The sequence below is a fragment of the Hyalella azteca genome, unplaced genomic scaffold (assembly GCF_000764305.2).
Source record: "Hyalella azteca isolate HAZT.00-mixed unplaced genomic scaffold, Hazt_2.0.2 contig17166, whole genome shotgun sequence".
NCBI lineage: Eukaryota > Metazoa > Arthropoda > Malacostraca > Amphipoda > Hyalellidae > Hyalella > Hyalella azteca.
In genome coordinates, this window is record NW_025946961.1 from 347 (window position 1) to 127,560 (window position 127,214).

General features: G+C 40.6%; 3 protein-coding genes across 3 annotated transcripts; 1 reads left to right on the forward strand and 2 right to left on the reverse strand.

Moving 5' to 3' along the window:
- Window positions 1-1,403: 1,403 nt before the first annotated feature.
- On the reverse strand, window positions 1,404-4,954 carry LOC108671484 (haloalkane dehalogenase; the record flags this gene model as incomplete). Its single annotated transcript, XM_018159036.2, is given in 3 exon segments — window positions 1,404-1,618; window positions 4,197-4,336; window positions 4,673-4,954. Coding segments are annotated over 3 exon segments (474 nt in total), but the record flags the coding sequence as incomplete, so codon positions are not given.
- Window positions 4,955-11,142: 6,188 nt separating this feature from the next.
- Window positions 11,143-62,437, reverse strand: LOC108671485. Its single transcript, XM_047885168.1, has 12 exons — window positions 62,388-62,437; window positions 22,169-23,269; window positions 21,577-21,755; window positions 19,686-21,088; window positions 18,752-18,931; window positions 17,511-17,663; window positions 16,717-16,836; window positions 15,321-15,581; window positions 14,626-14,745; window positions 13,904-14,212; window positions 12,190-13,147; window positions 11,143-11,962 (listed from the first exon to the last, which is right to left on the reverse strand). The coding sequence occupies exons 2-12, from the start codon at window positions 23,242-23,244 to the stop codon at window positions 11,370-11,372; spliced, it is 5,352 nt and encodes a 1,783-aa protein (XP_047741124.1). The 5' UTR covers window positions 23,245-23,269; window positions 62,388-62,437; the 3' UTR covers window positions 11,143-11,369.
- Window positions 62,438-86,543: 24,106 nt separating this feature from the next.
- On the forward strand, window positions 86,544-87,645 carry LOC125179387 (nucleolar protein 58-like). Its single transcript, XM_047885165.1, has 2 exons — window positions 86,544-86,596; window positions 87,081-87,645. Exons 1-2 carry the CDS (start codon window positions 86,544-86,546, stop codon window positions 87,643-87,645), a joined length of 618 nt encoding a protein of 205 aa, XP_047741121.1.
- The last annotated feature ends 39,569 nt before the right edge of the window (window positions 87,646-127,214 follow it).

A 127,214-nucleotide genomic window follows, 5' to 3' on the forward strand; every position in this document is an offset into this window, starting at 1 on the left:
ATGGCTTTATTGCTGGCAGATCATGCACCACTAATCTTCTGTCTAACTTGAATAATTGGACTCGCCAACTGGACGAAAGGGAGCCAGTGTACGCAGTGTACCTCGATTTTGCCAATGCATTTGATAGTGTTAACATAACATAACATAACATAATGATGTCGGCGCTGAAATGTAGGCCTGATGTGGCCTGTCGCCGATTCTTTTCCTTTTCGTGCCTTGTTCATAGATCTAAACTCGTATCATTTGATCGGATCTTTTCATGACTGGCGATAGTTTGAAGTAGCTACTTATAGACTTCCAGCGGGTTCGATAAGGAGCTAGTCATTTCAAATCTGAACATATATTTTTAGAGAGGCTCATAGTGAGACCCTCACTCGCGGGACGTTGGAGCCCTAGACCAGTATCGTCATGAAGTACCCCGACGCCACAAGACTGGCGATTTCTGAGGCCCTCATCATCAAGGATGAGTCTCCAAAATTAAATTTGAAAAGTACTGGATTTTTCGGGACGTTGAAGATGTTCTCGTAATTCAAGCTTTGCTTTCCTTTGTTTGTACAAACGTAATTTCAAAATTTCGATTTCAAATGTTGCAAAACTCTTCCCCTACTTGATAATAAATATAGTTGCATTAGAGACGTTATAAATTATAACAAAATGTCACTTGGAAACCTTATATTTGAATTTGCAAGTCATATCAAAAGCCTAATTGGCCGCATTGAGAAAAACAATGAGAAAATTGTTAATAAGAAATACTCTCTTGTCTTCAATGAAACCTGCATTAAAGAACAACTTCTGCCAAACAATACCTACAAAATATTAAACATACAATAAAATTATACGTGCTCACCAATTAAGTATAAATTATTTTTAAAAAGTATTGTATGATAAAATGAAAAGTAAAGCACTTTAAAGCTAAAAAAAATTAGGTGACGATTAGTGCGATATTTCACAATTTTTTTGCATGTATAACTATTTCATGCTGAATGTATTTTTCCTCGAGGAATTGAAACGTTTCCAGTTTTGTTCAGTTACTTTTCCTGAGTCGTTATCCCCAGGACGTTATTGACATCAGAAGTAAGACGATATGAAATGAAGCTCACAAGATCAGCTTTGAAAGCTGACCTTTATCAAATCCATTTCTGTACATCAGCATCTTTTTTTTAGCAATGGTTGAGATTCTTTGCTCATTAGGAAATATTTCACAAGTTATTTCTTAACAAAACCGGAAATAAATCCTTACACCTGAATTACGGGCTGAACACTTGCCAATAATTACAATCGCAAAACTAGTATCAAGTTGAGCTAACGTCAGCAATAGGCAAATAGTTAAGAATTCTGACTAAACAAGGGAAATCATGAGGTACAAAGTGTATCCCAAGTATACTCTCAGTAATACACACCTTGAGGTGATCTAGCAGAAGCCGCAGTGTCATCGTGTGAAGTTCGTGCGAGTAAGCCTCGGGGTGAGTGAATTTATCAGACTTGCCGAAGCCAATAAAATCTGGTGCAATGACCCTGAAGCCGGCCTTCGTCAGGGTGTTGATGACGTGGCGGTACAAGAAAGACCAGCTTGGTTCTCCGTGTAGACACAAAATTGTCTCTTTTGCATCTCGGGGACCTATAAAAAACACATACGATATATGGACACCCGCTTATCATAAATAATATGCATTTAATTAAAAATTATATTTTAAAGACAACACTCCTAAAGAATCTAGTGTTTCCAATGTTACACATGTACAATGAATTTCTAATTTTATTACAAAATATTAAAAAAATTAATTTTTAAATTTTATTAAAAAATTTAATTTTTAAATTTCATTAAAAAATAAATTTTTCTAAATTATTTATTCTGTCAATTGATACATGCAATGTCTCCGACTTTACGCAAGTTTGCAAAATTTTAGATCGATTGGACATATAGGAGTGTGTTAAATATCGATTATAAGATATGTAGCAGATAAAATTATTTTTTCTATTTTTTTTTAATATCAAAAAGTAAAAATTTTTAAATTTTCAAAATAATTGATTCTGATTCATTGATTCATGCATTGTCTCTAACTTTATGCAAGTGTGCAAATTTTCAGATTGATTGGTGTGTCAAATATCGTTTATAAGAATTGTAGCAGACAAAATTATTTTTAATTTTTTTAATATTGCAAAAAAATTTCCATTTTTAAAATTATACATTCTGTTAATTGATTAATTCTTGTATTGTCTCCAACTTTACACAAGTGTGCAAAATTTCAGATCGATTGGACAGGTATAAGTTTCTTAAATATTGATTATAAGATTTGTAGCAGACAGACAAACAAACAACAAGTAGTGAAGTTAAAGCGAAGTGGTGTGNTCTCTTATACACATCTAGATGTGTATAAGAGACGAGTATAAATGCATTGACCAAACCTTCATTACTGCATTTCTTCTAACAATAATTAATGCTCTGTGAGTCCGACTGAGGAAAGTCTAATTCTCAGCTCGGAATTTTTTGTAGAAGACCGTAGACTGATTTTCGGATAGATAAAACATAGAATAAATTTTCATCTACATGCATTACCTAAATATTGATCGAAAAGAGGGCTAAATAGTTTCCACGTTGATTAAAATGATTGGATGTGCTATACTGATTTTTTAAATGTGTTCTAAATTCACGTAAAGAAAAGAGCACTTTTTGCCCTCATGTGATGGTGCCATCCTTTTGATGGTGACTCCGAATCTTAATTCCGCACCAAAGGATGGGCAACTCAGACGTCGTCCACCGCATTTATATCGGGTCTCTATAAACAAAATTAGCGGAGCCTCACATACACGACATACATACGACATTCACCAGATGCAAACGATCCGTCACAAGCAGGCTATATCAATCATACAGGTCATTTTTTCGTCACAAGAAAACGATCACTTATTCGCCACATGCGACCGATCACTTGTTCGCCACATGCACACGATTAATTATTCGCCATACACATACGATCAATTATTCGCCTCCTGCAAACGATCAATTATTCGCTGTAATCGATCAATTATTCGTCAACTATTCGCCAATCAATCAACTATTCGCCACATACAAACGTACACGGATAACTCGCATTGGAAATGCTATACTAATTTTTAAAATGTGTTCTAAATTGATGTAAAGAAAAGAGCACTTTTTGCCCTCATGTGATCGATGGTGCCCTCATTTCGATGGTGACTCCGAATCTTAATTCCACACCAAAGGATGGGCAACTCAGACGTCGTCGCATTTAGATTGGGTCTCTATAAACAAAATTAGCGGAGCCTCACATACACGACATACATACGACATTCACCAGATGCAAACGATCCGTCACATGCAGGCTATATCAATCATACAGGTAATTTTTTCGTCGCAAGAAAACGATCACTTATTGAGGAGTTCATGAACTCCATATTGAGGAGTTCATGAACTCCTCTCATGTGATCATTCCTTCTTTAATACGATAGGTCGTTTTTTTAGTGGTATCAGTCACTTTAAAGATTGCAATCTTTAATTAATAAGAATAGAGACGTACGAAGTGCCAAGTACGAATGTATCGCAATGAAAACTTGAAAAATCTTGAGGTGTGAAATGCTTCGAGCTTCTCATAGTAAGCATCAAAGCACAGACCAGAGGAAGAAGTTCTACCTCTAAATTTCAGATCACAGCTTTGCATGGTATGAAAAATAACTGACGAGAGAACGGAAATAAAGACTGATGAAGGATGACAATAGTTATTCAAACGCTGAAAATTGGCATATAAAAATTGTCAAAATTTGAGTGGAATAAAGATTAGACGGAAGTAACGGCCTGCAAATTATTTATTTAAAAACTCAAGTTCGCCTCGCATTTTACTGCTGTTTCTGGCATTGCACTGCTTTTTAATTCAAAGTCAGTCTTAGACACGCCTACTATTACGATCATTTGATTGCTCATATTACAAATTAACGAGAATTAAAAAACAAACAATGCATATGTAAATTCACTATTTTTCTTTAAATACATTTCGAAAGTAAGCTCCGTCATCAGTTCAATAGATCAACTAAATTTACACGAAAGAGATTCAATTTTAAATCGATCAATAAAAAGATAAATAACGTAAAACATAGTCGCGGTTGGGGAGTAAACTTCCTAAGACATAATAACATGTACAAATATATTCCATCAAGCCACTATTTCGACGCACTGTACTTGCCTTCATCAACATAATGCACTCGAGGAAGGGTTTTGCCTCCACCGATTGGGAGTTCTACGTAGTTTGGTTTGAAGGTGTAGCCCAACTTGGCCGCATTGTCAAATCTGCTGTCAGGTGTTCTCACCACCGATGCTAGCGGGCTGCAACAGAATATCACTTAAGCTATACAGAGCTCCTCATTTAAACAATATAAAAGGCTCAAACTCAACTAAAACATGCATGTATACCGCACTTCCATATGACGAATAACGAGAGAAATCTGTAGTGACGGTAAATAGTCGAAATAAAGGGATGACTGCCACAAACGGGTTTCGTTCAAAGCAAAACTAACTCATAATCTTTGTCATGCGAATAAAATTTACAAAAAGGTATTCAAATAATCGAACAAACACCGTTATGAACACAAAAAACAGCAGGTCTTGCAATTATTTCTGAAGCTTGCTAAAGCTAAATAATGTAGTTTGCTAGTTTCTCACCTTTTCCAGAAAAGTTCCAAAACACAGAAGAAGAACACCTTAATTAGGTGCGCCGCATAAGCAAGGAAGATGAGCAATGGAAGTAATACAAGGCGAATCCAAATATTTTTGTTGGCCATTACTTTTTCGCCTTAAATAGATTGAAAAAAGTTTGCAAAACGAATACGAAGCAGATTACTGCACACAAGTAAATAAAATAAATGAATATGATATCTCAGAAGTGGCTATTGTCACGCAAGCATACGATCATCTGCCAGGGATCGGCATCACTCACGACTAGCAAGTTACTCTGTTGCCGTCAATTATTTTTGCATCTGAATCTAAATTTAAGTAAATTGATTACCTTTACATCTAGAAATCTAAATTTCAAGAAAAATGTACAAATCTGAATTATACGCACTAATTGATTCGTGATGGTAGAAATTTAAACTTTTTCTCTAAGAAACGGCTTCCATGTTTCGCCTCACAGAGAACTTGTAATATACCGCACTAGATTTCAATAAAATTGCCCATCGCCACGGGTATATTAAACTTTTTATTAAACTTGCCAGAACAGATTATCATTATACTAAACCTACACGATTGAATGCATGGGTCGTTAAACTAGAGCCTGGGAAGACAGCTCCTCATATGTGCGTGGGTATACTGAGTTACCGGCGACTCAAGAAAAACATCAGGATGAAGTGCTTACTCGAGCTTATCGCTGATAAAAAAAAGATAAGTGTTTTGCATCTAATCGAGCATGTAAAAGTATATTATTATATTAAGAGTGTACTTGCGTCAAACCAAGTGTGCCTTCTTACACGAAGAAGTTGCTCATTCATTAGGTGATGAAAATAAAAATAACGTTCAAATAATATTTTCAAGTTAATTAGGTACTTCTGCAGGTCTAGATACGCAGGTCTACCAACACTCAACGAAAATTAGACTTTGAAGAGATTGAAATCTAAACCCAATTTGACTATTTGCACTACATATACAGTATATCAACTTTGAAATGATTTTGAAAAATATGAAATGACTATAATTTCCTTTATGTTTTATCTTCTCGAAAGATAATTTCCTTATAAATCCATTCTAATGTTGAGAAATCTTCAATCATTCACTCGAGGCGAATGGAGTAGCAGTTACTCAAAAAATAAAAAAAAATCCAGAAATCTCCATTCGTGACAAAAACTACGTATTTAGTTTAACTACATTGCGTTCCAATCGCTTCAGCCAATGATGCGATTTTGTGCCGAAAGTCACGAATAAACGTCGCTAACGAGGTTAAAGTTCCCACTAAACGCGAATTTTTTTCCTTGAAATTCGTTCCTTACCAAGTTACCACCAATGGTCGGGAGGTCACAAGTGACTCAAGTTGGCCACACGAAGGTGGAGTAATAAGACGGGACAGGTTTATGGCAGCAGCAGCGAAGGCAACTGATTACAAGACAAATGAAGTCGCTTACACGAGACCTATAACCACCAGCACGAGAAACAGAGAAGGGTAACGTAAGGAATCCTGCCTTCACGAACAACTTTACTCCGCCGCAACCCGCAGTCTAACATTGCAAACTCTGTAGAGTGTAGAGGATCAGGCACGGACAATGCCCCTGGGACCGCGAAATCCCATAGGACTTCTGACGTTCAAAAACACACCAGAAGGCCTCCCTGAAGGGCCAATTCTCCATAGCAAACTCGACTGCGAGTGATGTCAACAAACGATCAAGGTCAAGGTAAGAGTAAAAAAGTGCAAATTTTATATCATTTTTATTTTTCTGATAAAGAACGTAGAATTGATGTATAACATTGTACTTGTCAGCATAGGTGCGACAGAGCACCGCATGATAAGCAAGCAAAATACAGCACTAAAATAACCATTTCATTTCATAAGATGGCATGCCACACTCTCTTAGCGAGTCAGTAGTATAATAGCAACACTTAAGGATTAATCAACAGATTAACATAACGATAAACACATTAATATGGAAAATGACTTGATACTCACAAGCAACAATAATGCTCAAGTAAGTTGAAAATTACTGACACGTATGAAGATGAAGAGCTATGGTTCAAGTTTAAGGCAAACTTTTGTAGTACGATAAAGTGTGAACAACAAAAGTGGGATGACGAATTTGTAGAAGAGCAGACGCAGAGATAATTTATTTTTGCTAAGCTTGTAAGCAGCAAAAATAATAAATTTAATGCGTCTTTCACACATAGATTAATGCCTTGGAAAGTTAAATTTGTCTTAAAAACGCACAAGCGAAAAACCCACTCGCTGAAATTGGGATTCCGAAAATATAATTGACAAATATTGATCTATTAGGCTTGAACAAGCAAAGGGGCAAAGCTATTAGCCACACGTGAGAACTGTGTAATTATACGATAAAATATCAAGAAAAATCTGCTTCTATGATAATGGAATGACTTGCGGGGCATCCCGAGCTCGATATTCAGAAGGATGTATCGCATAGCTCAAAGATGGTCGTCTTACTATAAAGCAAAAATTTGTACAGATCACCACAAAAAAAAAAGACTGCTGAAGCGCAAATATCAGAGCCGGATGAAAACAGTATAGTTTAGTATATTTTTGATAACAAAATAAGTAGTTTTTTTAGAGAAATAACAAATATGAATCGGCCCAGATTAAACAGTTCGAAGCTCTAAAATTACCAGAGCTCTTCAATAAAATATAGGTAAGAGCCAGAATAAAATAATCATTCACGAACGAACGCATATTTTACGAAGGCAAAATGCATTTGCATTAAAGTGAAAAACATTATTATTCAACTCTAATTTCGGGCAATTCTGAAATTTAACATTGTTCCTCAGTTAAATAAATTCGCTTAAGTTGAAATAAATAAAAGAAAAGTTGTCATTTATTAAATGGCAATACGGTTAAAAAGATCAAACACAGGAGTTTCTGAGCAGTTCAGGTGGTCGTGAAGGAGTTCTCATAGTCGATTTCTGTTGCCCAAGTCATTAGAAAAACAATATAGTTTCAAGTATACCTAGTGACCAGCAGTAGTAGGCAACACTCTCCGTTCTCAGGACCATACCGTCATCTCTGACTAGTTGATGCCACTCTATCAGTTGCAGTTATTCCAGTTACTAAGAAATATGCTATGCCTTGTAGTTAACTTGGAAGTTAAAAATTAAATAATGATAACCAATTGGGGAAAACATTACGATTATCATAGTTTGTGCTTAACCGCACACAAAATCAAACTAGAAATTCAATTGAAGTGATACAATGTTTGAAAAAACAAGGAATAATTTCTGCCGATATAAAATTTTAGTATAATAGCCATATGGCACATAAGGTGGTAAATAGAGGCCCTATTAATCAAGCGGACCTACGCTCTTCAATCTTACGCGCCTTACTTATTTACATCCAACTTCAAAGAAAAGAATTAATGCAGTAATTGGTTTTCAGCTTGAAACTTAAGACTATTAAAATATGTATATACACGGTAACTCATGAATAGGTGAACACGCACGCATCAGCCTCCTCCCCCCCAGATAAGCCTAAATCTTTCCACTTCATCAGCAACTTGCGATAAAACAATCAGTCACCGACAATCTCAAGTAAGCCATTCACCTGAGCTTCAACCGTAACTGTTCAATATAAATCACTTGCTACAAAGCTGTGGTACAAATATTAGCATTTATTAATCAAACACCAAACACAAAATGCGGAAAAACAGAAAAACTCTTCCAGGCACAGCACAACAATCACGATAATCTTATTTCCAAACAACAAACGAGAGCGCCCTGCCGTGTATACTTATCGGCAGTAAAAGCCAAAGCTTCGTTATCAAGAAACAGCAACTGATGGTGTTAAAATGGATTGGTTTTAGAATAAGCTAAGAGACGTTTTAAACTGAACATTGCAATTGTAATTCAATCGAATCAAGGGTTGAATAAAGAAGGCTTACAGAATCAAGATAAGTTTTCCTTGATCGTTTCTGGTCCCGTTCGAATGAATTTTAAATTTAACGAAAAATTCATAAAATGCTAGTTATGAACAATCCATTCAATTAAGCTAATAAATTAATTTTGGAATTCTAGTATTGTAAAACTTTATATCCCGACCACATCAGCAGGCACGACAAGAGCGAGGCAGACGATGATGAAAATGTCAGTTTCGTACAACAGAAAAACTCTCACAGGGCAGCAAAAAAAGAACACCGTAGTCTCGCTTTCTAGTCTCGTATTGGAAACATTGCTGTTGGCCGTCCTCGAGCGCTTAGATAGATAATAGTGCTTATGCCAGAGCCAGACAGAATAAACAATTAAAGGTGCCTAAGATTAATGGTCCAGAAAAGCTATATTCCCACTGTAGGAAATAGCAAGGATTCATTCACGCTCTATGTATATTAACTTCCATTAGACAATGTTCGCCATCGATCAAATGAATTTAATAATTAAAAATTATACTTCATTAACATTGGATAAATAAATGAGAGAAGACGGCCATTACAGCGTAGAATATTTGTTGTCTGACAATGACATGGCCGAAAAGTCTTTGAGCAAGAAAAATGCTGAGCTAAAATAAATGAAGGAAAGTCTTGGTGACTAGATTCCTTTAAATAGCTCGTTATGGCACTCGGGTATCACTGGTCAAGGCTCTCAAACAGTGACGTCTAGATAGCGAGTCAAAAATGAATATTTAATTCTGAACGACATTTGGGTGAAAATAAGGGGGGTGCATGACAGCAATGCAAATGTGAATGCATGTAGTTCGTTCACATCAATGACCGAAAAGACATGAACTTTAGCGGAAAATGTCATAATAAATGTAAGGAAACTACGTTTTTCGAACCTGAAACAGAGAGTACAGACAAAGTTACTCCACATTATGTACAATTAGTTTTATACCAACCCTCAAAAATGAGAGAACCAACACGTGTATCGAACAAACGAATAAATATGTGCAAATTATCGATTGTGAAAAAGTCACGTGAAGATGAAACTAGGAAATGTGTTCATTATCTAATTTACATCGTCTGCCACTATAATAAAACGAGTTACGAAACCTCAGTCAAGAACATTTCAGGCAAATGGTAAGATACAATCAACCAATAAACTCTAGAGCTGCTGGTTAACAGCAATTATGGTACGGTACCATCTGTGCTACACATGAAACATTACAGATGTCAAAAGCTAGATACGAAGCAAACCCACTCGACATCGGTTGGAGAGGAAAACTCATTTCCCAATCGTCCAAAAAATATTAACAAGAAACACAGCTGTAGGAAGTGCAATGCACCTATTTACAGTAGTCGAATGAAGCTCATAATTCTTTATATTCTATTAATCAATGATAAATAACGGGCAGGACGCAGATAACAGGTTATCAAGGCAGAGAAGCGGTATTATACGAAGCGCTCAAAACTTTACTTCAGAACTGGCCTGTGGCGGACATAGAACAGTACAGGGTACATGTACCTTAATATATTTCACCAGGTCACTCCTTAGTAATCTATAGGTCCCAGTCGCTTGCAGTGCAAATATGTATTTACACATCAATATCTTGATAGCTAATACATATCAATATCTTGACAGCTAATAGTTAATTTGGGCATTTGTATTCGATAAGAACGTAGATTTTGGTTGAAAACAAGATCCCCATATCGAGTTGAGCAACATTCACTACTATAACCATGATAATTCTGATATTAATTTCTTTAGCTAGAAGTCAGATTTGCATGCAAAGGATCGTTCTAGATGTTGCTTTCAAAACGGTCTTGTCTGATGCCGTATTAAGCATGGAAATTTGTAACGTGATCTTCTTCCTATCCAGCAATCCCAGCAGATCGCATTGACCTGCGCTCGACAGAGTGCACCACAATACGTCATCGTTGATGAATAAAACCACTGGGAACCAGGAATCCATACGTCAGTACGAATTGGGTTAACACGACTGATCGAAACAGAACCCAATAGTTTTCTATCATATGACTCAATTAGAGAAAATCCTCAAATATCTAAAGAATATTCTATTTCTCTAAAACTGCATCAACACCCAAAAGAAATGTTCAAGGTATCGCCACGGACATTTAGAGCTCAAAGTTTCACAAACGATATGAATACAAGCCGAACCGTGCTAGCGTAACGGAAGGAGTGACATACAGTTCTAAATGTGCTCATATTCTAAGGCAATGGACGATAAAAGGTATAATTATGTTTCATCATCAAGCTATAAGTATCCAAATTAATTCTACGTACATAGAGTTAATCGAACAAGTAAGCAACCCTGTCAACCAGAAGAAATTTTTACCGTAAAGTAGGAAACTAGAGAAATGGCAATTATATTCATTAAAGAATTTAGTCGAATTTTGTAAAATAGGCGAGACCGACATCAATTAGTAGTAATTGTCGAACTCTGACCTATAAAATGAACAAGCATTCTGTCTTCCGGTTCATTCGTTTTTAATATATTAATGAATTGTCTATAAAATTTGCACCTATGAAATATTTTAATGAAACAAAATGGCACAGCATACTCATCGAGATCAAGAAAAAAAAATCGAGGGGAAGAAATCGTTAGCAATTGAAAATTCCATTCGAAAGATTTAATATTCTTCACGTGAAACAAAAATGGCGTTACGATTGTATGAATAAGAAATAGCAGCTGCTTTTCAACTTTACTAGGCGTATACTCGACTTCGTCAAACTTGTTCAGGCTAGCTACAAACCATTGGCGATGTTACGACTCCACGCCGTTAACATCATAGGTACCGATCTTTTCGACGGACATTGGGCCATTGGTAAATCTCAGTTTGAGTTTCGGCACAGGAGGTGGATCGCAACCCTTGCTTAAATTAGTCCGTTTCCCTTCAGTATCTGCTTTGCCCGACACATTTACTTTGTTCAAAGCATTAAAAGGTCCATTGAGATACGTAGCGGAAGAATCATCCTTCGGAAATTTTCGATCACCAAAAGAAATATCTGTATTACCGTTGGCATCATTTGTGATGATCGCTTCCTTAATGTGATTCGCAGTCACGTTCGCACGCAGATCTGATTTTCTGGCTGCCTTCAGCTCATCGTTGGTAGTGCAAAATGTGTCAGTTTCAGCTACATCGTTTTGTGTGAGATCCGTTTTCTCTTTGGATGTCCTCTTAATTTCTTCCTCGGCGAGTTGATGTTCTAGAACGTCTTGGACTGCAGCCTGAATGTCGGCTGTCCTGGCATCGTCCTCTTCTTCTTCATCTTCACTACCGACTTTTAAAAGTTCTTCGTCGCCGTCTGAGTTCACGGTACTGGCCAAGCCTTGATCGTCAAAGAGTTCATCATTTTCTGAAATGACAAAATCATTTACATAGGCAGGAATTAGAAAAGATGAATATTACAGCGTTAAAAAGAATTATGCTCTGTATCAGTTTCAATAGTTTGCAAAATAAATTGAAAAATTAGGTATTTCCTTTGATGTGTGACACTCGCAATGAAAAATATAAACTCGTACGAAATTTATTGTTAATAAACATAATGGTACATCATAAACCACCAGTTAGAACAATTCTCACCAGAATCATCGCAGTAACCTGAAGAATATCTCGTGGTCCTCCTCCTCTTCCCACGCCTGGCTGGAAGTTCCCGCAAACGTGAACGTCGTTGCGGTGGAGATGTTGAATTATCAGAACTTGAACGAGATGCACGGCCTCGAGAATCTGAAGTTCTTAATGCTCGAGAAGAACAGCGAGATTTCGGCAAGTTGTTGCTTTTTGGTTCATCAACGACCATGTCTTCAGATGGCATAATTGGATCTATTTTTTCTTCGGGAATCTCGTTTATTTTAGGCTCTTCGTTAGAAATGACAGTGACCTCAGGACTGGCATCTAGTGGCTGAGCTTTGTCTTCGACTATAGACATATCGTCATGGACGACATTGGGATTGGACTTCTCTTCCTCAGCATCGGGTTGCAGAACAGTAACGTCAACATCAACCTCCGGTTCTGTTACTGTCTTGGCTGTGAGATCAGTCGCCAAATCGGTGGCATCGGCTTCTATCTTTTCGATGTCAACGTCAGTTTCTCCTTGACTCTCATCTCCTGGGGCTTCACCGACCTCAGTTATCTCGATTTCTGATGGAATGGACGCAACTTGACTTTGTTGAAGAGCCAGCAGGTCTAACTGCTGCATCTGAAATTGTCTCTGAAAGGCCGCAACAGAGGCTAGTTCAGATTCACTCAAACCGTTTCCTGCCGCAGTGGCAGTAGCCAAATAATTTTCAGGAACGGTACTGAAAACTGACGATACAACAGACGGGGCTAATGAGGTTGACGCATCACTGGCGTAGTCAATAATACCAGATGATGCCCCAGATATTGGTCTCAACTCAGGAAGTTGGCGGTTTTTGTCGAAGGAATTCATTGAACGCGAAGAACAAGGAGCTCCTAGACTGTCGGAAGGCTCAGGGGTGCTACCTGAAGCGCTGCCTGACCGTCTATAGAGGTCGTTCAAATAGTCCCCTTGGTCTGGAGTCTGTAAAATTAACAATATTTGAAAATTACAGCATTCACATCCCAGGAAATGATGATCACTTTTATACAAATCATTCAATTTTCTACCCGTAATTCGATTCATATCAAATAAAGTAAGAGAATTGAAAAGCGCCGAATGCAAATTTAAACATATGTGTGTTTTCAAAAATTATCTGAAGGTGGCTGAAAGGATATCAATCATAAATTGATAGCTTGAAGCATTTGGTTCAGGTCAGGGATATGGTATTTAATCTGAAAGCACGATTACTGAACATTTTGATAAATTATTAAAAATATTTGAAAATTATTTAAACGAAATTTGCGTTTATTTCATATTTTATATTTATATAGAATCTATTCAAGTATGAATTAGCCACAGGCGCATCACGACCACTGATTCGCGACCTCAGTTCCTGACCAGTGAGGGGCACTTGGGTATTAACTCGATTGCTTCAGAATAAAAATGAAGCAGCTGTCATGTGACACTTTCTCTGGAATTGATTGAGGAAAAAATTGAAAACCTATTCTAGAATGCAGACGTTAACAGAGTGGATGCTGTTTTCATTTCCGTAAAGATTCATTTGAACGATTTTTTTGAGACGTAGAACTTATGTGCAAGTAGACAGGATCTCTGAGAAACGAGGTTTAGAGGAAGAGAAAATAAAAAAGTAAACGCAAATGCCGATACATAAAGTTTAAAAATGAATTTTCTAAATGCGAACAATAATTTTGAAGTTCAAAATTTTTTTGCACATACCTCAGCCCTCTCTTCCTTTAGGTCCATGTCGCAGCTGGCTGCATCATCAGGTAGCCTCTTCGACAAGAAATCTAAAACTTCGAGAGTTTTTGCAATCTGTTTTTCTAGATTGCTTTCTTCGCGCTTGTAGTGTAGTCGCAAGAAGTTAATCACGGACGTTTTGGCGACACCAGCAGCATCCATATTGAGTTTATACGGCTCCAAGAGAGCTTCAAGAACGTCCGGAGAAGGGCAATCGGCGTCGGTCCCGGAGGGCATTTTGTTAGACAGCAGACGAGGATGTGAGATGCACAGACGACGCAGGCATTTCTGAGCAGAACAAAACATTCGTTGAATAATGACGATAAGAACTAATGAAGGTACGTGTAATATTTTGCCCGATGGTTCGAAGGAAGTGATTTACAATTTTCCTTTTCCTTTTTTTCCCAAATTTCCGAAGGAAGCGATTTCCTCTTACAATTTGAACCACTTGATTCGTGGTTCAAATTGTAAGAGGAATCTACGTTTAAAGACACAATGTAACCTAATTTCACTCCATATTACAAATTTTATAAAACAACTACATAACAAATAATTCAGAAACAAATAATGCAATAAGTGATTCTCCTTCATTTGGAGTAGACAAAAAACTAGTTGTGATATTCGCGCGAGAGACTTTATGAAGTTTCTCGCGCACTCTTTATGAAACTCCACTTCATTATGAAGAATATTGAAATACTGACCTGTCTGAAGCGACCGCCTCCTCCGTACTTCGGCATGTCGACGCAATAAATGCAGCTTTTGCAACACAAGTCAGTGGAGCAACCGTAGCAGCGGTTACATTGATACTTCATGCGCCCAGGCTAGAAGGAAAACATCAGTCATTGAATGGAATTATCGAAAAATGAGTTATGAGTTTTTTAATCCACGAGTTTCCAGAAATTGAAACAATTCCTGTATATAAGCGATGTAATTAATATCATGACATAAAAAAATTTGATTGGGAGGATAAATCTGAGAAATACGGCTTATCATCACCCGTTTTGTGCATAAAATATTAGCCCATCAGTTGAAAAAATAAATGATTCAATATAAAAAACAAACTATTCATAACTGGATGCTTAAATGATTTTAAAATTCAAGTGTTAGATACATATATAAATATTTGTGACGCCAAATAATTCAAGCTGATCAATCAGTCATGAAGTTCTGCTTGGAGGACACATGTTACCAATTACTAATACTGATTTCTAGATACATCAGCTGTGTACTGGTCCGAACATTTTTAACAAAATATACAAAGAGTTGCAGATTTAGCTTCTACAAGTTAACGGAAGTGAGACCACTAATGGTCTAAAATAACTAGAAAAAGGTTTTCATATTGCTCACTTAAGTTCAAGGAATTTATTCAAAGAGTAATTTCCTCAACAACTCTCACTTTCACAGGAACGGGTTTGCCATCCTTGCCAAGCTTTTGCTTATTTTTCTTGTTGATGTTCTTGTGGCTTTTCTTGCTGGCAGAAAGCATCGAGTCCGGAGAATCGCAGTTCGAAGAGGCAGCAGCTATGGCGGCGGCAGCTGTCGTGTGCGCCTCCGACCTTGCAAACTCTGCGGAGAATTGCGAGATGGCATTGCAGTTGCTCTGCGTTGCCTTGAATTCCTCCATTTGAATGTAATCGCAGAACTGCATCTCGCATGTCTGCAAACGAGAGGAAGAAACAGTAAGGTGGACTGCAGTCAAATTAGAGCCGGTGCGCTAAGCTCGTCAGCTGGCGACTATGTCGCTAATTGCCAATTGGTCGAGCATCGTGTAACGAAAACTGGTAAATTATCGTACACGCACTTGTATTAATTATTTTGCAATTGAGAAGCAGCGCTAAAAGTCAATGAGCAAGTGGGCTATTTTTTAATATTGCACATTGATGAGTAAGAATCTAACATTGCGCATCCTAAACGTGTTCAAGTTTCTCAATCACAATATAAAGTGCAACTGATTAGTTGAGTAGAGAAGTTCTTTAAAAACTCAAAGCTCGTAGAATAATTAAAGGGTGGCTTTAGAACAGATAACTATTAAAACTAGGTATTAAAAAATATATGCACACATCAAGAAAGCCACATAAAACATGATGAAAATCGAGGTGTACGTTGCATTCAAATCAATATTTATACAATAATGAAAACGGACCTGTATTGGTTCAGCCCCTGTTTGGGACGCTAACTCGAGCGCTTGGCCAAGGAAAAAGCCAATGGAAAACTATTCAGGCATGCACACGATATTAGAAAGGCACAGATATTAGATTTTAAAAATCATAGCTTCAATTTATCATTAAGTCGAGCACTAATTGATTAGAAATGTTATGTTCATCTCAAATCATATGTTAAGCTATCCAACAATCAAACCAAAACATATAAGTTCCAAAACGACTGCAAAACAAAATAAATAAGGGAGGAAAAATAAATTAACAGGATTTGGGTAGCAGAGGTCAGTGATTAAAACTTGTAAGTAATTCCTGTCCATGAACAATGGCCGAAGGTCGTTAAAATCTCCTATGATTGTAGGACGAACATTTTCCGTTTCATCTCCAGTTCATGTTCATCCGAGAAAAAATTAATAGTGCTAACATCGGACAGAATCTGTAGGAACCGAATTACTTAATTAGATAAGCATTAGTTCGAGTTACTAATCGATTGAGAATTTTGACAGGTTACTTACAACCAAAGATTTATCGCAATTTAATCTGAACCTGAGCTATTTAATTCTCCGAGTAATTGCAATCACCTTTTGGCGATAAAGATAATTTACACAGCAGGATAAGTGTATTGCTAATACGCACTTGTTTTTTCGGTCCTGCGAGGCCATTTGTCTTATTATGAAGGCAAGCATTGCACTCTCCACAATCTGTGGTAGTGCGGCAAGGAATGCAATGACCGCACCGATAACGGGGCTTCTCTTTCTGCAACAAATGTTAAGTCCAATTATTTTTTAACTGCAAACCATTCAAATTTAAATTGCTCGTAATTTTAGGCAATTCTTCTTGTCTAATTTTACGGTGCCAGAAGTATTTTCGGTTGTAAGTTTCCGGAAGAAAGCGTCTTTCTCGAAAAGAAATTGAAATCTAGAACATTTTAGCTTTGGAAAACAACAGGAAACTATAAACAGCACTTGCTCAAATGAAAGTAAATAGCTTGCACATGAAGGGGGAAACATGCTCATAAAGTCGGGAAAAATATTGAATTTAAGATATAACTAAACAAAATACTAACAAGTTAATTGCACTTTTGTAAGCGTACCAAATAAAGAAACTTTCCTGGACACGACTGTCACTAAAAGCCACTCAAATTACAGTCAAGCATCAAATTACAGTCAAGCACGAACATAGTAGAACACCTGCATATTACAACTGAGAATTACATATAAATCAGAGATTCACAATTGTGGTAAAAAAATGAATCTTTAAATTTCAGCAAGCGGGCAGGGGACTCAGATGCTACTACGTTGTTTAGCATTCAATGTCGGTGGCGAAAACATAATAGTCTACACTCAATATTAAAAAATGACTGCAGGCTTTAGATTGCTGTACGTGGATATAGGATTCAATAGGTTATTAATTCTAGAGGTAGTACGTACCAATTCATAGACACAGCGCTTTTCCTTGCAGACTTGCTTCAGTTTGTTGGGGCCTCCAAACTTCGCCTTGTCGAGGCAATACCGACAAGCTCCACAATCTTCACTCGTAATGCAGCCTTTGCACACATTACAGCGTTTGCTCCGACGGCGACTCTGTAAATTTACCGTTATTAACGACATTGAAGGGAAATTCAACGTAATTCGACTCTAAAATTTATATGGCTAACAAGCAAGCGGCGCGAATTCTTTTAAATCTGGCGTTGCAAGGGAAACATGCACAATAGTTATATTAGGCTTTAAATTTTGTGTATTTTCTGTTGAAATCTCGTAAAAGACATGCAGTTTTAAAGCGATATCAATGCTCACATTCGTGTTATTTGATGAAATTGAAAACTTATTTATCATAATAGTTTCCAGCAACAGTTAAGCAGTCTACTTTGAAGAACAGAATCTGATCTAAATTATTTTTGAAACTATCGACAAAAAAAAATTGATATTCTAGATGGTTTTCGATGTCTCGAATTTATTTACCAGCTTGATTACTTATTCATCAAACGACGTTGGCTGATGCGAACGAATGGATATCTCAGTCTTTAATTCCTCGGATTGATTCGCGAATACTAAACGGTTTCTTACTCATGCTTCACTGAATGTAAACATTCAAAACTCTCGAAAGGAACAAAACGTCTTATTGCAATTTCATTCATTTTTACCACTCAGTGTCTACAAATTGTTGTTATCGTTTCTGCCCTTAATATTTAGGCCAATAACAAACATGCTTTAAGGCAGCGAAAAGGAGACCTTAGTTAAAGGGGAGGGAAGGTGCTATTCGGAATAGGTTTTTATTTTCATCAACTTGGGCTTTCATAGCAATTAGTTGTTCAGAAACAAGTTTATTTGTTCGATGATTTATTCTCTTTCAAGTTCATTGGTTGAAGGAAGAATTCATCTATAATTAATTGGATTTGCATTAAGTGGTATCGGATTAGATTCATGGAATGTTATAACAGTTCAATTGGGACAGAAGGTGCATTTCCACGTTAAATTTTGATTGCTTCATGTTGTAAGCAAGTGCACAATTAAGATTCATGCGGTTTCGACAGCCAATCATAAAATCCAGGCAAAACGTGCATAAGTGCACCTTAGCAACTTGACAAAAGACGGTGTTAGTTTCAGCAGATGGAAAGAACTGTAGGCAACGAGCACGTGGCAACGAGACTGAGGAGGGAACCGTGGCTTACATTCGCTGCATTGTAGAGGAGCTTAGCAGCGTCCCCTGAGAACGCTGAGAGCGAGGCTCCGTTATCCTCGGACAGAACCTCGATAATGTCCTCGATGCCATCCTCTACAGGAGACCCTGAATGTCCTGGCACCGAAGGGGTCACCGAAGACGAGGGATTCAGACTCTGACCATCGGGGGTCTGGACGAACAGAATTCCAGGTTGTTCGGCGACGAAGCATTAAAGCTTACACTAAACGTAGTCAAAAGCAACGATATCAACAAATATCTATGCTTTGATCAGTATCTGAAATTATCTCATCCGCGAAGAAAGGTCTTCGCAAGGTAATTTGTACACCGAACTTTGATTCCATCTATAGGAAGCCTCAAAAGCTGCTGCGGAGAAAATTTTTTAGAACATTCTCCACATATTATTTTCTTTTTATATATTCTCTCGTCACTTATATTAATCCGCCCGTTCATTCATTCAACCACCGAAGTCTAGGCAACAAATGGCCGTCAGGCAATGCAAACCTCCATGAAGGTAATTTTCAATTACTTCTACGCGCACAGAATGAGGAACGATTCCGAAAGCACAGCTGGTTCTACAAAATGATTTTTAAAAAATTAATCGAATATTGCTCTCAGATGATGTCACTTTTAAATTATCCGGCTCATAACGTCAGCAATGAAAACTATTAATTAGAAACAAACGACGAAATAAGATTCGCTTGGCAAACGGTGCGTATTTTACCTAAAAAATAGATTAGCTCCAGTCTTGCATTTTTGCGTAAATGATGTCACGACAATTAAATTTAACAAAATTTTTCATTCAAAACAAATTTTGAGATGAAAATACTCGTGATTTTAACAATATTGTTTCTTTTTTATTTTGACCAAAATTATCATAGGTGTTTGTCGCTATCAGTAGAATCGATTTCAAACATGATCCTTACCTTTGAATTGGCCGGGCGGTAGGCCTTGTCTTGCAGAGCGCTTAGCGAAGAATTTGAGTTCAGAAGGAAGGAATTCAGGATTCCATTTGCCTGATCCTCGTTCTGCAGCGCAGTCAATGCCGAAGCTGTAGTATCATCAGTGCTTGTGGAAGGGACGTTGGTGTAGTAAGTACTGACGCCGCGGTTGAAGACTGGAGTTGAGGCGAGGTTGGCTGAAATACCCGACCATGCCGAAGAAGTTTTCTTGAAGCTGTCGGTTGCAGCGCTGCCAGCTTCCATGCGCGACGGGTCTTTCTTGTCTGGCTTGCTATCCTCCCGAGTGTCGAAGCTAAGGTTGAGAGCTCCTGAAGAGTCCTTGCTGCAATTGCTGAGATCTGTGATATTGCGAGAAAATGACGTAGCAGCTGCTTCATATAATGGCCAGCTGACAGCTGCTGCAGTTGCAGGGTCCAAATTTAACTGTAGCTGTTTCTGGAGTTCGAGCTGGGCAAGAACATTCAAAGTGTTTTCCTGTTCTGAAGTAGGAATCAATTTGATGTCATTCAAACTTTTAAGGAATTCTTTGGCGTCGTAACTTCGACTGTTCTTGTTTGATTTTGAAGACGATGACTTCGAGTTTTTACTCTGTGAACTTGAAGACTTTGACTTTGAAGTTGATGGGGAAGAAGAGGTCGTGTGCCCACCGAAGGCATTTGCAGTCCCAGCAAAGAGCGAGGCCAAGACGGCTGGCGTAAGGTTTGCGGATGGAATTAAATCCTGTAATTGATTTGCGGCAAATAACGAATTATAAGCAGCAATGCAAGCATTCAAGTCATAATTCGCGGCAGGAAAGGACGGAACTTTAGAGAAGTCAATGTTTAGCGGAAGCGAAGATGATGGTTGTTGGGAATGAGTATGAAGTGCGTCACTTTTGCTCCCTTCGACCTCGCTCATATTCGACTTAGAAAGATTCAATGGACTCGATTCCGAGGAGGCGGAATCTAATTTTAGCACCTTTGCTCGCGAATGGCTGGCATCACTTTTTCTTTTGGAACCCCTGTTTTCAGTTGCATCGCCCGATGTTCCAGAGAGATGGAAAGGCACCGAAGAAGGCGAAAAACTTTCGGTGTGACTTAAGGCATCTGACACGGACAACGGACTTTCAGAAGCTTTCTTTGGGAACGTGGCTGACCCTGAGGATGACGGTGACTGTTTAGAAGAGTGGTGAGAATATACAGAGTCTGACTTGTGACGGGATGACGAGTTGCGGGTGAGGTCATCCAGTAAACTCTGAAAGTATTCATCCAGACTATGTAGGCCAAGCATTTGCGCAGCTGCTCTCACACCAGTCACGTTGCTGTCTTCCGGCAAGCGTCCCGTGTAGAACCCTTGCACAAGCGCCTTCACGTCTGTGCCTTTTGTACCTGAAAGAAAGAAACTAATAAATAAGAAAACAGACTACCAATCTAAATTTCTACATTACGGCCGCTCTTTAGCTTAATTAACTTTTTACCCAAGTGTAAGATAAGAATGTTTTGTGCGAATCACATTGAAACTGAAATACATCAGATTTCACAGAAGATAAATCAGTCCGATGATCACACAGAGCAGGTTTATGCCTCTTCTACCGACTACGACACACATTCTTTGGCTAGAAAAATTTACATTCTTCGAATTCTTTATCAATTCCGTGTTTTAGTCAACGAGCGAGTCTTTTCCGAACTCGTCTCAAACCAAAATGCATGAATGTATAACATCAAGGGTATTTGTGGACAATCAATGAATCCTCACGTAATAACAAATAGTAAATTGAAGGACAAAGTGTGAATTTAAAATCTAACTTGACCATTTGATAAAATGTGAAGAATATTCAGTGTCGACATGAGAGCCTACTTTATCGTTGTCCACCAACCTTGCAGGACTATGATAGGTTTATCGAGATTTCGTATATCTTCCGACTCGCTGAGGACTTTCTTGATGAACGGTGAAGCGGCGACGAGGAGCAGTTGATGAGCGTCCACCACCACTCCGTCGTCTGACACCAATGAGACAAGGGCGTTGTCCATCTTGTCGCCCTTTTCAAAAATAGATCTGCGGGGGAAAGTGTTAATGGTTATGAAATCGCTAATTTTTACGGGTCATTCTATGTCGGTTATTTTAATGGATCAGAAGATTTGATGCGAAGCCAACCTTCTGCCGGCCCAGTCAAAACACAACAGTTGCTTCAATGGATAAAGATGAGTCGGAACCAAACCGAATGTTACACGTAAATATACGTTGACAGATGATTGTATAACCTAAATTAAATACAAAATTTAATTGTTTTATGGCACATATTTGTGGAAGGGATCACATTCATTCTCTCAATCAGACTAATGCTCGCTGTATGAACGCGCGTGCATTTAAATGTAAAAACTGCAATTCAAATCAGCCACGTGGCAATTGCATCTAGGCCTGTTCAAAACATTAATTGGGGACGAATCGATAACAAAGAAATTACTCACTTGATGGCGGCAGTTATGTTGTCAAATGATGTGCGTTTGTTTCCAACATCCACGAAGGCGGTGCCGGAATCTGATGAAGACCGAGCTTGCGGGAGAGTCTCTTTCTTCGCAGAGGCGGTGTCTGAAGAATTGGTTTTCGCGGGAGTTGAGGTAACAAGTGGCTTACTTCTGTGTGCCTTTGAGTAACTTTTAGCTAGTTCCGCAGCACCGGCAGCCTCGAGCTGCTGTAATGCAAGTTTTTCGATGAAATGTTGCTGGGCGTCGGGAGAGCGCATATAGTCCGCTGATGCGTCTGAGTTGGCGGTACCTAGAGCATTTGGAATGTTGAAATAATCTTGAAAACCGTAAAGATAAGATGACAAAGCTGTCTGATTGCTTCTAGAATAAGGATTATAGGCATCAAAGTTGATTATATTTGAAGACTTGTAGTAACTTGGCATCGGATTCGACATTGCAGCGCTAAACTTGCTGCCGCCATCATTGGTCAAGGATAAAGACGCCGTTGAAGCCGGTAAGGCAGATGCTGACGGAATCTTGGAATAATTCTGCTCATAGTTTTTCCACATACTACTCGACGCATCAAGAGATGGTGATTGCCGCGTACTCCTGGATGGAGACCGCCCATTTTTCTGGCCGCTCTTTGAAGAGGACGACATGAATGGTTGTTTAGTGGTTTCCTGTGCGTTGAAAGAGCTATGACTGGATTTAGAAGAACTGGCATCAGAGGGATGAGAAGCTCTGTTATCTAATGAGCCCGTACTAGTCGTTATGCTAAAATTCTTCATGGTATTCTGAATGTTAACCAAGTCAGCTGCAGACAATGCTCCAAGCGCGTTAACGTCACTTGTAAATTTTGACAAAGCTGAAGGACTGACATTAGCACTCTGTAGGGCATTCATAACCAGCTGTGTGTTGAGTAAATTCAGTGAGCCGTGAATGCTGGTGCTAGGATACAAGGCGTTGCCATACGTGGAGGCCGTGGCAGGGGTGTTGCGGCCCGAAGAGGCGGCGCCCGTCAACACGCCGGCGAGAAGAGACTCCGACGCGGCCGGAGTGCTGCTCGTGGTTGACTCCATCTTTAGAACTTTTTCGCTACTGCATCTGTAAAACGAATACACGGCTTAGACTGAGTTGTGTGAGCAGCACTTACGGAGTAAATGACTAAGACACATTCGTTAAAAATTGCTGTTTATCAGCTGAAGTAAAAATAACTTTGTGACTTCTTATTCGATCTAAAATTAGCATGCAATTTTTTCAGAGCTAAGGCAAAAAATAGCCTCAATAGTGTTGGAAGGAGGCATAATATGAGAAGCCAAACTGCAAACAACCACACATTACAAACTATTTTGTAGTGATTATGGGCATGATTTCTAGTTTTTATCAAATACAGGATTATTCACGTAAATTTCCTGTTTTGTATTTCACGCCAAGCGGATATATGTTGTAGGAAAAAGGCAGGGTGTTCCGAGCGAGCCGTTCATGTCGTACGCTCTTTCGGGCAGTTAACTCGTATGGAGTAAAGAAGATCGACGGGGTTCTCCACTTTACTCGTAAACGTGTAAGCTGAAAACAAATTACCTATGAGACACTAGTACAGCACAACTATGGAAATTACCTATGAAACACTAATACAAAACATTTATACACAAGAACCAGAAACAACGTCAACACGCTTTTACAATGAACACAATTATGGAGAAAACAATAAGTTAAAATATTTTCAGTTACTATAGGTTACTTAGACTTACATAGTTCGTATAGGAGTACCGCGTAGTATGTACCAGGTCACAAGGATGAATAACGTACGGCCTAACAGGTTCAACATCAGATTGCGTTGGCTACTTATTCTTTGTATGAACAGAGACAGAGAGACGGGCGTATGAACGACGCCACACTCCCCCACGCTTCGCATTCGTAAATATGATGCGAAGGACTATTTTATCCTTATAAACTAAGTCGAAATTTTGGTTTTACGCAACAAAGGTACAACTTCGGTAACGGGACGCTCGTAGTTCTGATATTTCATTTTAGGGGTACCGCTTTTAACTGTGCAAACTACCACTGTCCTAACCGATCCATCAAGGCTCTTTTTTTACAGAGGTGATTACTCCTAGTGGCCAAAAATTCCTATTCAATGATTTTTCTCTTAGTAAGACAACGTCACCGACTGCGTGCGGGGAAGATTTCACGAGCTATTTCTGTCGCTTCTGTAGGTCTTGAAGGTATTCCTTTCGCCACCCTGTCCAGGATTCCTGAGCTAGATGCTGCACTCTTCGCCAGCGGCGAGCGCCGCAGCTCGCCAAGTCGTGTTCATAGGTCTCTTCGCCGGGTAATGTATTTTTCATAGAGGACAAGCAACTCCTCAGTTTCAAGGTATCAAACTTTAGGCGCCCCAAGGTACTGACCGCTCGCCTAAAGACTGCAAGGCAATTGTTAGGTAGCGACTGATCGAGTTTCTCGTTTACTATGGTGTTATGGCGGAGTTGAGAAAGAAATCTCTTGTCCTCCACCGACAGGCCGGGCATTTCGTCGTCAAGGTGCTGAGTAAAGACTGGGGCCTCGGGCGGAAACTGCAAGGAGGCGGAAAGATGGTCGACGTAAGAGCGCATTAGCAAGGACTCTGATTGAGGTACGGCGCCGACGACGGCCCAACCGAGCATAGTATGATGAACGACGGGGATCGAGTTATGAGCTACCGAGGTCGGCATAAGGTTCCCGGCGTCTCGGCCAATTAGAATGTCCACCGTTAGATTGGGATCGACAGGGGGGAAATGATCGGCCAAATGTTGTATTTGAGGACATTTGCGTACAACTTCTGGGGTTGCTACGTCAAGGCGAGTGTCGGGAATCCAATTGTTTTCGAATAGGCGCGGCAGCCTAAACGTTTTGGTCTCTGTGAAACCCCTAATAGCCAGTCCCTCAACCGCGCGGCCAACACAACGCGATTTGAATCTACTCAGCGTACTGACCGTGTATCGTGAGGCAGGAGCTACGATTTTAAGGGAGTCCAGTAATCTGGACGTTGCGAAGGACTTGTTAGACTGCTCATCGATTATAGCATAGGTTTTGAAGGGCTGAATTGCAGGATCAGGGGAGAACACCTCTACCAGAACGGTCTTACCGTAGGCCGGCGAGCAGGTTCCACGGCTGGTTTCGGTGCACAACGCGGTTGTCCCACTGTTGTCAGCCTCAAAACCCCTGGGAGCGGCCGAATGTGTAGCGTTCATCTTCCCTGTCATGCGGTTTAATTTTGGCGCTTGCCTATCTTGGTGCAGCACGGTAGCGTGATTGGTGTTGTTGCAGATGCGACACGATTCAGCTTTGTCGCAGTTGGCGGCAACATGAGGGCCGAGACACCTGTAGCAGAGTCCGTAGCTGCCAACTAGAAGCAATTTAATTCTCGGCGTCATTTCGGCGAATGCGGTACAATTCGTTAGCTCATGGGTGTTGGATCGGTGCAGGGGGCACTTTAAGCCCGGAAGAGGGCTTGCGAATTCTTCGGAGGTGACCGTTTGAAAAGAGTTGACAACTTTCTTGGGCACCGCGTCAACATTGGATTCCGATGTACCGACGCGAGATACGTCTGCACACAGAAGGTCCGCAGTTTGAACGAGGAAGTTCGCGAAAACTTCGAATTTTGGATGAGCTCCATATTCCAGGACGTGCCTCCCTTTCATTTCGCGCCATTTGTTGTTCAAGAATTCCGGCAACTTGCAGCGCAAGGGATCCACACCATGGGCGTGGTTCAGGGTTTGGAGATCTGTTACGGAGTCAATGTGTGCCAGTACGATTAGACACAGATCACTGAACTGTCTGAGTTGCAAGGCTACCGAAGGATCGGACTGCGGACCGCAAATTTCGGGGAAGGAAAGCAACCTTTGACGCAAGCCTTTCGCGATTTCCTCGTCGCCACCGAAACGTCTGTGCAGATTTTTCATGATCATTTCGTATGCCTTATCCGGATTGATTAGATTTGCAGTCTTGAAGGTTTCGACAGTTTGTCTTGCTTCCCCGGCCGTATGTGCTTCCAAAATGTCCACTCTATCCAGGGCCGACAGCTGCAATGGATCCATCCTATGCTGTAATGAGGTCACCCAGCCTCTGAAGAGGTGAGCCTCGCCGCAGTAGGGTCTCGCAGGAGGGCGCTTCAATTCGGCCATAGCCATATAACGGGTGGACGCATCCAACAGGACAGATGAGAGCGTCTGAGGGTTAAGCGGCGTGTTTACGCATGCTGTAACACCACGCGTCTGAGGCCCACCCCCTCGAGTGACTGGCAATCCCGTTTCGTTGCGCGCCGGGTCTCTGTCAGTTCCGAGACAAGGAAGAGCGCAGTTGTCAGGGGCAGAAGTGTGAGGCATGTTCCCCGACGCAACAATTCCACTTACGGGCCGTGCTGGTAGATCAAAGAGAGGCTCAGGGAACGCGGGCGCCTGCATGACCCAGTCACGAGTCCTGTTCTCCCTGAGTGTGTCCTCACCGAACACGTCACTATCAATTGAACCACGGCGACTACGAGTAGTTCTCTGTGCCTTCAAAACTTCCACTTTTTCTTCATTCTCAATGCGAAGTTTCTCCAGATCCAACCGAGTTTGTTCCATCAAGGCCATTTCTTCTTGTAAAGCCCTTTCTTTATTTTTTCTAGCTTCGAATAATTTCTTTTCAGACTCCAGTTTAAACAACTTCTCCTTCGCGTCTCCTTTAACCTTGGTTGCTTTTAACTTGTGCTCTAGTTCCATCCGCTCTTTGGACGAGCAGAACGAAACTGCTGACCCAAATGACATTTCGATGAGAGATCCTTCACCGTCTCCCAGCTCAACTATCCGTGATCTAATTTGCTTGACGTAATCTTTGGTGAGGGCTCTAAACTCCCGGTATACGAGTTCCCAATGGTTACGTTCTTCCGTACGCGCGTCCTTCGCCAATGACGAGGTGAAATCCTTCAGTGATTTTTCGAACGAAATCCAACTATCTTTCAGGCTATGCTTAACCTTGCACACCAACGGTAGGCTGCCGGACAGCAAGACCACGTCCCGAGACGATAGTTCTAGTAATAGCTCCTCCTTGCACGAATAGAGCTTCTCCTGCAAAGAAGTCATGGTCGAACGCTGGGCCCGCTGACTTCTAGTAGGAGACCGGATCATTGTGCGTAGCGTGATCCCGCCACAGGCGTCCACGTACTATCTTACTGTTCCGAGCGAGCCGTTCATGTCGTACGCTCTTTCGGGCAGTTAACTCGTATGGAGTAAAGAAGATCGACGGGGTTCTCCACTTTACTCGTAAACGTGTAAGCTGAAAACAAATTACCTATGAGACACTAGTACAGCACAACTATGGAAATTACCTATGAAACACTAATACAAAACATTTATACACAAGAACCAGAAACAACGTCAACACGCTTTTACAATGAACACAATTATGGAGAAAACAATAAGTTAAAATATTTTCAGTTACTATAGGTTACTTAGACTTACATAGTTCGTATAGGAGTACCGCGTAGTATGTACCAGGTCACAAGGATGAATAACGTACGGCCTAACAGGTTCAACATCAGATTGCGTTGGCTACTTATTCTTTGTATGAACAGAGACAGAGAGACGGGCGTATGAACGACGCCACACAGGGAGTATTTCATATGAAAGGCAAGGTCATGAAGTTTTGTGTCCCGCCTAATCAGTTGCCACTATGCATTGGACAAGTGAGAAGCGTGCGTTTGCTTCGAGGCGTACTTTTCCAATAACTGTTCCAATAACAGCGACTCAACTAGCATTTTATACTCGGTTCCGTATACTTCCTTCGTGTCAGGTTCCCGATCGGCTCTGATCCTTATCGAGTTCCCATTTGGCTCCGGGTGAATTTTTATGGGGTTATCTTGAATCAATTGTTTAAAATGACTGTCCAAGGACCCTACGTCATTTGAATAACAACATACGCCAAGCCATCGCAACATACCCGTCAATATTCTTCATCATCAGCGAGTTGAACGGAACTTCATACCTGAGGCTGAATGCATTGACAATGGGGACCGTCATTTGTCCAATGTCATCTTTAAAACTAAGTGATACAAAAATTCAGGTAATGTCTTATTCAATAAAATTAATATTGTAATGATATCCTTACTATTTCTTTTTTTATTAAGCTTTCAAGTCAGGAAGTTTCCGTGAATCACCCTGCATGGAAAACCATTGATTCTTGCAGGGCTAACGACTTCATCTTTTCAATCGTATTTAATTTATCCATTGATAATTATCAACGAAAAAACAATTTAGGAGTCGAATGCTCCTACCTGTATCGTGGAAAAATTTCATCAGCTCTGACAAATTCACACTTTATGACAATTTCACCAGTTATGACAATAGTCAAACGAAAATAAGACGTTTCGAGTCAAACAATGCATCAAATAGAATGAAATGTTTGAATTTGATATCTCAAAACATGTTAACTTATTACCGGCACCCAGATTCGTCGACAACTTGCAATCAAATTACAAGCTTCGCTGCTAACAACGTGGTCTATCCCTTAAACCTACATCGAAACCGGGATTTCCTTCACTTTCGATTATCTGCTACAATTAAATAAGCTGAAGTCAGACATCCATCTATGCAACAATCAGGCCAATGGCTCGATCCCAATCAAGCGTTTCATGTCTCAGCGTCCGCATATTTTCCCTCAAATGAACTAACAACTGGATTGACGCAGTAAATTCACTATAGCGCCCAGTTCGACACTGAATGCTATTGAGGTAAGTAAATATTTCAGTGAAGGCGTTAGAATAAGCATCGGATCGGGCCCACATGAGAGCCAGGACTCAAGAGGCCCGATCTAGCAGCGGACTAGCCGAGCGCTTATCTCAGGCACGCAGCGCAGAGCATGCAGAGCACGTCTACCTACCACTTCGTCTACGCCACCACAGACAACACGAGCTTCGTTACGAATGCGTAATTGGCTTGAGTACACTCACCAACATCGATGAAAACTCTTGAACTATTAATGGATGGAGTTACATGATGATAGTGGATGAGCGAGAAGTCAGGTGTGACCATGAAGAGCCAATACTTTCATCAACACGAGAGAGAGATTGCAAAAAATGTTATATTCGGCAATAAAATATGAGCTAATAACACCCTTGAACATTATGAATGAGAATCTGAAGATGTTTAGATAACTATTGGACGAGGTCAAGTCTGACATCAAAAGGCTGCTTGATTTTCGTTTGGGCTTGAAATTTACATTTGTGTCCCCGCCGCGCGCTGGACTGATAGCACAGAAACCGGGGCGTTTCTTGCCTCTTCGAGCCGGATAGCTACTATTATAGAAACAAGAAGAGCTAAGTTACAGAGCATCGACGAGAGCGAGACACGTAGAATAAAGCAACCAGAGCGCAAAAGTATCAAGCAACATTATAAACAGCGCCCGCCACAATAGAAAGTATAAACATTGTGCGTGTTGTCCGAAGGCAGTTCGTCATCACAGAACAGTGCTATAGCATTTCACAATTTTGATTAATTTTAAATGTATGTTGGGTCTCTTAACCAAGTTGTTTGATGTTCTTATCAAGCATGAAAACGTGTCGTTTCTTTCGTTTGTTTCTTCACACGACGAAGTATTACCTACGTTTAAACGGTGACTGCGGACCAGCGCCGTGCTGCTGAAAGGTGGGCACGTACGCACAAGAAAAAGTGTTAACATAAATAAAGGAGGCTGCGCGCTTGGCAGTCACGGCACGGGTCATTTGTCGCTGCCACAAGGGCTGCGGCTGCGGTGTGGCGTCACCAGCGCGCCTTACGGCAACGATAGTCATCTCGTGATGAGCCAAGCTGGCGGCATGACTTGCTCGAGACGAAGGCACGTAATAACATAGTTATGGCCTTCTGATACTTGTGACCTCACTGTATCAATACACTTAAATAGAAATTTTATTTATTGCACAAATTTTATGAGTTATCGAGTTTCTCGCGTCAAACGATGAATTTTTTAATATATACCATATCTGCCTTAATGCGCACAGATAATAAAATAATAATTGACAGCGTTTAAGACAAATATTTAATATTAATTTGGACTAAATAAGAATCGACAGCATTTAAAATAACTATTCCAATACATTCTGGGTTCGGATAGCATCAGTCTGAGCGACGATGCATTCTCGAACGCAATTGGCGTTTAAAGCTGAGCCTAAGATGAAACGTAAATACAACAAGTCTGAGCGAGCTTGGCGAGTGCAGTGAGCACCTCCATGGCGAGCCGCAGATTGACGTGTCACGTTCGTCAACAAGCCAAAGTCTCAGAAGTCGCATGAATAGCGAAGGCATGAGAAGTACAGGCTGTGCTAAATGTACAACCTGAAAGGAATTTGCAAGTTGTACAACTGAAAAAAGACATTCCAGAAGAGAATTGATGAAAATTATGAACATTCTCACGCAATGTATGAGGATGCATTAATATCTTCATTTCTTCAGAATGATTTCGATGCTAGCGAGAATTCAAATTTTGCAAATACGCGCCAGTTACGCATACTCTGAGTTATTAATATTAAACAATGAGTGTAATTAGCAAGATAACGAGCCTGGAGTGTGTGTTGTGGTTGTCGCACTGCCGCTGCTTAATAACCCACTCAGAGTGAGTTATTCACGTTCTTTAAAATCAGAAACTATCAAAAATAGAGTGGTTACACCATTTTTAGCGAACAATGGATTAGACAGGATTGAATACAATAGGGATAGAACTAATCATTTACACTACTACTTATTTTAACGTTCCAAACGAAAAATTGCCAGTAGTTTCATTTCCAAATTAAGTGCTCTTTATCTCGAAACGTAAATCCTAGAAACATCATGAAAATACCAAAACTAAGTGCACATACAACTGAAAAATCAAACTTTCTAGCTCCCTGTGGAGTAGGGGTACTATTTAGAAGTAAAATGAAAATTTCACGAATTTCAGAACCGTGAACGCTGGTGAAGCTCGGTTAGTCAGATACATGCTGTAAGCACACAGGTGTGCTCGCAGGTGCGGCCGACATCGTCGATATCAAAAGACGTCACGTGCGCAGGTGCGTCGCCACTTGCCGCCCCTGTAGCGCATTTCTCTCATCGCCACCCGCATGGACTGAAACTCCGGACAGAAACCGCGGCATTTATTCCATCCTCAACATCCGTATGACTTATATGGAGCCCTCAGATCATCAACACGAATATGATCGAACGTTGATTGCCGTCACCGTATCGAACCATACGCGTTGGGCTGTGTCACACCTGAGATCGTAAATATTTTCCATGTACGAACAGAACACAGCTCATACTAACCATTCGGAATCCATCTAATTTGTCTGGTTGAGCGCTTATGAAACAATGTAGAAACGTGAATGTGCATTTTAGGTGACTATTAAAAGAAGTTTAAATTCATATTTGCTAATATTAAATGCTTTAACCATACGATATGATTATTAAGATTGGTGCGCATATTAAAAAGAACCATCATGCAATACGATCAAAATTAGGATGAAAATAATACTTCTAATTGTTAGCCACAAAGTTGGAAGCATGCACATGTAGCGGATAACATGAGCCATCAAAATTCCAGGAACTAATTTTATGAAATTCAAAATTGGAAATATATGGCAGATTTGGAGCTATTTTAACCAATATATAACGAGCTACATGGTACCTAAAACCAAATTTTAGAATTGCATTAATAGAATTTAAAAGACTGCATCTTATGTTATTTGACTCAAAAGTTGAGCAGAATCTACAATTAAAATCCGAGTTGGCAGGCGTTGGTACGTTTGGTGCGAGGATCGAACGATGCCGGCCTTACGCAAGTGTTCGAGCCCTCGCTAGCATGCACGTTTCTTCGCTCACATGACGTCTAAATTCAGAAAGAAGAAAGACCGTCGGATGATATGAACCTATTAATGCTATTGCGTCCCGACTTTCTTAAACTGCGTGGAGTTGAGCGTACAAATAACTCACCGTAATGAACGACTTGACCTTTTTGCAATAATAATTCGCAATCGTGCATCTTAAACACTGCCAAATATTATGAAAACAACTTCAATTGGCACAAACTCATTGAAAATGCACGACACGTTTCGCAAGCTATATTCATTGCCGGAAAAACTCATCCCTAAAGTCATAGCAGGAAAATTTGAATACTCCCGTTTTAAAAACAAAATTTCAGAGAGTCTTCGGTAAAGCTACTGGACTCAACATCCCTGAAACAAAGCCCTGAACAAGTGGACTTTGATGCCGTGACGTGTCACATTCAGGTAGCTGAAGAACACCATCCAGCGAAACCGGCAACGAAGCATAAGAAACCTCGTGCAAGACGATCGATGCTCGTCGCGTTAGAGGCTTCAGGCGTGCTGATCATCATCTCTCTTGCATAGCTGACCGCGCGCCGCCCAAGCCCTCACTAAATAATAGGCCATCACCTCGCTAGCTTGCCTACCCAAGACGCAGCCGCGCACCAGTCCTAATTTATAGAGAGAAATGAGAGCAAGCACTCCATTTTTGATCAGGCGCGTACGATTTTTACGATACTCTACTCTACTGCGATGACAGGATCTTCTTATGTTTGTGAAAATTCTATTTGGCACGCACCAAAGAAGCCATTCTGTGCGTTTTAATTCTGACAGGGACGCTGAGGAATTCTATTGTGGCGATGTGATCATTTACCAGTATTAAAGAGTGATACTATGACGGTTTCGTTCAATTTCACCAACCAATCAAAAATAACTGAAGTGAAATTAACTAAACTAAGGTATAGTGTCTAAGATTGAACTAATTACATGCAGCTAAATTTCAATTTCGAATTATTAAATTCATAAATGAGATTTCAAACTAGTAGAAATTGATTATGGTTAATAACTATCTGAATTTCGCTGGATTAGAATAGAATTCCAGAAGCTACATGTTTTTCTAAGTTTTGGTGGTGATGTTTCATTTCCATTTCACATAAGCCAATTCATCATCACGACTGTCGTCAGTCTTAGAAATCGAAAAAAAAAATATATTAAAAAAATGCAAGTGTTCTTACTTGTTAGCTGCTCATGCTTCATCAGATAAAAGGGTATGGAGAACATCTTAAATGAATTGCCAGTGCTACAGTTCTGCACTTGCTGGTCTGCACAGACGCCACAAATACACTAGTGACTAGATTGATACATTGCGCGTCTGATGCAGCTGCACTTGCACACACCACACACACAGTAGTTCCAGACACGCGTGAGTCGGTTAGCTTTCCAGCAGAAAAAGCCTCGCCACAGTAAATTGAACCTAATAATAGGCAAGGAAATGTGAGGATTTTTGTAATAATTAAATCAGCGTTTGGATCGCACCAAATTAGCTTTAGATATTTGGGTTTAGGTATTAGTTAGGATTCCATACATCTGTACCCACGATCACTGTTAACCATTATAGGTTTGATTAAAAAATCAGAGATTGCTTGATCAAATAACCAAATATTTTCTATTGGAGGGACGCGAGCTAACAGCGTATGATTTTGGCAACCGATTTTTCAGTGGTGACGGATTCAACTTATTTCAAGAGTATTTTGGTGAATGTTGGGAAGGTTCAAATTGTAAACAAAATTTATTAACTATCTTTACGTATCGTTGTTATGATTATCACACGAAGAATGTTCGAAGTTTTCACACCTCGTGTTTGCAGAAAAATTTTTACACTGCACTAACGTACGCATGGTCGCGGAAAGCCAAGCTAGGAGAGGGAGAGCGGCGTCGTATTCAGGAGGCGCTGGCCAGGCGGTCGCCACACGGCCGTGATCAATACAAGTCATTAGTCGTCCTCGTCACAGTCACACGAGTCTCTGGGTGACGACGCGACCAATATTCTTCCTTTTCTACATAGAATTTATCTCTTGGACCGCTTATAGATACGATAGTTATTGAATTTAACATTTCCAGTAGACGTGGAGAAACAACTTCTGCTTCACTTCCAGTAAAACAAAACTTCATCCAAATGAAGCAGGTACACCCGAAGAAATGTCGACTTTTTGCACGGTCCTAAGCATTATCGAAACCAGCAGAGGCAAGGCCTAACACGCTAGAACAAAGAGACGTTGAAACTTAGAAAATGATGTGGAAATAACTTTGGATTTGATTAATATCATGGATTTTTTTATCTTCATTGGTGAAATTCGTACGCACACTGATATGGAAAATTAAGTATTATAAATTTCGGACCAATTGAACAAAAACTTAAAAACAAATTTAAAAACATCACTGAGTTTCAAAGGCGCATCTCGACAAACAAAATTTTACGATTCAGAGCTTTATTTTCGAATAAAAAAACGCGACTTCAGTCTGCTATAAAGTTACCTCCCCATGCTGCTGTGAAAATTTTACCAGCCGCGAGCACACAGTGTTCTTGCTACACGGTCTCGGCAGTAAACAGGGCGCAGTGGCGTCGCTCAACTCGGTATGAGAGGCCTGCGACATTGGAACATCGACCGACTGCACACAGGGTGGCATAGCAAGAGGCTAACGTGAAGAGGCTCGTCGTGATGGTACAATTGCGGCAAAGCGGCTCTTGTGGAGCGCGTGATACGTGAGCGATCGGCACTGTGCCCAGCTTGCGACAAATGCCTACGTGCTGGAGGTGGGTGAATACAGGTGCATGAGAAAAGTGGGTGCTCTGAAGCTGCTAGAATGACTGAGTTGGTAATTAAGAATGACTGGTTACTTGTGGTTAGCATTTATTAAATGGTGAAAGAATTCAGCAAGAGTATTACATTCGGATCGCTTCATATTTAAATGAATAAGAAACTACATAAAACGAGAACCGAAAATAATAAAAAATAAATAAATAACAAATATTTCAAAACGTTCTGTTGTGGATTGAAGTTCCGGTGCCACAGGCAAAAAAAGCATCACAAAGCCTAGTCAATCAAAAGAATCAAGCGAGCAAGCGACAAAAGCGGTTTTCGTGTCACCCAAGAGTTGCAGGCACCGGTGTTGCTGTTGTGTAAGGATTAGAGTAGAACCGAAAGAACGGCAGATGTACCAGTTAGCTCATCGAAGAGTAAAAAGAAAAATGTTCAAATTCATTCGCACCGGTTACGAACAATTTTATTAAATTTCGAAAGGGTCACGATAGCTTGAGAATAAGACATTAAAGTCGGAATAATTTCCCTTTAAACGGCATTTTAATCAAGAATGTCAGCGATGTAACGGTAGGGGTGGCGCAGTAGGCAAAAAGTGATGCCGCGATGCACTTCTTGTGGCAGCGATAATTCTAGGAGTGAATCTAATGACGCAGCTGTTAAGAGTTGGTGTTAGTAGCAGCTGCAGAGCGTGCATCGCTGCAACAGCGGCAGCACAATTAAGGAAGGCTGCACAGCCGCTCAACTAGATGCCGTCGCACACTTGCTCTGACCGTCTCTCTCGTCATCGTGCTGGGTGCAGCCACACATCGAGGGCTAAATATTTGCCAGGCATTGATAGTGTTACTAGTGTTTCAACATTACCGCTCTGAGTCTCGTCACTCAATATCATCCATGATGTCATGATATCAACCAAAATTGAAGAGGAAATCTGTCGGTAGAGTACAAAAATAACTACTGAATATTCACGAAGTTTTTATCACTCATTACATGTGAATGATAAAATCGCAAACATAATAATTGAACATTAATACATTTTGAGTATAACGGAAATGATTTTTTCGCAGCATTTTAAGTTAAATTTACTGAGAGGGTGACTGAATGTACATTTATCGTCGGTCTAATGGTCGTCAATCGAGTCTGACAAGCTGGCATTCCGGCCATGATGTTAAGCAACGTATGGGTAGAGAGATGAATGTTCGAGTCACGAGATTACAATGATTACTATCGTTCAATGAGTTGTTAGTAGCTTGGCAAGCCGAAAACCATCCAACCTACGACTCAAAGAGCCGGCTGAAAAGGAAACTTTAGAGTGAATACCAACTGAATTTGTAAGTCACGCTACAGCAGCTTAATTCAGAGAGATCTCGAAACCAGCAGCACATTTAGGCTTGTGAAACTTATGCGTGGTTGAAAGTGGCAACATTTTATAGCCGTCAAAACTTTTATTTTATCTCAGGTGCCGAACAGTAAGTAACCAAGAGTACAATTAGAAATTCCTGAATCTTGATTAAGTTCATTTTCGAAAATTAGGCGCATTGTGCTTATAGAAATAAAGTAAAGTATCTTTCTCAAACAGCTACCAGTAACCTATTTCATAGTTTCGATAAACAATTTCAAAAAACTTGAGGTGAGTACGGTAAGGGCAGTCCGATAAATGATTAGAGTTCAATTTGCTTCACCTAAGATCAAGCTCCGAAGACCAGTTTGCCATTTGCGTAACTTGAAACTTCATCGACAACACGTTTCCGGTGGCAAGTGCGAAATAAAACCGTGAATCTCATTAACGCCGAGCGTTAGTCCGAAAAGCTTTCAAGTGCTCTGTTATCAGCGATTGAAATCGATACAGAAGACTGATTACATTCATGCAGTAATCGTGACATTATAACAAGTATTTCGGATAACCTAACTCCGCTCAAGTTCAATCAGTTAACCAGCACAATCTAGAGGCGAAAATAATCACCTGCGTCATTAGAACAACAAAAAACAGAGAAATGAGAACTAATGTATATATATGCTGCATTTTATTTCGTCGAATACCGCACCAAACTTGAATGCAACATTTGCTTTAAACAACAAAAAGCCTCTGTATCATACTTCTTAATTGCTCTTCGATAATTTACACTTAGTAGAAGAAAAGTGTAAAAAATGAAAAAATGATCCGCATTAATGCGTTTTAATGTGATCATAGATCACGAGGCGCAGTGCTGAGCACGTCACTTTTTTCAACAGCCACATCATAAAAATTAAAATAAGCAGAGGCGCACTTTGGCTTCAAGAATGCATTACAATCATTGAGCTAGTTTCCCAAAATCTGTTACGACTCATGACTTGAAAGTTTGACATCCGAACGCATTGGGGTGCAAAGCCTAAAATCGTTAAAAACGTAAATTTTAATCGCCAAGGTTTAGAGACGAAAATCGTGGCTCAGGTAGAGCTAACTCATCAGCAAAAATTAATGCAATCTCCATTTATTTTAAGAGCTCATTTTTTGCCTGAGAAATACACCGCAATGCGATGCTATAAAGTCAGGTCGTCTTGCCGACCAGCCCCATGTGATTAGTTTCGAATGATAAGCATTAGCCATTAAACCAAGCATAACATACAAGAAGGGCACTGGACAGCCATTAGCCACTCTTCATTCGGATTTATAGTTAAATCTCAATTAGTCGACCAACCACTGGTATCAACAACCACAGTGCAAATAATGATCGCGAGGAAAAGGCAAGAGGATGGTACCCGAGGGTCGAGACCATTATCGGCACACTGGTAAAATTGGTTGAGATTTGAGTGCCGGCGAGCGCTGCGCAGCGTCAGAAGTAGTGCTCGCTAACGAGCAAGGTGACACCTGGCCAAGCGCCAAACTAGCCGCGCGCATAATGCACCGGCTCTCGCTACTCTTCCGTCACAGCTGCGCGTCACGAGACTTTCAACAAATTTAAGACTGAAATCGACAATTTAAAATAAATACAATACTTTTTTGATTGAAAACTGTTCTTTGAACTTACTACGCGTAGACGTGAACTTACTACGCGTAGACGTATATGCGGCAACAGTCATTTATGTTTTGTCCTTGTTCGATCATTGAAGGGTTTGCAATAGTTTTCGTTAATTGCTAAGATCAATAAACTTCTCATCAAGAATCATGAAGAATGTAACGTCCTTGTCGATTGTCGCAAAACGTATAAACATATTAAGTCGAATAATTATAGCTGGAAATCGCCCATTCCTATAGTATTCCTAAATGTAAACAGTTTCTAAATGCCAGAAGTAATTCTCAATCATTCCGAATGTGTACGCAAATCGAGCGCCTTTGGACTTAACTTATAGGAAATAAGACAAAAGACATTGGTCCCATACAGGAGAACCTACTGAATGCCAAGAGCAAGTTGCAACCGAATACATGCACTCTAACCACGCGATGATAAACGATTCAATGTCTGCGTCGGAATTATCTCAGTAGGCGCAAGCATTTTATTTAAACTTCAAACACGTCTCATGGAACTCGATACTGGTACACATCGACGACGATACTCACGTTCTCGAACAAGAACTTCACCTCAAGACACGATGCCGTCACGCAGTGAAATGCGGCGCATTAATGCAGTCAGTGTCTTCACACGAGGCTAGATAATGTATCAGACATCGATTCTACAGAAGAGATGTACAAGTAATCCGTTCATTAAAAACGACAGGAAACGGAGTTTCAACAATTAGGCTAACACTACCACAGCCTGCAGCAGTTAACTGAACCCAGTCCGGGACTCGGTGTTTTACATTCCGTTAACAAAGCGGAAATGTAAAATTTAAGGGCTTAACGGTCCCTACGTTTTCGTATTCAGTAATTTCGTAAAGCTCAATTTTTTTATTCTCTGCAGCACTCAGTTAGAATTTGAATACCAAAGGTCCAGGGCACCTCTAGTAAACAACAAGTCATCCACTAATCCCAATGAACAGCTTTTATTTGACGTTCATGACGACCCACCGAACGCATCGCCTATCAATCAGTATTGCAAGTCACAACCCCATGTTTACAATCTGGGTGCTGACATAATAAGTTCAATGCGCACGCCGTTCCAGGCAATGTAACCATGGTTGAACTATAGAAGGTTGACCCACGAGGACATCCGTCTTTCAGTTCAGCTTTCTTGTTAAGTCACTGAGATCGAAAAATGTAAACAATCCCGTCATTCCCATGACAGGATTGGTTGACTGGTTTGACCGAATTTCGGTGGTTTGACCGTCGGTCAAACCGAACTGGTTTGACCGACGTCACAGGAGAACAGCAAGCTATATCCGCAAAAATGAGCATCTCATGGGTCAACCTTATACTAGTTCAACCATGAATGCACCATTCTGCTTCAAGTTCCTCGGTTATTTCGAATAAGCATAGTAAGTCCAAACTCCAAAGTCTTCAATAAAATGCTGCACATATCAATCCTCAATTACCTATTCTGCTATTCATATACCATGGTTGACCCACGAGAAGCTCATTTTTGCGGATGTAGTTTGGTCTTCGCCTGTGACGTCACTGATCTCAGACTCAGTGACGTCACGGGCATTAACCATTCACCGAAATGCGATCTAACCAGTCAACCAATCAGTCATGAGAATGACGGGATTGTTTACGTTCCTTGATCTCAGTGACGTAACAAGAAAGCTGAACTGGAAGGCGGAAATCCTCGTGGGGCAACCTTACGTATAGTTCAACCATGGTATATAGTAGTAGTACTATTGCAAAAGCGGCAAACCGCCACACAGGCCATTATGTGGAGCAGACAATTAGCATTCAAGCTGAAAATTTTCTTAAATTCTTTGGTCATCCCTATCTGGGACTCAGGGCTAAAACGTCTCGTCTTCGTGCAGCTGAACGAAGCAAAGAACAATTGGAGAACCATGAGGTAGCAAGTTGCCCCGGTTCGAACATCACGGTTTTCTATCTCCATTCATGTACACTTGTACAGCTGAACTGATCATCGAACATGAGCTACGCAACTCCGTTGTAATCCTTTATTTATTACATAAAGGGTGACCAACCTCAAGTGGCATGAAATAAAGAACACTGACACTTGTAGATTATAATACGAAATAAAAGCGAAAAATATTAGTGGATTAATTATGTTAAAAAGTTGGTATTATTGCAGATTAACTACATCCAAAAAAAAGGGTGTTTTTTTTTAATTATATGTTTTTTGGGGTGTAGATTACGAATCTGAAATCCATTTTTGGCGGTCGGCATCGGAAAACCGATTTTTTTCCGACCCAAAAATCGCGCTAAAAATGCCTAAAATCTGCGAAATCGGCGAAAAATCGGAGACGAAAATGTTACCCGTTGCACTGCAACGGGTAACATTTTCGTCTTCTTTGTCCATAAATCTGGAGATACATTGCCACATCGACATCGAGAGATCACAACCTAACGCCAATGAAGGAGCTACAAATGTCGTTAACTTACTAGGCTAATTGAAAACTATTTTCCTGAAATTACCCCACCATGCCAGTGATGCCACATCTAGGCCTAACTGCAAATCAGTTCAAGTATTGTCAAATGTCAATTAGGTACTCACCAGCAAAAACAAATCAACATGGAGCGATCACGAGGCACCGATTGTAAATCGTGCTTACACAACTACACAAGTCACTTGAGATTTTGAGAAGATAGACAATTTACTCGAATTTCTTTTTCATATATCCATGCAATTGATTTCTCACTAGCCAGGGATTTGTAACTAGGGCAACAAATTGATCTGATAAACACTTAATTTTTAATTGATGATAAGCAATGCGAGATCACAGGGTTCTTTTCCAACTAAACTTGAACTTTTGAAGAACGCACGACAGACGATAGAGCTCTCAGATTTATCACACACAGCACGAATGATTGCCAGTAGATTACTGAGTAGTTTTCGGTAACAGAAGCGCGACTGTCCGACCCATGGATGCAGGTAGTTAGGACGGCGTCCGGGCAACCAATCAGAACGTTCGTTCGAGCGACGGGCGACCAACCGCAGCTAACGGAGATCATTGATACCGTCGACTCCAGCTTCGCGCCCAAGTAACCAAATCTCGACTCGTAAGTTATTACTAAATAATTTCCAGTGGAGACCGATGTGTAATTTTTTTAAACATCAACTAGTTAATTTCGTTTGAAATTTTGCAACCCGACCATTACTTACAGCTAGTTTCGTTATATTATGCATTTCCTACTTATTTTTATTCTATTATTTCGAGATCAGTCATTATGAATAAACTGAATGATTGATTAATTGCTGCTATAACAACCATCATGAAATTTATTATGCTAGAAAATCAACGAGTGAAGTCATACGTTACTATAGCTATGAAGTTGTAACTCATGCACGCTGCTGCTGAGAAGCTCCATGGAATGAACATAAAACGAGTTTAACGAGAAGCAGTCAGCACTCACGCAAGCAAAACGTCGAAAAAAAAAACGTTGAGAAGCGCAGCATACATAACTTTTATTTTAAACTCTGAAATGTTCTAGGATTCTAGGAATACTGCTCCCATAAAATTCGACAACATCGAGTATTTAAATATACGCCCGCCCAATTCAATCAAATCATAAAAAGGTTTAATGAGAGTTTAATGTGATTTATCAAAGTGACCGCTCCGCACACGTGGAAGCGACGGGTCAGCAGCGATTTGCACGTCCTATGAACTTCTCTGTGGAATGTACGCGATCACTTCATACCTCGTTAGTGGAAGCGACTTCACTCAAATAACTTCATGAATACATGTAATCGGTTTTCTACATGTCAAAAATAATTACCACTACATCCGATATTGCGATTAAAACGCAATTTCTGATAAATTGAGAGATTATTTCAAAATTTAGCTTTTAAAAACGGTCATCCAAATGGCATATCACCTCCTCCACACATCAATCTAGCTATGATCGTTTCGCGACAGCTTATTTGTTCATGATTTTTCTTCGTTTGCCTGTTTTATTAATTAAAAATTATGAGCGTGGATTAAAATACCATAGCTATACTTAATAAACAGATTTCAAGAAAACCTGCAAAACAAAGATTGGGGAAAGAACTTAAACCACCATAGGCTAGCTAATATTCCCAAATAAGACCGGCATGTTAGCCAAATAAAAAAAAAACAAAGCATGGGCTTGTTGAATGTTGGATTTATACCTCTCATCATTCGGTGTGACCAATTTCCTAATTCCACAACACCAGACCTAGGCCCGCGGTCTCATACGCCTTACAAATACACCAATACGCAACTCCACCTGAGAATAGCCTCGTACTACGCATCGAGAAGTGGGATCAACTGTTTCGACTGCCATCCGTACTTCATAACTCACCACGGACTGTTGGTCTACTTCTCCCCACCCCCTCTCCCTCCAGCATGGGACTAAGCATTGACCCCCCACGGAAACGGACTGACTTCACGTACATTGTGCCTGGCTGTAAATACGATCGAAAGCCTACACCAGCGACAGCAAAATCAAAGTCCGAACATATGAGTGTTTCGAGAAATTCGACATGGTTAAAATATATTTGAAAAAGTGGTAAAGAGGAAAGAACGAAAATGCTTTTCAATTAATGATTATTTTGATAGCAGGATGAGATTATATGCTTCTATGCACATTATCTAAGCGTTTTATCCAAGGCATGTAGTGTTTCAGCCTAGGTCATTCCGGCCGATCACAGTGGCCGTCCCATTATTTTTTACTGCATGGATCCTAAACAAGAACAACAGTAGACGAATTCCCCCGCCTCCCCGCCCCCCACCGGCGATGCCTATTCACCGACATACGGTACGTAAGGACTGAGCAGAGACTCGTCAACAAACATGTTATCCTAGGCGTTTATCTCACCCGAACTTCTTGCGTAAGTTATTTACAACGGGGAACGCGTAGGCCTCATCAACTATTACCTGCGAAGAGAAATCCATTATGGTCATGCGTTGCGTGAACCATTTTAAATCTATAAATTGTTTCCAACTGCACCTGATATCTCTAAGCAAAATTAATTTCACAGAACATTCTACATGATTTTGCAATGTAATATACCAATAAATGTATCATGGTAATAAAATAACGCTAAAATTAATAATGAGGTAAAAATGTGCCTCGAACGTTAAAAAATGCCGAACAAGTGCTCGGTTTCGCAAAAAAAAACTACTAAACTAGCTAATCTCAATAGCATTAAATTGAAAATTGATAATAGTTTGTTACAAAAACGAACTCACCACGAGGAGTCGGTTCGCCAAAATTAGAAAGATACATTAATTTTAGTGATACCTTTTGAATATCTTGATAATGAAATCTCCTGAGCATGGCTTTAAGGAGCTGATTCGGATATATAGATCTCGAAGCGCGTGCATTCTCACGTGGAAATAAATTAGGGAATTATTATTTACAATATCATTGATAAATGAAATAATGCCAAAAAAATCGTTAAATTGTGAGCATAGGCGAACAACAAAGAGCTGAGCTCATTATAATAGCCTATATAGCTTTACATTAAACATTGTTTGATGATTAAATAATCATTGAAGGAGCTGTCGTGCATGTGATCATATGGAAGAATTAACTGTCTTGGAAAGCATGTCAGTCACATCAGGATTTTCTGTGCTCTATACCCGCGCGCTCTACCACAGCCTCTCCTATTTATTGGCATAAGCCGCCTTACGCGGCCCATGATTTACCGCCGCCCAGTCTTATTGAGCGACCGGAAAGTTTTTTGCGCCTACCATTTTCGGAGGACTTTTTGGGACGGATATAATCGAGCTCCAAGGAACCGCACAGCTAGCAGCTTGCCTCTGTACAGGAGTTATAGCAAAAAAGGATTGTGCGTAAGCTCCACTAAAATTTCACTGAATGTTATTTACCTATACCTATAATTTACTGAATATAATATCTAATACATCGGTTAGGCATATTAAATACAAGAGGCATTTTTTATTCTCTGGAATAAAATGACTGCTAAAAGCATTATAATAAAGAGATTGCAGCCGTTTCCCTTGATGTAGTTCAATAAATGACCACTTTTAATAGAGAACGTGAAAATGTAATCTTTTTATGCAACGAACAACTTCTTCGTAAATTTTTTATACACATCAAGAGAAAACTGCTTCTTGTGCAAGTACACCGAAACCTTAATAAGAGGATTCAACAGGAATAATAAAATGTCATGAGAAGTGGGAGCAGATTGTAATTTCGTGAAAAGAAACAAGGGATTAATGGAAGGGTATTCAAGAGGCAAAGTAAGACAAAAACCCGACCGCTCTTAATTCGAAATTAGCTTTAGCTTTACCCCAAGCTTATTAATAATTCTCAAAGATTGACTATTAATAAGGGAGGACTGGAAATAAACTATAAATGGACACTCGCAAAAATATCCAAGCCCCTGCATTTAATTCGTCAAAATTCGAGCTTTTTGAAGCGCGACCTCGTCTTGAGCATTGCGCAGAGACGAAAACGGCTCAAATTACTGTGGTGAAGGAAAGCGGCTCGCTGTGCTAGACGACGACCACGCGATAAATCTGTACGAAGATAAGGTACGAGGAGAAAGTCTCGAACTCTCGCCGAGAGCAGGAAAGGACATCTCGCCAAGGCTCGCCAAATGGACCTGAAGCGCGAGGAGAGGCGGCCGCACAACTGCAGGCATATCGGGGCAATATATTTGAGGCGACGTTACGAGAAGAGCAATAAATATTACCGCCTCCCGCCGCTGCCTCCTGGTCGACGCTCAACTGCCGGCCTTTCATTGTCAGCGAGAGAACTGCACGCCATTGTTGTTGCGCCTGCTGCTGCTGGTCGGGATCTTATGGTGATCACGGTCGCATCTTCAGTGGACGTAGCTTATTTGATCTTCTATATTGCTAATGGATTACTAGCTGGTAGTCTTACTAAGTACCAAGAAGAAAGAAATTAGTTATGCAACTACGAGCGACTTCTCACTCCCACCAAAAAAATTACATTTCAGTTTGTTCCACTAATTTGTGATTTAGTGATATAAATGGCACAACGAGCAACATAGGGATTACGAAAAATGAAATTAATTTCGAAGAAAGTTTGTTTAACGCAACTGACATGAGGATAATACTATACTGTAACTGGAGTTCTGGCGGTCCTTCACGATGCTTGTACGCAAGCCGAACATCTAGTGCAACCATGCAACACTTCGAAGCCAAATAAATAAAAGTAACAGTTCAGCTACTGAAATATTAAACTTTAAAGCTATTTGTCGCGGGACTAACAGGTGCATGGGTGCGTCTCCAGCCGAGTCGAGGTCTGGGGTCAAGCTAGGCTAGTTTACCTACCGAGTTGGTGATACTATCAGAGCCGGCGATATGCACAATGCGCTGCAAAGAATCGTGATGCTAAGCTTTATTTACGGTTTAAAGAAAAGTAAGCCAGGATATCTTCGCAAAATCTAAAGCTTTGGGTTCATTTCAAGGGAGTCGATGGTGAAGAAAAAACTTGAGGAGTGCTGTTTAGTAGGATTAAAATCTGGAATATCGACAAATTTATTGTTAAGAAGAAACGAGAGTCGAAGAAACGCTATTGATTTGTAATGATTTGAGAGAAAGGGAAATGAAAATGCAGTTGAGTTATTTGAAATAATGTATCTTGCACATGATCCGACGTATGATATAATATTATACAAATTGAAAGAGCAAAAATTAACACAGATCAAGTAACTTCATGGTGAATCCGTATAGAAGCTAGAGCAATAGTAGAAATTCGGAGAACTTCATTTGATGAAATAGATTTTTTTTTTTCAAATGAATGAGAATCGCAGTTGGAGAAGTCGTCGCAGAAACAGGACGAGCAGCGTATCGCAAAGCACGTTCGCCTTCAGCAAACACACTAAAGAAGATACAAAAACTCGAGGGCGAAAGCAGCTTATAATTACGGAATGCTGAGCATCAGCCGCAATCACGGCGGTTCTCGAAAGGTCAGGACCGGTTAACACTGCTGGGCTGCATGCCTTCTGTGTACCGAACCGCTCTACAGATAAGGAAAGCTTCATACGATACCAGAATCTATGATAGTCCCCAGCGCGATAAGTGACGCAATGTAATGAGCCACGAGCACTACACGATGCTCGGAAACAAACAAATAATTTCCAGTGAATAGTACAGCGAGTACTTACGTGAGAGTACTTAACGAAAATGACATCGGTTACGGAAAGAGTTACAACTTATTGGAGTCAACACCGTTAAATGCATCAGGATAATTTGAGCATCCAATGACAAATTATGCTTCTATTCCGAGCCGGAGCCGTATCGTGATATTTTTTGACTCATTTTAGATGATATTAATGTCCTCAGAGTATCCGCTGATTCCATGTTGAAGACATACTTTGTATCGTATCAATAGCATGATAAAAAAACGTTATTGTGCCCGAGCAGATAGATGATCGATCAAATCTTTAACTGGATCAATCCACAATACTAAAATACTTACATTAAATTAATAAAAAAAAGACATTGGGACTTAATATTCACTGGAGTTATTTAATTTCGATTCGAATGAAGAGCACCCATGTGAAGTGATTCATAACTATCAGATTTTACAGAATTTTAAATACAATACGTTAAATGATACCACAATCACAGTGACGTTTTGGCGCAGTGTTAAGATTCAGCGAGACCGGCCTTCGACACCAATAAGCATGAGCTTTGGCCGGCCGTTCAGTCGTGTGAACCAAGGACAGGAACGCTTGCGTTAAATTGATTATCATCGGTTAGCAGCGACCGATCAATGCCCGCCCGATCATGATTGGCAAACGAAGCCGTGCAGACGGCTCAACAACGTCAATTTCGACAATCCCACAACACTAAGAACTCAGATTGAAGCCGATGCTTGGTATTGAACAAAAAAGAATCAAATTAATTTACCTTTACAATTAATATATTCAACTTTTTGCTAACATGTTGGTTTAAAACTTGCAAAATTATCACTTACACAAATTAATAATGTGAAGTATTGTGTTCTGCTAGTGGAGGAAAAATAGGACTGAACTCAAATAGCGAGCCAGAGTGCCAAAGGAAGCCATATTTACGGATGCTGTGGATAGAATGCTGAGTGATACGCGCAAGAGGTTTAAATGGATACCTCGTAAAGTCGTCACCTTGAAAGAAACATGAACAACAAAATATGATCGTATGCCAGCGTATTTGAGTGAATGTGGACATAGCACTTCACTGAGAGTCGGATTTTTTATTCATAGCCATGCCGATATTCATACCAACTTCTGATTAAAAATAGTTATATTTAATTAAGCCATAGCAAAAGTTGTACTGACAGCCGGAAGGCCTTGTACCCGCCTTCGCATAAGTATACAAGAAGCAAATCAAACAATTGACATCGCTATCACAAATGACGGCACACATCGACAATAAAATACTAAATTAAAACACTAAAGATCGTCCAAAATAGCACAACACGGGCGTATATTATTAGCGTAAGCTTACGTCACCAGCACGGTCGTTTATGGGCAGCATACAGTACCGACGTACATCAGCAATACCATACACGACTAGCGCCCGTAACCCCGTCACCAGCACAAACGTGTATGAAGAGCAGCACACAACACGAGCGTCCATCACCAGCACAAACGTGTATGAAGAGCAGCACACAACACTAGCGTCCATCACCAGCACAAACGTGTATGAAGAGCAGCACTCAACACTAGCGTCCATCACCAGCACAAACGTGTATGAAGAGCAGCACACAACACGGTCGTCCTTCACAGCACAAACGTGTATGAAGAGCAACAACACACAGCCCAGCGTACGGCAGTACGACGCTTCGTTAGCAGCCAGCTCGCGTGCACAGCAAAGCCCTTCATGTCTGCCATAATTCCTGGCCATGGCTGTTGCAGTGTTAGCTGCCCGTGCAACGCCTCCGCTTTTGGTCTTCCATTTATTTTCAATGATATCCTGACCTGACACCTCGTTCCGCATAAAACTGTGCATTAATGTTGCACTTGATATACACATCAATTCAGCGAAATGTGGACGACAATGTTTTCTAATTAGACTCAGCTGACTTTTGATACTTAAATTTGAGCAATTCAGGTTAGCAGGCATGCAAAACCTGAGGGTTAAAACTAAATAGATAAATGTTCTAAATCTTCAATTTATACAGATATCCGAGACAATGAAGTTGTAAAAAGGTAGTAAGCTAAGCACTGCAATCGCCATGCTTATCACTTTAGTTCTATAGAAAGCCTCTCAAAGAAGAAATTCTAAGGAGCTAACACAAGAAAGCGGCTTTGAGTGCAGTAGAATTTTTCCACAATGAATACGCGAGCAAGCTAGGCTTCAAGATGAGAGGAAGGGGCAAGGTCCGCAGCATACCAGCGAGTGCACTTAATCGCCCAAGTACGCCGTCCCAACTCCCCCGACACCCGTACAACCTGAAAGAAATTCAAACCGCGACCACAGTGCCCGATACGAATGGTGGGACGCGGCATACCCAGCAATCTGGGAGCTTTTAGCGCAGCACAATACGGAGTGAACGAGCTCTAGCTGCCTGCTCCATGCCGTCGCAAAGCCGTGGTCGTATGGAGCGTTCTAGCGACTAAAATATCTCTCGCTGGAGACATGAATGTTCCTTCTGGGAGATGTTGGTGGTGAAAGTTTAGATGTTTGGGTCATGTTGGTTGACGACTACGTTCTGCGTGATCAGTGAAGGTGTTGAAATACACAATCCAATTATTCAATTCAGCGACTGTTAACAATGACTTTGATGATGGAATTATAGACATGCTCCAACTGAGTGAGTCCAACACGGACACAAAAAGGCTAACAAAGTAAGATGCTCGGTAGGTAGAAAAGAATTTTCCCGCCATACGATACACGAAGTGCAGTGATGTCGGTCAATAACTTTGATGAATGCACAGCGAGTCATTTGCTACGTTTTTTTGGCGGTTTAGCGGAAATTTTATAGATATAGGAAATTATAATGTACGCTTGATGATAATATTCTTCTCATGTAGTCAAAAATTTCCCTGTCCATCTGTTCGATTTGCGTCGTGGCTGAACCGATGAAGAAAAAACTGGCGACCTTGTGATGAGGTTACAAAGCTACCTGACCAAATTCAGGAACGACTAAGCCGGCCTAGTAATTTAAAAAACGCGGAAAAGCTCCGCTCTCTTGAGTAAAGAATCGCAACGAGTCGCATCTATGATTGCCGAAAAAAATAAAGAAGTTTTGGTTTCCTTGCTTAATCTCTGCAGTATGCCATTCTAGGAAACCTAGAATACTGAATCGCTGACTCTAATGCGACAAAATATTGTGTTAAAGAATTAATGCGCCAACTTGAAAATACATAACACAATAGTCTGGTTTAATATACCTAATAAAGTTTTTGCATGTGAAGAAAGACATCGAATAGTTTATAGCTGTTGTAGGTACATCTTACAAAAAGCTTATTTTTGGAAGACTATTTAGAAATTAACAGTTTTCACGCGTTCCACAATTGTTGCCGGAATTACTCCGCTTACTGCGATACTTGACGGACGACACGCATCGTGCTTCTGAAGAAGTTTTAAGCTTCCAAGCTTGGAGATTAAAGGTGAGCGATATTAACTTGCATTATACGAGAGGATCTCTCAAGTTATATATCCATTTCTCGGGTTACAGCTAGACGAACCTTCATCACGCGCCCGTGTGACCCGTGGCGCCGCAAAGCTTGCCTCTGTTCGGGGCCGACCGTCGCCGAGGCATTGTGAAGCTTACGATGCACGGCGGCCTCGGTAAAGCGGAGGCAAAAAACAAGTTACCTTTTTTTGAGACGCGACCACACCAGATTGGTCGCTGGAAATCCGCGGCTCCAAGCCTCAAGAATAAATTAGCGCCGTCGCTCAGGGAGAGGACTGCTGGTCTCTCTGTGAGACAGTGCGCATGCGAAAACGTGCTCCCGAGAAGCTAGGGCTACAGAAGGTCTCCCAACTAGCTCTCCGGTCACAGATTTGGCGATAAGGCTCAATGCGCTCTAAACTCCTAACCCAATACCAATTCGTAACATAAATGGCATTTTTACCTGACTTCATGTGGATCCGCCGTCTTGAGTCAACATATGTAAAGCGGAATATGGACAATTGAACCTGTGGACACTTGGGCAGTATCAATATTACTTGTTTTCTCACTACAGTTCTATTAACAATTCGCATCAACACGTACTTTTTAATAAACGGTTAAGCATTATTAGTTATTATTGCTTATGCATAGCACGTTGGTTGAGCACTAATCGTTGATAATACAGCAAAAACCGCAATAAAGAAATGAAAATTCTTCAACGAGAGCAAAAACCGTTCATAAGGATAAAAAAATTTCCGATTTCATAGTTACACACGTGATTTCCCATATTCATTGGATGTCTTGCTGATTCACGCACATGTGAGTGGCGCAGCATGAAGGCTCACTCGGTTTAGACTTTAGATAGAGCATCGTGGCAAGTTCCAACGACCGCTGCCAGATCAGGTCTCGGAGCGAAGCGGTAGCACCAGTCGTGCCAGAGTTCTAAGTGGTCGCTTATAACTACAGCTTTCCCGGGCACGGCATAGCCAATGTCGTAGCGGTCGAGCGCTACCCCAAAAATATTATTGGGGGTATAGCAGCCGGTCGCTGGGCCACTTCAAACGAGGTTTTGAATTTCACTTGACGTAGAATAAACAGATTCCGAACTTATGAACATGCAATAAGTTTAAGAAAAACGTCTGATGAGTTCTCATGTTTTTTTCTTTAAATTAAGGCACAATTCACTCACGAATATATTAAAATAACAGTAATGAAACACTACGGAAGTGAGTAATGTCGAGCATTCGTTAACAGTCATTTTGAACTCAGGAGAGATTCCCGAATGTCAACGGCATTATGCTATGAATGTTGCAGAAACTGTTAGCAGCAATCAAGTCATAAATCAATTTAAGACACATAAATAAATGCGCCAACTCGGTTCATTGTTTCGTTTAGTATTCATAGACTCGTACTCCAAGGTTGGTCTCAAAAGACGAGACAGATGTCTTCTTTATTCGTGGCTTCACTGTATGAGATCTTGCTGGAAGTCTTATCTATTCATTTCTATAGAGAAATTTGTGTCACGATGGATATTGGCTTGCGGTCCTCAATGTAAAAGGAATCATTATTTTAGGTCGAAAATTTTCATTTACCATGAGAATGGTAAATCTCACTCATTTCAGTCAAATTTCAGCATTTGTTCATCGAAACCTTTCGTATCATGTGAAATTCTAGCAACAAATGTCCGCTGAACGTCATATCACGTCGCCGGAGCAGTACGAGTAGCAGCAAACGGAGCTCCCTGCGGTTCGTTCTGACGACCGAGGGAGTCGACTTCACCACTAAAAGTTTCAATAGAGCACACAGGAGATCAGGCAGAGGCCGGCATCTAGGGTACGCAGCGTTGCCTTTCTTCCAGCCCTTGTGTGAGGACGACGCTGATCCTGAATTCAGGCTCGCTCTTTTGAGTGACACTTCCTCCCCTTCTCCCCTCGGCGCCTTTGCCACCGTACACGCTCTTCACAAACAACTAAATTGCGTTCTCGGTGCAAGCTGCGCTGCGTCGCCGTGCCCGCCTGGCTCAGCTGCTACGTCGCTCTCTCTTTCCCTTCATGCTGCTGAATGTTCGTTCTAGATTTCTCTGTATCTATTGCACTCAAATTTTGAGAAGACGACGGGAATTGATCTGAGCTCGTATTATGAATTCAAAATAACGGAAGGATGTACAACCGATTAATGTACATCCATTACTGTACATCCATTAATGTACATCCAATTAATGTACAACCGATTATAATTAATGTACAACCGATCACTTTGTGTTAGTATTCACCAATATGCGCAAAGTGGTCGGCCTAAACAACACATGCGCACTTTGAATTAATGCGCCAACGTTGACGAAGGATGCAAATTCTTAGTTAGTGTAAAAAGAAATCCATCACATATATTATATTTAGGGTTTATGAACAATCATTTGCAAACGCTATTCACAGAAAAGCTTTGTGAAGTAGGCATTAGCAACGGGAGTGGTTCATGAAACTACATTAACGACTAATTACTGCAGAAGTATGTTTCTATGAAAAAAATTGAATGACGGAGTAAGAGAACAAAAGTAACAAAATTAAAACGAAGCAGAACGTAAATTATTGTGAAAAAAAAAATGTCGAAAGAACTTTCTGAATGAAAAGCAGCGTTTGGAAACCAGAGACGTAGAGTAAGATAATTGAAAGAATGACGAAAGCTACGACGTAGACTCGTAGAGCGTGTTCCATGTAAGACAGGAGTGACAAGGAGTGCATGTAAGGCGAGGAGTCTCTTTGATGCCGAGTGTAGATGGCGAGCGCGTTAATCAGGGGAGCGAACTCCCTGCTGCTGCTGCTGCTGCTGCTGCTGCTGCCGCTACCTAGGCGACAATAGCCCGCGCTAAAACGATTGCGTAGCCGCTACGAGCCACGTCGCAACTCTCTACCACCATGCGCTAACCATAAGTTCAATAATTGATTAAAAATGCATCTGAGAAGTATTGATCAACAAAAACGCATTTGAAATCAATGAAAACCTTTAGAACCTATGAGCAACAATAAAGCGCTATTTCATGTATAGTTAAAACCACCAGCTTTACTGAACATCGAGCATTCTCCGGTAATAACCATTCATCGCAATTTCAACGAAGATACCGATGATAGCCACAGAAAATATCATTGCACACAGGAGATAAAAATATTCTAACGAAGACCCAAGAAAGCAGCGACACTTCTGAGGTAGAAGCGAGGAGCCCTAGCAAGATCGAGTGGCCGACGGAGGGAGGCGTGCATGCCACGAACCATTAGGAAGAGCGAGAGGCTGCAGAGGGAGTGAGGGGGGCAAAGCAGGCTGGGGCAGGCAGGCAAGAGCTTCAGGGAGACCCATTAGGGAGCCTAAAGTGGAGTGGCGTGCCATTAGGTAGGAGGGAGACGTTGCCGACCAGCGGCGGCAAAAGCAGGAGGACGAGGCTCTATTACAGCTGTTGGTGACCTGGATTGCCGGCGCCCGCTATTATGGTATACGATTGCAGCGGCCAGTACACACGGTCGACTGCGCGTCATGCACTTATTTTCGCCCAAGTTTTGCTGTCAAACTTCTTAACTTTGAAGATAATCTACCAGACCAATACACCAATGTCTAATGCTATAAGAAACTTCTATCGATCATGTTGTTCAGCTAATTAAGTACAGATTCTTTAAAAAGTGAAGACCTTTCTTCTTAACTTCGGTTGATTACGGTTGATTTGATTTCGGTTGATTTTCTTCGGGACGTTGATTCCAAATTCGAATATCAATCGACATAAAATTCATATGGTACAAAACAGTAACAAATAATGAAGGTAAGTTGTAACTGTGGTAACGAATCATCTCTAACGTTGTGAAAGGTCATTCTCGTATACAGAGAATCATTCGTACGGGGCGACGCAACAGAAGCTCTCACGATCGCAGCAACGGTAGCAGAGACTATCCAATGTTTCCCATCAAAGTATCGAGAATTTTTTTTACCCTGCGCTGGTGATCAGTATATAATGACAGCGCTGGCTGCCTGGTATCGGGCACTGCCGTGGGCACAACGTGCGCAGACGTCTTTTCTCACGCGTCATTAGTGGGCAAGAGATTAGGGAGCAATGCAACGAGCGCCGCTGCCGTGGACGTAGAGCTTCAGCTGCCGCTGTTTTGTATGGTATCATATTCAGCTCGCGTAATGTTTGATTGAGTTCTGATGGAGGTGTTTGCTCTTGTTCTGCGAATACTGTTTTGTCTGTAGGGGTTGATTTTTTCATAGGTCTCGTAGTCATCAAAGCAAGCTTATTGCTGTAATGACTTTATTCTCATGTGTTCAACACTCAATTTTTCGGCAAAATCTTGTGCTCCAAATAGTGAGACTCGATTTAGAAAAATGTTTTGCTTAGTATAATTATCCTCGAGCTTATGGAAGCGATAATCCTTATCCACGTTAGGAGTTTGCGGCCCATGAACCACATAATATTCAATGGTTGAGGGATCTGCACGCGAGTAAGAATTCCGAGCAGACACAAAGACTTTAAACGAATTTGTTTGCTGGTTTCAAGAAAGGGGATTTAGTCAACATGTTATTTGATCAAACCAACTACGTTCCAATAAATCGCCTGTAATGGGACTGTGTGATTTGCAACAATGAATACAAGTTACAACCTAATACTGCAACCGATATTTATTAACCTAGGCCTATAACTAATACCTGAAATCATTCTAACAGTAAGGCAAATACCAGATTTAATGGCGTAGTGAGCAGAACGCACTGCAGCAACGCCGTTCTCTGGTGTGCGGGTGAGTTTATGCAAATCCAATTCGCTTCATTCAACTCTCTCGTGGCAGCGACCGCAGAGAAAGACACTGTCCCAGCGAGCGAATTTACAAGTTACCAAATCCCAACTGACCGTCACCAACAAGAGGAATTTCTGCGAGATTTTATGGTTTTATGACCGTTTCGTCCGCTCCACCGCAAGCTGGCTATGCTCAGGCGTCACAGTGCGTCAGTCGCGTCGTGCTGGCGAGGATAAATTTTTTAGTCGGGCGGCGCCTAAAAAATGGCAAACACCTGATAAGAATGTAAGTACGACAGACGCCGAAGCCGAGCACTAGCCCTCCCGCGAATTGATATCCAGCCTTGAATAGCATGACTCGCAGGACGTACCAAGCAATGGCTGCACAATGAGTCTCGAGAGTGAGAACAAGTCAACTTCTTCATACACTCAGGCTTAGATGGAATTATACGCCTGGGTATACCAATCCAGCAAATTAATGCCTTAGCTCATAGATGCTTAGTCTGCAACGCAGAAGCTTTTAACAAGGCGTTTACACTAAAGGGATTGTTTCTTTACAATCCCGAAACAAATGCTTAGAGCATTCCGAATGAGCTTTGCGCTGAGTGCCGCAGCATCAGAATGTAATGCATGATAATTACACTTCAGCGGTGCCATTGATAAGACGTAAAATTCAACTAAATTCAGCTTGACAGGCACCATTTAAAAAATTAATAGAGAGATGTAGGAATGTTAAAAATTTTCAATCTATAGCATAAATTCGCTCAGCACAGCAGCCACAAGAGCGTGATTGAGTTGGGCCTTCGAATGCAATACACACAGCTGTGTATGTTAACGTTTGGGGAGCTCGTGTCGTACCTGAGCAGGCAAAGCACCAGCGGTAGTGTTGGTAGTGTGCACAGTTGTGAAGTCGGATTTACAGGAGAGTGAGACGTGTTGAGCGACCCAGAGAGCAGGCAGCGTTTGGTGCCGCAACTTATAACATAAGCAGGGACGCATGGCTGCCAGTATACAAATGTAAATGGCGGGACAAGTGAGCCAGCCACCGCTGATGGCGCTGCTTATGTCCCGTGGCGCTTTCCTGATCGGTCCTGAATTTATGCGTTCAGCAGCTGCCATCACTTCATCGGAAAGAACTGAAGAAAATCTGTCCATTGTCCAGAAAAGCGCATGACTGCGCGTATAATTGAACAAAGTTTTATATCAGTCTAGACTAATATTACAATATGAGATAACGTTTATCAGTGAAGGAAGAAGAAGAAGCTGCACTGTCGAAAGACTCCGGCTCCGATCGTAACTTCGATATCGAACGACTGACCATAATGTGACCTCTCCCCCCCAGCCCCTCGCCAGGCGACTCTTGACGGGTTACCGCTTAGCTCACCTTAGGCCCCGCTATACGAACGACCCTGCATGTGTAGATCACAACTTGGCCTTTCAGCTCCCTGCACCAGCCCTTCATTCCTCCCTCCTCCTCCACTGCTACCAGGCTGGCTGCCTCGCTGTCCCGGTCATTTTTAGCTCGTTAGTCTCTTGTGGTCTTGCAGCTTCTCGTAAATTCTGCGTCTGTTTATACTCGTTATTCTATTTTACGACCGATATTCTGAATTCCTCACCGTTTTATCTTGCAATTCCCATGCGCTCATCAGCCTTTATAATTAAGGTATTGTTGCACCCTTTTCTTCAAACGAATAATCCTGGGCAACTCCTACTTCAACTTCAGTTCAGTTCTCTTCATTCTTTCAGGCAGTGACTGCATGGGCCCCCTCCCCTGCCCTACTCCTCGCTGCTCGTCTGATCGCGCTACCGACGCGAGTTTGGCCACCAACACGTAGGCGACGGATGTGTACTTGGGGAGTGCGAGGCACAGCCTCTGCATATAAACGATATGATCGCACGGCCAGCTGACACCACCAAACTAGCCACCACCACCACATCTCTCCCTTGTCAAGTTCTTCTCGCACTGGCGCATGACGAGCACGCTTATACGACCACGACGATGAATCAACAAAAAGTTCATGGTTTCATTAAAGTAAAAAAAACTCCTGGATGATTCGTACATTAAAGTTTCTCTCTTCGGAGCAGTAATTACAATTACTAAACCGATTCATAACAAGCGTTTCCATTTTCATCATTTCTCTAACTTAATTGTTAATAGATGCCATTTTCACGATTAAAAATGATCAAATAATAGTAAGATTTGCTCCATAATTTGACAAGCATGGTCAGTTATTTCAATGCGGATCACATACAAAACATTGAAAGCGCTTAGCCTCGAAATAATTAATCATGTGCAACGATGGAAGCACATGTCCTGTAATTCCAAGCGCGTTGGTTTCGGTGTTAGCGAAGCGGAGGGAGGGAACCAGTCTCGCTAGCAGGCGGCTGCAGCTCAGCGTACCGACTGGACGCGATGGATCACTCGATTCGGTACGTCTCACTGCTGCTTCCCAGCTTGAAGTCTTGCTGTGGTGCGTAGTGCGTAGTTGTCGACGAGGCTTATACGAGCGTGCTTTGGTCTACAAAGATAAACGGCTGGTATATCAGCTTCATTCCAAATTCACAGGCATCATACCATTAAATTGACGTTTGATGACGGTGATTTCGAGAGTATTATTTTTATTTGAGGTCGGACGCAACTATATAGCAATGCCCTGAGATTATCGAAATTTCTATCAAGAATTCTATTCTATTTGCTTTTCATTTGTAGTACTTTAGAATTAATAATGTAGACGGTTTCTACCAGAAGTTTGCTGTAAGCCTTATGAATACCAGTGATGAAGAAAAACTTTTATTTATTTTCTTACTTGAGAACCTATTTGTGTGTAACAAAAACCATGCATGCGAAAACGTTTATTCGCCCGCGAAAGAAACCGCACAAATTTTTACCTATTTTTTAAGTGGCTATGCGTTTGCGGATATTTTGACAGCGATTGAGGAGACGTTCGACAAGAAATCAGCTAAGTGATGATTGCAGCTTGATGTGTCCTTCAAACCAAATGAGCGGCTCACTGTTGAACTATTATTAAACCTACAAATGAAATTATAGTTTGACATGATGTTTGATACAAACATTTTAATTCAACTCCCGAATAAAGATCCGATAAGGCAGAGACAGACCAGCCTCGTGATAAGAGACAGTTGATAGAAGCCTGCAGGCAGTCAGCACTCTGACGACTACGATCTAGGGTCTGTAGCCGGGGCCCGGGGTCGTTTGTGTTGCAAGGAGGGCCACAACAAACAACGACGCAGCCACACGCAGCACAGCGAACCTCTGAGCTACGGACGCCCAAGCGTTTATATTACTACGTTCAAATGGTCACTCTTGTGTAGCTAAGCCTGAAGGCCGCTTACAAAGCCGTTGGTAAGGAACTATAATTTTAAATTACCGGGAAACGACCTGGTCATTAGTCGCAAGGGTGAGTGAATAGAGCAGAATTTTCATTGCAACTCCACCTATTCTACATGAGGAATTTCGCTAAAAAGCATATAATACAAAATCACATAACGTACTATGGAAAGAACTTAATTTCCCGGATTAGAGAATCGCAAACCATCTTTGACCGCGATTTTACGTATGATTCCATTGAAAGTGGACTGGGAGAAAGAACAAGAGCGCTAACGGTGACAATAGCAGCGGCGGCACAGCCAGAACAAGGCACCGATGAATTATTCAAGGCATCAAAGAAAGAGCATCACGTATCGTCTCGTTTGGAGAGCTGACTGGCCACTAATACGTTCCACTTTAGAGCCCTGATAAGGCACCTCACGCACTGAGACCTTCGATGTTCGTTCGGTCACTTAGTTCATTCGCCCCCGATCTCTGCACGGTGCTTGTCGACGTGGCCGTATCGATAACTCAGCACTCGTGAACTAACATTATTGGTATAACTTATGTAACTTGTCTTTGGAATTCAATTGAATAATTACTCACATGCATGAAACATGAACAGTAAATGCTAGGTTAGAGTGGGTATAATTAAAAACAATTTAATAATTCGTTAATTTGTTTCGACAAAATCGTCAAGAGCTGACACGTTGTCACAACATTAATTGTGTGCTATGTCGGTAGACGTGGGTGGCCATTAGCATTCAAAAGATGAACTAATGGAGTCCACACATCGTATAGTGAAGATACTGCAATGAAAGACGTTATAAATGGAAGCCAAGGCAAGCATAGCTGAATGATGACGACTCAAAATGGAAATTTCAAGCATATGGGACTATTGAACTAGTAAAATGTAGAAGGAACTATTGAACAGCATTTCCTCATGGATAGAAAGATGACGCGTTGGCAAACGTCAACTTTCTGTGACAAGGTCCTGTAAATCGGACAACTATCTTGTTGAATAGTCAAGGAATTTCGTTACAGGTCATGTGAAAGCATGACCAGTATGCTTAAGGGTTTTTTCCAGAACAGCAGCAAATGGAAGGATTTTGGGAAACTACAATTGCCTATTTTTGTCAGTAATTTTTTCTCATTCCAGTGACTCGATTCATCTCAAGTAGAAGTAAATGAGATGAATAACATATTGCATCTACTCGCCACACCTCGCAATTGCGCAAGTATCTGTGTTCGAGAATCAATATCACTAGTAAAACTCTCAAATGTCATCCGACACTGAATCAGGCTGCATTACACAAGTCATGGTAATCGATTTCAATTTCACCTTCGACATAATTCTCTTAGATGACACAGTTCATAACTAACCCTAATCTTTGACAGTTTTGTGATAGAGAAATTTGAGAGTCTTTATAGACACGGATACTGCCTCAGAAGCACATTATAATAAGATGAGAAGTTGGATTTTATTTTGATTGTTTGATTGGAATTCAACCTTTCATACCTTGACACGAACGGACAGTAGAACTTAGTCTGAGCTACTGCTGAAGATCACACGTGTACTAAACTTCTTATCTGGGTTTTGATTCGTGGATACAGATAAAAAGCCGACGTGGTATTAAATAATCAATTCCAAATTATTTAAAAATACATGCGTATGCATGAAACTGGGTATTCCTGCCGGCGGCAGAATAAGTTTAAATGACGCGTTTCTTCGAAAGAAGCTGAGGTCAAATGGTGGTATAATCCACGTTGCTCTTCAAATTGAATCAATAAATTTGTATCTTCATCAAGTACGTATTGGCTCGTGCGATAATACCGGGTGCAATATTGTTTACAGTGATCTGTACTAATATAATCGCCAAGATAATTAGTACACTTTTCCATGAAAACACTAAAACTAGTTACAAGTTGCAGCAGTTTCAGCGGAAACGATACTCTTTGGGCTACAAAATTCACGGTTATGTGCAGTTTATAGTTTAGTGCAGTATAGGTTCATAAAGAATACGCAGCCTAGGTTTATAAAAGCAGATTGACAGAATTAAGTAAAAGTCAGAGAATCAACACCACTGATAATTAATTCAATCCCATGAGTGGTTCAAACATGAGCACATGCTGCGCAAGAATGAAGGATGTTCAAAATCACACTAATTATATAAATACTTAATTTGATGCATTGAACAGAGGTAATGCACTTTGATTTAATAGCAGCCGAAGCAGTTGTATTTACAGCGTGGTTGCCGTGGCATACCCACATAAGTTTTTAACATGTAGCTATGCCATCAACATACAAGAGAAAATATTATCAACAGTTTATCTCATAATAAATTGAAAGGAGCTGAACCACCATTGGCATCAGCTCTGACAAGGCCCTAACATAAGTTACGTGTTGTGACTGTCAGAAGCGCATCCTCGATCAGCACTGAGAGCAAGAGCAGAGCAATAACAGCAAGAGGAGCAGCACTAGCAACGGAATCATCAGCGTCACTCCCGTCATCAGCAGCACTACCAACATCAGCATCACTCACGTCATCAGCAGCACTACCAACATCAGCATCACTCCCGTCATCAGCAGCACTAGCGTCAGCAATATCATCAGCCATAATAGTGTCAGCAACACCAGCGGCAGCAGACATGGCAGAATCAGCACTAGCCGCGGCAGGCGCGGATGTTTGCGTCGGCCTGAGAGCGCCGCAGTGTTTGGTCGGTGGATGAGCGGAGGTCGACCTTGAGTGCCTCTGATAACACCGCAGCCGCCTCGGCTTAGGGCGCGCTCTGCGGTGGTGGCACCCTAGTCGCGCTCTGCTAGGCGAGTACTAGCGCTAGTGCACAGCGCTAGTGTGTCATGTGCTTAGCACTAGCGCTAACAGTGCACCGCGCTAGTATGTCATGTGCTTAGCACTAGCGCCAACAGTGCACCGCGCTAGTATGTCATGTGCTTAGCACTAGCGCCAACAGTGCACCGCGCTAGTATGTCATGTGCTTACAGCAGCGGATGTTCAACTTAGTATCGAGTAAAGCACTGGTTCGATAATTTTTCGAAAGATGCCATCTTAGAACTCTTGTAAATTTTAATCGCCGCGTTCCTCGAACGGTGAATGCTACGACTTGATCGCTAGCGTTTAGTATTCGTTATATTTTATTAAATTCAACACTATCTTATCTACTGTGATAAGCGTGCGTACTGTTTGAATTTAACGATGGTCTGCTGGGACTAACTGGGTGGCGTAATCGATGCCAGATTATTTTGTGTTAGGCAAGTAACATTTTCGTGAAGTAAACAAACGGGTTCAGTTTACGCAAGAGAGAGCACAATCGAGTGCAGATTGTGTGTGGGGATGGTTCCACGAACGGGCGCAGTTTAAACTACGAATAAATTACCTCACATCTTCGCAGTCTGTGGATGAGGACGAGATCAAGATAGAACAATTCATGTGAGGGATGAAAATCGATTAAATCAAATCATGTGATTGGTTTAAGACCGAAGAAAACAATAAATGAAAGAGTGAGCATAATTGAATTCCGTTTCAGTGAGAAGATGGGGACAAGCAGATAAAGGATATGTAATTCTTATTAAAAGAGCGATTGGTAAGAAATTTGGCAAGTGTTATGCAAAACAGTGAATCCAATCGAAGCCCTAACTAGTCTAGTACTCAAATGAATGCAGACCCAGAGCGATATGGCCTCAAACTAGGACAAGTCTTCTAGACTGACGCAAATTGGTATAGTCTTGATGCATGTGGATCTGCTTTAGTAAGTCTCAAATGTTGAGGTCGTCGCTCGTTTGGCCTTAGGATGACTAATTTGAAAAGTGATACAAGCGCCTTTCGCAACAGATTCAAGAAAGCAATTTCGATTAGATTTAAGAGCGTTGCGTAGAAATTGGAGCGGGAAGTCAATCAAAGCAAATAATCAAAGGTACAAATATACAATGGAAAATGAGCGATTCTCGCACATGTTCTCGAACTCGTTTCTAAATGGAACACAGAGGAATAATCATCGAGACCGAACTCGAGATTTATGAAAGAAAAAAAATTAGAGCGTAGCAAACCCTCGCGAATGCGGCTCTGTGCGAGTTCATCTTAATCCGATACTTGGACGTTCGCTATGAGTCCTTGTGCAAGCGAGGGATCAGATATCACTGAGAAAAATATACATTACTGGAGTAAGCGATACACTGGTGGATAAATGACAGCATTGAGATCTTTGAATCACAAGCCTGCAGAAAGCGGCTTTAGAAACCTTTCAATCAATAAAGGCAATTAAAAGATAAAAAATCAGATGCCGCTTACATTAAGATTAAACAATAAAACTTACCTGGAATTGGTTTGCAGTAAAAATTACATCTGACGTGACGCTCTACAAATTAACACTCATACTAATAATTCATTTATTTTCAATGATATTTTCAACAATTCACAGTTCATCGTAATTCTGCAGAAATTGTATTTGACTTGCTTTTGCTGGCATATTACAGAATTTATTCCTGCCATTCATGGTTTTGTATGATGTCGACGGGAATTTCGAGCATATAAGAAGAAACCAGGTGCCTTAAAATTAATATATATAAACAGGACGTTGTTGTTCAAGTTGAACGATTTTTACGGTTGGTAAACAAGTTTGAAAGCTCCGTGAATTCGTTGCGAAAATAACTAACAACCATTAATAAGTCAAACTTGATTGAAGTTATTTTCCTAACTTCTAAAGTGATGTACAATTTTTAACATTTACTGAAGATTTATTTGACAACACGTTTGATGCAAAGGAGAGGGATAAAGGAAGAGCAAGCAGCCAAGAGGCTCAGGTGTGACGTAGTCTTATCCTTTTCAGGACAGAGGATAATAATGCCGACCTCACTGCTGGAGGACATAACCTCGTTACCTTGGCAACACCGACAGCCGCAGCTAACCTGGCAAAATAAGAGGAGCGACCGTCTGCAACAACGGCAGCTAGCGAGGAGGCGTGCAGAGCGAGGGGAAAGGGTCACACAGCGCCAGCAAAAGGCTGTAGAGAAGAATACGTGCAACAGGTAAGGAAGACGGCGAATGTCAGATATGATATAGGATAATAAATAGTCATAATATATGACAAGATATGATATATGGTAATAATTAATTATATATCATGAAAAAATAGCCAAGGCCGCACGAATCAGGCCTCTCAATCTGATGTTTTAATTTCAAATAGGTGATGAATTTATACGATTTTTTTAACTTACTAGATGAACTAATTATAATTTTAGATTTTAATTGACTAGATCGATAATATCGAACTATTAAATATCCCATTGAAGCTCAAGCATCTTGCACTGCTCACCAGCATGGATACTTTTATGCTAAACGTCCATGCAGTGATTGTGTATTACCAAGTGCGTGAGTGGCTGAGACTATTTGGTGGTTCAGCGCTGTTCCGGTAGTTATGAAGCGCCTGTGTGCGCCGCCAACGTAACTAAACTAACGTCACTCAACGGCGCTAAAAAACGGTGCGTCGAGCCTTCAGTATGTGCAAGTCGCGACCAAATGCGAAGAGCACTAATAGCAGCATGTTTTACTGACGGATATTTCAAAACTACAAAAAATAATATCATGCGAAAAATTAAGGATTTATCTAATAAACAAAAGTCTTATGATCATGGAAAAAAATCACTTTATGTATCGTCAAAAATTGTCCGCATCGTAACCCTGTTCGAGTGCATCCATCGGCACGAGATACGACCAGTGATGACGCATTAGTCGGGCAAACGCTGCACCCCCGCAGAGCTACCCCTCTCTCATCACCCACACCCCTGAGGTCGAGTATAATGAAGACTAATAGGGGTGGCATAGGCAGCTTGGGCTGCACCAGCACGGACACAGCTCGTGTGACTGGTGCGCTATTATGCTTCTGTACCACCACGGGCTTTATGAATACCCCTGAGTACTTTATAATACTGGTATTTTGCTGGTGAAATTTCAAGAAAAAATGTAAACTAATAACACACCGAAGCAGGGAGCTTCTATCGTTTGTATAAATAAGTACAGAGCGGCGGTCCAATACCAATGCTCGATGCTGAATGCCGCATTGAGAGCAAACTTGGATGTAACGCGATCAAGACAGCAACTGATAGCAAAAATTATGAGATGAGAACTGAAGAAAACAAGCTATGATTAAACTCAAGTAGTTGGAGAGAAATAATTTCAAGAACTATAGCGATTCAAATGTAAAGTAAGTCGAGGTTTATATTAACTTACGTTTCTTTAAGCGTGGATGGTTCACTGTTTAGTACATTGATATTCGTAGAATAATCACTCGAAGACAGAAATATTCCTTCAAAGCACTGTAGTCTAAAACTCGAGATCATTGGCAACAATATTCAGTTTTGATTAATTATTTATATTAGGTCAACAGGAGTTGACTCAGGGTAATTATTTAACTCATCGAGATAGTGAATGGTAACACATTATTCTAGCCAGGTGCTTGCTTTGCTTTGGTACAGGTACAGTGCTTTGCTTCAAAAATGCACAGAAATTACTTTAGGTTGGATATTGAATTTATTGAATTTGGTTACTGAAACTGTGAAATAGATCCCAGGTCTGAAATGAATAATTCAAGCTCATATATATTGTCCGTCTGTACGATCATGGCAATTTTTCGATGATGCTTTCGAAGTGAAGAAGGATACACATGACGCAGCAAAAGGGATCACGGCGAAGAAGTTTGGTCGCAGAATTGAACGAGTCACAACAGCTCAGCGTGTTGTGTTTCTGAGTCAGGCGCATTCCGCTTCGTGGACGCAAGCATCGGTCAAAAGAATCACAGGAAATGAGAGCAAGGGCCGTTGGTCGTCTCTACCCAAGAACTGCTGATACAAGCAAAAGGGTTCACACGAACTAACATCGCTCGAACAACATCGACGAGAGAAGGTTCACGCCACAGTACATTCTTTTGTAATCGAGAAATAGCGAAGCATTAGGTCGTTCGTATCATAGAATCCTACCAATGTTTGGAGTAATAATTTTTTACAACTGTGCACCGAAACATGAAAGCACTTCAAGTGGTGACATCAAGAATAAGCAAAATTCTAATTTTATGAAGTATTGTTTTACATCAGGACGAATCAGTGTAAACTGCAAGACTAACAGGTATCGGAATCGACCGCGTTTTGACTGTAAACATTCATCCCGCACTGTGGCGTCCAAGTCAATTTGCTAGCGCTTGCTAGGCGTTATGATGATGCAACGTTTGTGTATCAATGCATTATTACGAAATTCATTAAAAATTAAATTAACCATAATAGTTTTCTTGACAATTCAACTCGATCATGGGCAAAATACTGGTTCAATACCACGCGAGAGAGAGGTTGACTTCGTCGAAGTTGCAATGTTATGAGCCTAACGTCAATTGGACGCTGAACACAATGGTTAGCACAAACGTCACCGGTCGTTCGATCCTCATCAGTCGTCAATTGAGTGAGCGATGCAGCCTAAAAAGCCGAAAAGGAGAGCAGTAAAAAGCTCCGCTCGAGCCTGCATGACACATTCCTTTACGCTAATTTTCGAAGCAAAAAATGCTTCGATAGTCGCATAAACAGAGCGGGACAGGCTCGCCCGCACTGCTATACTAAACATCCACGCAACTTGCATGACTATGCAGTGGAACATACACGTGTTCGTTTTCACATGTATACATGTGACTATTTTTTACGATTCAATCAAAATAAGCCCAATCGAAGGCTAAGAAAGATATGTCAGTTAATTGACAGCTTGTAAGACGACCCCAAGTTGTCATTCATATATGCAAAGTTATCGACATGAACAGTGGCTAATGATGATTTTTAAAATAATAGCTTGCCTTGCTTTAGAACTATAATGTACGGATAATAAACTGACCATTCAACAGTATAATGACTTCTGGGCATCTTGAGCATGCTCGCAAAGTAATTAAGTAACGAAAGAAAAGCAATTTGTTCGCAGAACATGTTTGCCCATGAATTGACGCTGCCGAATTTCTGAAACTCATGTTCAATCGCTCGTCTACAAAGCTTTTCGCTAAAATGTAAGCAAACGGATCTCTCACAACTTTTCTTGAATAAAGATAGTTTTATGATAACGTTATTTCTTGATAATTGATGAAACTGAATTTCTGAAAAGTTCAAATAAAACTTATAAAATTAACAAGAAGGAAGACATTACAGGAATAATATAGAAGTTCGCCAGTCTAGAATGAAGATCACTAGTTCCATTTCATTGATCTCATGCAATCTTTAAAATTGATGCGTGAATGATATCAACATGGACAATCGGTACTCGATACTATTGTAAGAAGACTCTGCGTACTACAATGATATGGAGGCAAATTTTTTTGCAAACATATTCATTCATACGGTAGAGTAGGTACGTCATATACGGTCCGCCAACTGTGACGCATTAATTAATTCAAAAGTATCAATCCTGCAAGCAGTATGCATCGTCATGCGTTAATTAGATGAGAATTACAGTCATAGCTAAGATAGAAGTGTGTGAAATTAATAATTGTACGAGAATTATTGCTCCATGTAACGAGATGGTAAAAATGCGTGACACAACTAACGATGAATGCATTGCTCTTGCTGAACAACTCGAACATGAAAAAAAAATACAGGAAAGCAGGTTATTTTAATTACAAAGAGTCTCTTAGGGAAGATGAGTAAAATTCGAATGTCCCAATAATAATAAAAAAAACATGAATACTAAGACGCCAATATAAAGCCTTACAATTGATTAGTGCTCGGTCTGATTAGCGTGAATGCGGCGGCGGTCAGTCACGCCCATTTCCGGTACCGATCCCGCCGTCATACCTGCTGATTCGTCGTACCGCTTCGGCCCGCAGCGGCATGTGACCATGTCGATCTCGTATCATAAAACATTGCTTGTTAGTTAGATGACACAGGGAAGAGGTTTTGTGTTTCAAGTAATTGCGTATTGTTGGAGGATTTCCGAGTTGGAAACCATATGATGAGGAAGCTTGCTGCTCTAAACTTGGTGATTTTGGTTTCGACGCCCTCCGTTAATTTTTATGGATACTGTACATGTTTGGAGCAAACTTAGGCCTAAATAAGGCACTTATCACCACAAATTTTGGCGGAAGCTGCGAGTGTCGTTTGTCGTTCAAATTTTCTATCACTCAACCTTAGTTAGGTCTATAATAATCTATCGCTGAATATATTATTACAGAAAATGCGATATAGGAAAACAATTTGCGGCGGACTGGCACGCTATTGAACTTAATTGCAGATCAATAAAGTTTACGCAATTTGAAACAGAATTATTGAGAAAAAATCAAGAGCTGTAATTTTCAAGTCTAGCCATCTGTAATTTTTAGTATTGCAGCGGTTCATTTATTTCAATCAAACGTATAAAATCGACGAATAAATGCATTATTATTAAATAGACCACGTCACAAGGCTCGTAAGTATACCTAGTCAACATCAAAATTGCAGAGAAAAACTACGACAAATAAATATTAAACGCCTCAGCCCAAGCATAAGATAGATTAAGAACTCAGAAGTCGCTAGAAGGCGATACCAAGCCGAGGCATCGCCCAAGCCCAAAGGGATCGGCGCACATAAATGGTGTACGAACGCTCCCAGCTACCACCGCTGCTGCCGACGCCGCGCTGCTGCCGGAAGTGCAGAGAATAAAAGATGCACGGCGCTGGAGGCTCCTGAGCGCTCTTGGCTACGTCTGTCGCGGGATGCAGCCGTTGCCTTACATTTGCAACGCAACACCAGGGCAAAAGATGTGATCATGATGCACTGAGTAAGAAAAATTCATGCAAAAAAAAAATTACCCTAAGTATCGGCAATTCAGCCAAGGATAAAGCTTTAGTGATGATGAAAAGAGTATCAAGAACGTTTAGAGTAAATTTATTGTAATGCAACGATCATAATGTTGAGGATCTCCACCATGATCATTGGAAAATCTTTCATTAAATTTAACCAGCAATTTACGCCGATAGTAAAGTGAGCAATAAATTCGTAAATATTAGCTCATTCAATCTATGATGCTATGTTGCTGTACAACATTCAAGTGTTCACAATATGTAATGCGTGGCGGCCACATTCGTGTTCTGTAGCATTGACGCTTTCGAGTGGTTTTCACACTGCTATTCTTTGATAAATCCAAGAACAACAGTTGCTCTGATAGGATAACAAATTCAACAAATAAATTTGTCATACGGGTAGGCAAGTTGGAAATGCTTCAAATAGGCTTCAAAACGTATAAAAAAATATATATAATGAATATCATGAAGTGGGAAATCTACAAGAATGCGGAAAATAATAACCAGACAGACCTGCATGGAGCAGATTGATAAAGTAATTAGAGAACCCTGCAGCATCCCGGAGTATCTCACGAGGACAGAGTGGGCGAAAGCCACGGACATGTCGAAGTGACCTTTCGCATTCGGTTTTTTGCACGGCACGCCATCACAAGAGTCCAGTACTCTGAGGATGAGTGGCAAAGCGCTTGAAAGTAAATGCGCATGGCGCGGTCTACATGGCAAAGATCTGCCTGAAAGACTGCACCTGCCGTTCGCGCTCGTTTAGATATGAGAGCGAGACTAGCAATTATTAGGCTCGTGCAACAATTAAAGCATAAATGGCCTAGCCACTAGGTAAAAGAAATATGATAGCAGCATTTAATACTCATTATCAAACTTGGCACAAATGTTCTAGTTTCTCGTGAAAAAGTCATTTACTCTGTACAAGACGTATTAAATCTATGCTGAATGTCATAAAATAAAATTAAATAAAATGAACGCAGAATTTATGTAAACAAAATTTAACATAATTCTGATACATTAGTAACAAAAAGCAGGAACAGTCACACAACATCAAGCCAGCTTCAATAAATCAACGGCAGTAGCAGCTGAAAAGTAGAAGCAGCACAACTGCAGATGCAAGGAAAGCAGTAACGGCAGCAGATCCAACATCAGCAAGTGAGTTAGGGAGGCCGGGAGAAGCCAGGCGCCTTCACTGCACCAACTATCGTCCTTAGAGCAACTTTCTAATGCGAGTTCACCCAGGGACAACCGCCGCTGTCCTGCATGCAGGGTGGCAGCAGTAATAATGGTCGAATTGTGTGAAAAAACTGCAGGGCAGGCTACAGTTCAAACAGGGACCGCGATGGATCATGTGCATGAGAAGCAACAGTAGTCGCAAAATGAGAGCATGGCATCTTAGATGGCAAGAGTAAATGTGTTCAGTCCGGAGCAAAATAGGAACGTTGGTTCCCTTCGACAGTGAGTGGCAAATTCTGACGTTTTTTCATCAAAACATCAGCAGTGATATCGCAAAAAAATTAAATAAACTTAACCAAAAAGTTAAATAACTAAGTATTTTACCTCCGTATAATATCTTCATTATATTCGCATCATTATTTGCATAGGACTACTGAAATGCAATAGTAAAGAATTAATTTGTAGCTACATACCTATGTATCAGAACATTATCAACAGCAGCGTTCATCAGCGGTGGTGTAAGGACAAGCAAACTGCAGGGCTCGCTGGGCTCTCTAATGACAAGGGCAGAAAGACGTCAGTGCGAGCAGTGCCCGCATCACCAGCGCTAGTCGGATAAGCCAGTCGGGCGGTGACTAGCTCAACTGAACTTCGTGCGTGCGCACACCACACGCTCGCTTCCTCTGCTGCGTAGTTCTCTTCCTAATCCCAACGTAGTTGTGTACGTCGGCATGAGTAGTGCAACTTCTTTTCTGATTAAACGACCAGTAATAGTTGATACCATAACTCGTGCTTATTATTCAGAATTGTCATTCTCATTCTGCGTCACTAGGCAGTGGACTGAAATCTGCATATCTTTCTTTCGCACGCGTTTTTCAAACCGAATTCAACAAATTTTGAGGGATGTGCGCCACAATTCATAGTAGTATCATATCACCAGCATACTATACAATAAGTTTATGAGACTTTTCGTTAAACCAGAAATTTTTATCTCAAATGGAAAACTTAAATTATATAATAACGCTATCGTTCGAAACTACACAGGTCAAAAACGGACATTGAGGAAAGTGTTCTCCACAAGATGGAGAATGCATGGAATGATAATTTGGGAAAGCTGCTTCACATAGTTGAGTTGCTAAGTAAAGCTCGAGTCCGACTCTTTAATAGTCATTAATTAAATACGTCTCTCCTATATTGTTCTCTACCCGTACTTATAGTAGCGAGCTCAAGATTATTGCTGAAGGGACTATCCCTAAAGCCTGCTATGAAAACATCAAACCAATCCATAGAAAAAATTCACTCACGAGTAATTAATTATAAGCACCTTTGAAAAACGTTATGGCTGGCGATGTAAATTGAAAGTCAAGAATTTTCTGTCATTTAAAATTTAAATGCTATTCGTGTCTCGTGGATAAGTTTTCTAGAGCTTCCATGCAGTAGAAAGAAAATCCGACCAAATAAACAGGTTTTAGTGAGCCATGTAATTTTATGAGAAAGGAGCGCACACTAAACATGTCGAATGTAGCGATACAGGTGCAGCATGTTAATAGTCAGCGTGATGAATGATAGCTTCTGTCGCAGAGGCGACTTGCCTCACAAAAGACGAATGATACTCTGAACCAACACCTGCTCGAGCAAAAACCTTTTCCAGTGCACGCGTGCAAATGCTGGCACGCTAGTCGCGTTGTCTGGCCAGAATATTTTCGAGTAGTAGTACCAGAAATCCATAAGAAGAAGAATTTCCAAGAAATCCATAATCTATAACCCTCATTGACTGTCCTAGAAAGTTGAACGAAAAACGGGGTTGAGAACAATCTTCTCCTCACGCGGGTTGAGGAACCACGCAAATTTTCCCAAAAATGGTTCTGTTGCCGTTGGTTAATGGTACAAATTTATGCCCTCAATATTGACAAGCTCAATAGAACGTAAATATACCATTAAAACTTCTCAATTGTTTCAAATGCAGCAAATAAATCCTGTTACATACAAGTGATAATAAGCGGATCCACAAACCGAGCGAATAGTCGCAGACTCGCAGAACACAGATTTGAATACGTGATTGAAGTGCCCTAATAATTTGATAGATAATCTTGGTGAATTTGCCCAAAATGCTTCGAAGCTGAAACTTTATCCATGAAAAAGTAGTTTATGTTGGTTATAACATCATTGGACCTATTTTACATAGTTTTCAGGCATTATCTTTGATCTAGCTAAACATGTATTAGACATTATTATGTTGCTGAACACACTGATGCAATGATATGATGAAGCTTCCTTCACAGAGTTCTACTTCACTTGCATGAGGTAGGAGGCAGTTGAAAGGCAGGGGGGTGTGGTGTGTAGGATGAGGTGAGGCAGTGGCGCATCTCTCTTCAGCTTTGGAGGACAGCTAGGGCGCCGATGCGCACCAGTACGACACAATGTAACATGGTCGCTTAACAATGAGCTATAGAGAGACCGAGGCTATATTGGACGCTGCTATAGAGCGCCAGAGCACGGGTTAGCAGCGCTCCGGTCGACAGATGCACCCGTGATATGTTTCAAGAAGAGCTTTACGAACGCACGTAGTGATCTAAGCCTGGCCGTTTGCATGCTTTCTCTAACGGATGCTCAATCTCGCCACGCTCGGTCAACGAACAAAGTTTACTTTCGCTCCCGTGTCCTTAGAGTCAAGCCGGCGATATTTCCACTACAATAAGCGAAGTAGAGAAGAAGAGGGCGGTCATCAGCGTGTTCTGTAACTCCGGTCAATGGAGAGAAATAAAAAAATACACCTACTGCTATTAAGTAGTCACCTATGAGTGAGGAAAAGGAAGATAATTTTTGCGAAAGTAACCAGTTGGATGCTTATACGTATTTAAATAGATTTTTACTTTCAATAAACTCGTTTTATCACAATACTGCACCTTTCAACGATTGCGCAATTATACCTTAGTCAACTGACAGTAACAATGTAGGCGTTTCGGTTTGAATGGAAATTCAATAGTAAATATTTAATTATGGAAAATGAAGTAATTATTGTGTGCTAGTAGATACCGTACAGACGAAATTGCACGGGTTTAAACGACAACGAAATTAAGAGTTCCTGTTATAAATATGAAAGATACCTCAAAAACAAAAAAAAAACGTCATAATATTATATATAAGAAGGTTTCACTGCAAAATCATTGTTCTGTTATTCATAGTCAAAACATGATGTACTGACTTTTTCTTCAAGACTTTCTTCTTTTAAATCAATGAATTTACACTTGAATTACGTGGAAAACCAACATTTAATTCTCATCGGGCTTCTAGATGTTTGAGCAAAGCAGTCTAGGCGATTATTCGTAAATCATGTAGATAACAATTTATCAATCAACGCTCTACAAGCCTAAATTGAGATTATTCAAGGGAACTCTTGCAAAGCACGTGGAGTGAGCATAAGATCCAGGGGAGCTGAGTGTGGGTGAGAGTCAGGAAGACGTGGCTGGTGAGGCAAACCTAAGGAGACCGAGGTCTCAGCAGGGGTTGGGCTTTGCGTCGCACAAATAAGAAGGTGACACCCGCACAACATTAGAGGCGGTCTTATGGAGAGCCTCGCAGCGGCGCGGTCACTGCATACAGGCTTCCTCTTATCTACACAGACCAAAGAAGACACCAACAAGCCCGCTGGTTCAGGCTTTAGCTGCTGCTGCCGCAGCTGACACTCATGCCGGTGATCATATGGCACTAGCAGCTCTCTGTACGGGAGCTCTGTGCCGAGATCGCGGTTACTTCTAGCTTGCATGAACTCGATCGTTCAGATAAACTGGCTATTCGAGCGCTGAGATGCATGCTCAGAATGCAAGATCCAATGCCCCGAAGGACTGATAAAAATCTCTGGTGTCAAATGGACTCGCGATACATATCCTTAGTTTGCTTATGAAGCGAGTACGTTATTTGCTAGTGAGTTGAATCTCGTCAACAAATTCCGAGGGAAAGGAATGATTACGAGAAACCTCCAATGTTGAACGAATTCTTATTAACAAAGATGAGAATTATGATCAAACGACACCTAGAACCTCTTGCACCACCTACTAATAACTATCATCAATCCGAAACACGCGTTATTGGTAAATCGGCATGGCTTTCGATAAGACATGCCAATGATGCCATTGCGTAATATTTCCAAATCGGCATAACCAGAAGGCCATCGCACTACACACATAAAGAACTTGAAATCTTAGCAGCAACTAACTACTTAAAACCATGTAATTTTTCTTTGTGCGTTAACTTGAAGTGAGAAAATATCTTAGAAAAATAATGATGACCGCAGGGTTTCACGAAGAAATGAAAGGTTGGATGGCCAAAAAATGTAAGCTAAAGGCAGGTAGGTAGGGTGGGTCAGGTCGATACACTGAGTAGAAAGAGCGAGCGATGTGATGGCACAGCTGTATAGTCGACGTGGCCCGCATGTGCAGCGTGCTAGGCACGCCAGCGCAAGTGTTTGTTGCATCGTACATCAACGCTGCACTCCCAATTCCCGATATCGACCGTTTCTCCAACTTCAACCAGCAACGAACTATATGTTAACTAATATGAAAATGCAGTAATATAAGCCCCCTGCGAATTATTTTTTACACCCTGGGAAGGTTTCATTCAGTTAGCTTTTAAGAGGATAGGTAATGAATGGCTTCGCCAGGTGTGAATATTCCTCTACCAGCTCTATTCGAGTAATACTCCGCGGCCAGGTAATAATAATACCTCAAAGTAAGGCTGGATCCGAAGGCGAAGCGGCCTTACCTCAATGCCCTGAAATTCATAGTCGCGCAGCATGAATGCACAAGTAGTCTCCTGTTTATAGAACCATTCTTTTGCATCTTAAAGTCGAGATTAAACAAACCAGGAACGTGCTTTGAGTTTTCCACACAAGTAATGAACGGCGATCTTTGTCTGCATAGATCGGTCGCCCTTTCTTCCCCCGATCTCAGCGAGTAATGAGAAAGCCCATGCATAGTGCACTTAGGCCTTATTCAGACTGACTCGGGGCAGGTGAGAAGGACGGCACAATGTGTTGAGCGATTGCGCCAATGGTATGCAAATAGATTTATTTTATTATTATAGCTGAAAGGTAACAAAACAAGATAATTAATTTAATTCATGTTGAATATTGTAATTGAAAACCAGAAACAAAATGTTACTATATTCCCAACTAAATTCCTGATCACACACATACGACTTAACAAAGACGAAAGAGTCTACAAATTGGCAGCTCTTGTTTGTGTGACGTACCGAGCGGTTTTGTCGAGAATTAGAAATTTTATTTCATGGAGTGTAATGAAGTCTGTATACTTCATCGGGGTTCGTTTCGCTGACTCGGATACTATAAACATTTAGGAACACCAACAATTTAATAGAACAAAACACGAATCAAAGTTTACATCAAGGGATAACGCCATACATTAATGAATCTGACACCTTAGCTGCTCAATCTACAGATTCAACAGGGAACATCTGTGAATTCCTAAAACAAGGTAGTCTGCAGGGCTTCTCCGATCCTCAAGGAAAGAGTCGGTCCCCGTGGTGATCGTTAAGCACGCAAAGCTCTAAGGACAAGCTTGGAGAGCGTCACCTTGAGTCCAGTCCACACGAGATCAGCAGCAACCCTACACATTGAAAATAATACTTATGAACTGACTGAAACTAATCATTTAAGCACATTAATTATGGAATCGCAATATTATCACTAAATAACAACTGAATATGAAATAGCAGTAGCATATTTTATTGTCTAATCTCAATTTGGTTGAACGGAACATCTTACCAATAAAGGCAGGGTAGGTTAACTTGAACCACAGCGAGTTAAGGCGTAATGGTTATCGTCAACCATGCCTAGAAATGGGTTGTTCACAGGAGGACTGCTGGGTAACGACTAGTCTAAGGTCCGGTCTATCACTCTTGTCGAGTGTTTCCAACTGATGCCTTCTAGAATTCAATTTACAACCTTACATGGAGTGACTGAATGTCATTGAAACGAGGCGCGTTGAACCTGGCACGCTGCCTCCGTGTGTGTGTTGGTTGCATAACACGGCTGTAAGTTTATCGCGTAGCTTTATCGCTATCAGCCCTGAGAGGTGCAATAAGCGTCGATTTTCCTTTTCACGACTAGACTACATGAAAATTTGGTCGCCTATTGGATTAGGATATCAAAACTGGTCACTTGCAATTGAAATGGTGACCAGCTAGATTTCTCAAGCACAGAGTCGAAATATAATTGACTCTAAATTACCAATCGCTGCTGCTCTGCTAATGCTTGTACGTTCACTTTAAATAAAAATTTATTCTTTCACGCTTGGTTAAATGATTTCAGGCATCAATCAATAATTTATTAAGTTGAAACCCAAGTAATTCTTTACAGAAAATTCGTAGATTTCATTTTGAACAAGGCCCTGCGGGCTATTTTACGGTGACCTCGCGCGTTTCATGCGTAATTCTAAAGAAATGCGTACATGAAGTCTCCCAATTTCAAAATCTCAAGCATATAACTTCAATATATACTCTGGAAGCAGTAAAAAAATCTTGCTATGGTGACAATAATGGAGTATTAATCCATTATTGGATCGATTTAAGGCTTGCGGTAGCACATGAGAAAAAAAACATAATACAACAGCAATCATAGACAATGTAAGAGCGGCCAAACTTAGTAAGCATTAAAGCATGTACAGCTCCGAATTTGCTACTACGACACGAATTAGTAGCCATCCGAAATACATCGCAAACAGCAGCAGCAGCAAAGGCGTGAATGCAGCAGCAGCATAGAAGAGCAGTAACCGAATCGCGGCCGTTGTCGGCAACGCTGAGGAGATAAGGCTGCGGTACAGGCGACCACTGATGCACTCTGCAACATCTCTGCCGCTAGCTGCCGCTGTGGCTGTTTGTGTGTAGTTGCCGTTGCTGTCGTAGCTGCTGTTGGAGCAGTCACGGTAAGTGATAACATACGATAAAAATCACGTGATCAGCCTGCTGTTAAACTCTAGGTCGAACGACTTCGAAGTTGCATTCGCAACGAATAAACGTGTATTGTTATCACATCCAGTAATTTAATTAATCTCAACATAAATGAGTTGCAGGACAAGGTCAAGATAAAGAATCTTCTGTATTTCCTAATGCTCACTCTCAGATGTGCGCAACAGCAGCAGTTCTGGTCACGACGTCCCGATGATAGGTCTATACTTTTTTGAATAAGTAAGAAGGTACCTGCTGAATTTAAGAGCATATTTGACTTTAAGGCTTGTAGTCAAAATGCAGCGAAGTCTGAGAGGGAGGTTTTCGCGACCATCGTGTAAAATCCTTGATCTGCCCAAAGCTCGGCCAGTCGCTACCCTCGAGCTTGTGCTCTTTGTAATATGATATCCTAGCCAGACCCTTCTTCGCGGGAACTGGTCGCTTTCAGGTGGCCGAGGAATGGCCAACGGTCGGCTATAACTAATTGGATAGGCCGACCACTGGCCACGTATTATTCTTCGCCCTCATTGACTTCGCCTTTACCATGCCACCTGTTGTGAACTGACAGTTAGAGTAATTTACGACGTCTCTTTCCCCTCAAACATTGCACAACGTCTCCATTTGAGCAGCTAGTATGCGGGATTTTCCCTCCGCGTATCATCAGACTCGATCATAAATATTTTTTGGTTGAAAATACTTATAACAAGGAAGCTGATCAAGGAATGCCGAATATACCATTCAATTGACAATAAAAATTACAACCCGTTTATATCTGGAAAAAAGTGTAAAAGTCGCAGACATGATGAACAATAATATTCAAAGTTTCTTGAAATTTCCTCTCATTAAAACTCTTTTAATACAAAGTTTACATATTTTTTATTACTGGTCGACGCTTATAAATAAATAGCTGGGTAAGTATGGAAAAATTCATATCGCCATCTCATTTGCGAGTGGAGTAAAGTCTATCCTAATTAGTGAAGAAACGCTTAGGGAAGAGCCTAGCCTGTTCGAAGCCTCTCGGCTTTCAATCAGGGCCTTAAAACGCGCTAAAAATTGCAGGCTTACATCACTAACCTGCAAGTAGCTGGCTTTGCATCCATTCGTTCGAGAAGTTGACACATTTATATCACACAAAATCAGGAATAAAATCTGTAATTCAAAAAAATTTATACATGCAGGGATGGGTTCAAAACCAGCTCAATTATGATTAGCTGGCACAGATTCAAACCAATGTTAAGAAAGGTGCCCAGGTATCGTGGTTAAATTTTAAGATCAAGCATGGCCATGATTGAGGCCGAGCTGCAATGAACAATAGAAAAGCAAAGTTAATAGAAACAGGGATGAGAATACACAGGTATAGACGACGTGCGTTTGGTCTAAACTCTAACCCAATTGACCTATCCATCTACGTGTCGATCCAAAGTTGATGCACTAATCTCAAAAACGTGCTCGTATTTTGGCAATTGTTAACAAACCAATGTTGTTAAAACGGTGTTGCACACATCAACTGAATCAAGAATGCCAAAAAAATTATATTATGTAAGTAGATAGCAGCATCCTGCTCATTTGATTCCGATGTAACTATTCCAGCAAATTAAGTACCTAAATTAAGACGCCATTGCTGTTTCGTAGCATGGGGTCGGTTACCTAGTGAACAACAGCGATTGCATCAATAGCGCTACAAAGGAACCTCGTCAGCGACAGCTTCACAGTTTAACGAAGTACAGCAATTCCTTCATTCTACGTACCGATCGGGACTTGACTGGACGTCACCAGGCTTGACTCGAACTCGTAGGGCTTGACTCGACGCAACAGCGGCACCACCAGAAATCTTGACAACCGAGCAGATCATACATGACGTGATATGATTAATCCTGATTGTAGGGCTTGGCGCGACGTAACAGCGGTATCACCAGAAATCTTGACCACCATGCAGATCATTCGTGATGTGAAAATATTAATCCTGATTGTAGGGCTTGACTCGACGCATCAGCGACACCACCAGAAATCTTGACAACCGAGTAGATCATTCACGATAAAAAAACAGTTCGATTCTCCTCATGATTGTAGTGGCTTGAATCGGCACAATCAGAAATCTTGACGACCATGCAGATTATTCATTATGCAAACAGTTCGACCATCCCAATTACAGTGACTTGAGAAGGAGCAACAGCAGCAACTGAGCCATCGATGTCACAAATAGCTTATTTGCAGATTCACACAGCGTGCAGATTGACCGATCATTCCGAGGCGCTTCTGCTTCTCTACCGTTGCAGCGAAAATGCGAGTCAGTGTTGAATGAATATGGAATGCAGCTCCGTCTGGATCTTACAACGTGTCCATCACTTTGAATAATGGATTTCAATTCGCTGGCAATTAATGTAAGTCATTTAACCGAAATAGTCGGTAACAAGACAAAAGCTCGTTCCCATACTATTAAAAGTATAAAATTTCACATCCTAAAAATGCATGTGTCTATCGAGGCTTGTTCGAGATTTATCTGCCAGGCCTAAGTCAATTTTTAAGTACTGCAAGATTTGTGAAATGCGTTGTTTGGATAATTACTTACATCATCTGACAGAATAAAAAACAAATCCGCAACTGTCGTATGACTGGACTATCCTTGTCAAGTCACGGGACTAAGATATAGCAGGAGTCGGTAATTGAACAGGAAAAATTACTTTGGGTCAAGCAATTAACTAGAAAAAATGACTCTACACCACCTGCTGTTCAAATACAAGTATTTGAATCGAAACCACGCGTTACCTAAAAAATTTGTTTTCATGACTGTCGCATGACAACTGCAAGCAAGTAATCTTTATGGAAATGTTTTTACAATTTCTTGACTCAAGTTCATTATGACACCGCAGGCAAGTCAGAATAAGACGTCACTCGATATCGGCGTGTGATTGTCCATACGTACATGCTGTGTCCGCCACAAAACTCGAGCAGCGGAATATGATAAAGAAACGATAGCGATAGAGTGACGGTCGCAGAGCTGCCACTCTATCTCAAACGTCCGCCTTAGGGAATACAACTCCAAAAACAATGCGAGCTTTGGCCTAGCGCGACGTTTCGCCATCAGTTTGGCTACGCTGGATGTCGGGCCGGCGACTGGCGTGAAGATAAGAAGCGCCCAGGCTTTTAGTCCTAGAACGAGCAGTGCCTGATTTCGTAGACATCAACCGTGAATGTTAGAGACATGAACGGGGTGAACGCTATGAATTTTTCTCCAATCTGGAAATCTACGTTTCGTAAAAAGCCTCAAAGAATGCTCACATATAGGTTTATCAAATTTTAAAATTTTTACAAAAAAAAAGAAATGGCAAATTTTCGTAATTTCGGATAGGATGGTACAATTTATCGAGAGTTTAGTGAGATAGAAAGATGGTATTATTTTAAGTCGGATTAAATAAAGACAGATCATTGACCATAAAGAGTCATGCAATGATCTCTATATAATTTGTGGAGGACCTGATTTTCTGCAGGGAATCGTTCCCGCAACAGCTGATCGTTCAGGCTGCGTTTCCATGAAACACAACCTTCCATTTTCCAATCCTTAATATTTTGGTATCATTAACTGTACTAATGATTTGCTGTAAAATCCATTTCAAAACTTAAAACATGCCCGAAAACGCAAAAACTTGGACTTGTTTTTAAATGTGAAATATCGTTCGATTTAATCTTTTTTATTTCAAAATATGAAAGACTTGATGATGATTTATGTCAGAATTTATTTAATACCTAGTTTAAGAATGCCAGCTCAGTTTCATCACACGTATACGCGAGTAAATAATATAGCGTTATCTTCGACTCCTTATCACGGTGGGTATTTACAGGCGGTGAGGAGACGACTGCTGACACGGTGCAGATAATAAACTGGTCCTACGAACTTCACCCACGAAACAAATTAGCTGTGTTCAAACCCTGGTTTTCATTGTCCATGTATTAATAGACAAGAAACTTTTTCTGACTTGTATAATAATGAAGTAGTTTGAAGTTGTAGTTCATAGATACTCAGATACTGCACAATATCGGATGGAACGATTGGGGGCGAGATCGCAGTTTTGACATGCAACAGTGATGCACCTAGACACAGTTATACGTGAGAAAAACACCCACGATTTACTCCATTTTACACTGCCTGGTGTAAGATGGTTTCACAAAAAGAAAAGAAAGTAAACTTTTATAGTTTTTACCATGCCTGCATGTACCGTACCTCTTGTTTTATCTAAAATTTTCAACAGAACAGAAACAAACTCAATCAAATTCACAAAAACTCAATAAATTGCACCTCACACCGAACAGACGCTGCCCCCGTTCGTCGCTGTCCCGACCATCCCTGCCTCCCTGCAGACTCGTCGTCGTCGCAAGCGACGCTACTGCCGCCGCCGCCGCACTTCTCGCTTCGGCGAGTCTCTCCCCAATTACCAGATGTGTTGAGGCGGATGGAATTACACCAAGCGAGCCAGGCAGCTTGTGTGTGCTCCTCCGGCTAAAACTGGCCACCAAATTGAGGAAAAAGGTTCGAACACCAAAGACCAACAGACACGCGGGTGGTACGAGGCTCGCCGTGAAAGTGCGTTGGCGTTGGTCGATCGAATAAATTTATGTGTCCCAGTCATGCGGGAGAAACCAAGACGATTGAACGGGAATGCTGGTCAGTGATTACATTTAGAGAATAGGATAAGAAGCATGGAAGACATGCATGACAAATTTGTGTACCATGTTGAAACACGTTTCACGCAATAAAATCGCAATCTATAATTAATGAAACGTGAACGGACACAAATATGATATGAATCAAGTAACGTGTAATTAAACTCGAAAACCATGTAATAGCTCACTGTAAATGAATAAAATGAAGTAGTAAATAGTAATGAGCGCATGAGTGCTCTTGAAGAACAAGAAAGCGAAACCCGGATGATTTTCGCTACAAGAAAGACAATTTTAAGACGCAGAGAAAATGCTACAAAAATCTTGTTAAATCGCAAATTCGTTCTTAATTTCAAGGGATTCTCAAAACGAAAATACATACCAGGGAGTGGCTGCGTTTCTGTGGCATTGACTACAGTCTGCTGATGTCTTCTAAAGCGCTGATGCTATAGTTATGTTGTTATGTTGCCCATGGCCTAGAACCGCGGCGGTAATGGCACTAGCGAATCTTTCAGAGCCGCAGTGGTAATGGCCACGGCACTAATGATTGAAGATGGTAAGATGGTTTGCGTGATTGAGTACAAATTACACTCAATTTAAACAAATTGGTTCACTAAGTGGTTACTGGTTAAGCGAAGACAACTTGAAGAACACGATATTACCAATCGTACTGCAAAATTTACCGCAAGCCAATACTGCTCAGGTAGATGAAATTGGCGAGTCTTAGAGTGCATGATGACGCAAAAAATAAGAAAAAGAATTTGCAGACAGACATTCAAGTATGTAGACAAGCAGACGGGCGTACTGGATAGCAGGCCCGCAGTTCCGAAGACAGGAAGAAAGGCTCGCGTATCGCAAGGAAAAGCTCCGCTTGGTTTTGGCGGAGGCTAGCCGCCTGCCAGGCGCAGCTGCAGCGTCAATATGGGAAGGCGGACGGCATTCGCACGGCCCCGACGGCCGGCAAAAAGACCAGAGAAATGGCAGGCGGCGATCGAGATACTGCACGATAACTGAGGGTCGGTCGAGGAAGATGGACGGTATTTTGCAGCGCCAGAGAAAATCCTGCGCTCTAGAGCACCGATATAAAGCACTGCTTGACTCGGGGCTCGGCTGACCCCTTCCTTCTGCTCTCTATAAACCTCCCGATGATATTGGGTCAAGTTTTCTTCGAAGTGCCTTTAGCGAGTCCAATTTGATGTTGCTTTATGCAATTCTTAAAGATCTTAATAAGTACACTTCCGAATAACCGTAGCTCAAACTTTCAAAAATATAACTCAAGAAGTTGAAAGCCAACTTGATAACGATAAAAGTAGGGTCGTACAATAGCTCTAGAACAGTCAGTGCTAATTTGGCCTTAACTATTTAATCGAGAAAATGAATTTGCATTATTTTATACTTTTCCTAAATGTTTGCGGATCTGGTGGACGTCTTTTTCGTAGTCTCTTCAGTCCGTAATCACCACATGGTGATATTTAGACGAAGATAATTATTCAATCTTGAATCACTAGGATTCGGAATTTAAAAATTCTTTACCAATATTGTTTTGAAATACAAATTGAAAGATTCAAAATTTCTCTTAATTCAGTGACTTACGGGAGCACTCATCAAACGAGACAACAGCCTCCTGAAAAAATTTCATGCGTCATACGTTATTTTGGAATTTTTTGGCGATCATCAGGCTACGAATGATTTTTGGCATTGGAGTGAATAAAAACATGTTATGAACATTAGCAATTGTATAATTACACTTAAACGCAATTATACACCCATCAAACAAACCACGAATAATTTCCAAATGCTAGTGGGAGATGAATCGTGAAAGCACAACCCTCAAGGCACGAAATTGACACCCCCAAACAGAGGCTACTTGCAGGATGCACGAGTTAAGGGGGACCTTTCGCCAGGAAGCCGCGCCGCTCTGCCAGCCTGACGCGTTGGGGCCAACAGCTCACTAATTAGTTGTGCTCTGAGTAAAGGCCGACCGCCTTGGCCGCACGGCAGATGTGCCGTGATCGACCTTCCTGCACGTACGTCGGTTCAGGCTAGAAGGTGTGAGGGATGCTGCATGCGGCAAAGACAAGCGACAAATACTAGGAGACAATGAAATGCAAAACCACAGAGTTAGTGTCGAAGATGGATGGTTGGACGATATCATTAAAGTTTAAAATGATATTATGGAACAAATAAAACATTTCATTTAGATCAGTCATAAATAACACTGATCATTTTTTATACAAATTAGGATCATTTTGTATACAAATTAGGATCATTTACTATCCAAATTATGATCATTTTGTATACAAATTGAGGGCAACACTTGCAAAAAATTCAGAAGAGATAGTGCTTATAAGAAAATATAGTAGATTGCATGTACACGATGATCTATACTTATCACTGCAAATTAAAAAAAGTTCGTTAAATAAAACCCAAAGTATTTGCAACACAGGTATCGTATAGTTTGACTATGAATTTTGAATTATAACTAATTTTATTTACTCAATATGCAATCCAGGAGCAATCCAGGAGAATCAGTGATAAACTAGAGGGGCTTGCAAAAAGATCTGACGAGTCACGTGGTAGGGCATCCAAATCTTTGCATATTTTTTCTTGATTTACCGGTATCAAATGGCGCAAAAAATGGCAATTGGCGTTTTGGACAACTTTAATTATGGTTAAAAGTTACCTTTTTCACAGTAAAAACATTTATACTGAAGTTTCAAAATTCATATTACAGTGCAACAAATAATTCAATTTTAAATTAGTTGCAACGATACATAACGATCTTCTCGTATAACAGGTAAACCATCACCGACAAGATATAATTGGAAGATTCCTTTATCCCAAATACCGAACCAATAAATCTTCACTGACTACAGCTAGCAACCGTAGCATTAAGGAGGAGGTTCCAACGAAGATCACAAAAACACCACAACATAGACAACAGCGAGTGACGCAACAAAGGCTGCAACGAACACAACACTGCAAGAGAAGAAGGAGCAGTAGCAGTAGTGCGGCATGATATGGAGGAGGCGATTGATTGCTCCCCTCGGCTGTTTTGCGACGCAACGGCGAAAATGCGCGCCTGTTGACGGGGGAGCTTTGATGAAAGTCAGGCGACGGCTGCACAAGCTCCCGGCGAAGTAAGCTTCAAAAAACATGCGAAGTCGGAGAAGCGAGTGACCGAACGAGCGCTAGCAGACCAAGTGCATATGAAAAAAGTGCATGTGAGATCGACCTGCAGTGCATGTGAGATCGACCTGCAGTGCATGTGAGATCGACCTACAGTGCATGTGAGATCGACCTGCAGTGCATGTGAGATCGACCTGCAGTACATGTGCGACCGACCTGCAATGCATGTGAGATCAACCTGCAGTGCATGTAAGATCGACCTGCAGTGCATGTGAGATCGACCTGCGTGGTATAACGCTGTAAAATCGGAGTGTCCCATTCACACATAAAAGAAAGTTCTAAGCTAAGGCCTTGCAGCAAATTGATGCACACCGATGCACGATGAAACGAAGGTTTGTAACGTATAATATCAGTTTATAAATAAGAATTCTTAACTCGTAAAATGATCCCAAAACATAAGATGGCTACTACATGCTTAGGGCGATGAAATCACCTGCGAAGAAGATTCTTTAACAAAAAATTCCACTTCGAAGTACTGTTAAACGTTTGTGCTCCTTAACCAACACAGTAAAGTCCAAAGTGAGTGAGGCCAAGTGGGGTCGAGGAACACAGTTCGTGACTACACCCAGCGTGTAGGGCGGCTGATATAGGCTTCTATTGATGCCGCGATGCAGGGCAGAACACGGCGCGTATTGACCACAGCTGCTGCTGCAGCCTCGAGCTCTCCTCGACACTCACGTATTTAGCGAGCGACTCGCGCTCTATATGCCTCGCTGCGCAGTGCAGTAGCTCTACATGTACATGCTCTTATTATGACTTGTAAACGTACCTGGCTTGATTTGTCATGCTGGCTCCTATTAGGGATAAGCATTATTTCTATATAATTCCATTCTTAATTCCCGTAAATTTACATCGAGTGAAATCGCACTTTGAAGCTAGAGATTACATTGCTGCAAACCACATTTTTTTCCAATGAGCATCGAGCGTTCGTCATACGAAGTGCCCTCAATATTATTTGACTGTTTGATACGTAACACTCCAATGCGATTTCAATGCGTCACTCGCGTATTAACATCTGAGCTGCAGCCCTGCACAGTGCTTGACTGCTCAATGCAATAATGCCTGCACATAATTGCACTATCGGAGCGAGCAGTTGGCATACCTGGTTTTCATATAAAATGATTTCGATCATAGCAAATTTGGAAACATTGCAATGATATCGCTGGAAAAAGCTTTTACGCCAAATCAACGATCCTTACAAATATGAGTGTTGTAACTATCATAAATCCATGGAACCGGATATCGACCATCGAGATGACATAAGTCCAACTGAGAATATTTTGTAACAATGGTTCGAAATCCGAATTGAAATCCGAAATGAGCTCCTGGAATGCGCTTGATTGGCATTGGAATTTGGAATTGCGCTTGATTTTCAGTTGATTCCATGAGGATTAACATTCACTAAGCGCAAATTTTATAATCCTAGAGAGAATAATTAATTATCTGAAAAAATCGATGGTAAATCTGAGTAATGCATCGTTTCATCGTACACACGTTATCCTGATTAGTCATATATTACATTATTGTTCAGCGATCAAGAGGGATTCTAATAGTATAATATCCGTGATTTTCTAAATCATCATAGTAACTAAACGCAAGTAATGACCTCACTCTACTTGACGAGCCCACATTCCACGCGCGCAGTTTTATTCGACGCTCCCGCATGTCGGTCGGAAGCGTCGCTCATGAGGGTCGCTATATGCGTCCTCTGATGATGCTGGTCGTGCGGGAGACCAATGACGCGCAAGAGGGACCCGAGATGAGCCGCTATAAATGATCAAGGAATAATATATTATCATTTTTGCTTCAAGACGTGCAAAGCCTGGGTTACTTAGCAATTTCGATAGATTGGCAGTACCAACAGACTGATTGGAATTTCGGTTCAAACAAAAATAATATTTGTTCATCAACAAATGACGCTGAAAATACGTTAGGTTTTCTTTCTATTGTAACCGCAGTATATAAATCGTATAAAAAATGAGTTTTTTATTGTAATTGTGCGCCGAATTTCCAGTATACCGTCATCTTTGTACAGGCACTACGGAGCAGTTTAAAACTCATTGAATTAAAAACGTTTGAAACTCTATTAAAAGAGAAGGACATTAATTGTGCGAGAAAAAACTGTAGCTCAAGCGAGAGTTATAGTAGGAGCCAAAATTTATTATGAAGATAATGTAATAGATACCTTGGAAAATCATGTTCTTCAACACTGCTCCGCAAAATATAACGTTTTTAGTTTAATTATGCTCATTTTTACCTTTTCGCGCAAGAAAACGGGAATTATTCGTACCCTGCAACGCAAAGAAGAGCCCCAAGCCAAGGTGCACGCCTCTTCCTCTTGACGTTTGTGTTCGAGGAGCATGGGTTCCCCAGGGCATGCATGCTATCCCTAACTCGCTCCCCACAACACCCCTGTGCGTCGCCCTCCTAGTTTGCCAAGGGGCGCGGCCCCTCTGAAGCATTAGTCGCTCAAAGAGGCAGCAGTCACCCCCTCTTCCCTAAGCCTCTTCTTCCTCTGTTTCGCTCTATGCCCGAGCTTTGGAGCGGTGGCGGCCGCTAGCTCCCTGCCGTCGTAAACACGATGGGCAGCGACGCTGTAACGTTCCCTTCAAATGTCTGACAGCGCGATGCGCAACCGTCAGGCTTAACTTTACTTATTCATCATTCCGTTTTGCTGTGTTTGCTTTGTCGTCAACGACGAGTTTGTAAGCTACGTCACTGAATTGATCCCAATAAAATTAAGCACTACCTTCTCCAGCTGCGTCAGCAAAGAGGACAAAAATGGTTTTGTGCTTGCTCCAAAACACGCCGATTTGGATGAAAATTTGCTTAAATGCGTAATCTTTTCATTGTGCCGTTAGAAAATGGCTTTCAGTTCATCAGCAACATGGCCGCTGTTCAGTAGTCATCAGTGTTCGAAGAGCGAGAACTTCAATCTAAAAATGTTAAAGTACATTTGAATTAGATCTTGAAAATTGAAATTTCAAGCTTCGATTCAAGTAAAATTAAAATTCTCCAATCCTATGGCCAAAAATTGCACAAGCTTCAACTCCAATCTGAAAAAGCATCGATTTATGCTACCGACATCTTCAGCTTAATAGTTCCGAATTACGTATTCTTGATAAAAACAGGAAACATAGGGGTTTACGCCCAGCCTAGTGGTGCTGCGCGCGAGCATTACAGCGAGCTTCAGACAAAGGTACTTCGTCTTGACGAGTCCTCTCAGTGCAATGTTCCATCCATTTCCATCTCCCAAATACCGCAAGCCTCAACACGAACGATGGCAAGGCCTGCCGCTGAGCTCAAAGGTCCGATATTACTGAGGACTCATTGGTCAGGAGCGGAGAGGGCAGTGGTGCCTGACTACCCAATATCGCGACCCTCGCCGCTTGGCTACGAACGAAGGAAGGATGCAAAGATCGCATCTGGATGAGCTCTAATCTGCGTTATTGGAACGTTGGTCCAGTGGTGTTTCATGAAAAATGACATTAGAGAGTGATGCTGAACAAAGAAAGAAATATCTTTCGGGATGTCACATTAACCAACATAATATTCAGCAACCTAGAAGAGAAATGGTGAAATATTCAAGTAAAGGACTGAAACAAAGCTAGGTCACCGACTTATAAAAACGTATTATTCAGGAAGCTTGAGAATGCATGCAGCTCTTGATCGTAGTTACATAATTAGAGGGAAACGAAACCCTTGTTCGCGTTTTCTAACGTTATCGGAGGCTATCGCGTTGATAGTAGTTGCTAAAAACATTTCGTTGTTGGGTACTTTATCACGAACAAAAAGCCTTTTTAGCGCTACATTCAAGGACACAGAAGAGCGTGGCGGCGGCGGAGGCCGTTAGGGCTCCCACCCCTCGGCGCGGTCGGGGCGTGCCGTGCGTGCGAGGCAGCGGATATAGTGCGCTGCGCTCAGCAGTAGAGGGCCGACCGACCGGGCGACCGTGGGCGAGGGGAGTGGGTAAAGGCAAGGCTCATGAGGCCGGCGCCCACCGCCTCACCCACCCCCTCCACCACGTCGCCCACAGCGACAGCGAGGACAGCGGCGCTGCTGTGGGCACAAAAAAATACCAGCACCTCAAGAAGCGAGCGAGTGGAGATACGAGGCAGGACAAGAAGCGAGCAAGTAGAGAAGCGAGGCAGGACAAGAAGCGAGCGAGTAGAGAAGCGAGGCAGGACAAGAAGCGAGCAAGTAGAGAAGCGAGGCAGGACAAGAAGCGAGCAAGTAGAGAAGCGAGGCAGGACAAGAAGCGAGCAAGTAGAGAAGCGAGGCAGGACAAGAAGCGAGCGAGTAGAGAAGCGAGGCAGGACAAGAAGCGAGCGAGTCGAGATACGAGACTGGACAAGGAGCGAGCGAGTCGAGATACGAGATAGGACAAAAAGCGAGCGAGTCGAGATACGAGACTGGACAAGAAGCGAGCGAGTCGAGATACGAGACTGGACAAGAAGCGAGCGAGTCGAGATACGAGATAGGACAAGAAGGGAGCGAGTCGAGATACGAGACTGGACAAGAAGCGAGCGAGTCGAGATACGAGATAGGACAAAAAGCGAGCGAGTCGAGATACGAGATAGGACAAAAAGCGAGCGAGTCGAGATACGAGACTGGACAAGAAGCGAGCGAGTCGAGATACGAGACTGGATAGAAACGAGCAAGTCGAGATACGAGATAGGACAAGAAACGAGCGAGTCGAGGTACGAGACAGGACAAGAAACGAGCGAGTCGTGTACGAGGTGCAGGCGAGTGCGTTGAGATGCAAAGCAGGTCAAGAAGCGTTTACTTAAAACAATTCCTCAAAACTTTTCCTCCAGTGGAAAAGTAAAACATTCATGGAAGTACGAGATTAAGAAGAATGTCGAGATCGGCATAGCAAAACAGAACTCGTCTGCGTCTGGCCGAAATTTTCCATTCATATCAAATACTAAAGCAGATCCCAATAAAAATAAATCGCAATCAAAGTTGAAAGTAGCTAAGGTCAGCTTGACTATTGATGGAGCAGAAATTTCAATATATGTAATTAATCTCTAAATGAATAGCATATTCAGTGAGGATGGTGAACAGCGACTTCTTAACATGGCATTTTTATGTAGACAAGAAGGAGGGATAAGTTTTAATTAATAGTTGGTCGGCTTGTGTGTTTCACATCCGATTTTGAGAGAATAAGCAGAAATTAGTCCTAAATTTAGCCGAGAACAGAATTCATAAAAACATCTTGACATGCATAGAGCCTTAGAGGTATCTAAAACCAACTCAGCTCATTCTCATTTGTCACTGAAATACGCGGAAGAAACCATTGAACTACGCGACGTAACTGCCCGTAAATTCACTTCGCATGGGAGCATTAAAACTCCTCGCTATATGAAAAAAAAACGAAGAAAGTAGTTTCAATGATCACGACGAAAGATAGAAGAATGATGGTCGAGCAGTGCGCGTTTAAATCTTCTACAGAGCGACGAGCTAGCAAGCTAGTCACGAGAAAGGCGAAACATGAGTCATGTGCACATTAAAGTGACACGCGTGACACACTGACGGACATGCGACACTGAGGTGCCACAGCTTTTGTTCGACAAGAGTTTAGGATGACATCAGTTCCATCACCAGGTGAGGATGTGAACATTTCCTAGTTATTTCCGCGAAGTCTTCATATGAGCCAGATTAAACCTAGTAACATCGAAACGAGCCTTTACCCCAAACTATCAAGAGTGCTGTAATTAGATCTGTTCTCCAATAAGTTCTGAAGAACAGCGCAAATGTTCATTTCTCACGAATCATTTCTTACTCAAAATTGGAGTTGTCGTACCGTTTCCATGAAGTTTACTTGAACAAAAGAAGAAATTTGGTTGGGAATGGGCTAATGATGAGCGATTAAACTGAAAATGGCACTGAAGAACGAATACATATCGATTGCGGGACAAAGTTTTTTCAAAAGCTAGAGCTCGTGTCTCACAAAGGGCGTCCTTTTTACACAAATTAACATCATCGTGGCCAATATGGGCTTGGGATGAACTGAAGAACGTAAAATTTATAGCTGGTTTAATTGGATTCTTTCTATTATGTCAGAAAATTATTTAAGCAAAATATTTCGGATAAAGCCAAATTTTCTAAATGTTGCCATTTCCACGGATAAGATAGCAGGCAATTACTAACTGTGGACAGTTCATATATGATGCTGTTAATTTGAATGGTTTCAACATCGCGTATAAACGTGAATTAATTATCAGAAAAATAATTTATCTTACCCGTCGCTCCGCCAAACAATGTAGCGATTCTTGCCTTTCATGGCATCGTGACACGAGAAATTGCGGCACAACACCTAAAGACCCTTGCATTGTTTAAATGATGAACAATAATGAAACTTCTTCCATGAGAGATACGAATCACTAAAACCATTTACGAGTCAAGAAAATTATGCAATCTTAGAACATTATTGATGGCCGAAAATGCGGCACAGCGCGATAGCAAGTCGTGGCGCACGGCAGCGAGTGGTCTATGAGCGGCTGTGCTGCAGCGCCACTCCAATTATGGCCGAGCCCTTGTCAGGGCGAGCGCATTGTTAGTCATGGTGGCAAACACAGGGGGCTGTGCGACTCTCCCTCGACCACCCTCCTCCTTCTGCCGCCTGCCTCTGCCCTAACGTAATACGCCGTTACTGCGAGGCTCCGTCTGCCCCAACGTAACACTTGGGTTACTGCGACCCTGCTGCAGCCCTAAATGAACACGCTGTTTTCGCGCAGCTAGTGCAGCATAAACGTAACGCACCGTTTTTGCGATGTTCTGTCTGTCATAACGTAGCACGCCGTTACAACGACGCTTCTGCTGGCGTATCGCAATGCGCCGTTATGTACCGCTACTGTATTACTGGCGCAATGCGCCTTTATTGTGTCGCCTTGGCTGCGCTATGCCCAAACATGCAGCGTGTTGCTGTAAAACTTATAATTCACTTTCTTTCTGCTTCCTGGATGCCTTCCTTCCACAAAACTCTGTTCAATCGGTGAACCGTGGATATTACTTTTTCTGCATACTGTGGGTTTGTTATGGAGCAAAGCAAATACATTGTAAGCATTCATGCCTAATGACGCTATCTTTTAACAATACTAGATGATCAAATGCAGTAAGTGCAAAAACGTACCTTTTTCAATTTTCAAATATATTTACGAGCCGTAAGTAGCGCGTTCGAAGGAGGCAGTGTTACAAAATAATGTGTTAAGAAGGAATGTATATAAAAATTCAGTCGGTGCTATTGCTCAATTGAGCGTGGATTATTGTCGCGCATAAAGACGCGATAGAACCGGTAGCAGTCGAAGGTGATGAAACTTATGCCACTGCATTGAAGCATACAAGCACTAAGGGCCAACAACGGTGGATTCGGTAAGAATTATCAGGCGAGCCTCATCACAATGAGAAAGCCCCAAGATATTATTGTGAAAGGATATGTTTGTACGTCGAACTGTTGGCAGTTTCAAGCGTAGCCTTTCATGTGTAAATGAACTCCAGTTTAAGGTTCAGATCTCTATACCGGTATCTCGTGATATGAAAAGAGGCATAGACGGAACACAAACCATCATCAAGGTACACAGAAGCAAATGATTCACGACTTGCGTACTGTTACGAAAACTCCTGGCGCACCCATTCGCCAGAGAGTAAACGTCTCAGCAAAAGTGCACAAGATTGCCTTCATGAAGAAACTGAGCAGATCGAGCGCTCGAAATGGCGCCCTGCAGAGTCGACGCAGCAACCAAAAGCCTGCAGTAAAGATGCGTCGGTGTCGCAATTACGCTGACGGCAAAGGCTGCAGTCGAGCGAGAACGAGGTTTGGGACTGGCATGGCAGGCTTTGTAGAAGGAGGACGGGCTCTGAAAGATTGGTCGCGGTGTAACTGCCAAGAGGATTTGACGCATGAGGCCCAACCCTGGCCCAAGGGACGCCAGGCTCCCGCTATCGAGAGCGCTTATAAGGAGAGACCGTCAGCAGGAACGCTTCGTGCCGCGGCGTAAGTGCAGCTCGTGATGATCAAGGGAAGAGTTTTCTAGGCGATTTGGTGGTGAACGTGCTTCTGATACATCCAGTCGCTGATACAGAGCCTATAAAATTGTTCATTTGTAAAGATCCATGTTAGTGACTGAAAAGTTCCGTGACTACGTATCTCGTGGTAAACGACTAGACTTGAATTTCCACTAGTAAATGAAGACTTCAGTATTAAAGGGAGCAATCAATAAAATATTTATAATTTTTTGCTCGTAACATTTTAGTATAATTTTTTAGCGTTAAGGGGCAAGAATGATAGAGTTACAAATTAGGGAGACGATACTCGAATCTTAAGCGTCACCCAGACTACGAGTTGAAAAGTCAAGCATAGTTCCAGGAATTTACAGTGTCAGCTTGCTTAAGATTGGGAAGTTTCGGAGAATTTCCTGTGAGATGTACCGGGATGAGGGTCGAGATTAATAATTGAGTACGACACCAGAGGCCGGCAGGAAACCTATTGAGCCAAGATCAAGAGGCTCCCTGACCGTAAGCAACAAAGGAGGCGCATCCAGGGGCAGCTGGTGATGTTGTAGTAGCAAACAGCCGTACCATCGGCGCACTGCCACCCGTATGCCATCGACTGACATGGCGACCGATACGGCAACTTGCGCGCTCGCTAAATCGTGAAAACATGAGCACAGTTTAACAACTGGAACGGCTGACGCGGCAACTGGTTATAAAAAAATTCTAACATTAAATGTTTCCGCTATTTGACGCAAACTTTATTCACGGGTGAAACAATAGGAAGTAAACAGAAATAACCCACAGGAAGGCACATGCGTTTTATGAAATTAGTAAAACATAATACGTATCGAAACAACGGCACAACTGGTACCGTGAAAATTGTGGGAACGTACAGAAAATCGTTCTCGAAACATCGCTATCGATATGTTTGTAGAACTTCTAGAATGTTTCGAACGAGTGACTCGGGAACTCACTCACCGTATATAGGAATCCTTTGCCTTAACCGCCCGCAGCTCGTCAGGCCGTCGCGCCCAGAGATGCCGCGTGAAAGACCCGAACGCAACCGGTTCCTCTTTGCCAACTGATGCCTCCCGCGGCCGTCGTCGTCTGCTTTCGACAGCATCAGGCCAGCGCTAAGACCTAACCTATTCTGACTAGCCGCTGCGCGCGAGAGCACTCGAGGAAATCGCGCAGGAAGATTGTTTGCAAAAATTTCCAAGTTAATTTGCCCAAATTCAAATTCGAGAACAAAATATTTGCCAGAAATTGTCAATATAATATCACTCGATGACATGCTTGATGCTAACCATAGTTACCAGAAGCTGTGTCTTGGAGAGATATGATAAAAAAAATTCGTAATTCGCCTAGCGATACAAGTTCAGTGATGAAGGGATTCAGTTCATGCAACAGGCCTGAAAATTGAACATTATATACATTCGTTTATTGACTCACAAGATTACTTTATCATAACTTTTTTCTAGTTTATGGCAATGGTAATTCATATATCTGAAAATTTCAATTGATGCGACCTACTATTAGAATTGCAATTTTAATTTCAGGCACGAACAATATGCTGTTCAGAAAATGGTCGCCAAATAGACAGCTATGACACTAATTCTTCGAAGCTCGTGAAAACTAAATGAAGCCCCAGAGCACGTTCGCAATTGCATGGACAAAAATTTTGGAGTAAAGAAGCCATAAAATTAGTCAAGCGAACTGCAAAAATGTGCAAAAACACGATGACGATTGCTGATTTACAGAAAACGTTGCTTTACAGAAAATTATTAAAATTGAAAAGTAGCTAAATATTACAACAATCTAAATCATGCCCCCATCCTTGCACCAAACGATCATTGGATTAAGTCGTCTCTGACAATAATAGCTCAAATCCAACAAAAAATTAATCTTATTCCGTTCGATGATTGTGCATTTATGCTTTAGGCGTGACTCAGACCAGAAACTAGTTCTTATACAAAAAATATATTTAATGTTCATGCGTAGCTAGTTTAGGAAATGATGGTAATCAAATGCAAGTTGCACGAAGTGTCAGACGAACATACAATCATATTCTAACGGCTAACAACACTGATGTGCGGAGACTACGGTTGAAACAACTCGAGTCACGTGCGTTAGTCTCTCCCTCTCGTATAAATAAAAACTATTTATTCTACTCACGCATGGCATTAAATACTGCGTATGCTTATTATTCAGGAATTCATGATGATAGGTGTGAGACTCCAGTTATGCTTCATCCATGATATGCTCACGCAAAGTGCAGGAGTTTACCAGTTAATGTATTATTATGAAATGCTAATCGATGATCAGGTGATGAAACTTCACGGTCAGCCTGAGAAAATAAATTTACAGGCCTGAGGCGAATGGGAGGCTCAGAGAAATGAGCCAGAATTGAACCGAAATTTTTGTATCGGCTCACATACTTGAAAATCAAAACATGGAATGATGCTTGCATATTCCAGTTTCAACTTCCGTTATGCTATTCCATAACGTTATATTCTCAGTTAAGTAGAAAAACTACGTTCAAGATCGGTGGATTTGGTCGAGATATTCCAATTCACCGAGGTAATTAAACCGCAATCCACAATAATCCATACGATGATGATGAAAAATCAATCAAAATATTTGCTCTTTGATTAGTAAAGCTCAATTTAAAATAAGAGCGATGATGGGAAAATACCTAGATTATGAATATCTTGATTAAACCTTAGCATCAGGATACAATTTTATTATACCATCCAAACCAAACAAAACTTCATGCAATATTTGAAATGAACTAAAGAATCGTCGTGCAAGTCAGAAACTGAAACTACGAATAACTCTAACGAACATTTAAAATACTTTCATGTACAATTTCGACAAAATCGAGACTGTTTGAAGAAGCTTCTTGTGATCAGACATTTTACAAAATAAAAGACATAACAGAGATACTGTTCTGTTGCTGTTGCTCAATAAGCGGACCGTTGACGTCGAAATTTGATGTGAAATCAAAATGTAATATTTCAAGCTTGAAACATTATACATTTGAACATAAAAATGAACCACCATTAAAAATTCACCAAGAATGAAATGCGGTTGCCAAATGCGATCCTTGGAATTGCTTAGCAGGTAAACTAGGTATGCGCCGCGCTCACTTCTAGTTCCATTATTTGTGTGATCATAGCTTGTCGACGTTGATGGAAAAAGAAAAAGATGCACTTGCACGCATAAGGAGGCACGCACTCTCATTAGTCTGTTGATACAGCATCATGATTCATGATGGTATAGTAGGCTTGTTGCTGGATAAATAATAACTTCAAGTTAACTTTAATGCGAAAATGTTGACAAATTTGTCTAGCAAAGACCGCGACATCATATCAAACACCCGAAAATGTGTCAATGATATAACAAGAATCGCCGTAACCCAAAAGAGTACGATTGCCCCAAAACCAGCCCTATGAGATTGAATAGCTTGAAAGAATTAATGTGATCGTGGATACACAAGTAGAATAAATTCCGTCGCTTAGAACGCCAGTCTACGGCAGAATTAAGATTGTAGTAGGCTAAGTCGGATTGGTACCGAAATCTTTGTTCCACTTTCACATAATCTCTCCCTTCAATTGTTCATCTACAAAACACCTTTAACACTAAAATGTAACACGAAAACACGCATTGATTACAGAATTAATGAAAACTATACTTTTAATTGTGAATATAACTTACCTTCGTTCGCAAGCGAAATGTATCCTCAATGCTCAATCGTCAATGTCACATGCATATCATATAGGGCCTTATGGTAGAGTCGGCGAACAAACCCAACTAGTAGATTGTACATCACACAAATTGACACAATCAATTCATACCATTCCTTCTTTAAATAGCATTATGGAAGGATTAAGGATCAAAATCAATCAAATTTGTCTCCACATTATGTGCATTGATAGTAAATGCATTCAGGTTTACTTTGCTAGACTGGCACCAAGTGTTTTATCAGCTGTCAGTGTGCCTCCCACGCCCCTCTCTCCTCTTAAACTTACCCCACGTCACGTAGCTCTCCGCCTTCTTCAATTTCATCTATTGTGATTAAACACTGCACTTTCAAAACCAGTAAATGCAGCCAATGCCTAAACTATTAATTGCATAAATAAATGTAAAATTTTGATGCCATCAACAATGGCACTATAACTAGAAGAGCAATAGAGAGTCTACATTCTAGCGAGATCTGGCAACTTAATCATGAGAACGTTTTCTATATCGCATTTTTCAAGTAAACACAGCGAAATTAAGCATTTTTTCTTCATCTCGTTTTGGCATCAAAGATTACGATTTCAAACAAACATGCATTATAGTTGTAAAATTCACTAAAGAAAAAGTTACAAATTTATGAATCATCAATCGCAATATGGAAATTTTGGCATCGAGGGCTTCCAGTTGAAATGTGAAAACAATGTTAAAATTATTGCAGATATAAACAGGATTCAAACATGCACGCAGTGCCACGCTGGCGGAGGCTCGTGGCACGTGTCTATCAACTGACACGAATAAGTCTGGGAAATGTGTTTATTATATCAAAAGAATGTGAAATCTCCTGATAGCTATACAGGAATTTTTAAACAAAAATGAGGGATGCCAGAGATATTTTCGGCAATACCTAATTTGAGCGGCAACGATGAAATTAAATCATTTAAAATTTCTTCGAACACACAAAAAAATGTTTTGTACTGAGAAGCGTAGATAGAACGATCATTGCTCAGACTAAATTGTGACTTACGTAGCGAACAAGTAAAAGAACTTGAGTGGGAATTAGGATTAGGCAGACTTACCTTATGGATATTTATTTTGATCCAGAAATCCAGTAAATGTGCGTAAATTCTGAATTGTAGATCACACTTCACATGTTGCTGAAATTTTCTGTCTATGGTTATCAATTAGAGGCTGCGAGGGCAGGGGCAGCGACACTGGGTCGCTCCGTTAACACCGGTGATCACGCGCTTCTGGCTTTCCGTACGAACAGTCACGCTTTGCAGGGGGTATGCGGGCTACTGACAACGCGACTGGTTACGTAGCGCTGGTTTCATGCGCAAGTGTTGGACTACGATAACAATGAGTTATGTATACGCATGGCGACGAGGGAGAGAGAGAGAGGGAGCGGGAGAGCGAGTGTGAGAGGATCGAGTGAGGGAGAGCGCGCAGTACGATGAGCGACGTCGGTTTGGGCGCGTGTAAGACTGGCGCTGTGCACACTCACACTGGCGGGATCGCCACCGACCTCTGGCGTGCGCTAATGCACTCGGTTACCCCAACCCCCCCTCGCTGTTACCTCCTGCCCTTCCTGTCACTTCCCTCTCCCCCCTTACTCGCTCGTCGCGCTGCCTGCCCAGCCGCTGTCGTCGTCGCCGGTGACCAAATAACTCGACGAGGCGCTTGCTGCTTCTTCCGCTGACCGCCGAGAAAGCTGGTACCATGCAGCACGTGCCCTTTACGTATACGGATATTTAATTACTTTTTGGTATATAAAAGGAAATCTTCTTCGTATGGATAGAATACATTTCAGGTAACATTTTTACCTACGAAACATCATAAACATTTCAGATAACGTTAATAGCATATAATATTTCGAACTCGACTTAAAACAAACTATTACGCAAGCTCTTTATCGAATTTTGCTGTAATAAATCTTAAACGCAAACATCAGGGGCTCTAAAATATTTTCAGATCCCTCATTTAGCCCCCTTGACCTCCTAAAATTTTTTCGCCCATTCACATTTACCAGAGACATCCCAAAATTGTACCGAATCTCTTAATGCTACACGCAAATGCCGTTTAGGGCCAAATAGATTTTATTCATATCAAGTTATTAGAAGTCCTTCAACAAATACCATAACTGCATTATATTCAAAGCAGGTAAATTGCAGTTGATCAGCTGATGATCAGCTGACGACTAATCATTCTCAGCCTAACTATGGTGGGAGAAATTCGTGTAAAACAGATAAGAAAAGTTCAGATACGAACGAATATAAAACGAAAAACAAATCTATTCAACTAGTGAATGGTTTTTTGCAATGTTATCACACTAACTTGCGTAGTGAACGATTAATATGTGTACAATTACCACCATAAACAATGATGTAAAAAATTACTCACAAAACCGGCGAGAATTACTCACTAAACGCCTGTTATTATGTTGCTTTATAGGAAATTTTTAAAAATAATTAACAATTTTCTTTTGTGTAATTCATTGTAGTGATAACTTAATTATGAATATTAAGCATCGAAGGAAAGCTCTGCATGGGCGGTGAGAGATAAGGTCAAAAATCCACGGAAATAATTCCGCCAGTTACGGGCAAGTAATCCACAGTTCATCGGAATTATTTTGTAAGAAAGTAAATAAAATAGCAATACCTTATAAAATTGTTTAGGTGGTAAAGACACGAATATCCTTAATGCCGGAACGCGTTGTCATATTGACAATTAAATTCTACTGAATATATAATTATACTTAAATGAGTTATTATTACAAATTACAACTGCAAAATAATCTTGATAGCTTAGTTGACTGGGCTGATGCGTGGCAGCTGCGTTTCAATGCTGACAAGTTTAAAGTACTGCACCTCGGCAAGAACAATGAACAGCAAGCTTACAGCATGAGAAGACATAGTTGCATCGAGAGTGTTATAATCGAGAAGTCTTGCGTGGAAAAAGATCTTGGAGTTTGTGTCGACAAGGTGCTAAAATTTTTTAGGCATATTGAAACGCAAGCTAATAAATCCAATAAACTGCTGGTCTGATCAGACGCTCCTACGAGTACCTAGATGTAGAAGCGATGAAGCTGTTTTCTCTGTCGTGCGCCCGAACCTATGTAGTAAAGAGTTTGTGGTCACCAAAACTGGAATGTTTTCTCTGTCGTGCGCCCGAACCTATGTATAGAGTTTGAAAACGCCGTGTGGTCACCAAAACTGGAAAAGAACAAAAATTTAGTCGAGAGCAGTCAAAGACGTGCAATAAGGCTAATTCCGGGATTAAAAGACAAGTCTTATGAAGAAAGATTTCAGTTTATGAAGCTTCCAAGCCTATGTTATCGACGTCTGCGTGATGACCTCATTGAAGCATACAAGTATACACACGGCTTATACAAGGTTCCAGAAGGAGTCCAAGAATTTGAAACAAGAACCAACACTAGGAGCCATGGCAATAAACTAAAAACTGCGGTGCAAATCCTCCATGCGACAACACTTTTTCTCGCTTCCAGTCACCGACACGCGGTACAGCCTCCCTGAAGATATTGTTGACGCTCCGAGTATGAACGCGTTCAAAAAACAGACTAGACAAGGATGCGAAGGAGCACATGTTCAGTCGTGAAATGCCAATAGTACCCTACGGAAGCACTGGAAGTCTAGAAACGATTGCAAGCCACCGTTCGTTTAATGATTTGATCAAAATGCCAGTCTTTTAGATCTATATGCATAAATAAATGTAAATTTGGATGCCGTCAACAATGACACCATAAAGCAGTTTCAAGTAAAATACAAGAATCGGCGACAGGCCTGTCCAGGCCTACTCCTCAACGCCGAAGATACTATACTACTACAAATGATGAGAGTCTTCGAAATTTTGCTGGCAATGTGCTTCTTACGTCTTATTATTTAAAATCGTTTAATTCAATGAAACCTAAATAATTACACAGTTAGATCCATGGCCGACGTGCCATGCGCCCATATTATTATGGAACAAGTTATCTCAGAAGAAGACGTTTCAATTGAAAAATCATGTATGAAGAGCTCCGTAAATCTAGGTCTATGAACGCAGTGGTGTTGTTCAATATTAATTATTAGTTATTAGTGAGCCAGAAGTTTGCATTGAAAGGATAACAATATAAGAATGCCACGCAAAAACTACTACTACACAGCCAGTTATTTAATGAAATGCAATTTAATATTCAACTATAAGACTTTCGTAGTGTCAACTGGAACAACTCAATCCAACAGTAAAACCGCGAGTGTCTTCACAACCGCTCAGGCCTCCCTCCGCGCGCTTCTCCCTCACTCGGCCTCACAGGAGTAGCAGGCCTCTCCTTCACTCGGCCTCGCAGGAGCAGCAGGCCTCTCCCTCACTCGGCCTCGCTGGAGCAACAGGCCTCTCCCTCACTCGGCCTCGCTGGGGCAGCAGGCCTCTTCCCTCACTCGGCCTCGCTGGGGCAGCAGGCCTCTTCCCTCACTCGGCCTCGCAGGAGCAGCAGGCCTCTCCCCTCACTCGGCCTCGCAGGAGTAACAGGCCTCTTCTCTCACTCGGCCTCGCTGGGGCAGCTAGCCTCTCCCCTCACTCGGCCTCGCAGGAGTAGCAGGCCTCTCCCTCACTCGGCCTCGCTGGAGCAGCAGGCCTCTCCCCTCATTTGTTTACAGGTCGGCGGCGTCTGTGAGAGGCTTCCCTCTATTGTAGGCCTCAGAGCTCTACCAACCTGCGGTACGTCTCAGTATTTTTTTATTAAAGAAAATTAGTGGAAATAAATACCTGTAATATATTTTCATAAAAGCCTTTTTTCAGCACAGTACTCGTATAAATGATGAATATTGAAATTGCTTTGCTATGATAGGGTTTGAGTTGATGTTCAGTAGCTGATAACAGTTTCAATCAAATCAATTAGGTATTTTAAATGCGTCTTATTATTTAAGGTCACAAAAGTTGATGAGAAATTATTTCACACTAAAATATGTCTCGTTATTGTAATATGTTACGTGGCAACTTAAGGCAATCATCTACTAATACAGGAGCAACGTCATTACAGTTTGTAATGCAGAAACAAATAAAAAGATCACATTGTTACACTGCTTTATTAATCGAAGCAAGCAGTAATTAGAACTGTGAGACTAAGCCATGCTAATATTTCAAATATTTACCATTTATAATTTTAAGAAGCGTATCTGAAAAACTCACGGTACGTTGTTTACGAGCATCGGCATCAATAACATGTCCAACAAATTATCTGGTTCGATAACATTGCCGGGTATAGTGAATCTAGAAATTTTTTGCATACACAATCCTTCTTCATCTTTTGATCAGTCTGGATTCACCTTTCTCTCTATTAATCTTTCCTAGCTTTAGATATGTCTAATTTCAGCAGAAAGGGAAGCTCTGAAATCAATCTTTCATGCCTGCTGTAATTAGATGCCTAGTGGACTTGCAGCTTTATACATCTGACATTTAATCGTGAGGAATTCACGAAAAAATTCTTTCCATTATATAAGACTAATAGAAAAATCTCATATGTTGTCGTGGCATTTCACTAGAAGATATATTCCACTTTAAAAACATTAATCCCTTAAATAACAGGATTAAAAAATATTTTCCTCATTGTCGCCGTGAGAATTATAGTTACTTAACTTTCCTACATTCATATCTTCATCACAACCGTTCTTCCTCGAAATCAATAACGCAAATAATATAAACCTACTTCACTGCAAAAGCCTCCGACATCCCGGTGTGACACAGCGGTATATTCATTCGTGTTGAACCATAAATATAAAGGTATTTCTTCAGCGGGTCCTTGATGTTAACTAATGTACTTCATTGCGACTCTTCGTGCAGCTCTGATATAGACCCCTAGTGTGAATGTCCTCCGTCACTTGCCTTGTGTAGTGCAGCCGTAAAATATGCGTAGGTATCCACCAAAGGGGGGCGGTGAGGTGAAGCCTAAGCTACGCGTGATGACCGATTGGCCAAGCAAGCCATGGCTGCCCCCACCGGCCGGTCGATCGGGCCGACCGAGCGACTCGGTAAAAGGAGCTCACAACGATCGATCCACCAAGATGATGCGACAGGCCGATCCAACGAGCGAAGTGTTGGTGATCCAGCTATAGAGTGGTCAGGTATATAATTGTTTTTGGTGTGAGGATTGTCACATATTCTCGGTAGAAATAGTAATTATGATGTTAGCACGGATTTGGCATCATATTACTCATAAATAAATTAAACAAATCGAAGAAATAAGACTACATCGCGACAAGATCGAACCAGCAAACTTGATAAATAGCACCTTCATATGCTTTGATACCGCAAAATAATATTGCAATTGGTTTATGTTTTTGAAATAGCACAAAAATTGATGTCTCTCACCTCAGGATGACACCAGAAGCCACCAATTATTTAGTGAAAATATCCACAATTTATACTTCTCTTCATAATTGGGTCAAATGAAATTAATTACCACGAATGTGAATTTACGAAATGTGAACTGGTTCCCGTATCGCAAACGCTGTAATTATACCGCGCTCACCAGACGAGAGCCACGTCAAGGGAGTTAATCAAATGAGAGACGAAATATTAATCTTACCAAAAGTTTGCCTGTCATTTTCTCATGAGGCCAAAAAAGTTTATACCCTTGTAACGCACGTTACAACGTCCAGCGTTGTAACTGCGTAGCAGTTCCAAGTTATACTATACATGATAAATATGATCCAAAACCAACAACTCGCAAGCTATTACTATAAACCCTTGAAATTGTTATAGTTATGAGCGCAAGGCCGTACAAATGTTTGCAAATCATCCTAGGTTAAGAAGGAAGAGAATCGGGAAAACAATAATTGAAATTATTACAATACTGACGATAATGTTTTCTTCTGGTGAGGAAATTTTAGGCTATATGAAGAAGATCTGTGATAATAATTGGAACTTTTGGTCAGTTTAATACGTTGTAAATTCAAAAAATATACACGGTCTGCAGCGCAAAGTTTTGCAAAAAGGTTCTCGTATATTATTCTTCATGTTTAACTATAAATCTCGCAAAATTTATTTTAAGAAAGCGAAACTAATAATTATTTAAATCTCTCAAAGATTTTATTTTCGTCTTGGTAATGTGGTTACCCCGTTGGCCCGAAAAAAATGTACATGAAGTGATTAAATATCACAATGAAAGTATAACCAAATTTTCAAGTTATTGATGCAATTAAGTCTTCCTTCGTGAACTCATTAACAGATATTATGTGACATTACAAGTATAACGAACAATTCGATAGTTAGATTGGTGACTGCACGGACCTAATTATCACCTGCCTCGTGGAGTGATTCTAAATGATAACGAGTCCCAGTGATGGATTGATGGTAAGTGGTTGGCAGCCCAGTTATTATCCACTAACCTCGATCACCTTAATTTACAAGAATAACAACGAAAATAGTACGTGCCTTCCACCATCATTTAAAGAGAACTTCATCATATACAGCCTGCTGTTTAAAAAATGCGTCATTGCACATGACAACTGCAGGCAAGTTGAGTATGATGCAAATCAGAGCTCAGTATTCTTACATTTTTCCTTTCTTTGTTGCCTTATAAATTTCTATCCCTCGAATAAACCCAACGTGAGAATTTCTCCCATTCACCAGTTAAAAATTCTAATGAATTGATCAATAACATAAAAAATTCCAGCCGTGATTGACACCCGAGTTCGTCGTCTCACGTGATGATAAATTTCTCTGCAATAACGGTAGCAATAACATGTTTACCATATCACTAACGTCTTCTTATCAAAAGCTTCGGTAAACCTCTCCTCAAAGATCACTAAATCGTGCCGAACTTTATCAAGGGGACATTTCTGTGCAACTGTAATGCATACATGAGTGCACGGTCACATCAATCGGCCAGTGTTTTGTCATTTCCTTACTTACTGCAAACATTCAAATCATAGCAAGTCGTTTTAAATTTTAGTCTTTTTTGCACAAAGATAATCGAAGAAAGTAATATGTTTAAATTTACGATTGTAGAATCACGAAATTAATTTAAACATATATAACATTCAATATGATCGTGAATATTTTTATGGAAAAAAACTAGAAAACACGCGCTAAAACTTGAATCAAACGAGATGCTTGTTCCGAGAATATTTATTGGGTCTGAGGACCATATTCATGATTCCTTTCCTTCTGTCAAAACTTCAAATTTTCGGATAATTGGTCAATAATTTCGATCGCAATGTGTAGCAATAGGCAATGCAAACAGCTAGAGGTTTTTAAATCTATTTCGACATATTTTAAACAACAGGCTTAATTCAGTTACAGCTAACCGAGTGACCAAGCCTTCATACAGTACCACAAGCTCGGAGGTCAAAAAGCCATCATCGTTATTGACTTGCAGTTTCTCATATGTCTCATTGATTCTCATATGTCTCATAGATGGCTTATTGAAAACAATACAACCACAATGGAGCACTAACATCAATAAATTTAACTGCACTGTAGAGCATAATTATTTGAGGGTTCAATTTTACAATAGTACATATACCATCCGCAATCATTCAAGTTAACCATGAGAATAAGCAATGACATAAGTATAAACATTGATTTACTTATCGACCGAGCCTGCTTGTGTTTAGTTAACGAAATGAATGAGAGTAAATCAAGAATCCGGCTTTGAAGTCACGTTAATGATATGAAGCTCATACGACGCTGTATCAAGGATCACCTGATAGGCGTCCACTAACTTAGTTACTAAGGGCGGTGAGACTAATTAAAAAGATGGCCGCACATATATCCTGCACCTCGGCCGGAGTGCTCGCAGAGCCGACGTGCGCAGGCTGGTTCTCGCTGGCTGTTATCAGAGCGAAGGTTCACCCGTTATCAGGACGACCATGCACGCACTAGCTGCCTCAACTATATATAGATCCATTCCACCGAAAAGCCGATCCCCCTTCTCCTCTTACCCTGTGTCCCTCTCCCACTATCTCTCCCTTACTCTCTCCGTGTGTTTGTCCGCTCTGATAGCTGCCGTATTCGGTCCTTTTAGCCCTAGCCTATGCGCGTTTTAACGTATACGCCCATTACTTTCTTCACATTCGTATGGGTCTTTAGTTCATTTCGTGAAGATGATAAGATATTCCGGGGAGTGTAAAAGGTGTTATTATTCAATTCATAGAGGAAAATAATTCAATTATATTTCTTTGTTATAATCTATGTTTTATAAGAGATATGAAGAATCACTACGGGCGTGAATTTTTCAGGTTTGCGTTAAGAATAAACATTACGATGGAATCTTGATTGTGGATGAGTAAAAACATTAGGCCATATTATGACTATATTGCAGTTGAAATATTAAAATATACTATGTAAGCCAATCGCTAGTCAGGTCGCAATTATTATGTATGCCGAGACAAGTTAACAACCATTCTCGAGAAGTGGCGCAACATAAGGCGACTGCGCGAACGAACCGTGTCCTGCATTCGATCAGATCCGATAGTTTTGTACCTAGAATAAACAAATATCAAGACTGGGAAGCTCTTATCGGGAATATCTTAATTCAATACAACATTGCATACGTCTCTCATAAACAAGTGCCGTAATTCGTCGCAAGTTCAAATGTATCACCAAAATATTAATGGTAAATGGATGGGTAGACTGGATTAAATGCACTGTAATTATACTTCTGAATATAATAATTTTCAGGATGAACAATGTATTATTAGCTAAAGGCATTAACTATCATAAAATTATAAACGTTTTAAAGCATTTAGATTGCAGCTAACCTTATCGACTTCGTCTCAACCTCCCTTTAAAAGCTTCGAGCTCGAATCATCATTTACGATTGGTTGGTAAAATTCTTGATTATCTAGTGAAATGCTGAATAAAAAATATTTCAGATTCTATATACAGAAACATATTATAAGGAAAAAATTTTGGCTGGATGATTTTCGTTGCTGAATATGAATTTCGTTGCTGCATAAATCGGAATTTATGTTTTTAATCGAGCATCGAACATCATTTGCGTTAAAGGCTCAAACAGAAGAAAATGATGCACACTAATTTCAAAGTTACGATAATTGAACAAAATAATTTCGGACCCAAAAAATATGGAATCACTATGGGTAGTTTCGTACATTAGCTTACTAGTTCGTTCACGTGGAATGGATATCATACGGAGAACAGATAAGCTGTTTGTCTCCCACGCGTGTAGATAACACGACAACCTGTGTACACTTCCCAGGCACCTAATGTGTAAGTCACTGATTTTTTTCAATAACAGCATAAGACATGATTCATTTTGAACATTTACGTTATGAGAATTTTTAGATTTAACTTAAATGGAAGTGAAAAAATCGAAACATGGATTTGTTTTGTCCATAGAATTTTATTTCTGCAGTATTTGAAAAGTTCTTATAGTGACCTGCTGAATAATGAATTATGAATTCAAGACTTTATTTGAGCATAATTTAAAAAATTGGCCGGTTCGTTTGTTCGGTAGAAAACTATTCACGAACGATCCAATCTAGTGGGATGTGAATACTTTGAACAAGAACATATTTTACTGTATAAGGAAGTACTGATCCATACGTGTAAGGAAATAAAGCAAATATAACCGTTTTAATTGAATTTATTGGGAAGCCACTGTCCGTTCTCCGAATGCGCAAAATAATCTCGGAGGTGAAGTTCGAGTTCAGAGCTGAAATGAATAATGAACGGTATAACTCTTAAGAAATGCTATGAGCCGATAAATTTCATAAATTAATAATTATATTCAATATTTTCAATTTGAACGGCAACAGAAATGAGCACGGCAATGACCCCAGTCGTACCTATAAGATACCTTGAAACCTAACCAACACAATATGAGCTGACAACAATCAAACATGCAGAAGAGTAGCAGGCGCAATGGACCGGCTGGGCCGCATGTGCATCAGGGTAAGATGTAAAAGATGCTTGATTGTACTGATACTATAAGAATTAATGATACTATATGAATTAACTTCAGAGTCTGACAACAGAATTTAGGACCAATATGCGCAGAATATACTACTAGGTACAATAAATAAATACAAACTTTCTAAAATATCGCCGTAGGCAGAATGAGAATTCCGAAGCTGCTTAATGGCCTACTATAGTGACGATTCGAATTAATGTTAGGTTAATAAACTAAGGTCGGCCCAACTTAAGAAGGTTGTCGTTAGAGAGAGCCAGTTGACGCACTTGATAGAAAATTAAGACAAGATAGTGAACCGAGTATTCACATCGTGATCGACGGAATAGGTAGCAGGTACACGTATCAGGCAATATAGCCTCGCGGCAAGGTTTGTAATAATTAAATAAGCGCGTCCAAAAGGTATAATATGTTGGACCAGACCAAGAGTTGAAATTACATTCATGAGCTAATTAACAATGGCCCTTTACATGCGTACACTCAATGGTGTTACCGAAAATTATCGTAAACAAGACAAGGTCGTCACTGAAATTTCTCAATGCCACCAACTTCCCACCTCTAGTTCGCGCGCCTAGTTCTCTAATGTCAACTACCATAACGTACACTTAATCTGTGTAGTCGCGCTAGTATATAGCAGGGAAAATTTTCTTCTCTACGAACCAAAGAAATAACGACGAATTTAACGCAATTATATCTGAAAACAAATCAAATATTTCATAATTGTCGTTCATCCCCTCACGCGTTTTATTGTCATTCACACATTTTTCGACAAATGATATCAAATTAATCTTATTAATTACATATTCTTTGTTTAGATTCATTTAGTAATTCTTCAACCCAATAATCAAAAATAATCATTTACGTTACATATTGATTAACGTTCACATTTTTGATTGGGGGCCGAAGTGAACCAAACTCGTTTTAAAAGTTATTGTAAACAGCCAATGAAATACAAGTAATTAGAAATTAAATAAATACGCTGATACTTAATTGTCAAAAAGATTACGATAGTGAATATAATAGAATAATGTAATTGCGCTGAGTGAGCTAATAATCAGTGAAACTGGAAATCCTGAATATACCCGCACTTCAATCAAACATTGATTTCCACATAACATTGACAGCCATTACAATTAAAACATTCGCGTCCTAAAGCTTATTCATGATAAATTCAATCGCTACGGGCTGAAAACACTCAAAGAAATGTGGACATCAATTGTATCACAGTCACTGTGCAAGATCATAAGCTCGTACGTGACAATGTTTACTCGGAACACTAGGTCTTTTATTAAAAAAAAAATTAAATTAGAGCCTAGGCTAACAGGTTGTTGTGAGCGTAATTTGCATACTAATATTACTCAATGAACAGTGTTTTTAGAAATATTATACTGAATAATAAACAATTGTAATGCATGCTCAGAGGCCGTTTGGAACTTAATTAAAACTGCTACACTGCCACAATAATAAATAAAATAAAGCAAGTGGTTTATACAATAATGTTATTAAGTGATTGATATAAAGAAGCAATTGTGAGGCTCACATCTTAATCTAATATTTGCACTTACATGATGACCAAAAATTGTTTGAAAGCAACTAATATAATTCGAGCTAATTTAGAAACTAACACTTGGATTCAACATATAATTAACCGGTGATATGACGATTTACGCACAGATTAAGACGATTTTAAATTCCATTTATTGTGAGCTATCAACCAATCCCTAACAGGAATCTCCTCGTTTTACTAATCTTAACTTGAAATTATGAGAGAAATTGCAAGTCTGGGCAAGTTTCATTTGATCCCGAGCTTAGCAATATTGCTATTAACACAGCAGATCTTACAATCTTCCAGCTCTCGAAGATAACTGATTTATCATGATCGATATTTACGTATTCCGTAAACAAGGATCGTGTTTTAGGTTTTCCATCATGTTTAAATACTCGTTATCAGCACATTTAATAAACTGCTATTATATGATGTCACTTTTTGACTTGGTAATACCATGCAGGGCAATGATACATATCTTCGAGAAAATTGACAACCTCGCAATCGTAAAATGAAACTCGTGGTGTTGGAGCGAGAAATTGTGGAGGGCGAAAGAAAAGGCACATTGATTCGTACTTCTTTATTAGAGCCCGCGAGAAATACTTACTTCTACAATCTACACAAATAGAACTATTAGAGGTACAATTGATCATCTTCATGAGAAATCTGGCTTTTTAGCGCATTTTCTCATTTATGGAAAAAAGACGCTATTGTGCTTGTCATGTCCGTCCGTCTGTCTGTCTGCCTGTCCGTCCGTCCGTCCGTCCGTCCGTGGCTTCACGTTTTCGTCGGCGAGAAAATGCGCTCTCTGTCACTCACTGCAGTGAGTACTGAGTTATATTTTTTATTGTTTTACTATATGTCTTTGACACAGCATTCAAAATGTAGCCAATTCATGCAATAAATAGGGGCTTAAGAAATATAAATGATCATCTAAATAACGACGATGAGTGAGAGAAGTGATCGCTGATACGGTTATAGTGGACGCTGACTTACACAACTCGAGGGACCGAGGAAAGCCTGGCTGTGGCAGCAAGTAAGGCGTGTAGGTGGAGTAAGGGTAAGGGAGGAGGTAAGACAGGTCTAGAGGACAGCAATCAATTATTGGGTGCGGAACTGCGGCGCTCGAGGCTAGGCGAAGCCTTGCAACTTCTGCAAGACGAACGGAGGGAGCCGAGCTCGCAACCTCCGCTGCCTCTCCATGCTGCGCGGACGTGAAAGGCTCAAGCAGTTATTGCTTTGTGCTCACTTCTACTGTTCTACATCAGTTTCAGAATATAAATCGCTATCAAGTATAGTAATGAATGCTCTGTGTCTAATTTGAATTCATTTTAATTGTGGTACCCGTTGAAATAATAGGTTACGAAATTTTTGTGTGATAACTTTATATTACAAAGAAGATTATTCTATTTCATATAAATGCTGTCGAAATAATAACAGCGCAAATAAATCTATCTTGGAATAACAGACAAACAGTGCAGGATTTACATTTGAACCAGAAGAGAGCACATATTATGTGCTGTCAACTAACTTATCTTTTCAGCAGCTCACTCTTAACTACTCATTGACATTGAACTAAAGTGGACTAATTAGGACTAATATATAAAAGGTAATGGAATGCGAAAGAAAAGATTCATGCTCCTTGAAGCGCATTAATTGATCGCTTTTACTTTGGAGAAATAAGCGAAAAATTTCGTCTCTAAAAGTTCTTCAATTTAAACTAAAGAATCATCAAGCGATGGAAGCTAAACCACGTGCGGAAGAGCAGTTGTGGACTGTAAATTTGTAGCCTCTTCTGTAGAAGCTTCCCATGAAGATATAAACGAAGCATGTTTTTAGCCGTTCAAAACTTGTAATTAAATGGTCATAGACAAAATCGAAATGCATCCCACTATATTTCGAGTCTCTAATCGACTTTAAGCAATTTTATTTATCTTGATAAGTAATTTGTGTATAGACCAAATAATTTGATGATTTTTTGTTATATATCTTCGAACGTATTTGAAATGAATATATACTTATCATTATTTGCTTCGTTGTCTATTTTATTCTATAATAATGCGTCAGAAAGTGTGTGCAATGGTTTATTTAAGTTGCGACAACAGAAGCGCTAGTTATTGTCCTGCGTTTTATATAAACACACATATAAACACACGTATAAACACACAGACGCATCGCACATACAGGTGCTGTGTTCAGAGCGCAAGTGTGGTCGGCGCAGCTGCCTCATGGAACAAGTGTTCGTCGCTCTTCTGTCTCGACCAACACTTCAACCAAAGACCCGGTGAGGTCGGATTCTAATCCAGACTAAAAATAGTCGTAAGTTCTACAGTTATTTTATACGCGGGTTACTTGCCTGTAGTGGTGTGCTTTCCGTTTAAAATGCAATTTTGTATCCACTGAAGGATGTAGAAATACACATGTCCTACTTTTTACCCATTTACTACTCTCTTAAATGCACTGACCTCGACTGAACTTATCCTCCTCTGAACGGAAGTCGGAAAATGACTGCCTATTCGGGATTTTTAAACCATCAAGAATTTCTTCTCGTTAGTAGCTTCTGTGCCCGAAATTGATCGCCACACTAGGGAAATTCAAGATACAAATGCTTTTATTTTATTTTATGCGATTTAGACTCAGATTCTCGATTAAAATATTTGCTTTTGGTTATCAATTCAAATTTAAATTTCGTATAACTTTAGGTGCGGGGGAAGTGCCAGAATTAAGATTAGGGATAAAGGTAAAACACAAAATGTGAAGCTCTATAACTAAAGCATCATAAAGTTCCCAGACTTATCGGCTAAAAAGGCAAGTGTCGTTTCAAATTATGATAGACAGAAGCTTAATGGCGATGCATTTGAGTTCCCAAAACAAAACGAATGCTGCCGGTCAGAAACAATAGCTTCATAATGCTTGATAATGGCATTAATGCTTGAGAAGACATATAATATCACAATGTGCAAGAGATCAACCTGAAAAATATGTAACATAACGAAGCAAACGTAGTGAAAAGGAATCGCATTTCCAAGGTACATATACATGTTACAAATAACGGTCATGCCAAGAAATTCAGTATCAAGAATTGCAAATTTTTATTGACACGACGGTTGATGAGCTAACACTTTTATGGCATATCAACTTTACAGGACGTAGGACAGCCGCGAGCCATGCTTCACTATAATATATTATGTAAAGCATTCCTCTAAACATCCTTAACAGAAGCGAAATTACGGTATCGGTAAAAAGCAGCAAGCCGTGGCCTGGTTATAAGCCATGTATATAGCGTGAGGCAGTGGGCCTATAGGGCAGCCCTCGCTGCTGTCATGCTCCAGCCCTCGTGACCATAACGAGGGAAAGAAGGAGCGACCCCGAGGCAGATTACTGCGCTAGCCATCGATCCTGGCGAGGGTTGAGGGAGAAGGACACTGCTGCTGCTGCTGCTGCTGCCTCGCCACCGCCGGATGAACAGCGAGGAATTAAGCCAAAGCCCACCAGGTGCAATTTGGAGCTTGCCAGGCTCGCTCGCTCGCTTGTGTTCCTGGGAAATAGAAAACAAAGGGCAAGTTGAGGCTGCGCTGGGCGAGGAGGCTGCACAAGTGCTGCAGCAGCTTCTTGCGTGCGTGCTGCTGTACGAGGAGGCTGAGACACGACACTTGTGTTTTTATCGCCGTAATGCCATTTTCACATGAGAGTCCGGTTTTAACAAGGCTGTATTTTACGATTTTTGCGAGCTGATTTTATGTTACAGAGACCTAAATTCTTTTTTATTTTTAGCTCGAACATTAAATGTTTTGCTTTCAGTTACGTATCAATAAATTTTTTATTTTTAGATTATACCCTGCAAACGAGTCTAAATCTAAACAGAGGATATACCCAATCAACGCAGACGCAACTTGTACATGTTTGAATGTGTGAGTTGTTTGATTGTGCAGCCACAATTTGCTTTCAGCAGAAGCGAAAGGTTCGCTGTAAATTCAGTTAAGAGACGTCCATCAGAGCGACTCTTTGAAATGTTTTTCATCAAGCACATAGGTTTCTTTACCTATGATATAAAATATCTGTGTCTTCCGATCTCATTCCATAAAGTTGGACAATATCCATAATATGTGGCCTATAAAGTTGGCCACAGTGTAAAGCGTGTTTAAAATCGGAAACATGGGTATGAACATCGGAAACACTTAAATTTACTTGTAAGGAACACACATTTACAGTCAATTAATTGCTAAAATTAACAAAAAAGCTTCTAGCAAATGATATTGCTTCTTCGCCAAATGTTATACAAAAAGGGAAATACAAGATTATTCTATTATAAGAGTTCAACTTGTTTACAATAAGGAGCCTCAAGTCACTTCTTATTGAGTCCTATTGATATAGGACTTTAATGTTTTCGAATTATCAACTGTTACATCACAGCTATAGATGTAATCAAGGAAATATGATTACATATGAATATGATCAGCCAAGAAATGAGTTATCGGTTACTTCAAAATGCACGTAATTCATTGAGAAATCCACATCATAAATTTTAAAACGAATTTGTTAATTGATATCTCGGGAAATAAAAGCAGACATAAAAGAACGAGTGGGGCAAATTTCTATAATTATATATCTTTATTATTTTGTAGTCTCCTCGGTGATTTCTCTGGCATCAATTAAAGTTAGTTTATTAAGTAAATTGTTTTTACTGGACCAAAAGTTAAATGGTCTTCTATATTGATTAAGCTGCTGCGAAACTTATCTTTTGAATGTTAGTAAGCGCGAAATGATCTCCAAAAAGTACCTCCAAAGCAACGCTAATTATAACCCTAAATATCAAGCTCCGACCAATTTCAACTCTCTTGCACTATAAAAGTTTACCTTAACCTACAATTCCAAAAAGTGGGGATTTTTATCTATGATACTTTTTGTCAATGCCGGATATTGTGATCTTTACTGAACCTCCAACTCCACGCACGTGTCTGAACATAGAACGACGGTCTCCTCGATAGTGTTGATGACTCAAGCTTGTAGAACACAAGACTGGCGACGCGAATATTTGGCGCTGGAAAATTTCCCGGAAAAAATTGCTTTGGTTTCATACTTGGAACGTATACAGACACTCGCACGACAAGGATTACACCTCGACTCTTTTGATTTGACGACAGATGAAGGCTTTTAACGAAAAAATAATCGCAATTTATGTGACGTTTATACGAACTGCGAAGAGGTCGAAATGCGATACATGTTAGAAGGTTCCTGAACTCTGTAAAGTTTGTAGTAGATAAGTTAATCCTCCAGCCGATCTAACACAATGCTTGACGGACAGCTTTAGAAATAATTTGTTCAAATTATATGACATCACGGGTAATCAGACTTTGTTACAACACGTGTTCATGGAAAAGTTCGAGCGTTTTTTTTCCATTTTTCGGAACCTTCATGAAGAAGATCTTTCTAATAATGAATAATATGGTAAAATCATTCCTAAAATATATGAATTTCTAGGGAACTTGAATAATTTTAGTCTTAGTGATTATCACACGCTTCCATTATAACTGATACTATTTTTCAAAACATAACTAATCAAAACATTGCATCACGTCACAAATTACAAAATTATGATGGTTAATTTATAATGATAATGGTCAATTTATTAATGTGATTAGATCTGTAATCGAATAAACAAATTTACAGGATTGTTTTTATTTATTTCAGCATGAATTTAATTTGGATTTTAAAAATCCTTAATTGTTAGCTGTATGGTCTAAAAACATAAAATAGACTTCTACTACTTCTTTAAATATTAATTTGCGATTGTCGATCTAGCTACTTCTAACTTTTCATGTCCTTCAAGCACTAGTCCTGTAAAAAATTTATATATATGACAAATTGCAAATTGTAAGCTTCTATGTATTTAGCGTGAATAAGATCAACATTGGACGCTTATATATGGTTCCATGCAAATATTTTGGTACTGCCGTGTTTGTTGAAAACAACCTCATATAACAAGGTTATTGTGATTTTACCTGATGCCTGTCCGGAGAAAATTTTTTGCAGAGCAGAGCTCGGGGTGCGTATATACTCGTCAACAGAGCTGCGACTTGTGCTTGTGAGTGAATGATTACTGCTTCTGCATAGCGGCATCGGGACAGAAAAATTGTACGCAGGAGAGAAAAAATTCTGAAATATTTTGATACTTCCATGGATGTTACACAGGGTGGAATATTGCTGTTGATATTATACAATATAATGTTTTCTATATTTTACACACTGTATAAGTGCTTTCCTAGACATTATACAATTAGACAAAGTAGCCCCCTCGTAGCCTCTCCCCATTCTTACACAAGTATTTAACACAGCGTGAAGGGCTTCAATGAAAATTAAATATGCGATATGTTTTTGAACTAAAAGATAGCTCACTTTCGCATTAAGTGGAGTACGTAGATATGAGAGTAGTTTACATGTTTTGATTTTACCTATCGTTCGAGAATTACTTGAAATTTCCTTATTTCGGATGAATTCGTGCCCACACGTTCTTGATTGCGAAGATATTGAAGTCCTCGGGAGGCCAGCGAGGCGGCGAGCCTCCCAGTGTCCACTGCCCTAAGAGTAAATCAATACGCGGACCCTGAGAAGCCACCGCCACCTGCCGCGCCGAGACGCTGAGGAAGCCCTCGCTACGGCAGTGCACGGTCAAGGAGGGAGCCCTCGCTACGGCAGTGCACGGTCAAGGAGGAAGCCCTCGCTACGGCAGTGCACGGTCAAGGAGGGAGCCCTCGCTACGGCAGTGCACGGTCAAGGAGGGAGCCCTCGCTACGGCAGTGCACGGTCAAGGAGGGAGCCCTCGCTACGGCAATATTGTGAGACTCACGCGCCGGCAAGCAGTCGACTGATGCAAATCGCTTGTCCTTTTGCTGACTAAACGCCATAAGACTCATAGAATATAATACGTCTATTTATAATTTTATTATTGTTTGAAGCTTATGCTGCTCTACTCTACCCGATGACAGTTTTGCTGATAGCATTCCCGCAGTTTTCACGGCATGTGCCATTCATGAAGCCATTGCTCTCTAGTCACTATAGTCGAAATTGTCATCCATAGGCGCCGTTGATATCAAACGCTTATGTACATACTTGTATTTTCTATCGATATTGAGAAGGTTCCTGAATCTTTCTTGCGAGACTATTCTTCGACTAGCCACCCATAAACATAATGACGGTTGAAACTATGTCCAAGTTTTAAATTTACTTTATTATTTATTTCCTTTTCAATTAAAATGTTCGGAAAAAGTCTCAAGACTGAAAGGGAGATAAAGTAAAGGTTTCTGAAATAACACCGTAAGAACTTAATTTTCTACTTGTTAAACCCAACAACTAGTTTATTGGTTTGCTACCTTTAGGACCTTTAGAGGCAGGAATTTTGGTAAATTTTTTTCCAATTTTAACTTTGTAAGAACTTTTGAAGAACAAATTGAACTGCAGATGATCTTTTTCTAAATATGAACAAATACTTGAAGCGAATATTGGCTCTCGTATTACATAGATGAGGGCATTTTATGGGTTAGATTAATTGACGAGCTTAACTTGAATTGTAAAAAAGTTTCTAGAAACCTGAAAAATAGGTGAAAGAAATTAAATGCCAGCACATTTAGTAAGAGGATTTATTGGGGAGAAATACGGCGGAGCTCGCGGCATTATACTTCGAGCTGCTCTTCCATGAAGCGGCCTCAGGCGCAGGCCATTGTATGCAAATGGTGCACTGCACAAACCGTCGTCTTGGCCGCACGGGAGCATGCACATACGCGCACCAACAACAGACATCTATGCACGCACACGCTTGTTAACACACACCTCGAGACGCTCATTAGCACTCCTCCACTCCTTCTCTTTGTTGTTATGGATGATCGAGCTCACCTGCCACCCAGCCTGAGGTACGAACATACGACTGCATTGAATCTGATACTTGACAAGCGCGATTGCGCGCATTGATATTTCATTCGAGTTTGTTAATGGCGAGGAAAAATAATAACTTCAATGCTTATTACTAGTGTCATTGAAAAAAATTTCTGCGATAATCGTGTCACAAAGAAATTGTGCTGTCATTGTGTCAGATATCGCCAGTAATTTCTGCAGCACCTTTGTACCATCAGCAGAGAAGGAGCCCGAAATGGTGCCAGCACCTGAAGTAGAGAAGCAGGTGTGCAGACAGCGCAGTTCGAAGACAGCCGCTGCAATTAGTGGTAACTGCAATAGCAGTTGTGGGGTAACAACTACAGCAGAACTGGCAGTTGCAATGACAACAGAAGAAAACAACAAAAGTTGCAGTTCAATTGCAGTGACAACAGAAGAAAAATGCCCTTGCTAAGCACCAAAAGTACCAATTTATCATCAACAGAGTATCTGCAGTAGCAACAGCTGTAGTGCCCGAAGTAATGCAGCATCGGTGCCAGTAGTAGTTTAAGCAACGATGCTGACACCAGTTTCAATAGCAATGCCGGCGGCGGCAGTGCCAGCAGCAGTATCAGCAGCAGTATCAGCAGCAGTGCCAACAGCAGTATCAGCAGCAGTGCACACAGCAGTATCAGCAGCAGTGTCAGTAGCAGTGCACACAGCAGTATCAGCAGCAGTATCAGCAGCCGTATCAGCAGCGGCGCCAGCAGCAGTATCAGCAGCAGTGCCAGTAGCGGTGCCAGCAGCAGTATCAGCAACCGTATCAGCAGCGGTGCCAGCAGCAGTATCAGCAGCGGTGCCAGCAGCAGTATCAGAAGCAGTGCCAGCAGCAGTGCCAGCAGTATTGCCAGAGCCTCTCGCTTTGTTCCTCCTCAATGGCAGCCCCCGAGGCTGTGTGACGCAGCTCTTTGAAGTCCCCCTCTCACTCACGTCCCCCTGAGGTGCACATTAGGGAGAAATGCGGGCAGGGATTAGGGGAAACTGAGGGTAGAGATTAAACAGGGGCATGGGTAAGTATAAGCCCAAGTGTTGCAAATTAAGGAAAACTGAAGGTAGAGATTAAGTAGAGGCAGTGGTAAATATGAGCCCAAGTGTTGGAACAAATTAATGAAAATTGCAGGTGGAGATTAGAGAGGCGCGTGCGAGCAATTATTAAGAGAAACTGTGGCTTGAGATTAGGAAAAGCTGAAGGTGCAGATTGTAGAGAGGCATAGATGAAGATCGAAAAAGTGTTGAGAGAGATTTGAGCGCCAGCGAAAGGCGGTGATAAAAGAAGGCCATTGGGCGGCAAAAGCCGAGGAAGTGTAGTGACAAATTATAAAGAACGGAGGTTAGTGGTTAGTGAATAGAGCTGGCGGAGAATAGGAGGTTTGGATAACGTAAGGCTGAGATGGCACGAAAAAATAATTAATAAGTAAAAAATAATGGAAAATAGACTAACCAGTACGAGTAAAGAAAAGGTTTAATTTTTGGTGAGTACGATGCTCAGACTATAACGAGGGAAAATGGAGCGTAAAATGAAAAACCTCTACATCGCTACTGTAGCTGCCCCTCTATATTTCTGTAAAACAGTTGTTGTTGGCTTTTTTAGTAATCCTTCATGCGGTTATAATTGGCGCAGTTAAATTTGCATTCAATTTTCTCCATAATACGTTTGATCTTTCGGTTTTACTGCCATTTTTATACACATGAAAATCACGTTCCCATGCGATCGTTCGGTACTGTTCACCTGCAAACATTTACGCCGTGAAGCAATTCGAGCCTCACTGCACCCGTTGCGTTTGTTTACCACAAACTTCTGCTAGTGATTTTTTAATTGTATATGTTTATATCCGTGGCTATAAAATTCTTGACAATTAACGTCATCGCATCTGATATCTCATTAACGATTAGTATTTTCGGGTTTCAGAACCTCGGCTATATCACTCAGATTTTGCTTGGAATCAGTTAATGCTCGCTTCTCTGTGGTTTTTACTTTCTTTCCTACTTTTCTCTTAACTTTTTCCCCTTAGCGGTGATTGTGCCAAATAGAACAATTTCAAATTATATTTAAAAATCTAACCTCTATACTTTTAACTTGATTATTACTGATTTGGAAACAAAAGACATTTATTCCAATGGGTACACGGGCTGAACGAAATATGTGAAAATTTTTTAAGGAAGTTTATCTAGTATAACGCCCAACGCTAGAACGCGAGCTGGAAGAAGAATTGAGCGAGGTAAGGAGTGTGTGCGCTCAGCGACGTTATATAGGCGCCCGCCGCCATAAAATCTACGAGCTGCTAATGACCGACGAATTGAGGAAGCGCGACACGGAAGGAGACCAAGAATCAGGGAGAAGGCAGATAACAGCTGTTGTACCAGTACAAAGGGATTAAAATAATTGAAGGTAATAGAGAATGCAGCCCAATTATATATACATTATTGGAATGCATGTACGGAATGCGGAAGTAAACTAATTAAGTCACCTGGATTCAAGGAGCTATCAATTAGAACCACGAACGCTTCATAAGGATATGTTGTGTAGTTCGTAGCTGTAATATCTGAAGGCTTAGATATTGCAGTAGGCTTAAATAACTTGTCCTGGGTCAAATATATGCTGGCTGGCTTGAATACTTGTTATAACTAATATGAATTCAACAAAAATAACCTTCGTAGGTAAATGAATCTCCTAATTTCTCTCATGCATTTCCCAGTCGATCAATATAATTCAACGTTCGCTTACTCAATGTACAGTACACTCTAGTTCATCATAACAAACATCTACGAGCAGCAATATATCACAACCCATACTAACATTGAGGGCCGAATATACAATTGAACACTATTCGACCTTCAGCCAAATTCCTCATAACGATTCCATTTGTCGTGCTGAAATTTATACCGTCGCATGATGTGAGACCAGACGCGTGCTGTGGTTTACCGTGAGTGTGGAGGCAGAGGGTGCGGCAGGCAGCAGGGCAGGCTCGCTAGCGTCGCTTTTTCCGACGTGATAGCGCCGCGGTATTGACCTCGCCGCCACCCCCTCTACTGCCCTGTCCGCCTCAGCGCTACCGCCGCCGCCACCGCCGCCGCCGCCGCCGTGTCTCTACGGTCGCGACAATTTGTCCCCATGCGTCCCATGTTAATAATTAGGGGCGGAAATTCCGCGGCCAACCATGGGACTTTCGATGGTAGCTGCTTCGACGTTTGGGCGTGTGCGGTCATGTAGGGAAAGTGTTGTGTCATACCCGGTCGATCGATCGAAGAGATTCACAGAGAACATCGATTTTAAAAGTAAAAACTACATGTCAGACATTAAACCTACATTATATTTAAATATACTCAATAAAGATACTACTTATGTTTGTAGCAATGACGTGCGTAAAAAACTGCGATCAGGATTGAAAATTATTCTGTTTTCACTTTTTGTAAGCCGCGACGTTGCCTATCCTTTAAGAAGCGGTCTATATGCCAATAAGGTACATCCTACGGTTGACCCATAGCTATAATTATAACCTATTGCAATAATTGTAACAAGTCTCCCTTGCCATGCCTTTTTATGGCACGGAAACCTAACATAAGAAAAATCATTCATACCTGCCAAGAATGTCGCCCATAAAGAAAACATTCGCCCATAATTTAAAGGTTATATGATAAAATAAAGATAATCTATCCAATATAAATCTATCCAACGATGATAAAATGAATTAAAATCGTAGTATATTCATCGTGATGTAATAGTAAATCCTGATATCAGTAAGAAGATATTGCATTATTATAATAGAATAAATCCTAGTAAATAATTAATCTGCGTTCAGAAATGCTAAGCGGAAGAAGATCAGCCAATAATTCATCGCATTTTAATGGAGAAGCGCTGAAGGTGTCGAGGCGTGTCTGACTCATCATGATAAGATTTCCAGCCAATTGAGCTTCATTCTTAACTTCTTTTCACTAACTTGCAAATTTGGGCCACAAAGCGCACAGCAACCGCTCGTCACGAGCCGGCACCGGGCCAACAGAGACCAACCATCTCTCGCGTCATTGAATTTTATCACAGGAATTGAAAGTGTTCCACCCAACACCTGTGCGCTGCATCATGCCGGTCAATTGTGGGATCATTCAGGTGAAATCTTGTGCGAATTTATTGAGAATTTCACAAGTTATGTTTGCTAGCGATGCATAGTAGAACTTAGGATGGGTATTCAAAGTAGTGAAGTACCTAGCTGTAAGGTCTAATAGAATATTTCATAATAGCATTCTATTTATTTTCGGTGAGTCGTAAACGTTAGGAATTGCTTTAAAAATGCTAGACAAGTGGCTAAATTGAGACTTTTATATAAATAAACATACATAATTATACTGACATTTATTTTCTGCATCTAGGCGTTAAAAAACCACAGAGAAGAACTAATGGAAATAATTTTATTTAAATCATAGAGCGCATTGTCCTTTACAAGATCAACTCGTTCAACAGGTAACAGAAACACATGGTTTGAATTTTATTCTGCAAACGTTAACTTCAATTCGGTATTTCCACGATATCGCAGGTAAAAAGTAAAAAAAAAGATAATAATAAAAATCACCACCTGAGAAAGCATAGGATCATTTGCAAAAATACTTTATTGTTTTTCATATTGCAGTAAACAGGAATTCTTCTAATACGTTTCTAGAGTACTTAAGCTTATCAACAATTTTGATAGCTTGAAGCAGCTCTCAAAATTCGAATTAATCAAGTTCATCGAATTCTTCAAGCGCCTTCCCAACTGTTAGGGCCCTGCACTGCGAACTCCTCGATCATTTTGTTGATGCTGTGCATGCTAAACCCATGATCCAGACATGGAATCATTACTGATAACCGGACAGGAAACCGCACCTCACGCCTAGATGTATTTGCTTTAAAAATATCAGACGTTGAGCAGTTCATACGGTAATACGCGCTTACTACAATATCCTTATAAAAGGTATTTTATATTTTAATTAAAAACGGGAAGGAAATCTTGCAACTCTTTAAATAATGAACCCGAGCGATATGAAATGGAACTCCAAACGCAACATCTTGCGCCGTAACTCGTTATTCGATGTTAAAAAGTCACAAGTGATTAAAATTATTCCCTTCAAACAACCCATAAACATGAGAAGAATGTGTTGAATTTATATTACTTGAGTAAAGTAGCGCTGCTCCATATCCAACGCGCGCTCATCAATCCATTTATCAGTGCGCAAAAAAAGTGTCTCATTTAATGATGAGCGGTCAACAGGTATCGCACTGACAATGCCAATAACATAAGGCCCGGTCAATTCTATCAGCGCCTTTTATTGAGAACTTTTGGCTAAAATCTTAGTGGAGTTTGCAGCTGAGGTCAAAGTTTCTTTATTTTGAGCTTTATGAGCGACATACATTGAGGCCAAAACTGCGCAGTTTCGATGTAGGCTTCTGACTGTGTGGCATTAGCCTCCATATTTTAAGGCTATTATTATTCCGGCTTTATGGTTTTTTGTGGGTAACGAGTTGAGACTTAGATCATTTGAGGCAGTTGGATGAGTAGGCAGCTTAATTTATGATGTGTTTAGTGGCTGGAAGAATGTGGGGATGATAAAGAAAAGGAGCGTTAATGTGTAAATTAGTGAGCGAGTTGAACGAAAGGAAATTATTAGGGGAATAATCATGAGTGTTACACGACTTATTACGTGTCATTGACCAGACAAGTGATCGCCTGTTCGTTATACGCTCATTACGTCTCATTCATACAAAGAATATAATCTGCATTAGCACGGCTTTGGAATTCAGTGTCTGAATTAGGGAATTCATTCATTCAAAAAATACAATTTTTTGGTTGGTTCCAGCTAGGAAAACAAAAATTTGATTTAAACCTTGATTAAACAAAGTTTGATAAACTTTATTGAATATTTTTGCCCTTCAATACATTTCTCCTTTTTTCTTGTTTCAAGAATTTCAATTAAACAATTAATCCAGAATAAAAATGCTTCCCTCCTTCAACGTAATATTTGCTACCAAATAAAGTCTCGCAATGCAACGCGTTCTGAGTGGCTTGGATGCTAAAGTTATAATATTCTTATCCCAACAAATCTTTAAACTCTCGGAATTTAGATTTTTAATTAAAAAATGTATCAAAGTTTGCAACACAAAACCAAATTGTTCGACCATGCACCTCAAACAAAAATGTTATTGAATCGCTTTTATTGATTAAATAAAAGCGATTGAATATTATTTAATCACTTTTATTGAACCGTTCTATATGAGTATATTCCAATTTACCTCCAATAAGTTAACAAGCCAAGCTGTAAGCTTCCTCTATGTAAAGACAAGTCTCTAAAACACGAAGGAAATCCGAACGTTTATAAGCCGAATAAGGTAGGGATCTCTAATTAGGCAGGATCTGTGCTCACGTCGACCTGACTTCAATGAGAAGATCCTGACGACCTGCGCCGAGCTGTCATTAGCTGATTGCGACTAGCGGAGGCAGCGCTGCAATATATCGGTCCGCTAGCGCGCGTCTGTCAAAGAAAGTAAACGCATCGAAAATATCCTGCGTATTGATGTTGAAGTCACAAGTGTCTGTAGGAATTCATAACGCTCGTTTTGATGACGGACATTAAGGTTGTTATAGCAAGACACGAAGATCACGATTAATCTTTTCTAAGGTATTGGTTGTCCCTATTTTTTAAAGTGGATAGCGCAACGTTTACTGGTAGCACGCAAAAAAGATATGAACAAGGGAAGTCTCCACGATAGGGCATTGATCATTTTTGGTAGTAAAAAAATTCATGTCCAACGCAGATTCGTTCACTTCGAAATCTCATAAAAAATTTGTAAGAAATTCATTTTATTGATATAGTGAACACATATTACCGGCGACGCAGAAGTGTGAAAGACAGCTCTGTTTTATGCTTGTCCGCCAATAAGAGAATAAATTCAATTAAAAATAATCCGTGCTTAATTTCGTAGAAAAAAAAGTAAGATATAGAAGTTCTATTACTTTTGCAAGGTACTGAACTATGAAAAATTAATATGAAACTATGTTTTATACTGAACAAGAGGCAACAATAATTGTTTTCTTCCCAGCCAAATAACGTCAGACAGCGATAGATACACTTGATTTAGAATATTATTACTCACCAGAAGTTGAACCGTACACCGTCACGTACTTTACCAAAAAAGTACATGCATCAATGAATTATAAAAAGCGTCATATTATATAAACTAATACTTTATAAACAAAAACTGATGATGTCTAAGTGAGTGAATAATAAATTCGCTGAAGAATTTAATAAAAAAATTACATGGCTGTCTGAATACCTGGCGTAAAATTACATAATAACGAACATAAATTTATAATATTTACCACGTCATTCGCTTATCTCCTTCGAACTATATACATTTTAAGCAATCGTCATCTCCGTTTAGATCACAGAGTGGATAGGATGGCGCTCGATTAACAGGGCGGTGGTAGACCTCAGCTAAGAAGCACACATCTAAATCATTCATATTATTTCTGACAATACATTGGCTAACTTTTTAAAGATTTATTACATAGACACTGACTGATGGTGCATTGAGGAATGAAACAAACGCAACCAAGTGAATACAAAGCTTAACAAGTGTACAGTTTGCAAGATGACATTTAAAAAATGCTAGACGATCAGAAACAAGACGTGAAACGTTGAAGAGGAAATTTAGCAAGACGAATAAAATTGAATAGAAGCGGAGTCCCAAAAACTCTTAAAAATCTAAAATTTAAACTCGAGTCAGCGCTTGCATTTCGTTTCTTTGAATTTAGAGGCAAATGGGCGTTTGACACTTCCTGTGAAAATTTTAAAGGCTCAGCCAAAATTTCTCTGCAGCAGGTGCTGTTGACTATCATGCAGGTGCTGTTGACTATCATGCAGGTGCTGATGACTATCATGCAGGTGCTGTTAACTATCATGCAGGTGCTGTTGACTGACACGCAGGCGCTGTTGACTATCATGCAGGTGCTGTTGACTATCATGCAGGTGCTGTTGACTATCATGCAGGTGCTGTTGACTATCATGCAGGTACTGCAGCCATATATACATCTCTATTAACCTTTTAACTAACTTGTAATTTATATGAGGAATTTGCCAGGCAAAACTTTTAGAGCGAATTTGTTTATATATATTTGATGCTCAGAGTAATAGCTGAAACTCTACTACTAAATTGAATGGCAAAAATAATTTCATTTCCTCGAAAATACACCACTGATGAGGGCAATGTGAAGTTCAATAAAGACTGTAATTAAGGAACGAGAAAAATAATTGCAATAATTACTTCCGACTCAACCCCTAGCTGGATCAAATTTGTGCTACAATGCATGAAGTAGACTTGCCATAACAGCATTTGCTCGATGGACAGGAAGCCGGACAAGGAATATTGAACACATGTGATGCTGGCAGCACGAGAAGTCTTCATGATTTGAAATTGGCGGCAAGCCGGACAATGAATATTAAACATATGTGATGCTGGCAGTGCGGGAAGTCTTCATGATTTGAACTAGGCAGGAAGCCGGACAAAGAATATTGAACACGTGTGATGCTGGCAGCGCGGGAAGTCTTCATGATTTTAAAGTAATCAGGCGAAGAAGGCTGGAGATCGGGACCACCATAAATGTGTATCACGTTACATTTTCTTCTTTAAAAAGTTCGACAACATACATGCATTAAAAACGCACATTTGAGGCTATAGGTGGAAATAAATGAATATTAACATACGTCTCAAGGAGCACGGCAAAGCCTCGTGATAACGAAGGTCTGACAAGGTGTAGCTAGCAACAGGCTCGCTAAGATCACTGCAGCTACGAAGACAGACGCTGGCGACACGCTCAGAGGGCTCTTTGATGCAGCTCACACCCAGTACCGTCTTATGAGACCTTGCTGGCCCTCGTTACGTGTGCTGCTTTCCTCGTACCCACTGCGCCTATGTGACTTCATCAGCACAACTTTACTATGTAATTTGCACCTTCTGAACTTACAAGTTATTTTAGCTGTGCGTAACCTGCGTATTGTTAATAGGACTCGAAATTCATTTATTGATCGTTACTTAGGTTGAGTAAACCAATGCTAATAGGACAAAAAGAGTGAATTTTTTTAGAGTGCTACACAAATGGATTACGCTCGTAATGGAGCACAAAAACCACTCATATTTTGTACATAATTTTTTCATAATTGAAAACTTTCAATGTATAGAATTAGTAGCATTCTTGAAATCTAAAGATACCTCCTGCATGGTATTGGTCACTTATGAACATTTCATCATTTCTGACTTATAAGCAAATGAGACGCCTATATAATTTCATACTTGATTCATCGCCAAACATTATCAGTTATGATTAAAGTATTTCTAACATCCATTTAAATGCGAATGTATTCATATTTGCGTAGTGCCTTGACATTACATATTATACTCTCTTTATACATTTGAATAAATGGACATTTTACTCGAACTCGACTCTTCCGTCGCAAACGTTGCTAGGCACGGACGTTGCGAGCATATGCAGTATTGCCGCTACTCACACGCGGCCACTCGTTCATTCTTTAACGTGCATTTATTATCCAAGATTTTCCGCGAGCGATCGTACCAGGCCGATCAGTAACACCAAGGAAGTAAAATTAATTACGAGTTAGTCTATTAAGAAGATTGGCTATATCACTCGCTTCATGCTTAAGACTTTAAGTTACCTCATGAAAAAGGTACCAGAGATTTTGTTTTGGTCGGAGCCGCACCACCCTATAGACATGGCACCAAGGCTACTCTCCTTTATAAACATCAAGGATAGTTAGTAACCTTGCAAAGGTCCGAGTACTTCGAATTAGCAGCGCCGACCTCGGTGATACTTGTACTACTGCGCTACAGTTGCGCGAGTGGTACATCGGCTTACCATCGACCTGATAATTAATTATTTTAATAAATTTATCTTGTACTGCATTTCTCAGAATTTGTAGAATTTGCTTAATTTTAATTTTGTTTATTTTGCCCATGATCCGTTGCTTACATACTTTTTTATGAATGAAACTTTGATTTTGTAAGCTTCTCCTTATCCATGACACTGATTAGTAGTTATATTAAGATTTATATGCCACTATTGGGATCATTTACATCGAACGGTTAGTAGAGCGACCTAGCAATTCATACTCTGCAGTCTTATTATAATTTTCTAAGCCTGCTGAGAATTTGCGCAGTTTATCACCGATGCATGCGAAATTTACCTTAATCATAATTCTGTGAATGAAGAAGTAATTACTCCAACGCATTTGATGTGCACTCAACAGACATAACATAGCAACGTCCTGAAAAGCGGTTAACCGGTAATCGGTGACCGCTGAAGATCAGCCATCGCCTGCTCCTGCTTAACTTCAGCCTTCATGTGAACATTAAAATGGCATCGAATGCGATAACTTCAACGAGCTGCATTTGCATGCGTTGCTGCCACTAGCAACAGCAGTCACTGCCACCAGCAGCAGGAGGTAAAGCTGCCACCAGCTGCAGCAGGCAAAGCTGCCACCAGCAGCAGGAGGTAAAGCTGCCACCAGCTGCAGCAGGCAAAACTGCCACCAGCTGCAGCAGGCAATGCTGCCACCAGCTGCAGCAGGCAAAGCTGCCACCAGCGGCAGCAGGCAAAGCTGCCACCAACTGCAGCAGGCAAAGCTGCCACCAGCGGCAGCAGGCAAAGCTGCCACCAGCTGCAGCAGGCAATGCTGCCACCAGCTACAGCAGGCAGAGCTGCCACCAGCTGCAGCAGGCAAAGCTGCCACCAGCTGCAGCAGGCAAAGCTGCCACCAGCGGCAGCAGGCAAAGCTGCCACCAGCTGCAGCAGGCAGCACGGACGGTCAACAGCCCCCGTCTCACAGAAGAGGCTTTGTGTGATGCCGTCCTGGTCATCGCTGATCGCCTAGTCGCGAACCAAAAACCTCCACTAGTCACTAGCTGCAACTAGTGACCAGTAGATAACCACCTAGTTTCTCGATTTCTACAGTGGAGTGGACATTAGCAGCAACAACTTAGTGGACACCAGCAGCAACTTGAAGCCATCATTAGCTGACATCAGCAAAAAATAACGGTACGGCAATCAGCATCTCTATTGTTCATTAGCGTAAATTATTAGCAAACCGTGTCACCTTATATGGCATTCGACAGAAAAATTATTTTAATATGTGACACTAATTTACTTCTAAAAAGCGACAATCAAGACCTCTAGTATCACTTAACAGATGCCATACAGCGCTACTCATCAGCATCCATCAGCATATAAAATCAAGTAGCGGAGATGAATAGCAATATCATCAGCAACTGATGACAATGAGCGGCAACTGCTAACAATCGTCGTCAACTGAGAGTAGTTGGTGGATAGTGTAAATACAATCGGCGCCAAAGATATTGGCAATCAGCAGTATCTGATAAAAATCAGCGGCAACTATACTAACAATCAGGCCCGACTAGTAGGAATCTTTGCCAACAGCTAGCAATCGGCTTTAACTAGTGGCAAATATGGAAAATTATGCTTGAAATTAACAGCAACAATAAACGATAACTTTCCACGTAAGATGCGGTAACTAATAGGATTGTCGCTAATATCAATGAGTGAACTGCGAAAACTCTTTTGGTTGTAAACCAATGAAGCCTATAACAGTCTGCACAACCTTCAACAATTAATACAATTAATACAAAATAATTAATACGATTAATACAAGTAATACCCTTCTACAATTAGTACAACTGTTGTAGTTAGAAATAGATACTTCATATATTTTAAGAATATATTGCATATTGCTTATTTATCTCTCATCTGTGCGATGATTTA

Excerpts from the sequence above, each read along its gene's own strand:
- LOC108671485 (XM_047885168.1), bottom strand. The coding sequence starts at position 23,244 with ATGGAGTCAACCACGAGCAGCACTCCGGCCGCGTCGGAGTCTCTTCTC. Across the intron at positions 18,932-19,685 it reads ACCGCCCGGCCAATTCAAAG|ACCCCCGATGGTCAGAGTCT; the intron begins GTAAGGATCATG and ends CTGTTCGTCCAG. Across the intron at positions 17,664-18,751 it reads TCCTCTACAATGCAGCGAAT|AGTCGCCGTCGGAGCAAACG; the intron begins GTAAGCCACGGT and ends GTAAATTTACAG.
- LOC125179387 (XM_047885165.1), top strand. The coding sequence starts at position 86,544 with ATGGCAAGGCCTGCCGCTGAGCTCAAAGGTCCGATATTACTGAGGACT. Across the intron at positions 86,597-87,080 it reads ATATTACTGAGGACTCATTG|GACACAGAAGAGCGTGGCGG; the intron begins GTCAGGAGCGGA and ends GCTACATTCAAG.